The 144,179-nt window shown below is 39.0% G+C and overlaps 1 protein-coding gene across 1 annotated transcript; it reads left to right on the top strand.

Annotated features, from left to right (window-relative positions):
• Positions 1-71,043: 71,043 nt before the first annotated feature.
• On the top strand, positions 71,044-143,722 carry ST6GALNAC3 (ST6 N-acetylgalactosaminide alpha-2,6-sialyltransferase 3; the record flags this gene model as incomplete). The annotated part of the gene is made up of 3 exons (XM_082484673.1): positions 71,044-71,402; positions 141,822-141,929; positions 143,536-143,722. The coding sequence occupies 3 exons, from the start codon at positions 71,044-71,046 to the stop codon at positions 143,720-143,722; spliced, it is 654 nt and encodes a 217-aa protein (XP_082340799.1).
• Positions 143,723-144,179: the final 457 nt, after the last annotated feature.

The raw sequence follows: 144,179 nt of genomic DNA, 5'->3' as shown, positions 1-144,179 counted from the left end.
GGCAGACAGGCACTCATAGGAATGTAGAAACCAGACATCCTTTCCTTAGTGTCCGAGTCTAGTCAGTGCCCTTCTCAGGGAATAAAAGGCATTTTTCTTTCACCATGTGGACAAGCCTCTGTGCTTCTGTGTAGGACTTAAACAGGCATGCTACGAGCGTACCCAAACCATTTTGTTTGGGATGAGGAACGCTTGAACAGGTGGTGAGTTAACTACCTCCTCAGCACAGTTGCATGCATGGTTGCTAACTCTTATGAGAAATATTTTGTCTTGGAAACAAAAACACTCAACTGTAATGAGAGAAAACTTCATTAACCAGATTGAAGTTGCTGAACGGTGTCTCTTGCCTTCCCAGACTGATGTGACAAAACTTAACATTCTGCAACCAGGAAACATGGTGCGGTACCGTTCTCTCTGAAAGATCCCGGAGATCCTCATAAAGCATACTGGGGCTGTACTTGCACAGTGTGGAGCCAGCGTCTGCCTGCTCCATAGAATGGACAAAGTGCTTGCTAAAATCTGCGATTCACTTGTTCCGTGTGTACATGGCTGTCAAAGTCTGTTCTTTCAGTCTGCCTTTAATTGATGCTCCATAGGAAGGAGGTCGTTCTGCCATGGCAGGGACCTGAGGCAGATGGATCCTGCCAGTCTTCAGGAGTGTGTGTTTCTGTGGTTGGGTAACACACGAAAGGTTGGGCGGAGAGGCAAGGCTGCAGATCACTTGTGTTGCTGCTCCGGTCAGGCTATACGTTTGCTGTTTACATACAGCTACATCTAACACAGTGAATACAATTATGGAGAGATGCCGCTGCTGATCCAGTTAACACTTAATGTTACCTGATCATATATTTTATCCCCTACCTCTTGAGGTCAAGGGGTCAAAGTTTAACTCTTTATTCATGGCTTTCTAAAAATGCTCTGAACTTACTTTTTGCTGAAAGGGTTCAAAGGGCAGCCGGCCAATTTTCTACCCGTGTTAATCAAAATTTTTCTGCCATTGAAATTTACTGTAACTGAAACAACAGAAATGTTGGGAGTGGCCCGCTGTGTGTTGCTCATTTAGATAATGTCAAGTTGGTAAGTGTCATTTCTGTTGAAATACAAAGTCATTTACCTCTGTGCTTTCCTTTGCAAACAGTTATTATTGCTGTTTGGTTATTTTGGATACTAACTTTAATATATTTCTTTCCTGGCATGGGAGTGTAATCCTTGTAACACAATGTACCACAAAGCAAAAACCAGCAGGCAGAAAAGGTTAAATGTGAAGATCTGACCTTTCAAAAATCTACCTATAGGCTGTAGCTGACTGCAACTGCCATGGAAGATTCAGTTTTGCAAGTGCTATGGCTAGGAAAGGGCTAACGGCTTTCATTTGGTGAGGGAAGGATTTCTGTTCTATCTCAAGAGCGATAATGGCAGAAAAGCTGAGGGACAAATTCGAGCACTTCACAGCAAAACACTATTTGACTATGAAAAGAAAATAAAAAGCAGAGTATTCTTTTTCAGTGAGGAAGCTCAGGAGACTGGGTGCTGTTGGATTTTAAAAACGTGTTTTGCACAAGTGCTAAAGTAACAAGAGTAGATTCACTTCACGCAAGTGAAAACAGACAACTCAGAAACAGTGTTATGAAAACAGTGTCTGAAATACAACTGCAGGAAAGCCGGAAGGAAATTTAAAGGCAGGCTTCTGTGGAAGATTGGATCCTGGGAACAGAATCTTTAAGGATTTTAAAATTATAGATTGCCAATTCTTTATCCAAAGAACACATTTTTCAAATTTGGTTCATAAAATTGAAATTGAGATTTGCATAGGAATAGTCAAGAAAGCTGGTCGTCTTAGTTTGAATAGGATTCTGTGCAGGAGTTAGTCATAGCAGAAACTCTTTTGGTCTTGCTAAAGTAGAAGCAAATTCCCAGGCTGTATTACTCGGAAAAATATGTACCTTGCATTTGTACCTTGCATTTTATCAGCTACAATCAGAAGCGGCAAGGGCTAAAAGTTGCCTTGGCGGTTCAGTTGGAGCTCTGTATTTGGGCTGAAGCATTGTTTGTCTTTCAAGACTGAAAATATGATACAGACTTGCAACAAGAATGCTATTCCATTCAGTGCAGGTGGGCCGACTGAATGGCAGCACTCAGAGCAGCGCAGCCTTTTAAACAGATAATTGTGTTGCTGATGAGACCATTTTGAGAGCCTTAAAGCTGTTGCAAAACAACGGAAATTGTGCCACTGAGTTCAAGCAATATAGTCTACTCCTGTGAAATTGCTATATACAGAGCATGGGCCGATCAATGGAGCTGAGGCATTTCTTCCCGAGGGAAGGAAGTCTCCAGAGGCAAGCCATTGAGAACGGAACTAAATGCCAGTAAATGAAAAGTGTGAGAGTCAGAATTAAAGCAGGCTGTTCAGACAGATCGCTGACACTATGGCAGAGGAAGGAGGCTGGCAGACAAGCAGCCAGTTTTGTGCATATTCCAAGAATGCTGCTGATGGAAATGCTTTTAGGGTCCTTTGTGAAGAAGGGAGCATGTGGAAAACCTGACGAGCCAGCAGAGGCATACACCTGCGAGACAAACACTGGCAAGCAAACGCCAGCGCTCCCAAGTTTTGTGCTATCTAGGGAAACTATAAGATTCATGGGAGCAAGGTTACTACAGCATTTGAGTTATAAGGACCAAGTTATGTTTCTTATTTACTTCCCCGATAACAAACCCAGACTGGTTATGCATGTTGGTATAGTGTCCCCTCACACAGTAAGTACCCAAGCGCAAGTACCCAAGTGAGATGTTAGAATCCAGGTGTGCGGTTTCCTGAGTCACAGTGACTAGGCAGTGATTTCACCTGGTGACAGTTTAGAAAACGTGAAGAGTCACTGGAAATAAAAGTTTGGCTTGATATAACCTTGCCTTATGTTGGACATTATTGATGGAATGGGAAGAGCTGCTTATTAGAGAACTAGGAATAAAATCTTAAAGTAGGAGGCTCATTTTTTCAGTTTGCAGAAGGCTGTCGGAGATTCAGATTGGTATGTATTTTGAAGGCCCATAATTGTCAGTGTTTCTAGTCAGATGTTACAGAACAATCCTGTACATTCTTACAATCCACAGTGCACCTGCATATTGACAGTCCTCTCTGTGCTTGTCCATTCTGTGGTCAATATATTTGGTAAAAACCCTTTAAAACATTAGGGGACAGCTGCAGTTGAGTACCTTGGATCATAGAAATGCTGTATTTGGGTTTTTTTTTTTCAATTTATCTAGTCTTTCGGTATAGTGAAATACAGTTGGCTTATTTGTAGATTTAGATGCCTCGCCCCACGAATCCACTCTAAATGTACTTGAGTCCAGTTATTCTAGTTAGGCTCTGAGTAGCAGGACACAAAGACACTGCATTACCCAGCTAGTACAGTATAATATAAAGATATTACAAAGTGATTACTAGACTGGACCCTTGGTTCTATAGTCTTCTAAGCATCTCAGTTAAGCCACTTGTACTTCATTATTATTTATGCCTGTTTTTTCCCCTTTCGCTTTCCCATATTTTCACTTCTTTATCGCTGCCAAAAGGTGATGTTAGCCTACATGTGCACTCGGAATCACCAGGGCAGAAATATTCAACACGCTAAGTGTAGAACATATTCCAGCATTGCAGCAGGGACATGGATGCTGGGATAATCAAAATCTGAGCAGTGCAAGTACAAAATTCCCTTTAGTGAATTTTATTGGAAATTATTGACTGCTATGTAGGCTGAAAGCCTGATTCAGTGTTCTTTGGTGAGAAAATTACAGCAAGTTATCTCACCATCTGTGGTACTCATGTGGACTCTTCAAAGGAATGGCATAGTTGTTATCAATCAAACTGCTTTATCAAACAGACCTCTGCGCTCTCAGAAGAGTGTGTTCACAGGAAAAAATGGAGAAAAATTATATTATGTATTACTCTCCTCTTTTCCTTCCGAAGATGCTTGGGTCCTTGATTTATGGCTGTCCAGGCTGTCCAGGTTTGCTGAATTCATGTGTGTAAAACACTTTAGATGCACATTCTGTACGATACCCTCACAAAATGTTTTCACTCAATGATGCCCTCCAGCAGTTGTACAAATCAGAAATGTAAGTCGGTAGGTTGTAATCCTTTAAGACAGCCTTCTCAATCTTCTGGGCCGAGGTATAATCAGACAGCATTTCCGGAACATGCCAAACCAATTGGGAGCAGACATTTTCCTTCACATTAAATGGGCTTTTTCAAGATGCTATTGTTAAAATCTTAAACCAAAATGTTAATTGAACAATATCAGGCTCTTGCACGCCTCTATGTCTTTTCCTTTCTTTAAATTGTGTTTAACAATGGAAATGTTTCTCAAGCCAGCTAGCCAGAGCCTGGGAATGCAGAACAGTTGTCTCTAGCGAATCTTCTCTGTTTTTCTTTCATTAATTAAATATTCAACATTGTAGCATCCTCATTTCTCACTTGTTTGAACTGGATCAGCTTCCATTCTCAGAACACTTCAATGCACCAATTCATTGTAATCACATTGCTGCCTTGAAGATGTATTTAAGTGCATTCCTAGGAATAGAAACTGTGTAGTTCTACCCAGATGCATTGTATATCCCCAAATTTCAGGACTTTTTTTTTTTTTCTTTTGTTCACCTCCACCCCATCCCTGGCTTTTTGTATAAGCCTCCAATGCACCCAAACCTCATGCAATGTATTTTGCCCTTCATCTCTAATGAGATGCCAGAATAGCATGATTGTCTAACAATGTATTTTTGGCTGTTTGTCGGTTTTTAACTTTTACCATTGATATAAAAGGTAACACAGTCCAATAAAGATCAATGACTTACTAAAGCTCTAGTATATGCAACTTTCAGCCTCTCATTTAGTTCATGGGATTTTAAAAACTTAATTGTTGCTTAATCTTGAACTGAATTCTTTCCACACATGAAAATCAGGAATAGTTCAATTGACATGAATTGTAATACATCACATTAGCTGGTGTGTATGAAGAGAAAATCAGGCTCTGTGAGTGCAGTGTGATTGTGGCACTATATGTCTTACATGATTAACAAATATTTGCATTTTCCAGCTTTGTTGCATCTTCTGAAGTAAATTAGAGGTGTGCATGTATAATGGCATGTGGGGTTCTTCTAACTTCAGCTTGTGTCTGACGAGATACTGTGAGAGTTTTAGAATTTCTTTACTAGATCGGTGATATTTGAGTAAGCAGGTTTTTCTCCATGAGTGGTGATCTAATGTGCCCTTGTACACTCCTGCTCACCTCCTCCCTCTTGCTGTACTCTCGGCATGCAAGATGGCAAACGATCTGTCAAGTCTGGAGCTATATACATACGCTGGTCAGCCAGCAAAATGTCAAGCAAAATGTTGAATAGCTGAGATGTGCCTATCTGACCTCAAGTCTTGGTGCTGATTTGATCAGCTGCTGGTTTTTCTCTTGGGAATTTAGTTACCTCTGAGGTAAGAAACCTGACTAGCACTTTTTTTTGATTTTGTCAAAATTTGCAAACGCATACCTAAGTTATTAGGGGCAGATAGGAGGGATAGTGGACAGATAAGTCACATTCAAGTTATTAACAAAGAAAAAACTCAACCCCCCCCCCCCCAAACAAAACAAATAAAAAACCCCACCCCAAACCCCAATGTTAGCCTGTTTTCAGCAGTGAGTTCTTAAAGATGTTTATTTCCTGTAGATCTTATTTTTCATGTAACAGTGAACTATTTAATGCTTATATGCTTCCACAAGTGGAATTAAAATTGTGTAACACGCACTCTTTTTTGGCAACAATTCAAGAAAAATCCTTTTTGGCTTGGAAGGATTAAATTCCATCTTAGTTGCTTGAAAGTGTTTTTCTCGCCATGCTGCTCATTATAGTTACAACCGTGAATTCCTGCATGGCCCCGGATTTGTTATAGAATTTACTAAAGCCAGCATGGATCCAGAGTTAGAGTATTCCAGCCTACTTTACTAAATAAGTCTCTAAGGGCCTTTGCTGTTACAGTGTACTTAAGTACTACAAAAAAGTTATTCAACACTCAATAAGTTGGATCCTGTCTTACTCTTCTGAAGAAATGAAGATTGCCAAGAAATGCTCATAAATGCTTGTGAAGAACAGGCAGAGCATTGAGGTTCTTTCTTGTCCTCAAGTCTGTAGATAAATGAGAAAAATTCATACTTTAAAAGTGGTTCAGTCTGTTTACTTATTATTGATTTTAAAATTTTGATGTGCAAGAACCAGTAAGGAAATATCTAGAACAGTCGCTATTTAAGTTAGTAAATAACGCTTATACAGCTTATACAGAGCTACTTACATTCCTAAAAATTTCGTGAACATTAGTGACCATTTAGAAGAGGAGGATCCAGCAAGGTCCCAGGTGAAGGAAAGGCAGGCAAAGCTGAGCTGTAATACACACTCTGCTTGGCAGCAGCTGCCAGCTAATCAACACATATATAATTTGTTAATAACTACAGTGTATGCTGTCTCTGGCCTGGGCGAGTGTCTTAGAGGACGTAGTTTCATTATTTCCATTATTCATGGAACATCTTGTAATGCTAAATGATATACAAGCAGTGGGAAGATGGAAAACTCATCTCTGTTTGATCATAAACTGCAGAAGCCTCCAGAGACTAATGAGTATAATACTGCTTCGTGCTATCGCCTAGGCCCAGTGACAAACAGAAAGTCCACAGCTAGCGGCAGATGAGAAATCATCCATCTGTACTCTGACTATCTTTGATCTGACATTACAATTAAGTACTTGCAAAGGGTGAGCGGTGTACGTGTGTGCGCACGTGCACATGCATACAGGGATATCTCAGCTCTGGTACCTGTTTCTCTAATTTACAGTCCACATGAAAATCGAGAGGACATCTTACTTCCATTAAGACTGCTATCATTGCTGTTGTGTTCTGAACAAGTGCACTGTTTGTAGTGGTAGGAAATCTTTCCCATGAGATTCTCCTGTTTAAATATCCCCTTTTTGTTTGAAATAAAGGACACTTTAAGTTTCTTTTTTCTTTAAGTTCTGCCTCCTTCAGATGTTAAAGAATAAGGTATCCTATTCATTCTGCTTGTAGGAATTCATTCTGCTCTCATAGGACCGTAAGTGCATCTTAAACTGTGCATGTCTTGGGGGGGTATCCTCCTTTGTTCTCTTTGTCACTGCGTGCCAAACTGTTCGACTACCAGAAAACGAAACATTATGCCTACCATATTTTTATCACACTGTCTAAAAGGCCAGCCAGGAAACCAGTGCACCTGGAAGAAACAAGACCAGAATAAGTGCCCGTTGTTTTCCAGCAGCAATGTGCTGCTATCCAACACCCTTGAGGTCTGGTTTCCAGCTCTCCTAACCGCTTCTGTTGAAAGATGACTTAGGAACAAATCCGTATGGTTAGCTCTGGATGTTCAAAGCAGGAGAAAAACAAAGAAAAAGAAATGAGGACATGAGTTTAAAAGAAAAGGATGGAAAGGGGGAGGTGTGGATAATGAGTTTCTTTACTTCATCTGTAAGCCCCAGTTTCAAATTTCTTTATCCTGAACAGTCAAAGAGGGCTATCGGCAATAAGGGCTTTTGCTTGAACAGTCTCTAGTTGAGCTACGATATCTCTCAGAAGTTAGGAGAAATGTCTTTTTTCTTTTGACAAATTTAGGATCAGATTTCTCTAGTGGCCACCTACTGCACCTGCAGACACCTAGAGTCGCTGTGTGTGTTGCCAGTGGAGTCTGGACAGAGATTGATCTTCCACCCATGCAGGTATTTCTTCTCAAAAAGCAACTGTGCAACAAATAAAAGACATTTTCAGATGCTTCTATCTCTTTATGTGCCTTGCTCTCCATTCATCACTTGGTGCCTCATGCTTAATAGCCTCGCTAATAAAAAAAGAAAATCAATTTCACTTCACTAGATTTCCCAGAGAGATAGCAGCAGTATGGGTGGTGTTTTCAGTGGAGTTTATTCCTGAAGCTTTGTTATAAAAGAACTCCAGGCCTTACTGAATGCCACACCAAATACTTCTGACTGGCGATCAAGGGCCATACGGCGAGGTCCTTCTTCCACTGACCCTCTGGTGCACACATTTCATTTGAATTCCACACACTTAGCATCTGCTAAATAATCTGTCAGAAACATGCTGTATTTCCCCAATAAAAAGTGTTCTTGCTTGGTTCTATAAGCTGTCATAAAATTATAGCTAAAGCAATGGTGTTTATCATGTTCTGTTACTCAGTACGTTGCACTATATAGGGGTTAAAACTAACTGGGGATTCAAGGAATGGGAAAAAGGTTCTTTCTCTGTCTTCCATCTACCCTTTCCTTGTTTAGTCACAATATTATCAATGTACGTCCATTCAGTTTGATATGTGCTGAAGTCTTGGGTTGCAGGATTGTAGTTCCGTTCAGTGATCTGCTTTTGTTCTGCATAGTGTCTGCGTTAAAAGCCTAGATGTTATAAAACACCGTAGAGGAATCATCAGGTGGGGGAATGCCATCGTAGAGCAGAACAGCGCTTTCCATCCGTCTGTGCTTACAGGATGTTCCTGGGGGTCTGCGCGGGCATATAAACAATTGTGTCTTCAGCTCTTGAAATGGAGCATTTTTGTAGCCTTTCAGTATATTATAAAGGTGTTTCACAGATGAGAGCTCCATCCATCACAACTGAAAATGTTTTAAAATTTATTAGACAGATAGGGCAATGTGAGATATAGCTCATCAGAAAACAGAGTAACTAATTTCCCTTGAAAATTTACATGTGAATACAAGAGTCAGTCTTGATTACTTCCCATTCATTGTTTAGTGGATGCTATTGCTGCCATAAAGACCTTACAATTAAATCTTTAAACCTAGGAATCGGATATATTTTGGGGACAGATCTAATCCACAATCTGTGGACATTGATTTCATGTGATGGAAAGGCGAGGAAAAATTGCAAACCTATGCTTAAGTGTTTTATTTGTCTTCCTTACTGTATGTGTTTACTGCCAGCTACTGCTTAGGGTTAAATACTTGCCCAAGGCCATACAGTTTGCCAGCAGAATAGGTTACAAATGAAATGACTTGTAAGACGTGTTCTTTATATGGGGCTCTGTTATTTGAGCGGCACAGTCCTTCTCACCTTGAAGTTCTAAAATTCAGAGACTTTTACTCATATTCACTTTTAATTCATGGTCATGTTAAGCAATAATATAGACTATATATAACAACAGCAATCCACTTAGTCTTCTTTCTTCTCCTCCTTCTTGCAGCATTCCAGGATGCTGGAGTTTCCGTGAGATGATGTATTCTTAGTTAGAATTTAAGTCTAGTGACTGGAAGTTCAAGGTTCGCATCTGCTCAGAATAATATTCCTGGACTATTGCCTATTAATTATTCTCTCACAATAGCTTTGCAAGCAAGTATCATGGGTCAGGATGATTTACACTTCCTTGAAATTAATCTAATTAATATATAATTCTACTATTGTACTTTCTAAAACGATGATAAAGTTCAACAATAATGGACTCTACTATGGATTTTTCTATCTATTAATATCATTATAGATCAAATTTGGCGATCAAATTAAATCATAGACGGGTATTTATTAAAAACCTTTGATGAAATGGTAATTTTTTTTTTAATCTCATTCCAGTTCTGTTGTAATTGTGCTGCATAGGAGGAGAGAATGAAATGAATCAAACCTAATTTATTCATTACTAGACAATACCATAATTTTAAAAAATCAAATTTTGCTTTCTTAGTGATGTGATATCCTTAGCTGGTTTGAATCTTAGATAGTTTGAGTAACTGACAAATTTTGCATTCTGATCAGTTTGTTTCTGAGTTTGTGCCTTAGTGGAATATTATTGTATCATTTCTTTCCCCCGATACAATTTTTAATGGGCTTTTAGTCCAGCTTATTGACCTTGTTGATTCTTAAGAGCAGCTTTGTTTGCGCTTGTATTGGGTGTATAATGTGGTTAAAACAAGAGCAAACCATTTACCCTTATATAATAGAATAACGACATTTCACCCTAGTCAGCAGCGTAGCCTGCTGTGGCATGCTTTTGCTGCAGGTGGTGAAGGGTATCTTTTAAGGTCTTTATTTCTTTCGTGCTGCAGAGGAGATTCACTAACTGAGCTTGTGTACCAGGACTGGTTGTTTAATTGCTGTATAGTTCTGCTGCTGCGTAGCTGATTTGTTAAGACCTCTCTGATTCTCCATTCTCCTAGGTCTCTGTGCACTAAAGTAGTCTGGTAGTTTATCCATGATTTCTCTATTATAAATATCGTGTAGGCAATCTATTCTGCGGTCAGGGAAGACAGAGAAAACTCTGAGATACTGAACCAATACAGAGCTTTCCTACAGTTTTCAGTAGTCTTTGGATCACCAAAGGGAAATACTTTGGGTGTAAGAGAGGAAGCTGCATTACTTCTCTATTTCTGTGAGCATCCAATAACAAGAAGAAGAGACAAAAGTGAAAGATAAGCAGCAAGTGTCTTTCTGTACCTATTGTTATTTAAACCGATTTTATCATCACCAGTTTTATGATGTCACAAAGTCTCCTTTTCCTTTCACTTTAAAGGGACTTGTCAGCTGCTGTCTCTGAGGTGACAGTATGAGGCTTTTAGGAGATGACAGCTCTCGTGCTCAATAAAAAAGAAGTGGAAGAGTGAAGTAAAATGTGTGCAACCCTAGTGGTTTACTTCATCCTCTAATGCTTTGTATACTTTTACCCTTCAGTGAACAACGTATGACATTCCTTGGTATAATCTTGGTCAAAATTTGAAAGGCTAAATCATTTAGTGTGAAAATTCCTCTTAACTCTGTTTAAAAGCATAGTGAATATTCTTATGTAAAGTGACAGGACTGTGGTAGGTTTTCTGTCATGGTGCAGCCTGCACACAATGCGTATCCTTGAGATTGTTCCTAAGTAATGGGAGTTAAGGCTGGCCATTGCAAACTGGTTTTGAAGTAGTGTCTAAAGACTTAAAAATAAATTAGGATGCTGTTTTCAAGACCTATTTCTTTAACTTCTCTGTAAGAAAGGGGAGAGCGCTTTCCAAAATCTGACCCTAAACCCAAAAGCTCGTATTATTCTAGCTGCGGCAGCCTCTTCTGTCCTGCCTGGCATTACTGAGACCTGAGCTTTTCTGAAAGACTTTTTGTAAAAACTTTCTGGAGGTCGTTTGGCTCCTACAGTTAATACCAAAGGTATAGTTACAGAAGACTCCAGGGATTTTCTGCAATTTTTTTAAAAAAATAAATAAAATCATCGATTAGACAAACCCTAGAAAAACAAAGGAATCAAGCAGTCACTGTGCTTGATATATGGGCAGCTCATCAGATGGAAACAAATTACATTGGACTCATTATGGGTATGTTGATCACTCACCAGATGATCAGGAATCTAAATAAAATTGGACCGTGAAATACCTTAGTTCATGGAAGGTTTATAGATGATATAAACACACACTAGTGAGATCCCCTTTGAAAGACATACTGCACTATGACTGCAATACCTGTAGTCAAGGAAGCTGACCTGGAAGCAGAACAGGGATTGAGAAGCTGGTGTATCAGGAAAATGGAGGACATTCTTATTGGAATATACAAGAAGAATTTGGTTCTGTTAGCTTGCTGAAACTGCTTGAGAGGAGATACATCAAAGGTTGATTTCTGAGAATGGATAGGACTAATTAGATACATTAAATACAGTCTGTTGTTTAGAAAAGTGCTTCTAGTCCACTGGCCTTTCATTTAGATTAATACTTGCTAGCAAACACATGATGAAAAGGTGGTGCCCCCGGTAACCTCCTAAAGCACATTCTTTCTCTATACTGTTATATACTTACAACTGTGTACTTCTTGCTGTAGAGGGCACTTCATGGTGTCTAAGTGGAACCATAATTTCTTTTTCTTAATACAGCAGCAATCAAAACATCTGGATCTCTGTAACAAAGGCTTAAAACTATTAACAGGGCTGAGATACATGACCATTACAGTGACCACAGGAGTGGTATCATAACAGAAAACCAAAAGCCAAACTACTACAGGAAAAAGGGGCATATGAAAAAAGGGTGTGCAGAGAGAAAGGGACTCTGTTTCCAGAAAGAGAAAGGATATTTAATATGATAAGAAGAAGAATTACTATGAGATGAACAATGATGTTCTTAGAGGGAATTTAGGATGAAATTAGTCAGCTAGACAGAGTAGTATATATAAATGAAGAATATTTAAATATAAGATTCTTAAAAACAATTATGAAAGTTATGAAATAACTGCAGAAAAACTATGGGATTAAAGAATGAAAGATGGTGATTCCTCAAGGTCAATAAAAGAAGAGAATTTAAAAACAGTGTTGTTGGGTAACAAGAAGTTGCTGAAGCAGAGGCACTATCCAGCACAGCAAAACAGGGAGTACTGCATGACTTTTTGAGTATCTATTAGAGTATCTAAGATTGGGCAGGGGGTATAAAATTAGATGTTGTGGCAGCCAATGAGGTAATAAACTTTCAGGCAAGAGGAAATGGAGTAAGACCGGTTGAAACTTGACTGGTGACATTTGTGGTGAATGCTGAATAACTAAGAATGAGAAATTGAAAATATCAGGATTTAATGTCTTGGAACATTAACATCTGAAGTTGGACCTTCTAGCCAAAAAAGTTGCTGGAGTCCCAACAGACCTAGGGTTTAAACTGATTAACTATTTTCTAGCACTTTGGGGTTAGTTACAAGTGCAGAAGCAAGGAAATTGCAGAGAAATATTCTGGCTGCTCACATACTCTGTTTCTGATTTAATGAAACAAAGTATATAAAAAGAGATCTAATGAAAAAGGAAGGGCATCATTAATTTTGGCATCTAAAATCAAATGAAAAATGATCAGCTGATTAGTGATGTGCATTTTGTTCTTTAAACTTATTCAGTAATGTGTGAATGTCACATTACATAACACTTAAAATGAATAAACCTAGAAATGAAATAAGTTAGGGTGGATCTTTGTGTTCTTCCCCTGAGTAGTGGACAACTTGTCTCATTAATCTGTATAGCAGCGTTAAATTAAACAAACGGCATTATTTGTTGAGATTTATGGCTAAAAGACTTAGAAATTCACTGAGAAAATCTTCTGCTGCCTTTTCAAGAGCACTGGAATAATTTCTATGACCTGTAGTGATTGGAACAGATCATAAACTCTCATAACTTGTAATGACTGTACAAACTACTACAAACCCGAATTTTCTAAGAGAATGTAGGCACCATGAAAGGTGGTTGGTTACATGTGGCCACAGGACAGTGGGATACTCTGTCCTCTCCAGATTCATTCTTTTGTTGGTAACTGCTGTTTAAGCAGCACTGGGGTAAAGCTAGAGATAAAACCTGGTAACTGTTACCTAAAAATGAAGACCTTTGAGAAAATATTGAAAACAGACGAAACAGTAAATGTAAGAGTAACATTACTGCATTCATTATACATACTTTTTCTTTATCATAGATCCTAGACACTCCAACATTAAAAACAATACTTCTTTTTTAGAAATAAGTGAGTGTGATTCTGGTTCTAAATGAACTTTAGGAAAACTCAGTTTTGCCTATTACTTCCAAAGGGTCTTGGGGCATATTATTTAGGCTCACTGGTGTCTCTGGCAGCTTCCCTGTTGGAAAGGAGAACACTCTTTTGTAACCTCTGGGACACGGTGATGAGTTCATTAGGGTCTGAGTGGCCTTATTCTACTGCTTTAGACCAGAGCAGTGTTAAAGAGAATTGAAAATAAATGGCCCCTGGGCTGTTAGTGCCTGGGAGATAGTTATATCCTACAGAAAGCCTGTGGGCAGAACCTCTACTTCCTACCTCAGCAGCAAAACTGAAGAAGCGAACTTGTCTTTCGTATCCAGGTCAAGGCTTGCATAGTTGGCAATTAAGGAAGTTTCCTCATGGCTGTAAGCTACGAAGACACAGTATGTAGTCCCACAGGCCTCAAAAAGAGCGTTCAGGAGATGGGTTTGGTGACGCCAGACGATTCAAGTGAGAGTTGAGGAATCCTGAGTTTGCAAATTGAGTAACTGATACGCAAAGGCACTGGGAAAGAATAAAAAAAAAAGAAGTATAATGGTCTTTTTCTTACTGTTCCTTTTCAAATTTGATTGTTCTGGCTTTCTCTTGCTCTCCTTTAAATCAGTTGGAGATATCTTTAAATGAAGGAGGCACAGGATTCAACAGTTGTTTTTGTTCAGTGCAGGTATCTAGGTATGCTGGCACAGAACCAGGTACCCAGACAGCAGATTATGTCTTTGACTAAAATACTTGGTGAAACTACTTGGTTCTAATTGGGTCGAGCTTTGCTGTTGTTTGAAAACAACATGCTCCGGTGGATGTTAGGGTACTTTTGGAGACAATGAAAATGAGGAACAGAGTAGCAGTGACTTACCCAAGGTCAGGCAGCAGAACAAGAGCCATCTGCGTCTGTCCCATAGCAGAGGTGCATCCTTTGTATTGTGACCCCATCTTGTCTTCTAGAGAACAGTTCACAGACAGTATAAGGCAGCGCTGCCACTGTAATTTTCATTTATAACCATACAAAAACTAGCTCCATTTGAATGTTCTGGGTTTTCTTTTATTACTTTTGTTTGTTTCTTGCATGCAGGTAAGTAAAACATGCATGAAGGGAACAGGGGTTTGGAATAATTTCTGACACCTGACAGTACCTCTGCATTTCATGGAATAAAGGATGAAAAACTGTGCTACGTGTACATTTATGTCACATTTCTTCCGTCAAAATGTTCTGAATCAGCTCTGGTAGTGTAGCTAGTAGTTTATTTTAAGTTTAAGAAAGCCACAAATAGGATATATTTGCCTTTTCACATCTAGAACTTTTAGTTTTTAATATATATTCATGTCCAAATATATTTTTATCTAAGCTTTATTAGACAGAGATTGATAATCTTCTGCATGAATTTTCCATAGGGTTTTCGTGCATGTGCTAGTTCAATGATGCATTTTCATATGAAAGACATAAGGCCTTTTACGCAAAAATAAAAGCACAGAAAATCCAAATCAGTTCAATTACACTTGCAGATTAAATAAAACTGTAATATATATCTATTGTATTGAAATGCTAACTCTATGAATTTTTGATCTGCTTTAAAAATGTAAATCTTGGATTTGATTAGATTAGCTCTGGAGTAATCTACACTGAATAAATCTGTCTTCCTTTCATGTGATTTGTCAGTGTTTATAGTAGGTTTGTACACACAGCTTTCACCATTATTTTCTAGGCAATAAAAGCAGCCATGCAGAAAAGCCACCCATAAATGTCAGAAAACAGAGATATTTTGTTGCATTTCAAGGGCTTTGAAGGTCAAGTTCAATTCAGTTAGCTCACCCAGCGTGAGAGGGGTGTGATACGATGATAGAATGTGTGTTTGTGTAAGATATATACGTTACTGTCCCTGTACTATTCTATCAGGATAACAGATCAGTGAGAGATTAAACTTTACTGCTTGAAAGAATTTCTTTTGGAAAACTATCAATTTTTATGATTTCCTCTAGCTCCAATTGAGATGCTCTGCAGAAATAATGAATCCAAAGTATTTATGGCTTGTAGCACAATGGAGATTGGCTCCTGATTGTAGCTTTTGGGTGCTATTCCACTGCAGGTATACCATTCAACTCTGTGTATTCACAAAATAGGTCTCAGATCATGGATTTTATTGTAAATGTGAAATAGTATTTTGCTTTCTTCTGATGAAAACTAGTTCACATAAATTTATTTTCCTAATTCCTAGAAGTGAGAGGTCAGCACAAAAGGCAAAGATTGTCCACTGTGGATTTCTAAAAACAGCCAAGGAGTCTGTTCTGCAGTGTCCCCCTAGGCCTTGCCACAAGCTCAGTGCTTTGTGGACACTTCTTTCCCCCCTCTTTTTTTTTCTTTTTCTTTTTTTTTTTAATAGAGAGAAGATGTGATCAATAAAGCTCATAATTAAATTGAGGCCACTGCCTTGATCAGTGTTTCTATTGAGTTTCAGTGCCCTGATTTAAGGAGCTCCCTGGTCAAACGAAGAATATGTCATCAACTTCTTGAGCTGTCTGTGAGGAGTCATTGTTCTGTAACTATAATGCTGCATATTTGCTATCTGGAGAGTCTCCCTTGTGGCAACTTCTGATAACCTCTTGCTTGTGTTATCCAAGGATGAATAATGAACTGAATCCTACGTGTAGAAGGAATACAGTTGTACTCAATAGGCAAGAAATTTTGTTTAAGTTCCTGATGGTTTGCAACAGTTTCCTGTGATCGTATCAGCATAAGCGAGTAAAGCGGAGTCAGACTACACCAGTGCTTGAAAGGAAAGTCTCTGCCAAAAAAGTCCAGGCTGTTTGCCCCTCTGTGTCAGTACAGACGCTGCATTGCTCAGTGCAGCCCCTCCTACAAATGAGATTTAAAATGGGGGCCTGCCTTCTGGTTTTCATTTGGATCATAAAATTTTGGGGTCTGCTGCTTTGAGCGTACAGTGTTCAAGACAGTTGATCTGCATCCTAGATGGAAAGCTCTGTGCTGTAGTCCTGTGATAATAACATGACTGTTAATGTATACTAGAAAAAGCACCTTGCTGAGTTCTGCATACCTGGTTGGTCCAAAACCAACCCCATAAAACCCCCACCCTAGAAATGAATTCAGTGTGTATCCTACGTATGGCATGTTGCCCTTGCACTGGAAAATGAACTCACAGGATAGAATGAACCCTAATGTGAGCATCCCAGCAAATACCACAAAGTAAAAAAGGGGAAAAAGGAAAAAAAAGAAAAGAAAAAAAGTAGAAGAAAGAAAGGAAAGAAACTACACAACTCAAGGAACAAAAGGCCTCCTGCAAACTGGCTGAAGACCATCATCTCTGTTTAAGTATAGCTTCTTTCTAATCCACAGCGGTCCTCCTTTTTTCGGGGGGGTGGGGGAAGACCAGTTTAAAAAACCCTTGTCTTTCTGCTCTCTGAATTTGGACTTTTGCCAGGTGGCTGTGAAGGGGGTCTCTAACTCTTATATTGAGTACTTGTATCTTCTTACGTTTCAAAGTAGAGCCAGACCTGAAAAGAGCCCATGTGCCTCCTCACACTAAACAGTGTTTGCATCCCTGCCACTGGAACAGGACATTACTCTGCCTTGTGTTAAGGTGCACTGCCTGTCTGAGGGTGCCTAACACAAGACTAACATGAATAATGACCACCTGCTGCTGTTTTCCTTTTCATGCTTCTGAAGAGCAGGTGCACTACATACACTGTGGCAGAGAGAGCATCTGGAGCAACTTTCCAAAAGTGCTGGCCTCCCAAAGAGCGGTATGGGCTGAAGCTCATGTGAAGGGCCAGAGCGAGAGTCCTGCCAACTGGTGACAGACTGGGCAAGATTTCTTTTGTCTTCCAGTGTTATCTGGCTTTTAGAAGGAAACTGAGGCATGGGGCCAATTTTTGGTAGCTTCAAGTCCAGCATGGCAATCAGGGATCTTTACAGAGGAAAATTCAGTGGAGGAAGTTTGGGCTTGTCCAGATGGTGGTAGGCAATTACATTTCACTTGTGTGAATTTCTGGTTATGCGGTTTTTGCTCTGTAGCATAAACTTTCCCCTGCAGGTGGAAGTGAGCTGCAGGCAAGTGAAGGTTTCCAGCGAAAGGCATTTTCTTCACAGATGTGCAGCCTGAGAATATGGGGATTGTTATAACATTATATTTACTTTCATTTCATCTGCCCCTGGGCTGCTGTCTTATGTTTAATTTTATTTGTTTGACTTTTTTCTTACCTATAAGTTAGTACTTCCGGAGGTTACATCCCAGTGTAGTATTTGCTAAACATATAGGTATGTGATTAACACCCAATACTCCTGCTGCATACCGAAGCACACCGAAGATTTTACTGGTAGAAGCAGAAATTGAATTTATCTCACTTTCAGTTTTTAGAAGCCACCACATTCCCTTTCCTGTGAATTTTTGAAACAAGAAATTGAGTATTGCTGGTGTTACATATAAAATAACAAACAAATGTAATGGGCTTTTAATAACTACATTTTTTTTTCATACATAGAGATCTACAGACCAGAATTCTGCTCGTATTTTATTGTTTTCTAAGAATCTTTCTTGGTGCATCTGTGGGGCTTTTTGTTGTTGCTTTTTTCTGGTTTATTCATTTTTGAGTCTGTTTCTCATTGAAAGAATCAACTTTTTGAAAGGGATTTTTCATTAAAATCTTGGCAGCTATAGGGTGTCTGGCAGAATGATTATGAAAACAGCTCAATTAGGGATTCATTCTTATGCTGTTGCCTATCACGAATCTTTGTGTATTTCTATAGAGGAGAGAGGTCATCTGTGTAAGGTCTATCTGGCAGAGTACGAGTTAAAACTCACATATGGGAAGTTTTTTCTTTGAACTTTTTCTCAGCAGGTGAAAAATAGCTACAATCAGGTGGTACTTCAATAAGTAGTAACAACCAACTGCCAGGTTGAAAGATCACAAATTCTTGTACCAGCAGTTCTATTATAGGGAAGCGTACGTCAGCCTGTGTGTGTGTCTGAAAGCTTGCCAAGCTATTGATAAGAAGAGCTGGGCAATAATCCAGAGCTTAAAAAAAAGCGCCATTTGAAAGCTGTACTGCAGAGGCGTTTTTGTTTTTTTTTTTTTTCCTTTTTAATACTACTTTATCATGCAGAAGCTACATTAGTATTTATATAATATGCACCTACAGCTACTGATGAAGTTCACCCTAGTTGTGAAGGACATCGATGAATCAGTAACAGCAGTTTTAGATTAAATATTCTTAACAGATCTTACAGAATGAAAATCAACAACCTTATTTAAAATGTGCTTCTCTGCCATGGGCATTTTAATGGGCTAGATCTTTTAAGCTACTGGACAGCTTTCAGTTGCAGTATAAAATGAAGTAGCAGACTGGCAGAAAGCGTGCCTTGCTCAGAAGTTTAGCTCGCCTTGTGGTACCGTGACTTTGTGGTTTGTGAAAATTGGAGCTGTGCTAATGATGTCTTTGTGCCTCGGTGGCAGTAGAGGCTGTTTGCAAAAAGAACCCTAGGCCAGAAGTAGGCTGCTGAAGGAAACGCAAATTCAGCTTTGGGTAAGCAGGAAAGGAGTGGGAGAAACAATCATTATAGGACATGAAGAACTCGAAGTGCTGGAAAGCCTGAAATCACCTTAAAGGGTAAGAATATCTCCAGACAAAAAAATGCTCCTCCTTATCAGGCTTTGAGTTTGGGCAAGAGGGAATAATCACGCAGATTAAGTCCTGAAATCTGGCAACGCTTTGCAATTTGAAGGGCTCAGAATCACTGGGACTTTTCTAATGTGGTGACTTCTTATGCATGATAGCATATGGGAGAGCTTCAAAATACTTCAACAGTTACTCCTTGAAACTTTAAAAGTCTTCACCTCACATAATTTCATATTACTACCCAAATATGTGTGCTATTTCTGATGGGAATGCTGCATGTTATAAAGTTATGCAGTTACCTGAGACTAAATGTCAATAGCGATAATCCTCCTACACGTAAGCAGTGAAGGCTTTTAATGTAGACCGCCGCCACTGCTGCTACATGAGTTGTTTGGACAATACTGTGCTAATCCCTGTTTTTGTTCATTGCCCAGGTCTTACCCCAGTGAGCCTGAGCAATCTCTGCAGATTTTTGGCTTTAACGAAGGAGATGCTTGAATGTGTTTTATTTTGCTGTGAAAAACACTATGTCGAGCTGTTGTGAAACTTCAGTACACCACCATTCATATGGGACTGCATTGTGAATCATGGTGAAAACTGAATTGTGTAACAAGTTTTCAACAAGTGACAACAATAAAAGAGGTACAATGAGCTGTGTTCTTGAGAGTTCTTCAGCTGTCTTAGCTATAAAAAAGGCCAGAGCTCCTACATGGGAAGCATGGAGTAAGTAATGTGTCTTCTATTCATGCCTTCTCAAACATCATAAGCTACGAACACAGTCCTGATTCAGGGTATGTGTGTAGAAGAAATCCTTTCTAGGTCACGGAGAATGCTAAAAGTCATGTTTCTTTCATTGTATCTCTTCTATCTATTGTTATGTATGCTGCATTTCTTGCCTTGCTTCTTCATGACTGAACTTTATTTCTGCTCTTACTCCTCAGCTTCCTGCCTGCTTACATTCCAATTTAGCGAAGGTGCTCTTTTCCAGAAAAAAAATTAGTTTGCTTTAGTCTTAATTTTACTGGTTTTTGGACCCAAACCAGCTCTTACTTCTGATATAAGCCCTTACCTGCTTTGTTCTCTTCTCCTGAGAGAGAAACATTGACCACTATTGCCTGTGGAGCCTTTGAACTTGTTCAGGTTAACTTTCACTTCTGGAGGAGAAGAAAGTAAATCTTCAGCTACCGATTTTATGCAAATGTTGTTTGACACGTGTCTATTTCTAAAAGGATCTTTGCTGTATAGTCTTGTTCCCTCTTTGAAAACTTCCAGGACCCCTGCCTGAGTATCCCTCCAGCAGCCCTGTTAAAGGGAGGTTCAGGACAAAAGAAATAGCTGGAAGGCATATTTGTTTCCAATACCAGTGAAATCAGTAAGGTATACTGAACTAGTGTGCTGAAAGATTTTCATTTTATGCTCTGTTGTAAGAGAAAGCAGCATTCGAAGAGGACGCTCGAGACTATAAAAGAGAAAATTAAATAAAACTATTTTTTACATATAGTGGTCTACAAAATGAAACGAATTCAGTGAGTGTAGCCATTATTGTTTTCAATTGGTATTATACTTGAGTAAAAAACCTTAAACCCTGCATCAGTCCTATAATAAAAGTAGTATAATGTGCAGAGATATTAAAAAAGTGATTGAGTTATTCAGTATGCTCATAAAGGTAGATATTGTGAAACTAATACAATATTACTGCATATTATATCATCTAAGAGACAGAAAGCCCTCATGTAAGTCTTTACCGTTGATTTGTCCTTCCAAGTGCAGTGTTATCACATATCCATGAAAATAACAGAAAAAATTAATACTGTAAAAATTCAATTTCTGAAAAGAGGTTTATTTGCATTTACTGTTCAGGGCATGGAACAATACTGGTTCCAAGGGTTCTTTACTAGAGTCTTCCATAATATCCTATTCAACTTTGGCATTTAACAAATTCAGGCAGTTTGATATAATAGAAACAATAAAGCTGAGTAACAGCATAGTTCTAGAATAAAAGTTTAGGAGTAGCTTCTTTTGATTTCTTTGTGATCATAGGGAAGTTGCTTTCAGCCTCAGTTTATGCATCTGTGAAATGGGTTTTTACTGTTACTATCACTAGGATGGTGATTTATTACTGCTTGTAAAGTTGTTTGATAGTCTCTGCCATATAATACATTCTAAGTGGCAGGGTGTTTTTCTTGGGCTCGACAGTAGAATAAAGATACTTACTACATACCTCAGTAAAATTTACAACTTAGGAAATTCTCTTCTTGTGCTGAGAATATTTCCTTTCTTCGTCCCTGCTAGGCAACTGTATACAACACAAAAAATGTTTACGTCTTACTATTCTATCAGGCATTATTGAACTATAAAAAATGGTCTTGTCATCTACACACTTAACAGATTATGAAAGAAAAATGACTAAAACTTGTTCAGACTGTCAAGTTCTTGCCAAACTGAGGCTAATGAATCACCCTGGCACTGGTAAATAGCCAAAACCAGATGATATGGGGGTTATAGTGTTAGGGACCATGTTGCCAAATATATAACCCCCCCCCCCCAAATACTCTTGTTTTATTTCCATGAAGTTTTTAATGAAATCCTAACCATCCTAGTAGTATCACACTCCTGATTTTATTTCAATTTTTATTTTAACAAAATAAATATATATCGAAGCCTTAGAAGTGTGAATCGTGCCTACTGCTTATTGATTTTGATATACACATTAGACCGAATGAGCCTGGTGTCTGAGAAATAACTGAAACTGGGATTATATTATTGTGGGGATTGAGTGAAAAGAGCTGAGAAGAAACTGTTTAGTTCTAGTGTGTGCTTTCTGCCCAGTGGGGTCCCAGTTTTTGTACTGCATGTACTCTGATCTGAAGTGTGTCCACTTTTATCTCTTTTATCTCTTTTTTTTTTTTTTAACCCCTGAATGAGCATCTGCGTAGACTTAGTGTCATTAACAAATAGTAAACTCCATCAATTTTCTGTGATGGGATCCTATATTCATAAGTATGGTAATTTTCTTCTTGCAACTGTCATCTAGACTAGTCATGTACTATTAGTGAATGAATTAAATGTTACAAAAGCTAATATACCATGCAAGTGGTCCAGCTAAGAAACTGTTTAAAATATGTCTTATTGTTTACTCTTTACCAAATATGTATAAAAATGTTTATCACTGAAGATGCATTTTTTATTTAAATGCCATCAACATCCAAATATGAACATTAGATTAGCTAGAAAAATATAAAGATTTGTTGAGATTTATACCGAGGATGTTTCCATGTTAGAGGAACATTTCTTTTGTTAAGAGACTATTTGCATTCATGAGAACTGAAAATTAAGAATGAATAAGATTTGTTTCTGTGCAGACTTGCTAATTAATGTTGGTTTAGCTCTCCCAAATGGTAGGATGTGAAAGTACTTAAAATGTTGATGCAGACAAATTTTGAGACAAATTAGAGTCTGGTATTCATCCCTGTATATAGCTTCATTCTTCTGTCATAGCCTAATGTCATTTAGAATTCCTGGAGTCTCCAATGCTAAATTTTAAGTTTTATCAGTGGAAAGATAACAAAATACATTTATCTGCAGAAAGGGAGATTTTGCAAGAAGGACTTACTGACAAATAGCACCTGGTGTTGGTTTGGGTTTTTTCTCTTGAGTAGGTAAAGGAGGGAGGGAACAAATTATTTTTAGAGGTCGCCTTTAGAATATTCTTGGCCACTCAGCAGATTGTCTTACTTGATGCTTAAGAAGGCTAAAATTATGATAGGTAGATGCTTTGTTGTTTTTTCATATTTTTACAGTGAAATTTATAGAGCCACTGAAATTCCATTTTGCATGTCTTTCCCTCAGAGAATGCATATTGTGGAGTCTTGTGCCTTTAACAAAAATTACAGGGGAACTGAATCCTTAATACAAGCTTCCTTTGCACAAGTTGATAAGTAGGCATAGTGTTTGCATAACACTAGATTTTTTTTTTCCCAAAACAATTATAATATATGCCTTGATTGCTTTTTATTGTAAAGATTCCTTTCTGTCATTGCACATTCTCTCCTGTCGTACAATGTATTCAAAGAGAAGGAATATAAAAATTGGATGGCATCCTGACGACGACCAAGAAATCTAGCTGCCCTGTCTGGATTCTTCTTGGGGCAGAGGCTCTTTAGAACAGCTCCGTGTGAGAAGCACACAAAGTTGATTGCAACATTTTCAAGTTCAGAATGTATCTGTACCAAATAAAGGATGTAAAAAACAGTATTCAACAAACCAGGAGGACAGAATATGTGGAAATCAGTTAGTGGCATCATACAGGGCAGTACTGCTGCTTCCTTCCGTGGATGTTTTGACTGAAGCATGACCGTATAGTGGAATGAAACTGTAGATTTCCCTTTAAATATTTGCAATATTTTTATTCAGATTTGCAATAAATGATATGACTAATCCATGCTCTTTCTTTATTGCTTTATGATTATCACTTGCACTGCACATCTTGGCTGCTCTTAACACTTTCAAGGCCCTGATATATAGCTAAACATTTCTGACTCCATCTGGTACAAAGAGAAGTGACACAGAAGTGTTCCCCAGCCAGTTTATTGCAATTTAATGTAAATCTGTTATAATGCAGTTGATGAAGAGTGCAGTGGCTTCCATGAATTCTGAAAGCTGTGATTAGGTTGCAGCTTCTGCAGTGCCCTCTGAAGATTTGCTGGGTTTAATTTTACATTGCACAGCCATTAGCTGACGAAGATTCCTCACTGAATCACATTGCCACGATACTTCTCCTCTTCCCTTTCCCTCACAGTGACTTCATTCACCCAAGTTTTCCATCTCAGTCTTCTGTTGCTTTTATCTTATAAATCGCAGCCTCCTAATACATCAAAATGGATAGAGCCATGCAATGGATCCCCATAATGTACAGTTCTGTTAACTCTTGTGTATGGGGATGCAGTAACATCCCTTCAGATCTTCTGTGCGCTCTTTGAGATTCTCGCTGGTTTATGTGTCCGGAAACTTAACCGAAGCATGGCAGCAGTGTCTACAGGCCTTATACAGGGGCACATAAGCCTTGCATGCTCGTGTTCAGTAAAACTTCGTGTACATCTTTCCCAGTATGTTTGCTGTGTAAATATCATCATTTCTTCTGCTCAACATTTTGAATTCTAGTTTCTGCAGACTGTCAAATGAACCTCCAGGTAGAGAACAGATTCATCTTACATGGTTGCAATCAAAGCTCACCTTTCGTCCCTCTGTTGCCCTTGCAGCACGTGTAATCTTATTGCCATCATGTTCAAAAGCTGCCTTAAAATGCATACTTTGCTGGTTCCCGTTGATGGTATTTGTAGACAGGAATTGGGTGATCAGATTCTGCCATAGAATCATAGAATGGTTTAGGTTGGAAGGGACCTTAAAGATCGTCGAGTTCCAACCCCCCTGTCATAGGCAAGGACACCTTCCACTAGACTGGGTTGCTCAAAGCCCCATCCAACCTGGCCTTGAACACTTCCAGGGATGGGGCCTCCGCAACTTCTCTGGGCAACTTGTTCCAGTGCCTTACCATCCTCAGAGTGAAAAATTTCTTCCTAACATCTACTACGGTCTTCCAGTTTGAAGCCATTCCCTCTCATCCTATCGCTACATGCCCTTTAGGTACTGGAAGGCCGCATTAAGATCTCCCCGGAGCCTTCTCTTCTCCAGGCTGAACAACCCCAACTCTCTCAGCCTGTCCTCATAGGAGAGGTGCTTCAGCCCTCGGATCATCTTTGTGGCGCTCTTCTGGACCCACTCCAACAGGTCCATGTCTTTCCTATGTTGAGGGCTCCAGAGCTGGACACAGTACTCCAGGTGGGGTCTCGCCAGAGTAGAGTAGACAGGGAGAATCACCTTCCTTGACCTGTTGGGCACACTTCTGATGCAGCCCAGTATGTGGTTGGCTTTCTGGGCTGAGATCGCACATTGCTGGCTCATGTTGAGCTTCTCATCCATCAGCATCCCCAAGTCTGTCTCCCCAGGGCTGCTCTCGATTCATTCTCCACTGAGCCTGTATTTGTCCTTGGGATTGCCCCAACCCAGGTGTAGGACCTTTCACTTGGCCTTGTTGAACTTCATGAGGTTGGCATGGGCCCACCTCTCCAGCCTGTCCAGTTCCCTTTGGATGGCATCTCCCCATCCAGCATTAAGTGTTACTATATACTTATGTAGGCCCTTAGGCAAATAATTTCCCTCCCCTCTATTTTCTGTATATATTACTGTTTAGAGGGATACAATTACATTCAGTAGGGTGATTAAACTGTGGCAAATTAGGTAAAGCTAGAATGTAATTAAAGTGCGGTAAAAACACCTGTAAATGATCATTGTTCCATTCCCTCAGGGAAAAATTAAAAATAACCTTTACAATAAGTATCATACCTAGAATCTTTACATATGCCAACTAACATGTTTTGTCCTTAAGTAATTTGTCTAGAAGTAATTGACTGCAGTATCTAAAAAATAGCTAAAACTGAGGGGAACATCATATTTCTTATAAGTTTTTCTCCTGCAGACTGGGGGGTTACCCAGGGAAAAGTTGCTGTCTTTCTGTGGTTACATTAACCAGTCCAACCAACTGGATAGGTTAGAGGTGGAAAGCAAAGGCTAATTAGATACAGGCTTCAGATCTGTTACATTATTAACAATGGAGGTCATCTTGTCTCAGATAATAATACCTCATTTTGTAAATTTGTGAACCTGGAATAAGGCAGAATGTTGTGCTGACTTCGCCAACGATTTAGTCTAAAATATTTAAGGTTAGTGTGAGTTCTGTTGCACGGGAATGATTTAAAATTAATGCACAATAAACACAACCTGTAGTGATCATCTTCACAATAAACTTTGTGTGGTGTGGCCGCCAATGGCATTTTCACTTTGTGTGTTTGTCATGTGTCTAGAGCTCTGATGATTTTGAATGGAGACTTTGGTATGGATGTTTACATAAAAACCTTCATTCCAAATACAAATAAAATTTAAAACTGATAGATGTTTTTTGAAAGTTAAAAAAAAAAGCTGGTTGGTTGGGTGGTTTTTTGAGCAAAACTGATTCATTTCCAACCTCTTCTAAAAGAAACTCTCAAAACCTCTGAAATGCAAATTTATTGAAACAAAATGATCCCGCCACCCGTCTCCTTGTGTTTCTGCAGCAAGGTGACTACCGTAAAAATAATTTCACATAAGGCTTTCTAAAGCTTTTTTACTTCATCCTACGATAGAAGATACATATTTTCATTAAAGCCAATTCTTAATTTTAGTAATTTATTTTCTTTCTTCTTTTCATTATAGAGAAAGTCCATTGTTGCTGTGAGTTTCATTGCAGCATTCCTGTGTCTGATCATCGTTCGTCTCTCCAATGAAGTAACTTTCCCTTTGATCCTAAACTGCTTTGGACAAAGCAGTGTCAAGTGGATACCATTTTCTAATGGCCAAAGGCAGCCTCTGAGAACTCATTATGGATATATAAATGTGAAAACACAAGAGGTAAGACCTGGTATCAAGAGCGCGGCAAAATGGACCGGTAGAATTCTCTTTCTCTGATCCCACATAAATGCTTTTCTACCAACCTGCCCAGAATAAAAACTCAAGCAAACAATGTTTCTGAGCAAAATCTCTTTTAAAAGGGTGCTACCATTTAAATGACCGTTGCATCTTTTTAATTTCTGTCATGTCTGCAGTGGAGAGAACACTGACCTGGCCTCAAAATCATGCTTGGTTACAGTGAAAACTGATATTTGTACAAGCAAGAGAATTTTTCAGATTAATTTCAACCCTTCCCTCCCTTTAACTCAAAAGGAAATTTTCATGTGTGTGTTTGTGATAAAGTCCTAAAAATGTTTCATTCTGCCTGAGATACCTGTGGAAGAAGTAGTTTATTTGTGTTCGTATGTGCATAGAAAAGGAAAAGGGAATGATTTGTGAAATGGACATATGTGAGTACAGAAAAGTTATAGAGCTAGAGGTTTACTGGATTTTTCTGAAACTATTACATTAACACTTGGTAGCTATTTGAAAGCCAGGTATGTATTTTTAAATGCTTTGGCCTGTATCTGCTTTGCAAAATACTTGACGTGTGATAAAAATGCTTACATGATAAAATTATATTTTACAGGGACTCCTGCTTTAAACTGTCTTAGTCGGCAGAGTATCTAATGACATTGTTGGGTCTTAGTGGTAGTGGTGCTTTTTCCCCAGACTCTTCCTCTCTCTCTCTCTCTCTCTCTGTACTATTTATAACAGATGCAAACTTGCAAAATAAGCTAACATAAAAAATTTAATTCTTTCCAAAAGATGTTTCTGATCAGTTATAGCACTGTCATGAGAAATACTATCAGACTTCCACTTGTTGCTACTTATTCTTCTTTTAAAAATTGCAATCATTATATTAATGAATGAAATTCCTTCACATAACAGCTTTTATAGACAATGAAAATACTTTACCACTTGATGATACTCAATCCTATAAGTGTATTGGACAAGCTAATTATTATTTTACCTTTTGAGTGTTAAATGTGAAAATCAGAATGAGAGAGGGTTGCAGTTTTTAGGAGGCATCTTCTCTTAAACTTCTGTATCTTTTAATTGTTGACCATGTAAAATGCAGCACTGAGTATACTGGAAGCCATAGTAGAGCAGAAAAAGGAAAAGCACCCGAAAGGAAATCCGTTTGAGTCAGGGTGTGAATTCTAGTCCCAGTGAAATAAATGGGAGCTGCTGTTGAGTTCGAAAGGGCTAAGGCTCCATTCGGCATATCTTTAATACAAAAGGACCAGGAACCCACCAAAAATGAGAGGGCAGCGTGTTCTGCCTGTCCCTGGGTTATTGCCATAGCGGCAGGCATGGAATCGGAATAAAGTAGAGCTGCCACGGTCACTTGATCACTATCAGTCTGAACTGATAACTGAAGAGGAGAGGAGCATGCTAATCCATTTTTATTCATCATTGCCTTCATCAGAGATTAGATGTAGCTTGTGGGAGCCTTAATTCATTCTTAAATTTGATAACACGCTTGGAAGTTCTGACAGTAAATTGAACTGAATGTCCTGCAAGTTGGTGACCAGTATCGATTAGTAAGACATTTGTCTCAATTTAGCTTAGGTCATGAAGGACTCCTTAAACTTAGTAATTTTAATTGTTTTCCGCCTTGTATTTGCAGATTATATTAATATTTGATAATTAAAATGATAATGAAGAAACTCAACATGCCTTGCTAATTGTGAATGCACAATCTTCTGACTTAATTATTCCCTGTGTGAAGGAAATTTTATTGTGCTGCCCATGTGAAAAGCTTTGACACAGCTCATGTTCCTAACTCGCACTCATAGCTTTCTCAGACTACAATTTTTATAACACAGATAGCTTTATAAAATATGCATTTGTATACTATTGGTATTAAAATGGCCAGAAATCCTCAATTGTTCATAGAGATTAAAACCACAGATCTTTCATTTCTGTAAGCACCAAATACATTGAATTTCTGCTCATTTCATAGAATTAAGATATTCTTTTCTAGGTTTTTATGCTGGTGTGGCATGTAAGATAAGCAGAGGTTCAGTCTGTGAGCGCAGCTAATGCCCTAAAAAAATGTGGCCAAGGTTTTTGCAAAATGGGACACATGCCATCTCATCAATGGGTGAGGACCAAAAGATGAGGAAACTGTACCGTAATGAATTATCCGAAAACTATGTCATGAAAGGGAAGATGGCTGAGAAGGTTTTTAAAGACTATTTTTGGCTTTCTCTTTTCTCTTTTGTTGAGAGAATCTATGCATACCTGTTGAATGTGTTCATAGTCTTATAGGGTGTCCTTTGAAGCTTATCACCCCACTGGGTCTTACATGTCTCCTGCTGTCCAATATCACTCCTTCCTGTTCCTCAGCCACTTCCAACATCCTTCCTTTTTTCTTCACCTTTTTAGTCTGTTCTCCTTTACGTGTTCCTCTCGGGCTCCACTCTGAGGCCTGGCTGCACGCAGCATGCCAGTGCTCTCTAATCCAGATTTCTCAGTGTACTTTAATAGCGCATATACAAGGTCAACCAAAGAGAGTAATTAATTTACCACCAACATGGTCAGTCATCTGACGTAACAGGGAAGCTAGAAAATCTAGATGAATTCTACATTTCCTGTCCCTCTCTCGTGTGCTTACTTTCTGAGGAAAAATGAAAAAAAAACCAACCCAAAACTTTAATCTAGCTGATTTCTTTTGGGTTAAGGCTGAATGGGGTGAGACTTGAAAACCTTATGAGATGATGGAAAACCTCCTTCCAAATTTCCTTTGGTGGTTAAGGCTGAAGTGATCAATGATTTGTATTAAAGAAGATCGGCAAATACGGTGATATGAACATCTGTGTTCATCCCAAGTAAAAAACAGTGGCGTGTGTATTATTAGGTATGATCAAAATAATGTAGCAAAGATATATTTCAAGAGTGTATTTGACTCGACGGTATAACACTGTAGAATTTTTATTATTAAAAAGTCTAAAAAAAAAAAAGATTACTATAACTAGGTTGCATGGGAATATTTAATATAAAATGCAAACAGAGACATAACCTAATCCCTAATTAAGGCTATACATAATACAGAGTTGTTGCTATGGTTTCCTTGATTTGTAGCTATAGCAACAGCTTTGGAAAAACTGCCTTTATATACAGTAAACATACTATATTTAATGTATAAATAGATCTGAAGTGTTGTATTATACTGGCCCATTATGTCTAGACACATTTTAGGTTGAATTTTGAGATATTTCTGAAATAGACAATTCCTTGCCTAGAAAATTGGTATCTAGTTAGTGCCCACCCTCCCTCACCTCAAGAGAAGAGGATCCCTTAGTATTCCTCCACAATGTGATCTCTTTTCCCTTTTCAACGTCCACATCCGAGGGAAATCCCTACGATTAGCAAGAGACTATGGCTGCCTGTTTTACAATATTGTTCTCTCGCTCAAGTACATGAATTTTCCCCTTTCAGTGAGAAAGAACGGTATGGGCAAAGTGACATTTCTGTCCCTTATTTCCTCCTCTTTGTACCTATGGATTTTTGGTGATAGGTCCCATGAAATCCATCTTCAAGAAACATCACGCCTATCGCGTATTAGTTACTTCTATCCTATTCCTGGTATTTTTTCGTAGAAAATATTACTTTGATATAACCCCCCAGTGGTTACCTAATTGAAACCTGCTGTCATTTGAGTAAATTTCACCCACCCCCCTCCACCCCCCCCAAGCTGATGTAATGATTCTTCTTGTGTATCAAAAATGGGCAAGCAGATAAAAAGAAGTAGATATAGAAAATATAACCTTCCTCCTTCTTTTGTACCCCTCCTACTCTACAAAGAGTTCTGGCAAAATTAATGAACATCATGTATTTAAATTGCAGCATTATGACATCAATTTAAAACCCATTAGCAGTTTGAAACTTTATGCTAGGCGAGTCTAATAGTGTTCTTGGATATTTGATTATGCTTTCTGAAAGGTGAATATCGAATAGATTTTTACTCTACCGTCAGTATTAAAATAATATAGCATTTTCCTACATACGTAAAATCTGAAATATAGCTGCAATAACACTTGAAACATAATTATAAAAAGTATATTCAAGTACTGTACAAAGATTAAAACTGTTCTTGGAAAAGGGTAAGTTCTGAGATGACCTAAAATACCTACATTAAACTGCAACTGTGAGATCTAATGGCTTCATCTAAAATGAATTCTGAGGGAGAGAGGAGCCTTTGTGTCATGAACATTGAAGAATCTCACAGTATAGTAAGGAGCACTAGATAAAAGGAACATGCATTGTAGCAGTTAAATTTTTTTTTAATCCTATTGTAACTGAAAAACTCATCAATATTGCATTCATGTTGAAGATATGAATTTGGATTGTATTATCACCTACCATTCTGCCCCATAACCCGAACAAACTAGTATACAAGCATTAATTGCTTGCCTGTTGCGGCACACACAGCCACATATACGTGCGAACATACAGCCTAAGTCTAGTTTCTTTTTTTTTCTTTTTGCCAGAAGTTCTGTGGTAGAACTCAGCTGAAACGAGTGGAGGTTTCCACAAATGAAATATCACAGATATGAATAAAAATAGGAGGAAGTAACAGACCTTATACGTACTTGTGTAGTCCTCTTTCTTTGGGGTTTTATTTTTAAACAGAATAAAGTAATTGCGTTAAAAAACTACAGCACCTCAAACATAGAGGGAACCTAACATAACATGCAGAAATATAGGCTATATGATTTGCTGTCTGACTGTAAGATAAGGCATATACCATTTCAACAAGAGCAAAAGCATAGTTGTCGAACATGTTAGGAGTCGTTGTAGGAAGGACCCATACCAATCATGAGTGACCACGTTCTTATAAAACTTGAATAACTAAATTAAAAAATGCGCAAAGAATGTGATGGATGCTTTAATATTAGTTTCTTTCTGGATATGGGAAGGAAGAAAAAATTTTAAAAGGACTGAATTTTAATATGAAATACTAAAAATAAGTAAAGCTAGTGATCAACCTAGGAAGTTTTAAGTTTTTCCTCTGTTAGTGATGGATGCAGAATGATACTGTCGTGGTTTAGGCCAAAAAGCACTACTGGGGACCTGAGGACTAGTGCTGGGTTTCATGTCAAAACAGAAGGTATCAGACTGTGGACTTGCATGCTGCATTCAGCTAACGTCAGAGATGTCTGTTTCATGCTCTTGCTGGGAAGAACAGACTAAAAAGCTACATCAACCAGAATTCACTGTGACAGAAAGTTGCTTTAGTATTTAATTTCTGACACATTCATGACTTCCATCCTGTCTTTTCCTCTGGGATCTTATTCGTTGTTACATCTTAAGAATTCATAGGATATTTTGTTAAGAAAAGGTCATCTCTTTCATAGTCATTTATCATTTATATCCCTTCTAAGACACAATTTTATATCAGTTTCTCAGTTACATCATTTCAGCCTTAATAATCACGTAATAATGATAATAGTAATAATAATGGAACTAAACCTAAACATGCCATATATTCTTCTGGATTGTTTTTCTGCTTCTGCTATATAAATTTTCAGGAACAACTTTTCTTGGAAGTATTACAGAAAGATTGGCTACATAACATTTTTAATGACAATCACATCGCTTGTTACACTTCTGAGAGAGATTTGTACAGTGGGTTGTTGCTTCCCATCCCCCCACCCCTCTGTGTTTGCTAACTATACCAGACCTCCCATTCCTGGCTCCGGGAGCCGTAGGACTCCTTCTGAAGACTATAACCGCCAAATGAGCAACTCCAGGAGCACATCTTATATTACAGAAATAAACAAATTATCACCAGAATCCCCACTGCTCTCTTCCTCTTTCCAGCCTCCTTTTTGCCTGGAAGAAGAGAGAACCATCAGAATAAGCTGCAAGGTCCACTTGAAACCACTCAGACAGTTACGAATGTACAGGAGAGAAGGGCGCACAGATGATGTGTGTCCTCAGTAGAGTAAATCCTGCCAGCTCAGCCTTTTTCCTTCTGTATATATGGAATTAGCTTAGGTTTTTAAAGCTGCCACAACTCTGATGGTGTCTCATGAGGAAAAAGTCAAGTGCCAGGATAAATATATCGAGTATTCTATACAAAGGAATTAAATCTGCTCCACACAGAGCCTAAATGTGATGAGTCAAGCAGTACTGCTTATGTGGCAGCTTTGCTTTTAAAAGAAAAAAAAAAAAAAAGGCTAAGGGACTTGAGAAGAGATTACTATCAGCCAGTGAGCTGTGCCATCAAAAGTCAATCCCTAAAGTATCTGGGCTGGTAGAAATAAATATCTACGATGCACAATCATGGACTGGATTGATCTGTTGAACGGAGCTTACAGGTTATACCGGAAAAGGTGCCTGGTGTCATGGATTTGCCATCCACCTTGGTTATATGTAATTTCCAGAGATTTCTCCCACCTTCTTGAGCATTTTTTTACTGCTAGCAAAGGGGAGGTTTATATTAGGTGTTAGACTCCTCACGAGAAGGTGCCAGTTGTGTTTTCCATGTGAGAAGTGCGAAAATTCCTCTCCAAATGAGAGACACGACATCATGAAAATTGACTTGAGACCACTTGGAAAACAGAGACAAACCGAAGTCTTGCAGTTAGCCAGCTTGATAGACAAACTTCTATTGGTAAAGCTTTGTTTTAGTTAAATGGCAGATGGACCAGACAAAGTGAATGGAGTGTTCTTTGGAGAGGTAGAGAAAAGAGCAGGGAGGTTTGCTGTAATAGCTTCTTGAATGAGTCCAGACCGCTGGGGAACGTAGCAAAGGTGGGCTCACTAGTGTAATAAGCAGATGAGGGTGAGGCTTGTGGTCAGGGGGAGGAAGGAGGAACTTGTTGCACTTACTCTGGGTAAGAATTGAATTCTGTTACCATGATGTGATTTCAGCTTTTGTCGATAATAGTCGCGAAATGAAGGATGGTCTGGTTTGCATTAATAGCAAGCAAGGTGGCTTCTCGGTGTTCCATTTCACCAGTTGGGTGAGCAGTGCCCTGTCGTTTACTCACGGAATATCCTCTCACTACTGCTGTTTAAAAATTAAGATGCCTCCATCGTAAGACGCTCAGTTTCACCCTCCTGAGTTTATACCTGGAGTCTACTTCTCACAGAGATTCAGGGTATCCTTTGAAGAAAAGTGTTGCTGTTCGTATTGGATGCAGTGATGACGGCTAAGGTGCACTTTGTACCGGTGTTTAAAATACACCACAGAGTAAAAAGAGCCAGTGAAAATGGTGTTTTGCTCATATAATTGTTTCTACACGAGGGGTTTCAGCTGGCTATGGCAATCAGCGATTTTAGCTCTTTGAGCTCTTGCCCAGCCTAGCTATCCTGGCAGAGATGCGCAGCACTGAGCTGACCCGAGGCTATTAATACTTCCCCGCAGGGGAGCAGCGTGCCAACCACAGACACACAGTCACACATACGTGCACGGATGCGCACGTAAACACAGCCGCTAGAATTTGCTCAAGAGACAGACTCCTAAGTCTGACAATCATGCCAATTACTGGCTAGTTTTAAATCCACAGCCCTCTTCCTTGAAAGCCTTTGCTTTCCAAGTTTGCTCCCATGGCCATCTGTCATAGCCTGCTTTTGGCAGCTTCAGGTTCTGCTGCGAGGCTCTGTGGATTGAATACGTAGTTTTGTCTTTTTTATTGTTCTCTGAGTTGGTGGAAAGTTTCTACCAACTAAGCCTTTTCTCTTAGGCTTTTTGTTAGATTAAAATGTGAACCTTAAATGCATTTTGGAGCTGTTAATCTGTGCTGTCTGCTCTCAGACCGGGCTGGAACAGGTGGACCGGTGTAACTGCTGCATAGAGAGAAATGAGCTCAGAGACCCTCTTAGAGCAGATGCAGATTGCACCAGCAATAATTGCTTTTCTTGGGATAGTCTCTCTTGTCTGGCTGAATACATTAATCCATGCTACCAAATATGTGTTATTTGGTCCATAAGAGGGCCTCTATGGCTGTCGTATCAAAAACCTCATGCCCCTTACTGGCATGACTATGGTGGCAGCGTGTGCATCTTGGAGCTCTACTTGATAGAGTTTCACTACGTGTAAAAGGAGCTACATTTTCTGTGGGTGTAGCTGTAAATTTTGTCTACTCATCATAAATCATTTTTTAACTACCTCTAAACCAATAAGTCATATTACCACCAACATTGAAAAGTTCATGGTAAATTGTGTCCATGGGGCTGCACCCTAAAATGAAAATTCAGTCTGGGGAGGGGTGGGGAGAAATGAAAGTCTGTGTTATTTGCAGTATTTCTTGCCTTTATCTTTATTTTTCCTTCTCTCCATTTTATGTATTTTTCATATTCAGCTAGTCAGAGATTACAGTAATCTGTTGTTTCCTGTCACTCAGAAAAGCAGTTGTCAAGCCCATTAGATGGATAAATACAGTGTTAAATGAAATTCCCAAAATGAGTGCAGGGAAATTACTAGAGTGATTTTGGGATTGTCCACTTAATAACAACAATTCATCCTCCATTTTTATCCCCAACCCCAGGGGTGCACATTACTGCCTTTACCTTGTTCATACCATCCAAGTCCTCTTTTCTGCAAGTAATAGCATTTTTCAAAGTACAGCTTCTTGAATTTGTCTTTAAGAGTCTGTTGTAGTTAGGACCCAGAGTTTTGGAGTTGAAATTGATGGAAATGCCACAGGTCTTAGATCAATATTTCTCCAGGGGTCAGAACCTGCTTGCTCCAGTTAGAGACTGCAAAGAATGCTCAAGGGCCTTCTATTAATATTACACCAGCCAAAGTCCAAGTTGGTTGGGGTTGATCTCCCTGGTTCTAGTTCAGTGATGCTACCACCCTCCTTCCCTTCTGCCTTTTTGAGTACTGGCGCCTAGAATTCATGCTTGTAAAGAAAAAATATAATTTCTGTAGTGCATCAAAGTGAAAAAGTATTTTTCTAAGCTTTTCTTCAGGTGCCTTTAGACTCCTATGAAATGCCTGACTGCATGCACAGGAGTCACCCAAAAATATTTCCGGGGCAGTACACTGGAAGCTTAGATCAGCTCTGGCAAATATCCTACAATAGAAATGAAACACCAAGGCGAAGGGTTAAGTTTGGCCTTCAGGTAAAAACAATAACCCCATATTTGATGACATACAGCATATTGGGGAATTCATCAATGACTGACAATTTTGTTCTCAGGGTGGGGGTTTTTTGGTAATTAATTTTATTGATTTATTAACATTGTCTAGCTTACAATACAGTTTCTCATGCCATCTTCTTTCTAGCATGTAAGAGATTTGTAATGCCTATCCTATTTCCTGTTAGCTCTTCCTTTTTTGATCCAGTCCACGTTGTCCAAAACTGCTGATTTCTTTCTTCAGCCTCCTCTCTTATGTGACGTGCCCTTCACTGCACAACATTTCTTTCACTAGATCATCAGATTACTTCTCCAAAAACATACTACCATTTAGGCCATCTTTGAAGGCATAGCTTGGAGACTTAGGAGATGAGAGGCTGTTCTTAAGCCAGCTACTGCTGTATTCTGCACAAGGTTTGGTTCCTGAATGGATTCAAGATGTAGCCCCCAAGGTGAATGCATTATATTGATCCAGTCTTCTGGTGACAGGCTTTCGAAAAGCAACTGGGAACAGATTTCAAACCAGAAGAACCTATGTCAAGATTGTTTCTCAGATCAGAGCTCATGTACATTTTTAAGTTTCTTTCCGATGTCTTTACAAGCACAACTTCTGTCTCAAATGAAGTTGTCCTGGTTCCGGCAGGAATGGGGTTAATGGAGTCCCTAAAAAGTCTATTAGCAGCCATGCCAGTGTCTCCCACTGAGGGGGTGGGTTGAGTACAGGCACTTTTCAGTGTTTTCAAGGTTAAACTGGCTCTCTAGTTAAAAGCCAGAGAAACGTAATTTTCTCAAACACCTAGTAGATGGTGTTTCTTCATTAATCCTCTCAATGGTAGACCTTCAGGGAGTCCCACAGGAGAGTGTGCCTTGGAGGCAGGTAGAGGAACGATCCTGTGGGATCCCCCATTCAGGTGAGTCCATTCTGGAGCTGTCCTATTCATTTCTGCTCCAGTTGGTCCTTGGTGTGGGATGCACCTTGTCATCACCAGTACCAGTGACAACTGATGGAGCTGATAACATTACGGTAAGGCAAATAATGATGATTATTGTTGGTCTTTTACTCAGAAGAGTACGGGCAGAGGAGCAGGCTGGAACTGTCACGAACTACCCTCAGTTTCCATCCTGCTGCTGGTGTGGACCAAAGTGCTGTTTCAGGTTCATCATGTTTGTACAGGATTCATATTTGTAAAGACCAAGTACATTTTTGAATCAAGTCACTTCCGCTAACGTTGAAAAAGTAAAATAGGGGCAGTCAGACTGACTGCCGTGAAATGATTGGGGATCTACCATCCCTGATAGATTATCACTTATTACCATTGTATTACAACCAGAACTCTATTGTCAGAACAACAACAAAAAAAATCTTTGCCCTACACTAAAGCTTTATTCTGATTGACAAAGGGTGAGGCGATCCGGGTACAGTGACAGCAGCGTTGGCACATATTATATAATGATATATAGCAACTTCCATACGCTGCCATTAATTTCTGCATGAATTCTGTCTGTCTTTGATAAGCATGTGTAACTCCTAATAAATTATTTTGGAGCTGAGCACAAGAATCAAGGAGAAATGGACTTTTGTAGGTGTGGAGGCTGGCGATAGCTGAAAATGAGAAGGCAAAACTGACAGATAATTGTAGATGAGAAGTCATTTTCAAGCAGTGGATGGGGGTGATATTGTTTCCTGTTTAAAATGAGTTGCCACCTCTGCTGGCCACAACGCAAGGTGAATTCTGTCGCGAAATCTAAAACGTCTGTTATGTTCAGGCTGTTGATAATCACATAGGAACCAGCGTTGTGGAGCTCCCTCCACTTCCTCTTAAATGGCTTGCTCCCATTCTGGTGGGTATTATCCACTCTTCATTTCCCAGGGAAGATATGGCCTTCTGTGAGGTCATTTATCTGAATAGTGCAGAAATCATTTTCTGCAAACCTAACTATTATCATAACAGAATCCTTAAAAAAATTTACAGTGACACTCTGAGGTTTCCGAAATTAGTGTCTTCCTTTAAGACCTCTATTTCCTCTAGTATTACTTCCAGTCCTGTTCACTAAAACTACAGCGCTTGTCTACCACGAATAGCATGAATAATGCATATATTTTTCTGCTAGTTTCAGCGTGTGCTAAATAGTTGCATATACAAAAAAATAAATTTAGAGCTGAAAAAAACCAATTGGCTGCTCATCTCCTGGCTAGTACATGGTTGACCCATATTCCACTTTAACTCAGGTTTTAACCTGTCTGCTTTTACGTTTACAATTCTTGGGCCTTTGCCCACATCCCTTGGAAGATCCTGCTGTGGACTAATGATTCACCACTTCAGTTTTTCCTCAGACTGAGATGTGGGAAATATTACAGCTGTTACTGATCTTAAATATTTCCACTTCTCATTCTCATTCTCTTCTTTCTTCCAGTCTATACAGACACTTGCAGTTCCACCTTTATCACCATGTTATCAAGCAAAACTCTTCCTTATTTTTCCTAATTCATCGGTAGCAAAAGCCCACCCCCTCCTCACTTCTCGCTCTCTCAGTTTCGTGGAATTTGGCAGCTGTAATGGAAGAGAGGAGACAACGTAACACGTTGCCTCTGCTTCTAGATACCAAATTACGTGGGATTTATTTTTCCTAAAATGTCTTGGATGTTTTTTCATGAGATTAATCACTTCATGGTTTCCTGAGATGATGCCCAGCTTGTTACTTTCCTCATGCTTTTCCGCTCTTTCTGCAAATACCATTTATTTTCTCCTGAAGATCGTTTGTAAAGATAAGGCGGGTTTAACGAGGAAAAGATCACAAAGATGTGTGTTGCATTAGGCCAATTAAAAAGGTTTAAAACTAAAAGGCAAAGTGATTTTGTTGTTGTTGTTGCTTGGGTTTGGTTTGTGGGTTTTTTTGTTGTCGTTTCAGTCCATGTGAGAAATCTTACAGTGGTTTCAGTTATTCTTGGAAACGGGATTTTTGGCCATCATCTTTTTCCATTCAGTCTGCAGTAGCGTTCTTGCAGTTTAAATGTGTTTGTTCATTAGAGGAACAGCTTTCATAATAGAAAGTGCCAGATCTGTTAAGAAATTAGCGATTCCTTTTACGTTCGAAACACCTCTGCTTTGTATTTACATTTGTAGTTCTTGTACATTCAGATTAATTGTCCAATTATCTAGGAAGTTGTATGCTGAATTCCTGGAAATCAGTCTTTTTATCAGTCTTTACTAAATGCAAAAATGCTTCTTGTAATTTCCCTTCACTCACTAAGCATGTCATTTTTCTCTGAAAAATCTAGTTTGTCTGGGAAGATCTTTATAAACATAAATATAATTTTAACAACTACATATCACTAGCAGGCATTTCTACATTAAATATGAGTGAGTGGATATTATCACATAATACGTCTTAAAATCTGTTTGAATTTTTAAATTGCTAGAGGATTCATGAATGTAGCATTTTTGTCTCTTCCCAGTATGGGTATCTCTCTATATAACTATTAGTCATTTCTGGATGCAGTGAAGTTTTTGTCTGCCCAAGGATGTCCTAGATTTCTACTACTTTTTTGTATTTGAGATAGGATAATCTTTAAAAAATGTTCCACACAGAGATAGTGTCTATTATTTAACGACCTAGAGGATTTGGGATGGCAAATGTGTTTCTAGATTGCTCGTTTAGGTTTGCCCCCAGTATCACTGTAACTGAAACCTCAGGTTCTTGTGCTTTGTGGAACCTGTGTGTGTGTCTGCAAGGCTCCCTTCCTGTTACATAGATTTGGTGCTTTGTCAGGTTTGCAGCCCAGATTCTGTTGCCCTTTGCAAAGCGCTGGTCACAGCTTCCTGCAATAGTTTAACAGCAAAGGACAATGAAACACGGTGAGGAAACATCTGCATATTGACAGCTGTTATACCCAGTGCTATGCTCAGTGGCATTTTAGAAACCCAAGTTTTGCCCCATCGTAACTAAACGGTTTATGATCGCTAGTAGTATTTGTGACTGTAATATAAATTCTACTGTGAAAGTTTCATTTTGCAGCAGAAAGCGGACTCGACATGAGCTTTGGTCCATAGGTAATAGGTACTTGAAGGCTCCGAGCGTTGCTTTCAGCAAAATGCTGATCTGGCAAATTGGTACCTTTAACAGTCATCCACAAATGTACCCTTTTGTGTAATATGCGGTTGATTGTAACAATTATGGATGCTATTTAGTGGTGTCATCCTTAAACCTTCCAGTGTGATACTACCTAGAGAATTTGTTACTGATGAAATCATTATAGTGTTATAGAAATGAAATAGGCTGCTCCTGAAACTACTCTCAAAATCTAATTGTAACTTCACTGGAATTTTTCCCAGGATGTATGCTAAGTATATGCATATTTTTTATTTTTATAGAAACAGCATTTTTATTTGTATGCTTAATTTCATTTCCTTACCTACTATGTATATATTAGGTTTTGCATCTCATTTTCACTTGTGGTCAAAGATAACTTTAGTCCAGTTTGCCTTTTATCTGATGTTCTTCCATTCTTATTTCCCCCTGTCATATGAATGAAGTAACATATTTCCTTCCTTGAGACCTGCGTAGGATCACTCAAATTAACACAATGAAGAGCTCTATTTTATCAATACCTGAAATGATGCAAGTCCTCTCAATTTCCTTTTGTGGGCTTCCTTGGAAAGAAAAACATGCCTTATAATTTCTTGCCTGCGAATCAATTCAGATTCCTTTTTTTTTTTTCTTTCCATCAAATTTCACGCTGTACCTGAAGGTTTCTTTATAGGCTTGTGATTCCCCCTCATCTTTGGTTCAGTGTCTGATTTAAAAAAAAAGAAAGAAAAAAAAAAAGAAAGAAATCTTCTTTCTTGATTGTAGTCCATGAAGAACAAGTGAAATCGTTGATCAGAATGGGAGATTTCGGTGACTGCCCCGGTTCCCCGAGTGCAGTACACCATGCTTCCGTGCTATCCTGTTTCATTATCTCTGTTTTGTTCTAGCTTTTATTAAAAGATGTGACATTTCACCACTTTCAGAGCGACAGCCTGACATCCATCTGTAGTTGTACCATTCTTTCTTTCTGCTCTTGATCTTACAATACAGATTGATCCTATGAAAGCTAAAAAATGCCCAGGTCTGATCATCAGATTCCCTCCCTGTAGTCACAAAGCCGGGGCACAGAGCGGGTAGATGGCCACCAACCACCACTTTTGTCACCAGCCATAGAATAAACTTGACTGCTGGGCTCAGAGGAAAACGGTGCGGAAATAGCTTTTATTTCCCATACTCTTATGTTTCTTGCATTTTCCCCTCTTCCTAAAGCGGCAGACTGGCTGAATGATCCTAATCTAATTTGATAATTATTGTTGCAAATTTGCCTTCAGGAAAGAGGAAGTTCACGAATCCGTGTTTCTAAAAACTTACAAGTATATGCTACATCTATAGAAAATGTATTAATGTGTGCTTGGACTCAGTACCTCATTGTGCTTAGAAGTAGGCTACCCTTCCTCCTAAACAGAGAAAGCTTTGCAAAGTAAGGAGGGCAATATCGTTGACATGGTTTAAATAGTCCGATGGATTTCTTTTATTTTGCTTAACAATTGCTTCCAAAGAATCTCAGACACCAGAAGCTATTTCTTAGGAGCAAATATGGTTAAGACCATTGTGCTTATGTCCTACTGTTGTGAAAATTGCCATGGGATTGTTACCTTTCACCCAGGTGGTCCCCACTGATGGGCAGAAATGACCTTGATTTAATGTCTCATCTGAAGGCAGGCAGTTCTAGCTGTGCAACGACATCCCCCAAACGCTCTGTTGCAGTGTCAGCATTGGATACGAGCCCATGTCTCAGTCAGAGATGTGCATCTCTGACCTTCTAGCGTAGAGGCAATAGTGCTGCCAGCTGTGTTATGCTGACAGGCAAAGGACTTGTTTTTGAAATACAGAAGTAAAGAAATTGAGCTTAAACACAACACAGGCTTCTACGGTTGAAAAAAACGTAGCAATAAAGTCCAGACAATCTTACCTTCGGTTTCCAAATTATTTTGTTTTCCAAGTTGCTGGGAGTAATTTGCTTCATTAATGCAGTTCTGTAGCATGATCTATTTAAATTTTATCCCGGAATGAGTTCTTTTAGCTGAATAAAAGCCTTTTGAAAAAACTGATTTATGTCACCGTCGCAGCATTAAATATAGCAATTCTGATTCAGTGGCAAAGTGGTGGGGTCAGGGTCCGTGGTCCGCATTTTCTAAGTGCTGTGCATGGATTTGCATGCACACAGCTTGCATTAGCACTAACACAATTTGTACATGTGGCCCCTGTGCAGTACTTCGGGAATGTAGCCCTCACTAGAGAAGATATTTACAGCACTGAAGCTCATGTTGGGAAATATGAACAGCTGTGCTCCAAACAGAAAACACACATCTGAAGTAAGACAAGCATACTGAAAATTATGTCCTGGCAGTTAACATTTTTATTTGTACACACTGCTGTGGAAAACTGAAAGAAAATACCATTCTTTCAGGATTAATATGTTTTGCAGAGCTAATAGGAGAAAAAACCTGTCATCAGAAAAGATTTTTGCTGATTATAATTTTTTTTTTGCTGCAGTTCATGTAGTGTTTGTACAAAAGAAATATAATTAATAAGTAAAAGCTGTGTCACTCTGCTAATTATGTTTTACTAGCAGTGAGATGACCTCTTTATACTTTTGCATAGTCAGTTGAAATCGTTCCTCTAGAACATATATTTGCATCAATTCTTAGATTTTACTATATTAATTTTGCAGTTCTACTATCTGAGGACTTGCTGGGCACAGGAAGTGAGCAGCTGAGAAAGACTTTATCCATCATTCCATCGTAGGATCCTTGCATTTGCTTGCATCATCTCCATCATTCCATCGTAGGATCCTTGCATTTGCTTGCATCATCTCTAGAGTTGACCAGTAGCTAAATCCACATCAAGTTCAGAGGACTTTGCAAAAAGAAATTGTAGCTCATTTTAAATTCGACCGATGAATTGCATGCCGGTGCCTCAGGTTTCCTCCGCTGTGCTTCCCTGGAACTGATCTGCCCATCTGTTCTCCAGTCCCTGCAGGGTGATGCCTGGAAGGTTGGAGGCGTAACTCCACTGATCTCCATGCACAGGGAGCAAAGGGGGCTTTTGCAGGGTACATGATAATTCTCTAAGTTAACGGACCATGGTGAATACTTCGCCTTCACACACAGTTTTACATGTGGAGAGGTTTGAGGTAGGGAAGCTTTTTTTCAGTAACAGTAGCATAACAAGTCCCTGCAGTTCTTTTTGAGATCAAGTATCGACCCCCTTTTGCAGATTGGAAAGTGAGAGCCCGACGTTGTCCTTTTCCTGATACTAGAAAGCAGGTCAGTGTCAGGCCAGAACACAGCTCAGCCTTCCTGACTCCAACGCCGCTGTCCTGACCTCTAGACTTTTATTTTGCAATGCTTGCGGGACAGTAGGCTTGTATGTCCAGGGAATAATTCGTATTCCCAAAAGGAGAACTGGAGGGTAAAAGACAGAAAAAGCAGTTTAGGACATAGTCTTGTTAAATACCTCTTAATTAGTCTACATAATGAATTTTGCGTTATGGCTGCCTGTTAGACTCAAAATTTTGGGTGCTGCTTTACTATGAGTATTTTCTTTCTTAATGACATATTTCTTGGTCAGGGGAAAATATATTCTTGGCACTAGAGCTGGTTGGAAAAATATTTTCCCAGTAACAATCATGGCATTATAATTAAGAAAGAAAAATAGCGCGGCAACTGAAGTAGAGGGTGGTATTCTGCTACTGCCACTATTACTGTGTTAGTTCAACTGACTGAAATCTGTGGTGGTTAGGAAGGTTCTGGCCCTGCTGTGGACAACATAGGTGTACTTTTGCAGCTGAAGTAATACTAGTAGGGTTGCAAAGTCAAGGTTCATGGACTGGGAAATGCCATAATCGAAATCACCTGTCTACTTTTGGTTCAGACTTCTTTGATGTATTCATGGCTGTACATAGTGGGGCAACTTCAGCCTCATTCCTTGTCCAGATTTCACCATTTCTGGAAATGTATAAAGAAGGTTGCTGGGACTGCTGCCTCATTTGCTGAAGAAATGGCAAGGTGTGGAGGAGTCGTGACGTTACAGGAATAGAAGGCAAAGGTGGCATGGTTAAGCATTAATGCTAGCTGCTGGATTCCATTCTTGACTCCGTTACAGAATTTCTGTGTGATTCCAATCTAATCAAGCCTTGTTTTTACTAATTGTGTTTTGTTTACTTTCTGAATGCTTAGTTTGACACCCTTGGGTCTGATTTATGAGGCACTGTTCTTTCACAGAGATAGCTCGAGTCCATGAAAATTATTTGAATATACAAGGTACCCAAGAACTCTAATTGCTCCAGGTTCTGTGTGTCAGTGAGTGTATTATTCTTAATTTAATTTATAACCTTCACCTTAGTTTCTCAGAACCCTTCTGCTGAAAAGGGCTAATACAATCTTTTCCTTTCTCTCTTTAGAATGGTATTTGAGAAGTGAGGAGCTACTAGAATATAAGTACTGTATGACAGCCCAGGCAGAAATTAATAAGTCTCAGAGCAGGGTGTGAATAGTGCTCAATAAATGAGGCAAGGGGACACACTGACTAATAACAAGAAAACAAAGGCATTGAGTAGCTGCTCATTATGTCAGTCAGTGCAGGCAGGGGTCCAGTGGAAAAAATAGTAGGTGGTCGGGTAATTAAAGACAGTATCATAATGCGTGCACACAAGGTTGCCCAATTAGGGCTGCACAGCAACCTTAATTCTGACACTTCCCTAAATTTTCAATGCTTGATTTTCCACATTTAATGTTCCCTAGCATATTTCTGGTGTATTTACATATATATGTTCCCCATTGCCTCCTTCATTGCCAAACTGTTAATTAGGCAGAACTACTGAGAAATGCAGTTAGTTGGATAAACAGGGGTTTGCGATGAACCTTGGATATCATGCTGCAGAGCAGGAAACTTCAGGCTGTCAGAGCTTTGAAGGGTTTACATCAGTGGTGATGAATTTGTTTTCTTTGCTTAATTATTTTTAAGAAGTTAGTTATGTTTTCAGTGCAGTCTCTTTTCTTACACGCTATGTTACATTATTTCTAGTTCTGCTTCTACATTTATTTTTCACGGCTTATTGATGATGGTGTGGATGAAACATCTTTTTAATGAGAATTGTGTTAATAAGAATCTTCTCCCTTGAGCATGAGCAGTCTTTAGCTATGGCCCTCGGTTTAGAAGATAGTTTTATTTCATCCATTTCTCCTTTTGGAAAATTATTGTCTGGAGCCAGATATTTTGGTTCTAAAGTGCGGCTTTCTAATTGGCATTAACTGCTTGTGTGATCTGGAACTTTTCGGAATGTCAGTGAAGAACAATAAACATAAAATTGGAAAAATGGTGAGAGAGGGACAGGAGAATGATGGACAGGAAAGCAAAGAAGCTTTATCCAGACTTTCTGTCTTGTGCGTGCAAACACATTGTTTCAATGCGTCAGTGAGGCTGCTGCCCTCAGGTGCCTCTACAATTGCACCGTAAGTGATCTACCTGAAGTGGGATGCCGTTATTCTGAAATATGCCCTCACTTGAATATGAATATGGCCATGGGTTGAGCAAGGACTTTGTTCCCTGTGCTTCCTGGTTGAGGTGAGATGCCTGGGTGCCTAAATTGCTGTTGTCAGAGGCCAGATCCCCTTTCCCTACCTGTCAGAGCAAAAGGGCGAAAGGGGGGATATTGGAATGTAAGGATGTCTGAGTTAGAGACACCTTTGCCAGCATGCGTTCCTACGGGCACTTCCTTTGCTCCAGTACACGTCCACCTTCACGGTCTGTCCCTAAGAGTTTGCAGAGTTAAAGCAGTCTCGTTTCCGTGTAAAACCATGTTCTTATGTTCTTACTAATGCTAACTCTGTCTTCATACCAAAGGGGCAGCTGGTGGTGTTAGGTAACCTTCAGCCTTAGTATCAAAATACAAACCCAGGTGGTGGGTTCAGGATTAGAAAGCCTGAAAAACTCAGCCTTTTTTCATCTTGCTCTGTCCACAAACTCATAACTCAGTTATTTTCTTTCCCTTTTCTAAGATTTTACCTGAAATTAGAAGTTGTCATCATGGGGACAAGAAATCATGAATGGAGGTGTCTACGTTATGTATCAAGCCATGCAGAAATCATCTTTAAAGCACTCTTTGTATTTTTCTTTTTTGAGAGCCAATAGTTCTTGGACTTAGAGTCAAACGTGTTATAATTAAACAGTGATGAACAGGAATGTGAAGAGATTTTCCTTTTTCTCCTTTAAGGAAATGAATTTTACTGGAGTAATGTAACAAAAGAAGCATAGTATAACTTTTTAGTGGCAGAAAATAAGTGGCAAGTGACCTTTTACTTGCACTTAGTACTTCATATTTATATTAGTTTTCCACTGGAATTGTCTTTAGTTGTATATTTTTCTTTTGATTGTTTAGCATTCAGGAATGGTGCATTAAAAAATCTCTAACACCACGGAAGCCTTTCACAAAATACCTAAGTAGCAGGGAAAATAGGTGGCTAGCTCTGAAATTATATTGACTCCTTTATTGCAATTTTTATATCAATTTTACCAGACTTTTACAAAGCTTTCTATTCTTATAAAGCTCTCTCTTTTAGAAACTGTATGAAAATCATTTGGCAATGAATTACGTTATAGCATAGCCTAAAATTATTGTTTTATCTCGTATTGTGAAGTCCTTTGGAAGCTTTTTTAAGACTTCTATTGGTATAGGCTCTGACAGTCTTGGAATATATGTAAATTACAGAAGCTTTTCAGATCCTTTGTTATTTTGGGCTCCATATGTTAATTTTGTGACACATTTTTCACTTTTCTAGTTAAGGATTTGTAGAGTCACATTTTCCTGTAACATCCTGTTCATGTGAATTAAAATCAGAAACACAGAGAATGTAGATGATCAGATGATAATAAATAAGGATAACAGGTCAAGCCAAAGAATGTGTGAAGCTCAGAATTTGTCCAGAACTTATAATTCTTCTCCTGCTACATGTAGACTTCTTCAAAAAGCTGTTCTTGAAGTGTCCAGATGCTTTCACCTTACATTGTTTAAAACTTGATAGCTCAGATAGACTAGTAGCATTTAAGTGCTTATATACAGGCATAAATGACCTCTGTGAGATCTTTCTTTCTCTCTGGTACTGTTTAGCAAAACATTTCAGCTCATACTTAGCACCAGATATATTTAACAGGGGCCTCATCCAAAACCAGATAAAGACATTGATTTTTCATGTGTTTTGGAATGGATCCCAAAGCATTTAAGCACATGCTAAATTCTGTATTGGCTGAATTACCTCCAATTTGTAATAGATAAAATTTTAAAGGGCGATAGTCAATGGGTGTACAGTGAAGGCAGTGAAGCTAAGAGACATTTATACTACACGAAGATATTCCCTCCATTCTTTTTCTTTTCCCTTTTCTTTTTTTTTCTTTTTTTTTTTAACTTGTTTCTACCACAGAAGCCCATGATTTTGGTTGATTTCCTGCTGTATTTTTCATCCACAGTAAATTCCTTCTTGCAAATAATAGAGCTCAGGCTGCTTACTAAAGTATTTCTAATGTGGTCCTACTCTCTGACGGTTTCTATAGTACTTTGCCAGTGTTGCCTAACGATTGCATAGAGCTTACTGATATTTTGTCCCAAAACTATGATTTCAGCTCTCCATAGTCTTTCATTTAAAAACAGCCAACTCAGACCAGCTCCTTTGGACCTGAATCTTCCTCTCCAACTTTCTGATTGCTAGTTCCATGCAAACAATAAAAAACAATAAAATACATTTAGCAGAAACTGTAATGTGTAGTGAAGTCTTTTTTTATATATATATAATCTATGTGCTGTTTGCATATCTAAGACACATATTGCCAATCACTGATGGAAACTATGCGTTAGACTGGAAATTACCCCACTATGTCTAAGGAAGGCCCACTGGCTAGCAGAGCAGCTCGCAGTTCATTTGTTTCTCCTTAGCAGAAATTTTTTACTATCCTTTTCTATTTTTATGTTTGACTTAGGTTAGATGCCCTAATTCATTTTCTTTGTAATGGTGACAAATGGTATAAAAAAAGCTTAAGTGGTTCTAGTAGGTACCCGTATGGCATTACATACTAAAACCTTGAAATGTTCCTTTTATAGACATCCTTTTTTTCTTCCGTATAGAAAGATTTATAACCCGCTCTGTTTTCTGTCTTTCTCAATGCCATGCTTTCCCACTTTAGAAATCAATCTGTTGGATGAAGCAGTATCAAATCATTTTTTGAGATCCAAAAAAAATATGTCCAGCCTTACACCTTTTTCTTTGCTGAACAGTGAGAGGGTTTCAAGCAGTTTGTTTTTTTTTGCACAAGGCCTTCCCTTTTTAAAAAAAAATAAAAAATAAAAGCTCCTGTGACTGATCTTTCCTGTAAACGTAGCTCAGCTGGGGTTGATCAAGATATTTGTCTCTGGATTTCAAAACTGGAGATCATCTAGTCCAACATCCCTCCTCAAAGCAGGGTCAGCTAGAGCAGGTTGCTCGAGGTTTTGTCCAGTTGCATTTGAATATCTCCGTGGCTGGCGACTCCACAGCATCTCTGAGCAACCTTTTCCACTGTTCAAGCACCCTCACACTATAAAAGTTTTTTATATGTTTGAACAGAGTTACCTGTATTTCTCTTCATGCCATCATATCTTGTCCTGTCACTGGGCACCACTGAGAAGAGTCTGGTTCCGTCTTCTTAGGTCTCACCCACGCCAGTCAGGTATTTATACCAGAACCTTGAACAGGCCAACATCTTTGTCTTGCCATTAAAAGTTGTAAATTCAGATTTGCTGCCCTGGTCCAGGATCCACAAGGTATATATTGTTAACTGTCTTTTAGACTTTGGCTCCATATGAGCTCTGCTGTCCCTGCCTACCTTCTGCCTTGTTAGACTTGTGTTCCCATTTCTTCCTCTCTGCATCTGTCTGTGGAGTCTCCCCATAGAAAAGAGCAAATGTTACTCAGCACAAACAAAACTGCATAAAAATTAATGTTGCCTCAAACGGCATCATTCTGGGGTCTGGTGAACACAAGCAATAGCTCACTCCTGGAATAATGCTATTGATTGTAGAAGGCCTATTCAGAAGTATGTGCTACTTAAGGTGACACTATGAGGCTTAGGGCCCAAGAGATTGTGAGTTATACACCATTTGTTATGCATTTGCTCCAAGACTAAAGAAATTTATATTTCTTTGAGAAATAACTTGATATCAGGAGTAGCTCTGATGGCCACTCCACCAATTTAGAAGCTCAGAAATGGATACGGCTGCCAAAGTTCAGACTCCTAAATTTGAAAATGCATCCACAGACAGACTCAACCTTTTCCACTCTGGGCTGTTTATTGCTTCTTCACAGGGGTTGTTTCTACCCTCCTAATTACCCTTCATCTGTACTCTTACATACCCCTTTGACAATAGCACCTATTTATAACAAAGGTCTTTTAAAGAAGTCGATCTTGGTTTAAAGGGTATCTGTATTCATTATTATTTCTCATCTGTCATGCTTTTGGGGAACAGAATTGGTATTTTTTGTGCACAGCAACAAGGACAAAAGTAAAAAGTACAATTATAAACCAGAAGCAATATGTTTCCTCAGCACAGCAGTTTTTCAGTAAGAACTTGTGCAGTCTCTTTACCTTCCTTTGTTTAGATCTCTCTATAGGGGTTTACAATTCCCAGGGCAGGTTTCTTATTTCCACCACTGGCATAAATGGCTTACCCAGGATTTCAGGTTTATGTTAGTGTGAAAGGAGAATGAGGTCCTCTGGTCCTTTTCCCTGAAATGGAATTGTGTGCATTAGCAGACTCCTACAAAGTCAGGATTTATTTATTTATTTTTAATTACCAGTGGTATAAATCTAGCTCTTTCCGACCATATGAGTGATTCTGCTGAAGCAATAAGTAAATAAATAGAATAGCAGTCCAAAGGTTGCATCTTAGAGAAAATCTCAGCATCATTGTGCTGAATAGAGTGACCTTGTTGTGCTGTTACATTTAATATTTACAAGTGTGAAGTCAAAGACAGCACAAAAAAAACTTAGAAATCTGGCTCTCACATCCCAGTGCCAATAAGTAAAGCACATCAGCTTTTATAGTCTGTCTGTCCCAAGCTTGTAGTATTTATTTTGCCTTATAACCTTTTCTTCCTATTGTAGCAGAGCCCCTCTGCTGTGTAGCCATGTGTAAGTGGTTCTGGGTGACTGCAGTATTTGCTTCCCATATGGGAAATGGAGTAGACAGGCTGATCTCTGTCAGAGAGAGTTGTTCAATACTTAAAACTGATTTGCATTTATTGAAGCCAGTCTGTAGTTCACTGGACAAGTTCGGCTGTAGTGATGGATGTGGAAATCTACTGCAGCAGGATCTCTACATGTGCGTTTCCACAAGTGATGGGTTTTCTTTGACGGTAAACTGGATGTCATTTATTCATAATACTTCTCCGATGCAGGGAGCATCAGAGACTACACTCACGTTTTATTGAGGGCTATTGCCATTGGAACCCCATTACCTGTTTTTTTCAAGTGAAACAGTTACTTGCTTAGCATTTAAGCTTGCAAGAGCTTGGAACCAAATGCAGATTTAATCTGTGACTGTAGGTCAGTAGGCTCAGTCACTCAGCAGTGTTTTTAAAGCATTCAAAACTAATTTTTCTTGAATAAATTATGAAATATAGTAGCCACAAAGCAGCATTTCTGTACCATAGGACACGTATGCTGCCTCTGCAGTAGACAAACAGCATACAACAGTAGACAACAGCCTTCACAGGAGAATCCCACCAAGGAAATTTTGAGCACAGCAGGCTTAGGCTCTGTGTTGAGAAACTTTCTGCAGAAGGTTCCTTCAAGTCTTCGTTGCCCTTGAGCAATTTGTAGCATCTGATCCATTTTCCACTGGCAGCTATATATGAAGATGGTGCTGATAATACAGCAAAGATTTTGGAAAAGCAGCAGTGAAGAGCTGATCAGAAACATGTGAAGATGCACACTCTCAGATTGACCTTACAAACATTTTTTTTTCCACAGATAGAAATTCTTATACTTGAAATACACACTTAACACCACAGTCAGAGTAGACATATCACTATTCCAGTCTGTGGTATGTACATTAGGCAGTTTTTGAAAAGTAACTCATACAAAAATATTATTTATTTAAGCAACCTTGAAAGCAGGGTCTAATTGCTTATCATTTGACAGAGCTTACAATAGAACAGAATTTGACATCTTTACTCGCAATGAGTGGTACTTTATGCCACAATTACTCCTATTCTTTCTACTGGAAAAAAAAAAGGATAGCAAGTATAAAGCTATCATAAACTAAGAAATATAGCCTTTAGTCAAAGACAGCTTTATATCTACTGTTGTCAAGATGCAGGGGTTTGCTCGGAATACTTCAGGTACTGTTTGAATAGATTTAGAGGAAAGAAAGGTTGACTACAACTCTTCTGTTTTCTGTTCGGCAGAAATCTTAAAAGGTGAAGGGCTAGTGAATACCTCCATTTCAGTTTCATTTTGCTGTAGCTTGAACTTGGAAGTCAGAAGCACATAACAGCGTTTTAAAACAACCATTAATATTTAGAAAAATATTCTTGACTTTCTAAAAAGTTGGAAGTTATTATTATTGCTGCTACTACATTATGGAGAACTAGATTTGTTCTCATTTTACTGATTTCTCTATCTGGGGATCGGGTTTGTCAACTTGCAAGTTGCTTTACCAGTAGATGCGTTACACTCACACAAATGCACGCACACACACGCGTCTGCCCAGCTAGCTTTTTGCTAGAGGATACTTGGATAGCTGCTTTTCCATGTAGAGCAGAGCACAGTGCTGAGCTAGAGACTGTTAACATGCAGCAGAGAGCATCATTCTTTAGTGTCACCCAAGATGGCCAACTTCTGAGGTGCTGTATGTTTATCAGCCTACTAAAACTCACTGAATCACAGACAATAAGCTGACAAAGGACCTCAGGAGTTACCTACTTCGTACTTGTGCTCCTGGCAAGATTGTTTCTAACTGTTTTACTTAGTGTATCGCTTGCTAGAAGGCTGCTTAAAGTCTAACCTAAAGCTCTCTTGCTACCACCCAGCTCGTGTAGAACAGTTGTGGAGAACCCTTTGCAGCATGTTTTACATATTTGGAAATATTTAGAACATCTCCTCCATATTCTCTTCTCTTCTTCTCTGCACTAACCCAGTTCTTCCATTGCTGGTTAATTTTTCTAGGGCATGGATTATTCTTTTTGTTTTTCTGGCCTTTCAGCAGCTGATCCAAATCTGTGCTGAAGTCAAATGCTCAGACTGAATTTACTATCATTGCTGCTGAATAGAGTGAAAAGATAATTTCATAACCCTTTATGTATGTCTCAGGATTATGTTTGCTTTTTTTAGTTATTAAAAACTGTATTGATGATTTTGCTGCCACTGAGCACACATTTGTGACTTGTAGCTCTGGAGATGACTGCCATTGTCAGTGAAGGTTCCCCCAGTTTAAAAAGTTAATGCATCAATTAAATTTAGCTAAATGTTTGTATTGCTGTCATCTGGCCAGCAGAATGGATGTATCTTTTTTCGAATAGAAATCCATAGAAATCAAAGGTTATGCTCAGAATAAGATTATAGCATCATAATCTCATTACTTGAATTGGGAGGGGGATGTTGAGATTGAAAAGAGAGAGAAACAGAATGAAGTATACACCAAAACTGTTATTTGTTACAGAGCAAATGCAAAAAGAAGAAATTAGAGGAGACATGCCCGATTTAAACATCAAAACAGTGAAAATAGCATTTCATTTCTATTTTTATTTCAAAACACATCTGAGAAAAGGAATAATGTAGATGGAGGAAAAAAAGAGACTTCTAAGTGCTGTTCTTTTCAAAATTTGTCCTAGTGAGAGATGAATGGCATGGGATTTTATGCCCCAAACAGCACTTATAAGTGCTTTTGCTTTTTCAATACCATCCTTAGACTGAGAAAGGGAGAGGAAGAAACAGCCAAGGTGCCCTGACACATCACTTCTAAGTGATTTCTGTCCCAAAAGTATTCAAAAGACTGATAGAAGATTTTTTTTCGCTGGATATTTATTTTGTTCTGTGACTTGGCAGAAATGAAATGGGAAGATGAAGGGAAGCTCTAGTGAATTGTTATTTCCCAAGGTCAGGAGAACAAAAGTCAGATTTTCTCCTCTTTTTTTTTTTTTTGTTTTGTTTTGGTTTTTTCTTCTGATTTGATAGAGATGCAGTAAGGCTTCTTTTGAGGAGCTAAGATAAAATAAAATAGAGTTATTTTCCTCATAGTTTGTAATGGTAGTGGCAGTGAAACAGATACAAGGGTGGGGTCTTATTCTCAGCATAGAACAAAAACTCTGTGAGCTTGTGATTAAAGCAAAAATAATCCAATATTATAAGAAAAAGAACAACTGACCTTAAGTCTGATTTTGCAACATCAGAACCTTAAACTGCCATGACTTGCTGTGGGATCGCCCAAAAGTATTGTGCAGAGACAGAGTATCCTCAGGGCTGAACACACACCTGAAGGTAACTGCATATAGAAAATCTCCCCAACCCTGAAGAATGTGTTTCTTCATCTGCTTCTTTAAAAAGGGTTGTTTGCGCTGTTGTAGAAGGTGACCTAACCTTCCACCTCCTCCAAAGTGCAGGGGGTGTCATTGTGCGGTGCAATTACACTGTAGCTGTGCCTTTTCAAAACCACAAATCATTCCTTCATGAATCTGGAAAAAAATTACTTACTATTACCAGGCTTTTCACTTCATGTTCAGGCAATAAAATTCTGGCATCCCTATGGAATAAATGCATTGCATATATATTCCTAGGCCGAGCACTCCAGGCAGCCATCACTTATTGGTTTCCCTACCAGAAATTGTCAGAAATGAAGCTTCTGTTGAGCTGTTCCAATTTCCAGGTGAAGCCGGACTGTTTAGCTGCAGCCAGGCTTAGGAGTAGTTGGTTTCCCCTCTTTGCTTCTTCCTTCAAGACAGCCGTCGATTTAGCTCTGTGATCCTGACAACTTTGTAAGAATACAAAGTCCCAACATTTGGGCTCTGAATTCCCCTGTATCGTAGCCAATGTGCTGTCACTGGAGAAACTGCAGAATACTTCATGCTAAGAAAAACACACAGTCTGTTGTAAGGTGGGAATAGTAAAAATAATGAAATAAAGAAACATGTACTAAAGGTGCAAGTGTACATAAGCTTGTGTGTTAAGCAGTGGAGTTCTGCTGTCCACATGAAAAATGCAGCAAGACTGACATTCAGGTTGACATATTTACACATATAATCATGTTTTCATTTGACACCAAGGTCAAACTAGATGTCTCATTCATCAGGTGATGTGGCAAGGAATCCACTTTGCATCTTGAATGCTTCTGTAAGACTTGGAAATGCCTCTGGAACTATGTCCTGAGCTCCAGTATCAGCAGGTCTCCTGTATTTGCATATGTCAGATTTTAGTTTCTGGACAGTGCTCTAAATATGAATCAGTATCCATATCAGAGGCTCAGGACAGTCATAATCTATTATACAAAAAAAAAACAAACCCAACCCTCCAAAGAAAGCAATATCAGAAGGCATTTAAAAGAAACTGGTGGATTAAAAATAAATATTCACCACAATCAGAAGATTTTTCATTTAAGAATTCTAAAGACTCTGAAGAAAATGTAATGTCGCAGCATCACAGGGAAGTTTATCTTGCAAGTTAGCTGGTAATGTGATAGGAAATAAAAACTAGGGACAAATGGCTAATTTTTACTTGGTGGCAGGAAAGCAGAAATAAGATCCAAAGGGATCTCTGACAGCCCTTCTCTGATCTCATCTGCTGGATTCAGGGTTTTTTGCAACACAGTCTCGTTCCTGAATGTCAGTGGGATGGAGATTTCAGATTGGTGCCACAGGAAGATCCTTCCATGTGGAACTTCAGCTACCGAAGATGTATTTCTGTCTAAAAAGGAAGACACTTCACAAGTCTAAGTCTGAATGTGTGCTAAGTTTTGGGGATCGTAAAGTTTTGCAATTTTGGATTTGTCACCTAAAGATCACCCATATTTCTTCTCAGATTTGGTGTTAGATATATCAACATTTGTGAGATGATGAGGCAATGCTTGTGAGATCATGGAGGCATCTACCAAACTCATCTTGGCACTCAAGTGCCAAGCTCTTGCTTGAGATCTGTTATTCCCCATTCTTTGGGGGGGGAAAAAAACAACACCAAAAACCACAGAAGGAATTGGCTGCTAACAAAGACCCTGAAATTTTTAGCCAGTAGTCTCATGTTTGCCTGCTGAATACAAGCCAAAGAGCTCTGGTTTGTGGAACAGTATGAAATACCTGACTGTAGCTTTAGTTGTGAGGGTGATAGGAAGGATAAGCATCTCTATTTGGAATGGAGAGCTACAGAAAATTATTGTTATTGTATTGTATATGTATTTCTCACTGTGGGGCTCCTGTTCCAAACTCTGTAGCTAATCCTAGTCAGGTAGCAAATCCCAAGTCAAATTGTCTCATGCATAAAGAAAGACAGTTTAGAAGGCAGGACGCATTAGAGAGAAAGGATTTTTCGTTTTAGTTATGAAACTTAATTTCTTTTCACTGTCTTCCCTCCTTTGCCTTTGTAAAATATTGATATAGATGATAATTTCTGACAGTGATGTTGATTGTAGCATGTAAGTAGTATCCAACAGCTGAAACAGATGGTGTAATATTGTGATGGGGCCTATCACATTGTGACAAGGTTGGAAGGTGCAGCTGGAAGAGCGTATAATTTGGTATAAATGAGAATCTTGAGTCTGAACACTCCTGAAATTAGAGAAAGTTCAGATCTGAACACAAACTTCACAGCATCACCCCAGTTCTGAATTTCAGCTGAGATTGTTGAAGTGGGGGAGACTGAGCAGGAGTGTGTGATCGTAGAGAGATGGATGAGAAGGAGACCCGTCCTCGGCAATATAGCAGACTACCAAGCAAGCACATCGATTTTAATCCTGCCAGAAGATGGTTTTGTCTCATGTTGCTTCATGGCAGATCCTGCCTTTCCTATTTTGGAGTACTTTCCCTCTCTGTCATTAGTGTTGACTACCATCAGACACCTGTGGTCTCACTGTGATGGCTGATTGATCACACGTGCAAGAGAGAGAAACAGCCTTGCAAACCTTTGATCATTGTCCTTAAGTAAAGGATGTTTTAGACATTAAATTCAACTCTTGTCAAGGTTTTTAGAATAATGGACTGGGGGTTGCTTTCTCTTTAACAAAAGTTTCAGAGTATTTGAAAACTGGGGAAACTTTTTGTGCATGTGTATGCTTTGTTAGTTTGGGGTTTTTTGTAAACATTTTTCCCAAAATGGTTTTGGTTTTTTTCTTGAAGTTTTTCCAGCTGCTGATAGTGTTCAAAATAGGTCTGTGCTACTTGGGATCAAAACATTTTTGGCAGTAAAATAAAGCCCAGCATTAACGGTTTTGTTTCAGCAATAAAATGGGAAATAAATGAATAATTTTGGAAAATAATTAAATTATTGGATAGGAAGGATTCTGGAATTAATTCGTGAGGTGTATTGGTTATCTCCACAGTTAATTACGTTTTGATTTGAAACGCGTATGTGGAAGTAAACAGCAACATGTTTAGTAGTTACTGTATCTGGATCATCCAAATAGCATTTAATCCACCCCACGTCAAATGGTTTGTGGGTAAAAGGGTGTCCTGGGAATATTAAGGCCCAGCAAGATAACACCCATGCTCTTTACATTTAACTTATTAATCTACAGGTAAGAAGAAGAAATGGTTTGTGTCTGGTCAGCTACCCATGAGCAGCAGCCAGATGCTTTGCCCTTTCCAAATGTACTCTGAATAAGAATGAAACCGTGCTACTTGTTTTGCCCATTAGATAGCATTATCTCTGTGGAATGCCAATTCATATCTCCTTGTGCTGTGTGTGGTTCTCACATATGGGATTTTAATAACCTTCATGCTGTGCTATGAATTCATAAACAGGGCTGATAGAGGAGAAGCACCACAGGACTTTATTTTTTCATTATTGCTCTTTTGAAAAACAGGGTCTGCAGGATTTTTGCAAGGATCTTGTGACAGAACTAGCAATGGTTTTGCTGCTACTGTGGGGTTATTCCGAGGGGAGGGGATAAGTACAGTATTCACTTGTGATATACTTTTTCAGAATTTATTTTCATCATCCTACATTTTGTAGCCACTATAATTCTGCTGTGTTATAGTTGGAGCTTTGAAGGTCTAATTGTATGGGAGTTTTTCCCATTTTCCTAGAAGGCAACATGCATTTGATTTCTTGCAGGGTACCTCTTCTCTTCCTCCCCTCTGTCCCAGCCTGTGAAGCTACAACTTACTGCTTAGTGGTCACTAGCACACGACAGAGGTCTTGACTTCTGTTTTGGAAAAGATTTATTCCTTCTGGATCGGTGGTTTTCTTTCTTTCTTTTTACCTCTCTCCTAACCGCAGAGTCCATTAGAGCTACCACTTCTGCATCTCAGCCATGTTCTATTACTGGTGGAGGCACCACTGTTAGTAGAGCTAAAAGTAGTAACAAGAACTCACAGCATCGGTCTCCAGGCATGACATTGTATATATCACCTTGTATTCATTGCTAACGGGCCTTAGAAAGAAGACCTATGAGGAGGACTCAACTAAAATTTACACTGTCTACAAATACCATATGAAGTATTTAGCCTAAACTGTTTGAAACAGCCGGTTTAGCAGTCCTGGAGCTAGTTCACATCTGCCAGGAAGGAAATTGCTGTGTCGCCTGCCCATACGCTGTGCTACGCTGCCTGGAGTGCACCTGTGGTTATGACGTTCGGTCAATCTGGATTCCAGTCTTGTAACTGTGCCTCATAATGTTTTATCGGGAATAAGATTTATTAAGTGTAGGTTCTGTGCAGGATTGTGACATGACATGCAGATCAAATCTTATCATCCCTGTTTCATTTTAGGAATGTTTGTCTCTCCTGCTGTATTTTATATGTGATTTTGTGCGTGACAGGCAGTAGAAAGAACCAAGAAAAGACAAGAAAAAAGAGAATAATTATTCACTAATTATTCAACTTTCAATCCTTTTGTGTGTTTTTGGTTTTTTGGGGGGGTGGGGTGGTCCGTCCTCCCTCCTCCCCAGCAATGAATAGTCCTCACTATTAAAAATGTGTGTTGTCTTTTTCATTAAAATTCATCCAACTTCCCCTTGGCTCTTAAAGTGACAGAATTATAGAACTATTGAAAAAAATAGGTTGGAAAGAATCTCTGGAGTCCATTTTGTCCAACATTGTCTATAAATAGAACTGACATGAAGGTTAGGTCAGGGCTGTGCCTTGTCGAGCTTTGGAAATCTCTCGGGACTCCAGAATCTTCTGGGCACGTGTTTCAATGCTTAATTGCCCTCTGTTACAAAGGTGCATTCCCTGAAAAATGGGATCTCTTTTTATGGGACATATGTTAGCCCATCAGTATTCCTTCCGTAGCTCATCTCCCTTGGTCCTTTTCAGCCATACAGAACACTGTATGTCTGAGACCATGTATGACAGGGTAGCTGAACACACACACGCATTTTTCTTCATAATGCATCTATAATTCTGCAGTAGTATGACTCAGAGAGTGGAGATGCCAAAGCTTTCACATTTGCTTTGTAAATATTTTCTTATAATGAAATTAATACATCATCTAAACTCTCCATATATACCTCTCTTGCTGCTTTCGATTTTGCTAATACATCTATATATGCTTTTTTTTCTAAAGTCGCTGGGCAGACAAGAGAACATAGAACTAACATGACTGTAGAAAAGTTTTCCAATATATACTGTTCATGGAAATTAAGAAATGCTATTTCTATGCAAGCCAAGGTTCATTGCTGTCCTTTGGGCTTTTACCTCAACATCAGCTTTAACCTGTGTGGGCTCTTCTTTTGGATGATTATTTTATAATTAGTTGATGACTTCAGTGGAATATTTTTATGTCTTTTTACTGAGCTGCCAACTATAGTCCCTCAGACCTTCTTTGTGGCAGTGAGGTGGAACTTGGCCTCTTCAGTCCCCAATGTGCAGTTGTGAGCTGTTGGGAGCTAGAGGTGCAACAGAGCCTGTAGCATGGAGCAGCATTATTCTGGAAGGAGGAGGAAAGGAGAGGCACGACCTGTTTGCTGTAGAAGACAGTTGTTGGGCTTCCATTATCTTTTCCCTTGCTAGGCCATCAGTTGACATGTATTTCACTATATTCATAGCACCAGCAAGAAAAAGTGGATGCTATCAGAGGGCACCAAGTTTCCCTCCTTATTGCTGTCTTCAAGAACCTGTTTCATCAGAACCACGGTAGTCACTGCTGTATCAGCTGGAGTTACAGAGCAGCTGATGAGCTTTGGTGTTGACCTTTAAGATTGCTTTTCAAGTTGTCAAACGATAAAGATCCTGCTGTCATTACAGTCCTTGGAAACAAGGAATCACAAGCTTCATTAAAGTCAACAGGTCTGAAAAAAAAAAACAACAAAAAAAACCCTACGCAAACCCTGTGCATTCACAGGCAGGGTTGAAATGTAGAATCTGGTTTAACCCCTTTGATACCAGCAAGGGCAGGAAGCTAACATGGCCGCCTAGGTCTCCGTCCCAGGAATAGACTTGGGGGTGGAGAGGGGGAAATAGTTTCAATTGTCACTGGGTAAGCCCATATAGCACAGAACATAGAATCATAGAATCATAGAATGGTTTAGGTTGGAAGGGACCTTGAAGATCATCAAGTTCCAACCCTCCTGCCATAGACAGGGACACCTCCCACTACACCAGGTTGCCCAAGGCCACATCCAGCCTGGCCTTGAACACCTCCAGGGATGGGGCCTCAACAACCTCTCTGGGCAACCTGTTCCAGTGCCTTACCACCCTCAGAGTGAAAAACTTCTTCCTAATGTTCAATCTGAACCTGCCCTCTTCTAGTTTGAAGCCATTCCCCCTCATCCTATCATGTCATGCCCTAGTAAAAAGTCCTTCCCCAGCTCTCCTGTAGGCCCCCTTTAGGTACTGGAAGGCCGCAATAAGATCTCCATGGAGTCTTCTCTTCTCCAGGCTGAACAGCCCCAACTCTCTCAGCCTGTCCTCATAGGAGAGGTGCTTCAGCCCTCGGATCATCCTCGTGGCCTTCCTCTGGACATGCTCCAACAGGTCCATGTCCTTCTTATGTTGGGGAACATCAGTATGAATGGTCACATACAAAGAAGGAAGGCTGTCATCTGGCTTTGTGAGTAGATGGCTTACATCAAGAAAATACCCTGCTTCCTTTCCACAGGTTGAAGCAGAATCATAGCTGACAGGCCCCTGCTGCTGCCCCGGCAAAGGGGCAGCACCATCACCTTGTAATCGCACAGAACGTTTTTTTTCAGAGCTATTTCATTTTATGATCACACATCTAAATTTATTCTTCAGACTAGACTTGCTGAGCCCAGCCCTGCACAGATTCTCACCCCAAGCTGGACATGTCACATGAGGAGTTTCCACCGTTTCTCTTGCCGCTGAGCTTAGTCTGTTTACAGATAGAAAGTTTTTCCATCTGTGAACTCCATATCCAAACTTGCAAATTTCTCTTTTCAAATTTTCAAGCCAAATTTCTCTTTCCAAAATTCAGACATTAGGTGAAGTCATGGCTCCAATGATGTCAGCGGGAGTTTTGCTTTTGACTGTAATGGAGGCTATGAACATGCCATAGATTTTACTAGAAAGTTAGCATATAGGTACATTGCAGTGGTATTTTTCTCCTAAGATGAGTGAAGGACTAAAAATTAGTTTCTCTCTTAAAAGTTTAAATTATAGGTAGAAGAGCTGTATGATTATAAATACCCATTTTGGAGGTAGCATTGTTTATATCTTGCAACTACATCATTGTCAGGCCAGACTATATAGTGGAAAAAAGATTGATAGGGTTTATTATTTTCATTTTTTAATAAGATTTTGGTTTTCAGTTGCTTCTAGCATGCTTCACCTCGTAACTTACCACCTCATTCGTGTGTGTGTGTTATTCAGCACCTCCTCAGGCCTTGTTCTGAGCTCCGTAGGGGTGATGCACTGACCTGCATAACGACGTGTTGACTTCAGTAAGATTTTGCAGAGGCCGCTGTGCTCAGGGGCTTTTCTTTAGCAAAGGCTTTTAAGTGAGGGAGAAATTAGACTGATGTGGGTTGTGGTAGTAGCAGAAACTATACCGCAAAGCTCCATGAGGAAGGAGAACCAATAGAGAATGATCTTTGAATTATTTACAAATCATTTAACCCTGTAGTTCCCACTTGAGGGTGCTTACAAAGTTACTGCAGGTAATGGTAGTCCATGATACAAACTAGTGCCTGTAATGAAATCTGAACTGATGAAAATTTAGTTAGTGGACATACACGCTGAGGGAATGATTTAAAAGCAATCAGAAAAGAGTATGCGTACAACGTTTTGTTTTTTTTTTCATTTGAAACAGACCTTTGGCTTCAGAGTTTTTAAATATGCAGCTATGCTTGAACAGCTTCCATTAATGACTTAAAAGACCTTAAAATGAATCTTCCTAATTATTTAAGCAGAATTCTCCGATCTAGTTTAAATTTCTGTCCTGGTGCCCAGTGCTATAGTGTTTAAAAGTTCAGATATCTGAAAAATGGTGTATCTTTCTGCAGCTGAAAGGATCTAAATATCATAAAATAAAAGATATTTAAAACAGTTAAATCTTTGGAGTAGGACCTTGTAAGCGAAGTTTTAACCCGAAATGACATTTTTACAGAAGATTTTAAACATTTGTAAAGCTGACAGTCATAAAGTGGTGCAGCAATTATTCCCGATATACCAATAAGCAGAAAAGAAATTAATGTGGCCAGAAGCAAGTATGTATTCTCTTTTAGATAAGGCATCCTGCAATTAAAAACACTGGACTTGGAAAGCTTCTTAAGGCTTATTTTGTCAAATGAAAAATGCTACTGGTTTTAATGCTGTTGTAATAAAACTTATTGTTATTCCTGGCATGGATATTTTTTTTTTAATTTTATTTCAGAAACACGGATAATTAGCATTTTAGCTTATCACTTTCCTTCCATGCATACAAATAATTTGATAGATAGACCACCAAGAGAGACAAAATTAAATAATAGGCCTAGACAGCATGGAACTGAAATAAATTAGAGGTTAGGCTTCCAGACTGTTAGGGGGATTTTCATGGAAAAAAATATGGGAATGCAAGGTAGCTTTTCTGTCAGATTTTGCTGCGTGCCTTGATATAATTTCCCCATATCAGATCCCAAATAAATTGACCTGAAATGAGATGTGAACTTCATATTAGAAGTCCCATAATTTATTTGTGAGTGTAATTTTTTAAAATATATTTAGATTAGAGGTCTAACAGGCATTCCTGAATCTGTGATTCAGCCAAATAAGTTCCTAGATAATGGCCCATGATTAATGGTGAGTGCTGGTAATAGGAGGTTATTAGAGAAAGCAAACTTGGAACAAATCTGCCGTATAGGTTATATACTTTACCGCCATCTGTGGGTATTTATAATAAATACAAATTGAAGTCAGCAGTTACAGGGTAATCAATGTTTTGCATACGTGATAATTCCTTAGAAATAGTCTTATAGTAGGCAACTTCATAGTGAGAATTCTCATTACTTTTTTTGCACAGATACTTATTATTATTATTTGCAAAGAAAAAACAGCTTTTGAAGAGAGAGTCCTTTTGGCCTTGGTTGCTTTGAAGGACGTCATTCTAAAGTCCACTCTGTAAGGAAGGATTATGTGTTACATGTTGCCTGGGCTCTACTGCCATACACGGTACTGGATGTGAGAAATTGGTTTTGTCCTTTCACACTGTGATTCATTCTCTATTCAGTCCATGTGCTAACAGTGTGTTCCCCCCTTTTATGTCTCCTTGAGTTGTAAGTGACATTTTACCTCCTTGTGTCTTGTATTGTTTGCTGAGTAAATATACCTGTATAGAGAAGAAACAAATTTTATCGTCCTTATTGCTACATACAAAACCCAGAAAAGAAATGCAATATAAACAGAGAATTGCAGAAGATAAAGTAAAGCTAAATATTATGATCCCAATAACTTGCTGCATCAAGTGATGACGTTTTTTGCTGATAGCAAATATACTGTTGCAAATAGTTTTGCAGTAGAGTGACAAAAGGGGTGCCATAGTTAAGATCAGCTGATTTTCTTGTGTTTGGAGTTGTTATTGAAGCTTGATGGATAGTAGCTGGTTTAAATTGTGTTTCTCCAGTAACTTTTGTGCACAAAATTCAAGAGTCATCACGTGCTAATGAGGGCAAGTGAGCAATGTGGCGAATGTTAAGATAAATGACTTACTGTATTCAGCATTCAGAAAGCAGCATTTGGAAGAATTCCTGGCTTTTGAACTATTTTGAACTATTAGAAAGCCATGATATTTCAAAGGCTGTATATTTGCAAATGAGTGATAGATGGAGTGTCGCAAACATTCTGGTTATTTATGGTCATCAGCTAAACCACTGGGATGAAGGTACTGTAGAACTAATGTAGTTTGTTTGGTTTTCCTTTTTGAACAACTGGGAAATTACTTTTTTTGTAGGCTTTTTTTCAGAGTGAGTGTTATTTTAGTACCTACCTTGTGAACTTGCTGTGTAGGGTGTGCATGATGGAGTTTGCCTCCCTCCCATAACAATTAGGCATTCGATCCTCAACGGCGTTTGACATGAATGGCTCCACATGTTTGTATTGTTATCCAGATATTTTATATGCCAAAGAAGATTCTCCCTACCCCAATTTGGAGGTATTAATTATGTGGATCTGGAACTGTAGACATCTGTATGGCTACAGATGTCAGGGTTTCTGGTTAACTACAAGCTGTAGTACTATACACTGAAGCGAATGTATCTGTTTCCATCTGTTTTCTGCTTGGGCAGTTGCAGTTTAAAGGAAAAAAGCTATTCTGTCTGCCTAATGCTGAGTTATTTGATTGACATGTCTGATAAAGCCTTCTTCTCAACAGTTAGTTTATACCTTAACAAATATCTTCAGGTGTTTTGGTTCTTCTTTTTGGCTAGATTTCATTCCCAAACATCATAGTTTGTCTTACTGGCTATATATCAGTATTTTGCTTTTTCTCAAATCCTCTTTCCCCTTCCATGTTTCTCTTTTAAACACGGAACTATATTCTACCTTTTCATAGCCTGTTTCAGTTCTTATCTGATTTTTATTTTTTTGTCCTCTCTTCTCTTTTGGTATCCTGCTTCCATTTATTTCCTTCTCCTTTTAGTGACATTCACGTTAATAAGAGCACGTCCTTTCTGCCATCCTAAATGGGGAGAAGAGAATTTACCAACCACCTGAGAGGCAAAATAAAATGCGGCTTCTACTGACAGAGAGTACACGCGCAGGACAGGTCCTCACACATCCTTCAGGCAATGCCTTAGGGCAAAACTTTCTTCACCTGCCACTGTCTCAGTGCTCAAAGTCCCGCAGGGCTGTTGACCATCAGTCCTCCAGCGCTCTGCCTCTGCGGGGTCTTTCTTTTGTACTTGAAACACTGAAGCTGGCAGCTTCCTTCCTTCATTAACCTTCCATGTAGAAACAGAACAATTTCTCCTGTCCTTTATTTACTCTCCGCCACCTTTCTATTTTTAAGTCTTTTTTACAAATAGAGCTATCGGGAATCTTTCAATAGTTCATTATTCCAGAAGAAAATACTATTGTAGGCTTATTTAAAAGGTGTCAGTTTCAATGAAGTTTCAGCTGGAAATCAGGAAGAAAGGAAAAAATGAAAGGGACTGTCCTGTCAATGTGAACTACCATGCTTTAAGCTTTTCATAATACAGAAAAGTGTTCAATTTGAAGAAACATTTTCATTCCATTTTAGAAAAATATCTAAATATGATTTTTAAAAAACTTTAAAAATGATTTGATCAAGCTGGACCTGTTTTTACTCAAATTTTATTTTATGGGATTGCCAAGAGGGGTATTATCTTTGACTTTTCAGTTTTTGCTTTATATTAGAATAGAGGAAAATAGAATATATTAGAATAGAGGCCTCTTTTTCTGTTTTCTTCATTATAGATCATATAGTTGACTCTGTTGCTACTCAGAGTTTTCTCACATATACTCGAGGCATTTGTTTTTCAGCTCTCAGTATCATGAGATGTACTTGATTCTTGCCTTGTTTCAAAGCTGCCTATATTTTTCCCAATAGCAGCAGCAGCAAAATCGACAACATTCTGGTGAGCATTTGCTCTGCTATATCTTGAAAGAGGTATGAGCTGGTATGGAGCAACTGGAGCTGTCTTGAAAGTGAGAAAGATGACACTGCATCACTTTGCACTGTGGTTCATGTTCAGAAGGTTTTGGTTTGTGGTGTGTTTTCTTTTTTTTCTTCCTTTCCATGAGAAATAATGCAAAAATGTTTCAAAAATACACTTGCCAAATGGAAGTTTAGGTGGTGCTGGAGACTCTGGTGTGCAAGTTTTAACCTCTGTCCAAAGTTCAAGCTTTCTTCCCTTTTCTGCCTCTTTACCACTGACATCAGGAATCCACAAGATACCTGTTCAAGCAAAGGGCTGATACAGCCCTTTTAAGGAGCTGTAACATGAGCCACAAATCAGAGAATAGCGGCTCTGTAACAACTGGGTCAGCGTATATAGAAAGAATTTCAGTGATGGTTATTTATTCAGTCTCTCACTGCAAGATTAGTCTCATTATGTGGCTCCTATGCATTCCCTTCCAATTCATTCAATTTAAATAAAAACCTCCTGCTAGCATTTATGTACACATCAGTGACAGTCATCTTAAATAAAATATCCCAGGCACTTCAGTCTCAGGAATAGTCTTATGAAGAGGCAGATCATATTCTATTTATTTGGAAATGGGATGCATGTTGACATAGGGCTTATTTCAAAATAATGTCAAAATGTTAAAATCTTTATGACATCTTAACATTAAATTTTATGAAGACAGAGATGTTTGCTGGGATGTGATGCTGGGGGCTAGGACCAAAATCAACCGCTGACGACTGAAAAAACACAACACTACCACAGGAGGGAACGGGGTACAACCACAAACTCAGGGTAATCAGACCTGTGGTTTTTTATCATTTTTCTTTTTATTGCTTGATGTTAGTTATATAATGTGATTTATATACAGTGCTTCTGAGTGCTGTATAAAATTGATAGCTCTTGCTGGGTGAACACACAAGTACTATCTTTCTTTTCTTTAAACGTGCTGAATTTTGGCTTAGAGAAGCCTGGCAAGTCTTTCCTCCCAGTCAGAGGTCTGAAGAAAGTGAGTAAGTGTTGATAAAACCAGCTTGGTTAATCATCACTGAAACACAGGAAAAATTAAAATACATTTTTTGCTTGTAAAGTAGAGAAAAGCAATAAAAACAATGCCAGACGGTTAATGCCTCTCTTGTACCTTTCATTTCAAAGACCTCAAAAGAACGTCAAGAAGAATAAAGGCAAAATCTATTCCCTATTGGCATCATTATAAATGTTGTATCCTCTAAAACTCTAAAGACATCCAAGAAGAGTAGAAGAATAAATGGCCTTGAAATAAAGAAAGTCTCTCTGGAGCTTTGTTCAATCGGCTTTGTTAGAATTCACTCAAATAGGATGATTATAAGAAAAGATCTCATTTGTTTCAACATTAAAGGAGCAAATTAATATGTGGTGAGCTGCTAATAATTGCCTCATTATGTAGTGAATGGGCATTGCGTCCAATTTACAAAATTACAATCATATTGTTAAAGTAACAATTGGGAAAGTTTAATCTGAATTTCCTAACTATCTGTATGATTAGTCGTGGGATTCACAGAGGGAAGCAGAGTTGGTGGTTGGAGTGAACTCTCCAGTGCACCACCAGTCTATAGCACTAAGAAGTCGCAAGAGAAATTCGGCTTTTCATTAGTGTAAATTACATCTGTGTAGGTCCTGAGCTATATTTGGTCCAACTGAAGAGCGAATCTGGCAGTCACTGTGAAGACAGGAGCTTAGCACGTGACTGCTCTGTCAAGACATTGTTTTGTTGGACTTCGTTGACTCGTGCTGAAGTTTTGGCCAAGAGGTTGAGACCTGGCCTGAGATCGTACCTGCTGGGGACTTCAGCAAACCCACACGTCCATGTCTGGGAAACTCGGTGATCCAGGATCTGTGGCATTGGGAAACCCACCCGTACAAATGGTCCTGTAGCTGGAATTTCAGTCTCTCGGTGGAGACATTTGAAATGTTTCAAATTGGAAAGTAACTGATTTTCCAAATACCAAAATATTCTGTGGAAGAGAATTGTGTTTTGTGACCTACTTCTAGTTAGATTTGCTTGTGACCTTTTCTAATTCTGGCTGTTTTTGTTATTTAATGATTTGACCTTTGATTCTGTGAAGCCACTTCAGTGCTAAATGCAAAGATTTAATAACTAGAACTGTTTGATAAGTGACCTTTATTACACAGCTATTTCTCTTTGCTAGAGAAACAGCACTGTTTTGCGAGTTCTAATTCACAGTTTTAATTATCTTTTCTATTGTCTGTAGGCTTGCACAGGAAATGGAAAGGTCAGACATTTCATTTTCTTTACTGATTAAAATATAAGTGCTCCTCAACAGTTACAATGTATCATTCAGAAAAAAGATGGGACAATTTGTAAGAATCATGCCCAGCTGCTCTGCTGAGGACTTCTACATCCTTCTGGTCAGCAACGAAATGAATAATTTTCTAGAAGTAATAACAGCTTGGCCCCCGTGCTGCATAGAGGTGAAATATGTGTCTAAACACACAAAAAGAGAAGAAAAGGTGAAAGGTTCTCTATGGATTTTTCTTTAGCTCCTATATCTACAATGCAAGTGAATGAAGATCTTGTGAAAGGTACAGGTAAACCCTTAACTGATGTTCTCAGTCCAGAGAGCATAAACAGTAACAGAATAGGTTTCTGTATGGTTTTGCCAATCTGTATCAGTCCCATCGCTTCTGGACCATCTCTGCAGGTGAGAGGGCAGCGTAGACTGCCTACCAGACCCATTTTTGGTTTCTCTGATAAGACTGCTGATGAGCTAGTGTTTAATTGCCGTCCTTGTGTTTGTGATGTGAACACCTGTAAACAGTTACTGTTAATTGCAAAACAGATGACTAAGAAGGCGTATTTTCTCCAATTCTCCAGTTTTGAACTCTCTGTATTCTGGTTTCTGTGTGTAAGAATTTTCTCTCTGCTTCTGTTCACCCTTAATACAACCAATACAGCAAGTTAAATGGAAAAGTGATAGTTTCTCATTCTGATTGGGGCTATCGTGGGCAACCTTGCAGCCAGAAATCTGCAAATGGGAAAAGGGTGTGAGAGATGTAGGACCCCAGAGCATGGGCTGAGGGGGGACAACAGCACATCACCCCAACTCCTCGAGGGCCATAGGGAGCTGTCAACTGTGCCCTAGTTCAGTAGCGGAAGTAGCAGCCACAACTACCCAGGTGCTTCCCAATTCTGGCCCCTTGGGCACCCAAATGCCTGTGCCTGAACAATTCCTGTGGGAGCCAGCTGGCAGAGGGGCTGCATTTGAGCAGCTTTTGAGTCTTAAAGTGGTGGGACAGCCATACCTGAGCTAGGGTGTAATAACAAACAGGAACGTCATGTTAAATGAGGAAAATGAGAAAGCTGTTTTATGTGGGTTACTGAAACTGTCCCTTTTGTCTGTGACACTTATAAACCAACACCGCAAGCTGCTGGCCTGGCTCCATATGGGAGTTCAACAAATGAATATTGATGTGTGTTTTCTCATATGTTGAGCAAGATATGATGCAAAAAGATACCAAAGACAGTGGATGATTCTGGAGTCAGTGGAATTCCTGTCATGAGTGTCAGTCAGTCTCCTAATTCTCTCTGGGATCTCTGTTGGGAAGTATGCATATTAGGACATGTGAAGTTTCTCTACATTGTAAAAAATATTCATTCTGAGATAGGGCTGGGAGGGGTTAAGCCTCTGCCTCTATTGAAGAAGAGCAGATTATATGTTGACCTAGTGCAGGCATTCAGTATTATGAAAGCGCTTTATAAATTGGAACAAGATAAACGAATCACAACAAAAGAGCTAGAAAACCGGGGGACACAATTGCAGGAGTGAGTGTACTCAGTTTATTCGAGCAGAACAGTTACACTCAGTGAATAGAAAATGTGCAATGCATTTCTAGCTAAGGTCAGAAAATCAAACCATTCCAAATTTTAGAAAGCAACTCCATTTTAACGGATAAGGAAGAATATTGGGGGGGGAGGAGGAGGGAAAATAAAACAAAACAAAACAAAAAACAACACTGAGGTAGAGACAAATTTAAATGGGACCAGATTCTTGACCAAATTGGCTTTTCCTATCTAGCATATTCAGCATTTGTTAGTTTGAAAGTTCACCCTGAAAGCTATAAATTAATCTACTGGGACTTTAAGAATTTGCTTCATGTTAGGATGTGAGTTATGCTTATGGATTTGTTTAGGTCACCCAGCCATGTCCTCATAATGTATCTCAGAGAGGATTTCTGTAACTAAGTGGTAAACAGAAAGACTGTTGTGTTGAGCTGCATCTCTTGGGATTTCATCCCTGCTGTCAGAGAGCTGTGCAGGACAGCTCTCTAAAACTACAACAGCTATAAAAAAATACATGGTGTTCTGTAAAGGAAACATTGCCAATGCTTTTGCATGCAGCCAGGAATCTTTAACTCCCGATGAAAGGAGGAAAGAATGTTTTCGCGAACCACTCACATAGAGAAATCAAACCTTTGCAATTGTGAGATTTATTGCAGAAGTCTTGCAGGATGCACCGTAGTTCAGTACAATATTTGTCACCCAAAGATGAGATATTTTAGCTGTTACAATTTTTCTCCCTTCAGATGTTTATCTCTTGTCCTTTTATTATGCACCATTATGAAAGAAATTTGATGTTTGGTCAGCCACCATGTCCTAAGGCTGTAGTGGTTAAACGTATCCAGGATATTCATCCACATCAGCTAAATGAGATGGGATTTTGAAGGGAAATAACCACAGGTCTGATCTGAAAAGTGCCTAGCATCCTGTCAGGCTAGATGTCCAAAGAACACGAGGGGATTTATTCCTAACAAACATTAAACTGTAGTCACTGGCTCCCAATTGGGAGCACGACAGAAGATCAAGTCTGTGACCATACAAAAAATTGTAAATTATCTGTGGTCTGAACCTTCTTCTGTAGGGTTTTTTTGATGGATCTAGTTTTCTTTTGATTTAGATTTCTAACCGAGCTTTTCATACAATCCAACTTAAATACAGGGTATTTCCTTTTAGTCTGTTGGTACAAAAGAATCAAAAGACATTTACTATTTATACTCTGACAAACAGAACATCAGGTAGGTCCCTATATCTCTGTTAGATAACTGTTCCTATTTTCAATTCATACTGGAGAAATAGTACCCTAGAACGTGCTCAGGAAATACTGTCTTTGACTTTGGTTTGCCCAGGATTAAGTTCCCAGTTCACATGTCACCAGTCCATCCACCTCTCATTTTTCACGGGTCATAACTGTCCTCTGGAGAGAACAACATATTCCTCTGACTACATCTCCTTTCCAACTGCAGGATTTTCATGCTACTAGATTGCTTTTAAGAGTTACATCTTATGTTTGACTTCTGTCACAAATTTGGGAACTATTCATTCAGACACATAAACGCACTCAGTGTATAGTTAAATTTCCAGCATTACAGTTTAGGACTTTTTTGCTATTGTTGACAACACCTGGTTAAAAGAGGAGAAGGCATTGATCTAAATATTGTTTTCTGCTGCTTCTTTCTTTCATTGTTTTCTAGTGGAAAGAGTAACATTCAGAGGAAAAAAGGGAATGATTATTTTCCTAGTTGACTTTGCAAGGCGGAGAACAAAGGAAAAGATTGGAACTGCCTATTTCATTAAAAAGAATTGCACTCAGAGCTTTGTAGGGTTTTCTACCAGATCTACCACATGAGGATTGTTAGGTTTTTTTTAAAGAGAACATTACGATCAATTTCTTGGACTGTGCCCATCATTCTTTTAATTGAATTTTTAGTCCTTGTGTTTTATAGAGAATGACTTGCCATATATTTTTGTTTCCTTTCTTCCAGCCTCTACAACTTGACTGTGACCTCTGTGCCATTGTTTCAAACTCGGGACAAATGGCTGGCCAGAAGGTGGGAGCCGAGATAGACAAGTCCTCCTGCATATGGAGGATGAACAATGCTCCCACAAAGGGCTATGAGGAGGATGTTGGGAAGAGGACAACCGTAAGAGTGGTCTCTCACACAAGCGTACCTCTCCTACTCAAGAATCCCGAGTACTTTTTCAAAGAAACCAACAACACTGTTTACGTGATCTGGGGACCTTTTCGAAACATGAGGAAGGATGGAAATGGCATTGTGTATAACATGCTGAAGAAAACTGTTGACAGCTACCCAACTGCCAAAATCTATGTGACAACAGAAAAGCGCATGAGTTACTGTGATGTAGTATTTAAGAGGGAGACAGGAAAAGACCGGTAAGTCCTAAACGTGAAGAACAATTATAATGTTTGACAAAAGATACATGAGAGAAGTCCATGCCATATGCCAGCTACTAAATGAATCCCCAGATATGTTTTTAATGGATTGTTATATGGATTTGACTGTTATAAGCACTTGATGAGGCAGCAGCTAGGCCCCATTTACCCCACCTACGCTACCTTCTGTTCTTTCCATTTCTGTTGGCTTGAGTCCCAAAAATATTGGATGTCTTCCTGAAACGTTTTCAAAGCTGTGTGTTGTTTTCAGCTCAATTTACTATTGATTAAATTGACATTTTATTTGAACAGGATAATCCTACACAAACAAATGCACATCCTCAGGATAACTCTGGATATTATATTTTCTTCCCTGTTGAGATTCACTGTAGCTGTTCTTCAAACACAAACCTCAGGGTTATGCATTATTTCTGTTTCCTGGTGAAAATGGATTATCAGTGATACTGTAATAGATTTAGGTTTTTAATCAGAATTATGCTGAAATTCTATTTTCCATGCATGAGAATGTGTGTTTATGCTGCTTAAGTGGGGGACGTAAGGAGATGACAGTGTGAGGGCCACTGTTCTGGCTAGCATGTTCGGAGCAGAAATTCGATTTGTGGAATTAAGACAACAAATTGTAGGATTTTTTAACTGAGCTGCAAAAATTCTCATCATCTGTGTTTGGCATGGAAGAGCACCAGTCACACATGCTCACTGGAGCTAACTAGGAAGGAGGTTCCAGATCACTGCTGTGCCTTAGTATTAATTTTTGATTTTGCACATCATGAATTGCAGTTGTGAAGGACTGTAGCTACTCTGACCACAAATAGTTTCAATTACTCCGAACTTTTGACTTATCTTTTGAAGTCGAAGAGCTTGTTCTCTCAAACCTCCTTGATTCACTTAATTATTAAGCTGACAAAACTTGGTTAGAATTGATTTTTCCTTTTTTAAAAACTATTGAAACATAGGGAAGAACTTGGCCCTCAGCTTGTTCACCATGTGCGTGTTGCTGCTGCAATTCTGGAGCTGGAGGGAGCTCCAGTGTGTCATAAAGGTGTCACGGTTCTCATGGCTTCTTTGGTTTGACTGAATAAGCTGATGAACAGAGGCTAATAGAGAAAATACACAAGATACGTTCTTCAAAAATGCCCTCTAATAATCCAAGTCATGCGGTTTACATATTAATCGAGCTAATATGATCATGGGTACATTATTGCAGTGCTAAACATAAAATTGTTTAAATTTATAACTCTTCAGTGTTAACAGTCAGTCGGGTCACAGTGACTTTACAATACTTTATCAAAATCCTTATTGTGAGACCTGACCTTAGTATATCCTATCAAAGAATCTCATCATCCAATGTCAAAGTATCATCATCTCCAGCCTAATCCATTCCTCTTCAACAGATTACAACATCTCAAGGTTTTATTATTACTCAGTTAACACAATACAAATGCTTCTTTCCATGTCAAAGGCAGATTGAACTTCTGTTCTCTCAGTGCTTATAAACAAAGTTCTTAAGCAGCCTAATGTCAAAGTGGCCCAATTTCTTTCACCATAATCCGTTACAACAACTAAAAGTTTCGCATTGCAAACAGTGATAAATTGTAAATAGCCTGCCTCCTGACCCACATCACGGTGCCTTTGCACGTGCTTCCCTGGGGAAAACAACCCACCAATTCTCACAGTGGCCATTGCATAACATCCTTGTATCTCCTGCAGCTTTCATTTTAGTCCTACTTTTCCACATCAAATACTAAGTGATGTTTTTAACATCATTTAGTGCACTTGTCAGCCAGAAACAAGGGAAACAATCGACGCGTCACCAGCCAACACCTTCTGTATCACTGGAAAACATCCTGCGGTTCCCTACTAATCAGGGGACCTCAGTTCAGAAACTGTTTCATTTTCTGTAACATCTTCAATTCACAGGAACCCTCTGCTGTTTCTAGGGAGGGTCATGGGGCTGTTAGAGGTATGTGGCATTTGTGGAAGCAGTAAAGGGAGAGCACAAGAGATTTGTGGGTGATGAAAATAGTTTCGTGCATTGTGCCAGACTATTATGATGCTGAGACAGACTAAAATTCCTCAGCCAAATATTCCTTCAGTTCCTCAGAGAAACATCAACTCTTGCTTGCAATATTAGATTGAACAGAGGTCTGTTTCAGCATGTTCCCAGCAAAAATTCTGGAAGGAAACCAAGTTCAACTCATATTTTAAAATGTACTGAGTGGATTGTAACCACATCTATTTTAGCTTAATCCTAAAATACTGTCCGTATGTACAGTGTATGCTACTAATGCATCGTAAGATTGCAACAGATTTCTAGTCTGTCAAGCCTTTAATGAGCTTTCTATTTCTACTCTTTGATGTACCATCTTTTTAGGTAATTAGTGGGACTTTTCAGCAGTTTCATCCCACTGGTGTTCAAGTTTTAAAGGATGTTATGAGAAGCAGCTAACACGTATGTGCTGCAGTCACTTCTTTACTTCAGAAAAGCTCTGGTCCTACACCACTGACATAGGAGCTTCATCTCTGACTTCACTGAGTGCAGGTTCAAAACCCACAGCTTTGGTATTGGCAAATGGTTTATTATTTGTTCGTGGAAGAAATAAGAATTGCCTCTAAATAGCTTCCAACTAACAATTTTGTTTATTTTGCAACGAAGCATTCTTCAATTCTACAGCAGTACAAAATACCCTCTGATATGGGCTATCCCTGTTGGAGAATTAACCTTGCATGCAGTGTTATGAATCTGGGGGACATATGTTCTTTCTGAGAGTCTTCATTAGTGAAGCATTTGAGTTCAAGGCGGTGAATGCTCATCCACTTTGAATAATTGTCGTACATAAATAATATTCATTACCAGACATTCACAATTTTTCATTAATGCATTTTACTAGGTACTTCCCTAGAGGGAGCATAAAGCTGGCAGCTTCTTCCAGTACTTCACTAATGTTTTGGTATATTATATGTACTGGGTGAAGTAAAAGGATTTAAAGAAACACTAGGTAATTACTAAATGTGGCATCTTTGTATGTGCCTCAATCCAGGTAAGTGGTTCTAAAGCCTTCTATATCATTGCCATGCATTAGAAATATAATGCGATGTGATATAACAACATTTAATTGGTAATAACAGAGAAAACTGGAGTCTTCATTAAAGCAGCAGAGCTAATTCTGGTCTGATAAAGTGCACTGAACGGCCCTAAATGGGTTTTAATTAGCTGGCACCAAAGCTGCACCACCCTTAGGGAGGGTAAAATTAATGAAAACTAGCAGCAAATAGATCACTGCTACTGGATGTTATTGCCTTAGGTGAAGGTGATGAGGAAGAAAAGGAGTGTCTTTTAAGGATCATTTAGAAAACAGTCTGCGTTAAAAGTCACTTTCAAAAAGCAATGATAAAAAAAATCTGTGCTAATATCAGTGAAAAAGTCTAATGTCATCCAGACTGCAGACCCCGTTTGAGTTTATACTACGTATATCTCAGGCTAACCACTTAGCACAGTATGGCCAAGTAGTGCCTCTGATGGCACCACTCCACACTCCCTCTCGGGGCTGATGGTGTGATCAGACCGCAGCTCTCCCGCTGTGTGTGGAGGACGTTGAGCCCCAGCAAACAGCCAGTAACGCGTGTGCTGATACCGCTCAAAGCACCGCTTAACTGGGTGTTTGTAGTCACTCTTCTTATAAATAACTGCTGAAAAGAGCCCGCTGAGCTTTGCTGAGGAGATGTATTCTGAACTCCTAAAATTCCCGTTAAGAGACATGAGATGATGTTCAGAAATCCAGCCAGTTTGATAGAAAATTGACTTTCCACACACACTGTCTTAACTCTGACAACACCCATCCTATACCCAAACAATTCCGTTCAATTCAACAACATTTTATTGAGATTATTAGCTATACAAGCATGTCTACAGGAGGCAGGTTCACTGAGCCACGTTTGCAGTCACATAGCTCTTTCTGAAGGGTTTTTCTTAATATCTTGGATAATTCTGAAGAAACTAGATTGGTTTTGTGCTTCTCTTCCAGAAGTTCTTAGTTTCCTCTGTTCGTGCCAGATGGTGCTATGTGTTCGGTTGTGAGAAAGCTGTTTTATCATTCGAGGCAGAAAGATGGATCATTCTGATCACTGACTTCTGCATCAAGATTCAAAATTCGGGAGTGTGCTCAACCTGCTATTTTACTCAGTTCTGTTCACTAATTATTTATTACTTTGGCGATATACGAGATCTATATTATATCTCTGTCATTTAGAACTAGTAAATTATATTCATCTAAAGTTCGGATTGACACTGTTAGACAACTGCAGTCATCACAGCTTCACCTCAGCTAATATGTGGCTTTTGATGTGTCTGACTAATCTACATGGAGCTGTAGTCTAGTAAAAACGTCATTGAAATGAATAAATGAAATTACATTCTCTGAAGCTCAAGTATCTGCAGCTTCTATTGTTTGGTGATGTTCTCTGTGAATTGAGGTAGTAAAGCTGTCAGTGGCCAGAATGTCAGAGTTTCATGCCATATTTCTGGTTGTTGGCTTGAATGAAATAGTATAGTAATGCCACTTCCACTTTTCCACTTGCTTACATATACCTATTAGTTTCCCTATCAAGGCCATTCAGAGAAAATATGAAATCTTAGCTAGTGTTAGGTAATGTTTGCAGAAAGCAGTTTTTCATTGGGAAGTTGTGAACATTGACACTGAGAGTTAGATTTTGGGACTTGGGAAGTACTTCCCATCAGGGCTTTGTATTAACATGCTTTTTCTAAGAAAAAAAAATAAGCTGAGCGAAAGTTCATTTCATTTTGAAACAAAAATGAGAAGAGTTAGGGAACATCAGTCTTTAAATTACAGAACTCTTGGAAGGAAACGGTGGAAAAACTGATTCAGACTGACAGAGGAAATGTATAATGCCTGTTGAAACATTTTCAAGGGCAAAAATGAATTGTAGTTCACATTTTGATATAATCTTTGTCATGATGATGCTGTGTCTGCTGCTGCACCAATAAAGTCAGCAAAAAATTCTAAACTGCCTGTGAGCATCACAGCATGCCCCAAAACGTGAGTTTGTTATAGTGACTATTTTTCAAGTGCTTGATGGTGGATCTTTCTTGAACCATTGCTTGGCACTTCCGTTCTTTCTTTTTATGACGTAATTCCTTCAAAAAGTGCTAATAGCTTTGTCCATCTTAATTCATAGAGTGTTTAAATAGTTTCTTTGTCAGCTAGGACTGCTTTATTACCTGAAAAAACAAGGGTCTAAAGCATGAAACCTTAATGAAATAAATAGATTTTTCATTATAAAACACTTAAACCCTCAACATCTGTTGCTATTTGTGGTCAATCACCGGACAGCTAACAACTGTTTTGGGTTTTATATTCACTCTTCCATTTCCTGGTAAAACACCAGTTGTTCCTGAGTGTCCTAGATTTATTCCCTGCAACCCATTAGTAACTACATTTATATTTCTTTATGAAGATTTTCCTAATTAAAATGAACATTTTTCTCTATTAGGCAGATGGAACTCAATAGAAGAAGTCCATTTTTTATTAACGTGCCAGTAACTGCTGTGCAAAGCACGGGCACTTTTGTTAAGAAACACAGCTCCTACTGCATTAAGCTAATTACATAGTAAAGTGAAACTTTATTAAAAATATCAATATTAGCTAATATTTTGTGATAAAACTGTGGCTGCATATAGATTGGTGTGGGCTCAGAGACCTATCGATTCTGTGTTGGTTGCTGACTTTAGCCATGGAGTTATTTCTTTCTACCTAATGATTTAAGTCAAGAAATATATAATCAGGATCTACTTTATCTTTGTGAATTTTCAGATGTTCTTTGAATTAATCCAACATCTATTGCTTTTAATTTATCACATCTTCTTTAAGTGCCACTAAATCGGTTTTCTGCTCCTGACAAGCTGGATGTTAAATCTTTATCCAGTGTTTAGTATTATCCTAATTACATGCACACCTGTCCTTTAAATGTTCTGCAGTTTTATGGTCAAGGGAGGATTGCTGACATCGCTGTGAGCAACACTGGGATTGTGCGTGTAGATGAGATTCTGCCTTGATTTTTCTCACATTCCCTGAACATACGCCTTTTGAAAGGATTAGGCAAGTCAGTGATTCATATGGTAGCAATCCTGGTAGCACTGTGGATCGCAGTGGTTCCAATTTTGCTGCTGGTAGGGAAAGTGTTTTATGGTTGCAAAGGAAGAAGACTTGGAGGAAAAATTAGCAGAGGCATAGATTTTGGTGTTCGTAGAAACTTCACTGGATCATCTTCCATAGCACAATGTTTTTCATTTTTCAGATCACAGTGTTTAAAATACAGCCCGATTTTCCTAAAGGAGCTTACAATTTTAAAGGAACAGAATTAATTTTTAAAAAATAAAGAGTTTTTTTTTAACTCAACCTTGCTACAACTGAAATAGTTGTCTTTAAAAACAGAGCGATTACCATTGAAGTCTATACTTATCACCAGTTGTCATACAGTAATACTTTTCTAAGATTTAATAAATAGATTAGAAAATAAATGCAATGTTACTATTACTTTAGTATGATACCTGTTGGTTACTGATAACTGTGGTTTTTTTAATGGAAGGTGCCTGAAGTGCACTGAGCCGTATTTACAGTGTTTAGCAAAAGACAACATACTGTAATCAAACTGCATGAGATGCACTGGGAGATTTTGTGTTATAGAGTTGCTGCCCGAGTGAGGATAGCAACTTTAGGAGATAGGGAATAAAACCCTACAGTGATTTGTTGCTTCAGATAGAGGAGAGTTTCTATACATCTGTCCACCCACTAGCTAGTAAAACTTACTAGAAAAGACTTTTATGAGAAAAGGTATATAAGAACTAATTTCAAATATCTGACTGAATGATGTCTAGAGAAGATTGTCTTCTCAAAGCTTTGAACAAGTAGGCAACACATCAGAAGAAAAACTGTTTAAAAGTAGAAACAGTTTAGGCTGAACTGATCTTGGAGTATCTTACCTTAAAATGTAGAAAGATTAATGAAAAAATACCGCGCTGAAAATTCAATTGGTAAGAAATCAGTCCTATGTGAGACCTCATGCACATACGTGGGAGGAAAACTGGGGGGAAATGGTGAAATTTTGTGTCTCATTAAATTAATTTAGAACTTAGTGTTAACTAGGCACTTGCTTCTGCACATCTTCAAGGTGTATTTTTATCCATATAAAACCAAAACAGATGTTCTACTCTGTTTTATTTATATGCCTGTTATCATGTATCCCATATAAAGAATTCAAGCTGCAATTTCAGAACAGTGAAACTGTACAGATATATATGTGCGCACATGGATTTATAGCACACGTCTTTAAGGTAACTCAGGATTCAGAGCCACACTTCTCAGAGAACTTGATGTGCTATTGGGATATGCTACAACTGGCGTTTAGAAAACAATCGCTGACTACATCCTATACAGTTCCTGTGATACTCAAATTCTCTGAGCTTTTAACAGTGAGGCAGCTATGCATTTAAAGAGTAGCATTCACAAGAGCAGCATGTAAAATTTTTCTCAGGCATTCACAACTCAGCAGGTTTTGGAAACTATAACAGTTTGGAAAAACAACTGCAACTGTGGGGATTTATCATGAATAATAATAATAACTTGAGGAGTGTCCTCAAATAGTCTGTCTGAGGTCTGGGTATTGATCAGCATGTAGCTTAGTTTAGGTATGAAGGGGAATACTTTTTGATGCAGATGTTCAAAGATTCAGCCATTCTGTTTTCAAGATTTTGTAACCAATTCTTGTTTGTTGTGGCATTCGGTACAGTTGGGACTGCATACCAGAGACACCACTCATCTCAGAACCTGAGCAACCCTGTCCGCTACATTAGTATTCAGTAAACGTGCAGCTGCAATAGTATAAAAGATTTCTAAATGCCCATATTTGTTCTTTGCAAGTTTGCTCTTACTAGCCCATCCTGGTCTTTGGAGATTTCTTTTTCTTTGTTTTTATTTTTTAAAGTCAGTCATCCCAGCAAGCATATCCTCTCTTCTGTAGTCATACTGGTTACAGAAAGGAGGCATGAACTCCCTGTCTAATAGCATTCTCTACATGACTCATTAAAACTTCCAAAGCGCAGGATTTGCTGCAAAACTTTAAAAACTGCCGCAGATGATGTCACTAGTGTAGAAAAAGAGAGAGAAAGCAATAGCAGATGAAATCCTAAGAAACAAACAGCATGCTTTTATCTTAACAATAAAAACAAAGATAAATGTCAGAAATATGTGCTCTGTGTTCAGTTTGCACTCCATATGTTGTTTTAGACTTTTCCTTGAAGTGCGTTCATTAGAGATGCTAGTGCTCCTGTCTGAAGCGCGTCCCAAACATTTTCCATGAGAGCATTTCCGAAAATATTGCGGATATCACTTAAGCCTCAAAATGTCTTTGTGAGGCAAGGAATATTTATCCCCTTTTTACAACTTGACTTCCCTGAGAAAAGGACACTGGGGCAAAGCAAGAGCTATTGCTGTGCAGAAATTCATATCCACAGGGCTTTTTGGATGTTGTACTCTTACCATGAAGGCATTTCAGTCTCTTACAGTGCTAATTTTGGGTTGGAATGGTCTGGAACTGCAAAACAGAATCAATTTCTGCTGCTCTATACCCTGTTTTCAGCCAAACACGGTAATGTTCTGGCACTTCCTTCCATGCAAAATTAGCAGTAGTCTCTTGACATTTCACAGTCAATCAAAATATTAGGGAAAGAAAATAATCTGAAGAGTATTTGCAAAGCATTATTCCTCTAAAAGAAGAATTTTAGTTTCAATTTGTTCAAGCATTATTTGTTTTCCCATCCTGTGTCCATCCATCTTAGCATTGTCTCCACACCTTCCTCCCATCCGTTAAGATATCTGACTAGCGTTTGTCATGTGTAGCTTTTCCTTTTATCAAGGGAGAACTGTGTCTTTGCTGGAGCTTAGTGGGGTATTTTTTTGCTCTCTCTCTCTCTGTGCTGCTCTGATTTCATATTAGTGACGAGGCTGTTGAAATATGTTTCATATTTGGAGCAGAAGAAAGCAGTGGTCCTTAACACCTCCGGGCTTATTTCATGCCATTAAATTGCCTTTACCTCCTCTTCCAAGAAAGCACAGTATTCAACAGAGTTGGATTTCAGTTCCACCGTGCAGATCCTGCCAGGGACTCTCAGCTGCAGTGGCATCCTAGAGCCTTCTCAGTCCTAGAGGTATGTTGGGTCTTGCTCATGGAGTGCCTTGCGGATATGAAACTTCATTTAACTTTATACAGGATATCCTCAGGATATCCTCAAGCTTTATGTACTGCTTAAACCTATCTAAGCACCAGTGGCTTCCTGCCAAGCTACACTGCTTTGCTTGATTTGGAGAAAGGCAATGAAGGGATGAGTAACTAAGGACAGTTCATTGTGTATCAGTGGGAAATAGAGTATTTCAGGCAATATTTCTGGATATGGTTTAGGATGGTACTTGAAGACGATATATTCAGGGAAGGCTTATTCCAGTTTCACTTCCAAGCTTTTAATTCTGGATCAATTAAAAGTTTTCCTCTGTTTCTGAAATAATAACCACTGGTTTCATATGTATTTGACCAGTTTCAGGATAGTGGTAGCAAGAGCAGCTCCACATGTTTCCCTTCAACTTCTTCTGTCTGTGTACCAGGACTGAGACTGGCATATAATATAAATATTTTCTCTGCTATTACTTTACATTTTTCCCTGAGGCTATCATATTGATTTCAAAACCATGGTCATCATTATACTAAAATGGTGGCATTAATACATTGGTCTCTGTGGGTAGATTATAACCGAAAGTTTCAAAATAATTGCCCACTAATATGAGAGGTGGAAGTATGTATAGTAGTATATTGCTTGTAATGTAACCATTAAAATAACAATTATGTGATAATAAAAAGACTTGATATGCTTTAGTTTGTCTTTATATAATGTTAATAGCTAATGAAAACAGGGGCGATTATATCTAATTACATTTTACAATACTATTGCACTTCCTGTAAAGTGCACAGCATTATAGATTTGCATGCTTCAGTAAAGTTTGTGTCCACTCTCTATGTACTTCAAAATATGACTATTTTAAAACCAGTGGTTACAAGTTCCTTTTTATCAAATGGTACATATAGTCTTCACAAAGAACAGTTTTGAAATTATGTTATTGGAGGTAGTCAAATCTTACAACGTGGCTGCATTGAACAAAACTTTAAAAATAGTTTTAGGTCCTTCAGGTTTGATGTGTTAGAAGAATGAAGGTAGCTTGACCCCACGTCAGTCAGTAGAATGCCATCTCTTCTTAGGGGAATGGGAAATGGTAAATGTATGCATTATCATCTTTGGCAATTTTTAGTATTGTCTACAACTGAGTAGTATTGTCAGCCACATGAACAAGTTCCTTTTCTATTGTATCCAGAGGTGCAACATGCAAGAACAAATAGAGACAGGGTGCTTTGACATGGATAGAGAAGCTTCTCATTTTGTATGTTGGGGTAATGAGCTCAAATGTAAAAATGTTTAGTTCAGGAATCCATAGATAGAGCTCCCAAATTATCTCAATGGCAAGAACGTTAATTAGAATTAAGACATTTTGGTCTTTGTATATCCAGATCAGACTGCACTGATTTTTAAAGATGCAGTAAGATTGTCCTTCAGTTTTCAATACTTTGTATATTATCTAAACGTAATGGCATGTTTGAATGTTACCTTTAAATGCCAAACTCATGGACGTGGGAATTGTATAATCTAATTCATTTCATTCCAAAACAGAATTATGAGATACGAATTAAGCAGCTATGAACTAGGCATTAAAAATATAATTGTATCAATTTTGCTAAGTGTTATACAAAATGACATCAATAGAAAATGTCTTTGGTCTAACAGTGTGGTATTTAATTAGTTTATGTTAATTACCTACATTTCAGAAACAAATGGCTTGATTTCTTTATTCAGTGAACGAACGAATGACTTGGCCTTCTGCCATTCCTCCACTGCCCAATGTCCTGTCCCCCGTGTACCCAGGGAGCGCTCTAGACCTGTTGGGGAGGTAAAGATGGTGATAGAAGGAGGCGAGGAGAGCCACAGACACAGCTGGCAGCCTCACCGTTGCCAGAAGTCCATGGCAGCCTGGCCTCCCCGCCAAGGAGGTAGAGGAGCCTTTCCCATGGATGGGAGGGGATCGTGGGCTCCCAATCTTTCTACCACGTTCACTGCTGCTCTTGCCCATAGCTGATGGGAAGGCTAAGGCATCTCCAGGCTGCCAGGGTGGGAGTGCTACAGAAGAGAGTGAGGCGGAGGCCAGCTGAGCTGTTTGGTGCATCCACCTACAGGATTGTCTCCTTGGAGGTGACAGTTCTTGTGTCTTTGCCAAGATAGGGTTTAATTTTCTGTTGCAGTAGGCTAAATGGTGTGTTCAGTTTGTGAGCCACAGTTGTCTGGTGGTGTTCAGAGCCTGGTTACTGTCTGAGTCTTTGTTTGGGTGCCAGGAGAGCTCAGTACATCCTCCGTTGTCTGTGAGGCCTGAGGCCTGGCCCCAAGCAATTCCTGAAGCACTTCAGCTTCCGTGCCTTCTCCTGACGCCCGTCTCAGACTCTTCCATTTGGATTCGCTAACTCAAATCACAGGCTGCAATGTTGTCACTGTACTTTGGTCGCTAACTCTTCCATGTTCATGTTTCTCTTTAATAGGATACTTGTTTCCATTTGGCATGTTTGCTTTCCTTCAAATATTTTTTTCCTTCGCTGTCATTACTTTACCGATGTTTTCCACATTTTTTCTTTGATTTCCTGCCTCGTTGTTTGTAACTATGTCATCTATATAGCCGCCTTCTTTCAGCCTTTTGTCCTTTTATTGTGAAACGTATTGCCTCGAACACACCGCCTGTTTTTGGCATGATTTCTTTTAAAACAGCTCACAGACCTGCAAGGTGTCTGATGAAGAACAGCTCTCCCCTCTGTGCCCTTGCCCTTGCGCTTGCTCTTTCACTTGAATCCTGGAGCAGAACACCTGTAAGTCTCATCTGGAATTGCAGATCCTAACTCAGTATATACAGTACTTAAAACAAACCCAAAATATCACAGTGGGATGTAGAAGCTGTGCATGATTATTTATTGATGATTGTTGGTTGCAGGAATTAAAACAGCAGGGAGCTCAGATTTTGATGATTTTTCTGTCCACTTTTTATTGTAAAATGTGAACATAATATAAACCCATTGTGCTCATGTTGTTAAATGCCAAGCTCTGGCATGACCTGCTGTATGAACAATGCATGGTCCCTGTTACATGAGTATGTAGCTCTGTATGTGCAAGCATTGATAAAGGTTCGGAGCTGTTACACAGCAATTCATACATATATGAGCTATCAATCACAAATGCTTCATGTCCGTGCTCAAGCGAACCAAATACCCAGCACAATGATTTCAGTGTGAAAAGCAAAGGGACGTGGTATGCGGCTGCCCAACTGGAGCGAGGACAGCCTTTCTGTGAGCTTCCAGCACAAGAGGTGCTCACAGAGACTCACGTCACTGTTCTGTAGTGTTAGCAATGAGCAAGGTCCATGTGGTTTGGTTTGGCTTTTGTAAGTACTTTTCAATTACGACAGTACACAATAGCCAGACTGGCAGTGACTTCTAGGTCTTTATGTGCTACGGATATAATTTATTTGCTTTTAGTTTTTGTAACATCACTGACTGCTAAGGGAATTGATGTTTAATATGTTTCTAAATAAGTAAAACTGAAGTATAAATAAATAATGCCTGGTTTATTAGTCCAGGTGTTTTCAGCATTGCTGAAAATGGTTTGATGACAGCCACCAGCACTAGCAGTGGAAAAAACCCCTGATTTCTCAGTGATTATTATCATTACAATAAACCATAATTGAAAGATTACCAAATTGATTCTTTTAAAAATTAATGTTGCATGAGTGAGCAGGCTCTGTGGCATTCAGATTTTTTCAGTGTTACTTGGAATGAAAGTGGCTTGTTTTATTTCCTGGCAGAAAACTGCTGATTTTCAAACAATCACATTAGAGAAAACAGTCCCAGAGAGTTACAGGAGACAACAGACCTATGTCATTGTGCTTTACCCTTTCCTGATGAGTTCGAAGAAGAGCCAAAACCAAAAGAAAGTTACATTCGTTATTGAGAGCGCCTTAGGAAAATCTGTTTGGCCAAGCAATTTTGCATGCAACGAGTGAGGAAATATTTGACTGCAAAGAACATAAACTCCTTCCATCAATATGCAATTTTCTGGATCCATTTGTCCAAGTGATTATTAAGAACAGCTTCTACATTTGCAGTGCTTTACAACTTCAAAGGGCTTTGAAAGCATTAACTAGTTAAATGGTTGGAAGTGTTTTTTAATAAATAAATAAATAAATAAATAAATAAAAAGACTGAAGTCAGTTGTAAGACAGTTTAAAGTGCAAAGTATTGAAAACAGCAGGAAACCTGAGGACCTGGAATAGCAATCATACAGTACCATCCGCCCCAATCAGGAAAATGGAAACCACAAATTTGTCTTTGATGATTTCCTGTAAATATGCCCTTTGAGGACAGATTGCCCTGCCCAGTCTTGTGGAAAAAGCTCAGAGTTACATCTCTTCTCACCACAACATATGGATCTCAGCAAGCCCTGCTTCTTCATTTCCGAAGTCATTCCTCAGGTGGAAAAGTCTAAGCAAAAATGTAGTGAAATATTATTGCAAAAATGCTGGTTAGCATCCTTCAAACCTAGTCAGTTTGACTTGAAAACAAATTTCTGAGGGTTTTTTCCCTGGACGTTTTCTTCAGTAATGTCTGCCCACTTTTCCAGACCTTCTGCTATCCCAGTGAAAGTGGTTTTATTGATGTTTTCATTCACTTCAGAATACCATGTCTCACTTTTCCCTAGAATGAAGCAGTGTAAATAGCTTTTCTGCCCCTAAGTGTGTACCAGGGCTGGGGAAGGTAAATTTGGGTCTCTCTCTGAGTGCCCCCAGCCACTCTCTCTACGAAGGACTACGTCTGCTTTGTGATACTGTGATTTTGAAGGTTGGGGGTAGTCTTGGCTGCAGTGACCATGACATCGTGGAGTTCAGGATCCTGCATGGAAGAAGAAGGAAAAGTAGAATTGCTGCTTTGAACTTCAAGAGACCTGACTTTGGCTTCTTCAAAGACCTACTCAGAGGAATCCCATGGGTTAAGGCTCTAGAAGGAAGGTTGAGGAGGACCGGGTTAGAGATTATTTAGGCAGACTCAACACCCACAGGCCATCCATTGGCCCTGATGGGATGCACCCACGAGTGCTGAGGGAGCTGGCAGATGTTATTGTGAAGCCGCTCTCCATTGTCTTTGAAAGGTCATGGAGAACAGGAGAGGTGTCTGAGGACTGAAGGAAAGCCAGTGTCATGCCAGTCTTAAAAAAGGGCAAGAAGGAGGACCCAGAAGACTACAGGCCAGTCAGCCACACCTCCATCCCTGGAAAGGTGATGGAACAGCTCATTCTGGATGTCATCTCTAAGCATGTAGAGGAAAAGAAGGTTATTGGGAGTGGTCAACTTGGATTCACCAAGGCAAAATCATGCTTGACCAATCTGATAGCCTTCTATGATAGCATGACTGGCTGGGTAGATGAGGGGAGAACAGTGGATGTTGTCTACCTCAACTTCAGCAAGGCTTTTGACAATGTCTCTCATAACATCCTTATAGGTAAGCTTATTAAGTGTGGGTTAGATGAGTGGACAGTGAAGTGGATTGAGAACTGGCTGAATGGCAGAGCTCAGGGGGGTGTGATGATACAAAACTGGGAGGGGTGGCTAACACACTGGAAGGCTGTGCTGCTGTTCAGCGATACCTGGACAGGCTAGAGAGTTGGGCAGAGGGGAACCTAATGAAGTTCAACAAGGGCAAGTGTAGGGTCCTGCACCTAGGGAGGAACAACTACCATGCAACAGTACAGGTTAGGGGTTGACCTGCTGGAAAGCAGCTCTGCAGAGAGAGACCCGGGAGTCCTGGTGGACAAGAAGCTGACCATGAGCCAGCAATGTGCCCTTGTGGCCAAGAAGGCCAATGGTATCCTGGGGTGCATTAAAAAGAGTGTGGCCAGCAGGTCGAGGGAGGTTATCATCCCCCTCTGCTCTACCCTGATGAGGCCACATCCGGTGTACTGTGTCCAGTTCTGGGCTTCCCAGTTCAAGAAAGACAAGGAACTACTGGAGAGAGTCCAGTGGAGGGCTACAAAGATGATCAAGGGACTGGACTGTCTCTCTTATAAGGAAAGGCTGAGAGACCTGGGTCTGTGTAGCCTGGAGGAAAGAAGACTGAGAGAGGAGCTCATCAGTGCTTATAAATATCTAAAGGTTGGATGTCAAGAGGATGGGGCCAGACTCTTTTCAGTGGTGCCCAGCAACAGGACAAGGGGAAACAGACACAAACTGGAACACAGGAAATTCTGTCTCAACACGAGGAGGAATGTCTTTACTTTGAGGGTGGCAGAGCACTGGAACAGGCTGCCCAGAGAGGTTGTGGAGTCTCCTTCTCTGGAGATGTTCAAAACCCTCCTGGACACGATCCTGTGCAACCTGCTGTAGGTGAACCTGCTTTGGCAGGGGCTTGGACTATATGATCTCTGAAGGTCCCTTCCAACCTCTACCATTCTGTGATTCTGTGTGATATTGTTAGCAGGATGGCTGTTCTATGTTTTGGGGGTGGCTAGTGCAGACATGGGGGTCTGGTCTTTCTTCCTTGCTACCTCTTTGAAACACTTTGCCTCTTCTGATGTTGTGTTATTGGGTGTGAAGGTCTGGAATCTGGGCTGCAGCCAGCAATGTTGCATCTCGGTAGCTTGAGGCTTACAGTCAGTGCCACATCCCACATTCATGAGACAAGCATCAAAGAAGCCCAAGAAATCGAGGTTAGCTGTGGCTTATTCTTTTCCCATATATATCCTGAAGAGAGCCCATGCTATTCCATTGTAAAGCTGACGTTTGTGCACCATTTCACATTTTCCATATAGTTTGCAGTCTCTGAAGAAGTTTTCTGTGCTTGAATTTACAGTAGACGTCTAATCTACCATATTTCATTTGTATGCTCTTACTTGATGACAACCTCCTACTGGCCCTATGCAATGTTTTACTAAATAGGGACAGTTCCCAAGACCGCCTTCCTTCCCAAGATTGAAGTCAGTGTTCTTCCTCCAATTAGATCTCATTAACAATATCTAGCATTTCATAATGCATATCATCCACAGACCTTGGAGCACTGCAGGATGCTAAATCAGCTTTAATTTCCCTATTTTCCTGATTGTGAAACTCATGCATGGAGTCGTTTGTCAAGTTGTGCACAGGTATCGTCCTGCAAGTCTATGGCAGAGCTATGAAGATACCCTTCAGTCAGGGTTCCCAAATAGCCCCTGATGCACGACCCTGACATTTAGTAAGCACAAGAGTGTGTTCTTGCCTGTGTAACTTCATGCTTACCTGGGAGGGAGTCCTGGGTGACCAAGTGATGTTCAAATCCATATCAAGTGCATTTTTATAAACCGGTGAAACTGGAACTTCCTAAGTGAATTCACTAGAAATTGCACATTTCCTAAAATTCTGTATGGTGAGACCCAGCTCATGTGTCTCGGTCTCTGTGCAAATGTAGGCTTGTATTGCTCAGCTGAGCCTTGTTTAAAGATCACACTTTGCAGGAGGGAGGGGCAATCGTTAGATTTGGGAAGAAATCTTACAAGACATGTTGGAGTACTACACATCTGAACAGTTGCGTTCCTGCCACTTTCCAGCAGTCAGCACTGCCCATCAAAGAAAATTGCTAAATAGCTCTGCTACATCATTCTTCATTTGCATTAGAAATGGCTCTAAGCAATAACAGGATTACAGCCAAAAAGTGCCAGCACTTTATCATTCATTTATTTGATTTAATATATAGAGGTACCTATTTGAAACAGCATTTACTTTTCTTCAGCTCATCATAATACCCACTCTGAATGGAAGTGTTTAAGGTAATGATGACTCCGATTAATTCGCTTAGAACAGCATGACTGGAGTCAGATACACTATTTCTCTTTTCATTAAGCGTTTCTGAGCTGCTGTGAATGATCTTATAGCATGAGAGGAATGAAATTAACTGAAGAAAACCTAAGGAAAATAGTCCACAATATGTTTTTATTCTTCTTACTTAACATGGTGAACTGTGAGCTCAGGTGCTTTTGCAGTGGCATCCAGCTAGCGTTAATAGAACCCGATGCAAACTTTCATTTCAGGAAAGGTGGAAAAGCCATGCTTGCTGTGTGCTGCAGGTTTCCCTTCACCTGCACTGTGAATCGAACAGTATTACAACTTTCTCAGCCAGCCGTTACCACCTTCTTCCCCTCTCCTCACTGCCACCAAATCCCTGTAAATCCAAGACTGGTCTGAACAGCAGATCTTTAATCTGTTTTAGACATGCACATCCCCCACCAAAGCCAGGAGGTCAGATGTTGTGTTGCACTTTTGTTCACAGACAGGATTGCTACATGGGATGCTGCATCAGGAGCCAGTTTCTCTCTTCAGAATGAGGAAGACGTTTCATTTAGTTCTAGGAAATTTGAGAGCTGCCAGCTAAGTTTTGCCAGTGTTTTATTCCTGTTTACATTTCTTGATCATCACTAACTACTGTTTGTAATCAGTGGACGTGGCACAAATATAGGGAAAAACATGTTCCAGAGCACCTCCTTGATCAAATAGCCTGTATTACATCTGAAAATGAAACAGTTCCATGAGTAGATTAGGCATCTCGAATTTTTTTTTCTACTGAAGTATCTGGAATTCCCATGAAATGTCTAGAAAGCAGAATTCCTTTGGAACACTACTGTAGGGTGTTTTCATTAGTTGAAGAAGCAGAGATTTTCTGGTAACATTTGTCTAAGTCTCTTGTGCTGTTTTTCCTAAATGTGATTATGAAGTTCTGCATGATTGCTGGTGTTGCAGGTATCATGGTATTATAAAATGCTAGTAGTAGTAGATAAAAGATGTGTATGCTGGGAATATAGTGAGGAGTGAAGTTTTGCAGTGTACCCTGTCCGTGTCTAAAGGTAACGTACTCACAGCAGAATGATGCATTTAAATATTTAGAAACTATATTTTAAGCAGAAAACATTGTTTCTAATGTCTTGGTCTCTTTGCCCATTCATTTGTTTTTAAGGCTCTCACAAAGGGTACTTTGAGAGGCAGGACGATTTTGTGATATGAACATTCCCTGCTTTCTGCAACTACACACAGCAGTTCATCTTGCCTGCAGTTGGCCATCTAGCAGTAATGACTCTCTGTCCCTGTAAACTGGGATTAGATTCCTGACCTGCTTTGGCAAGTTGTATCCTTCGTACTCTCTGAAAATCTTAGCTTATGTGTAAATAGCTTGAATAATTTGAGTGCCCACAAATGTGACAGGCTGGTGTCATACACCAGAACCTAGTAAAACCTTTCCAGTTCTCTGTGTTTGCATCAGACACAGTTCACTGCAACGCTGCCGTCCCAGGCTTTGGCTTCTCTCCTGAGCAGATTGCTGGTCCAACTCATGTAAACTGGTCTTTTACTATGTACATGAAGCACTGCCACGGACTGATGAAACTATGAGTTTACAACAGTTTGTCTAATCTAGATTTGACCTTAAGTCTCTGGGGTAAAAGACAGGTATAATAAATCAATGTAGAGGTTTATTGTTTAGCAATATTTTTAAACATTCTGAAGAAATCTGCAGTAGCAATGTATACAGTTCAGTCACTGCTTTAAAAGTGAAAGACTCCAAAGTGTAACTCAGTCTCTGATGTGCAAAAGCAATGAATTGAAAGGAGTGGGTAGGAAGGGAACATGATACAGAGAATCTCAGTTGAAGAACTTCTGAGAAAATACTGTTTAAAGTCAAAAAGTTACAAAGTGCATGCTTTTCTACTGAGGACCAAACCTATTGGTTTCAAATTAAAGGCTCACACAAAAGTTATATCTGCTGTGTCTAATATGCAGTAATTGATTCTTCTAATTCCTAGGGGAGCCCTCTCCATTTAAAGTACAACTGAACCCCCAATTACCTTAAAATGTTGCAGTTTAAGAAGTTGTATCAGCCCAGCACTGAGTGGTACCGAGTGGGCTGCAGATGAACGCAGAAAGTTTAGACCCTTTTCACTTCTTTGTTTCGTGCCCTTTGGATGCCGAGTAGTCTGATCAGCAGCCCTCCCCACCTTGTACTTAATAGATGCATTCATTTCTTACAGTCCTGTGCATGACAGCAGAACAGGAGAATTCAAAATGGTATGCTTGGCTTTCATTCAGACTGGCTTATGGGTTGATTTTTCTTTTCTACTTTATTGTCTGATTCCTAAAAAATCACCTTTAATCACCCATGTGACATCAAGGGCTAATACAATAGCCCTTCATCATTGTTTGAATAAATTTTCAGGAAAAAGTTAGAATTCTGCTGGGCCATTACCTTATCTATCAGATGAAAATGTATTTATAAGCCTCTGTGCATAAGATTATATGAAGATAAGTTGTATCTCATCATGGGATCCACGCTGTTATGGATTATAGAAGTGCTGGCCTTACAGAATCAGTTTTTAGCGTTATTAGTGGCCTTAACTTTAGTTGTCAGTTCTACAAAGGAGTCTGGCTGGAACTAACAAACTGTGTGTATCTGTATTTGTAACGACTGTCTTGATAGTTTCACATATCAGTTCAATAAACCATCTTCCACTCAGGGGAGACATTTGGACAGGAATATCTCCGTGACATCCTTGCCATTCCCATCACTACACTCTCAGAGCAATATGTGTTTTAAAAATTGATTGAGTGTGTATTTACAACATAGATCATGAAACATGTTTTTTTAATGGTGAGAAACTCCCAATGATGCATTCTGTGATACGTAGCATTGATTTGGATTCTTTGATTTTAGTGCTACAGAATACAGTCATAAAACTTTTAGACCCTTAATGTCATAGGGTGCAGCTTCTTAACACAGAATGCTAATGTAAGAAGAGATAGCTACTGCAGGCAAGAGCTCCCAACCCAGCGAAAACCAAAAGCTTGCATTGAACACAGTTAACTGACTGAATTTGTATTCTTAACATATTAAATACAAAATATAGAGAGCTTCATTGAAATGACATAAGGTTGAGATGTAAAATCCCAAATGCAGATAGACTTTCAGTGGGTCGCTTTGGCAGTGTGGAAGATAGGCATTTGCTTTAGGTGGTTCTTTCACCTCCCTTCAGGCAGTTTCCAGTAAGCATCTCTGAAAAGTATTTTTCTGAAAGAGTTGTCTAAAGATAGGTGAAGCAAATTTTCTGCCCTTTCTCTGTTGACTGGAGAAAGTCTAGATGCCTGACCTGGAAACTTAATTCTTCATTAGCAAAGGAACATGAGGTAAGTAGTGGTTAAGGGTCTTCTTGGTTATGTGTTACATCTTCTGATAGGTATGTGCAGTTATTTAGCGCGCTGTTGTACTTAGTTCAAGGTTTTGGTAAAGGCATGACAGAGATGTCTTTCGTGTTCTTAGTAGAGCAGGAAGTTTGTCTGCTGTATCATACTCTTTTTGGTCTGGTTGCCATCCTGGATTACTTATTTCTAGAAACGTAACACTGGGTCTGAAAACTAGTTTCACCCTGGGACAGAGGAAAAAAATTACATGGAAAAGTGAGTGAGCGTGGTACAGAAAAAAAAAGGTAGAAGTCTCCCCAGATATCTGGAGTGCCTTTTCCAAGTGCAGGAATAATAACTGTTCAGTATTTTTCCACACAAGTAGTTACAGTGAACAATACTGGGAAGCTTTTAATTGTTATACACAAGTCCTACAAACATGCTAGATGTATTAGAGTTCACTTGGATATAGAAAATTCTTGACATATCTCACTGCAGTGAGATTACTGTCCAAAGTTATCTGGAATCCTTCCAGTGCAAAAATGAGTTTAGAAATGGCTGAAATTGCTTTGTTCTAGTTGTGTGGTGACTAAACTCAGCTGGGATGGTCAGGCCAACAGTACTGTGCACTTAAGTATGTGAGTATGGTTGGCAGTTTTAGCTGACTGCCTTTTCTTCTGAAATTCATTCCTCCCATTGGCACAATAACATTTGTTCTTCTCAGTTCTTAGAACATTCGTTGGACACAGATTATTTTTCACTATATTTGCATTTTCTTTTTTAAGAGAGGGGGGAAAGCTAATTGTGTGTGTTTGGGGAATGCCTTTTCTCTGTAACAGGTAGACTGAAGACTGCAGTATCTGCACTGAGAGGTCCGCGTTTGTTTAGGAACTCCCATTGTGAGCCTTTGGTACACCAGTAGGTTGATACTTTGTCAACAAGAGTGTGGACAGAGCTTGCTTTCTCTGTAGCACGTTCTCTCCTGATCTTGGATCTTGCCCTGTGGGGCCTACAGAGCTGTAGATGGGTCAGACTTGTCTGTAGACTGTCATGTGACGTTATGTGTTCCCCCATGCGATGTGGGACCGAGGGCAGAGCAGTGAACCCACTGGAGGGAATGATAGAAAAGAAACGCTCTTCACAAAGAGTAAGATACCTTAAGCTGATGCTCGACTGTATTTACAGCGCCTGTTCAGAGCTGTGTCTCTGTGACTAACCTTTTGTGGCGTCTGCTGTCCAGAAGTGAATTAACTTTCCCATCTGTCGTGAGCAAATTTCAGCTCTGAATGTTACTATTCCAAAAGTTTCCTGCTGCTCACCAGCGCTAAAGCTGCTAACAAGAGTGCGCCCACTGGCCAGGCTGGGGGCTCAGGAGAGGCTTGCAGTAAATCCTGGTGACATTGCTGCCTTCTCTGCACGTGGGCCCAAGACCCCCTACGGCCCATCCCCTCACAACAAAGAGCCGTTGCTGGGTTATAGCAGCCTAGTGGATGGCAGCTGCCCCACAGTAGTTGGGGAAACTTGAATGTCCGTCACCTTACCATGCTTTTGGGAGCTTCAGGTGTTGCCACAGCGGTAGGATAGCTGAATGGAGGGGATCCGGCTCTAGCAGGCTGTCTTTCATTGTTCCAGCTGTTCACAGCTGCTCTACAGCTGATTGAAAAGGCATTTATTCCCCTCATGTGAATAATCTTGAGGGATCAGAAAGTCAATTGTGCAAAGCACATACAGTCGGTGCGAGATGTGTGTCCAGGAGCCACTGTGAGAAAGCTGCTATTGAGAAGAGCTTCTTGTTGGTGTTTTAGGGACTGGCAGGTTGCTGCAGCAACTCAGCAGAATTTGGAGCTGGTGAGAGAGGTGGAGAGGTTACCTAGCACACAACTATTAGGATTTTAAAAGCTCTGTTTGCACCTCCTTTCCAGAGCAATATTGAGCATACATCCCCCATAGTTTTTAGTCTGTCAGTTTGTCTGTGAATGGAGCAAACATTACTTTAATTGTAGGTCATTAATTCCATCTGGTGCCAGAGTGGGGAATGGAGACCCTTTCTTACCTTACAAAACATTATATACCTTCCCTGCCAAGCTGCTCTACTGCATAATATTTAGAGCCTAAGGCTAACTCTAAATGTAAAGATTCGGAATTGTTTCTCCATCGGTCTTCCCACAGATGCACACTTGGCTCCCTAGATCTGGCCCCTGTCTAAAGAAATTAAGACCAACAGTATTTTATTTAAAGCAGTAGTACACCATATGCAAGGCCAGAGACGCTCGGTGTGATACCCACAAAATTGGGTATCTGTCTGCTTTTTTTCGTTCCCTTTAATCGATGAAAATATGATTTCCCCCTAGTTCAAAGGAAATTGAATTTTCACATAGCAGGGGAAAACAAATGCCCTTCAGCATTGCTATCAGTGAATTGGGACACCAGATGTCTTTTAAACAGGTCCAGCATATTGTCTCTCCATTTCCAAGTCACTCTTTTATGCTTCTATTTATTGTAGGCAATTATGCTTTGACCCAAAGATATAATCCTAGTGGAATTAAAAATCATGTGCCCTCTTTGTATAAAAAAGCTGAGTCTGATTTTATGGAAAAGAAGTGTAGAGAATGAATCTAATGGGAAATTAGGCAGTAGTATTTGATGACTGTAAATGTATTTATTTATAACAGCTAATCTTGGTGGAAATGAAGAAATAAGATGAAATAATTAACTTTACTATTTATAAAAGAGTCTCTTTTATCCACTGTGAAATGCAGCCACCTCTGGGATGAAATGCAATGGATGCTAAACAGCATGTAGACATTTAAGAATGAAAGGAAAGAACAAATGTGCATTTGACACAGTGGCGAAAATGCAGCATGGAAGGAAAACGTTTTCATGAAAATGTTGCCCCTTTTTGTTGAAAATGTATTTTTAACTGGCTCTTGTAATTATTCAAACTGGAATTTGGTCATAAAGGTCCTTGCAAGATGCACTCTGACATTTTTAATAGCTTCAATACAGAAAAAGCACTTACTTTACAGTGGGAAAGAACACTTACTCTCTGAAAGATAAAGGGCTTCATTTTCCTCTCACAAAGACCAGTTTTACTGATGATTTCACTGGAGTTATTGCAGACTTAGAACAGTGCAAATGCGGGAGGAATCGGGGCCATCACTCCAGCAGCAGTGGGACAGAGGTAAGATTGCTGCCTACTGAATTAACAGCCCTTTTCATAAACCCGGGGAATGAAGGAGTAATAAAGAGGTTGGCTGGCTGTTGATGAATTCTCTGACCATGTGCAGTGTATCCTGGAGCTCCAGTTAAACCTTTATATATCTCAAGAGAGAAAGAGAGCGAATGATATTGTAAAGAGCACTTTGCCAAATAAAATAGAAAGATCCGTGGGATTGTTGCACTATTACAAATGTCAGCACACAATTAGGAGTCAGTTTATATATATAAAATGTTTTACTGAGCTTGTTGAGTGAAGTTAACAGTTTATAACAGGAGACCTATCGAAAGATAAACGACTGCGCCATCTGTGTTACACATACTCAGAAATTCTTCTGCTTAAATTAGATACTAAATTTAAATACAATATATGATATTTTGCATATAACTATTACCCTCAAATCAATCCACATTCAACCAGTATTATTCAACTTACATGCTGACTGAAAGTCGGAGGGAGACTGAGTCTTGATAAATTGAAAAAAGGCAGCAAAGTGATTTTAGTATCTTAGCATCGTTGATTAAATGTGTGAAGCTAACTAAGAAAATAATCTGCAAGGAGAGATGTTGTGATAGCGGTCACGTTGTGTCATCGATTTGTATTAAATGCTAGGGGAGAGAGAGAGAGACAACTTTGAAGATTTGCTTTTCATTATGGTATGAATTGATGTTCAGCTACTAAAATGAAATAGGTTTGCATAAGAGTTACGACTGTCAAAAACCATTTGGAATTTCATTCTGTGCAGAGAAATTAAAATTTTGAGTGATTATGGGAAAGACTTCCTCTTCTGAAGCAAGATTATAAAACCAGAGCTTTCCCTTGGTACTGGATCTTTAGATTAGGTGAAATTCTTACTATTTATTTCATCTCATCTCAAATGCTTTTTAAGTGACTTGCTGAATTAATATCATATTAAATTCAAGAAACTATGGTGATGGAACAGTATGCTTGAGATTTTAACTGCATATAAAGATATTCAAAGTTGTAGGTCATGCCGCTAATGTAAGTCACCATCTGGGTGTATACACACAAGAAATATTTATTTCAGTTTATAAAAGCAGTGTAATTGAGTACACTGGGCAGATACACCATTAATTACATATTACAATACAGTCTGATCTGCTATCAGGAGCAGAACACTTGAAATTCAGAATCTCTTGACATTTTTCATTCATTTCCATAACAATGAACCACTCAAACCACTCAGTTTTGGAGGAAATAATGACACTGGAAAAGGACTGAGTTTTACAGCATGCTTTCAACATCCTGGGTTCAATTAAAATGGAAGAATATATTCTGAAATCATAAGACTTTTCCTTTGAACTAGCATCTGCAGATGAACATGTATGATTCCCATTGGCATAAATTTCCCAGATAAGCTTAGCTAAATCTTGGAAAGCAGAGCAATTTTCAGGGGTCTCAAAGTTATGACTGTTAGATTTCACAGCTACGGTATTTTACAGCCTTTGAATATTGCTAAGTAGTTGCTGTAGGAGTCATGGGCTTATTATTATAACTGCATTCTAGAAACAGACAATTTGGCCATACTGCTTTATCCTATTAGAACTGTTAGGACAATCAAGAAAGCAGAATTCACCGCAAGATCCTAATGGACATTGTAACTGTGGATCTGAATGACTCAGTCAGTGAAGAGCTGGCAGATAGTGATGCGCCGTAGAAAATGCATAGGTAAGCTTTTGTGCATTTAAAGCTTTTAGCCTGATTTTGCACTGTTGGCAGCTATCATCTGTTTTAAAAGAAACAATAAAACAACAAAATTACCTACTTGATGACAGAATCAAATATTGTTTTGCATGTGTATAATCAGATGTTGACATAAAAGCACAAAATGTGTGCACTCTTTTGAATGAATGCCCACTGAAATAAATGCACTTGTGTTTTCTTTTCAGAAAGGGTTTCTAGGCATGTAGGAATAAGCCTTACGCTCTTTCACTGGCACGCAAGGTCACGGCTTCAGTCAGCTGTCTTACCTTCAAGTCCCAAAGTGTGTTGGCTTTCTTGCTTTTTGAACGTCAGCTCTTTGGTGCAGTATAGCAGTACTGTTGGAAAAAAACACCAGATGCTGCAAGGTGTCTCTGGAAACGGCTCATGTGCTCGTCATCACATACTGTGGAGCTTCTCTGAATCCCTGTGTAGACTCTGGGCCAGGAACAGGAGCTTGTCTGAGGTTTCAGTAAGTGTCTTAATGCCATCATTCCCAGGTGTTCAGGGCTGGAGCTGAGCCTTCCAAGATGATGAGAATTCAGAAGGATAAACATGGAATTCTATTAATTTGTGTTCTTGTTCTTGGGCTTCCAGAGTTTATGTTTTCCAGCTGTTCACTGAAATCATGATGGCTAGAAAATGTCTTCCATTTTAGCAAAAGTGGTACTTCCCATCTAGTCAATTGATTCCAGAAAGCAGGGCTCAAAGAAAGGTGGATATTGTGAAATTTACAATAAAATTGTGAAATCTACAGCCCTAAGGTCTTGCCATTGAAGCAAAAGATGTTTGGATCAAGTTTTCCTGTATTTATATGTATGGTTTACTGCGCTGAAAGAGGACAAGACATCCTGGAAAATGGTCTTGCTACATTTTTAACGTAAGAGCCCATATTTGATTAACTTTCAGTTTTTCGCTGTAGAGTCATTTGAGTTAAAGTTACTGCTGGCTTTTTCCCTGGACTCTCAGCAGAGGCAATGAGTGAGGCAGGCACAGCCCTTTTGAGAGATCTTTGAATGGTGCCAAAGGTTCAACTCCCTGCGCTCTTTAGGCATGACTATGCTAATAAATTTGCATTTCCTCCCCCAAGCTCACGTCGCTTTCATCTTAACTGTAGCCTCTTGTACGATTTGCTTCATTGGCTTGCAGCCAATGTCATGTCCTGTGAGGCTGGGGAAGGTGTTACAAAGACAATCCAGCAAAGAAGAACACTTCAGTCCAGACAGTGCAAGCTTCCTCAGAAAAAAATGGGCTTTTAATAGCTCCAACAACACGGTGCCCTCTCCACTCTGCCACACCAGTTAGTAGTGATAAAATATTATAGAAGAGACTGATAAATTTGTTGCAGAGCTCAGCCTCTCAATACATTTCACCAGTAGTAGCTTCTTTCCTTTTATCAGCTCAGCTGTGTTTAATAGCTTTGTACTTAGATGACAATTTAAGTGATATTAGACCATTACTTTTGGATTATGATCCAGGGACCTGAAGAAAGAGAAGCTGAAGTGTTAAACCTTAGGAAGGGCAAACGCATACGTGTATGCAGTTAAAAATACATTATTGCATCACACCCTGATGACAAAAGTAACCATAAACAAACACGAAACAGACCATATTATTTTTCACAGACACTGCCAAGCAAAATGTAGAGGTCTGTAAAAGAGGCTTTTAAAAAATCCTATTATTTTCTGGAAATCTTCAGATGCTCAGTCTGGGACTGTACATCTGAGATACTGAATTGGCAGTGTCACTTTGGCATAACTGGAGAAGCTTAAGGTAATTTTCCTTTCGTACCTACCTCCCAGGATGAATTGGTCCTTTCTGATGACACTGGAGACCAGCTGAAACTGAACACCAACCTCACATACTTTGAAAGTAGAGCCTTAGATGGACTACATCTCACTGGCTTAGAGTGCTTGTATTGTCGTTATGACACTTACTTGAATTTCAGCTAAGGCAACCTACTGTAATTTTTATGCATCCGTTTACAGCAAGATACCTAAAAAAGGCTGTCTGAAGTTAGCATCGTAAGTCTCCATAGAGAAACCTAAAATATACCCCAGTTTTTCAAAGTACACGTGAAGCAGTTCCTGTATTTTAAAAACATGAGGTTTTTTCCCTTTTAGTGTCATTCAAAAATAAGATGAAAATTAGGATGATAATTATACAGTAGAATGCATTGATTACCAGTGCCTGGTGCTGGGTACTGAGCAGAAATATGCTTTTAAATATCCAAGCAATTAATTTGGAGATAACGTTTATTGATTATGTAAAAAGTTCCTACAAGTCAATCTAAAATGTGTCATCCAAAGATGCATTGTTATAAACACAATAGTGAGCTTTGCACTGGATGTGCAGCGAATTTAATGTTTTTTGAGTGATCCCAATTGCATTATTTATGTATCAAGTCCCCTTATATTTCACAAAGATATTTTCCCTGGAGGATTGAAACCATGGCAAATAAAAGCCTGGCAAACCTAGCCTTTGATAAGGTGACATGATGGGGAGATCGCTAGAGGTTTCTTTCCTCTACTGCGTAGCTCCTTCATCTCCAGCTACAGCTTTTCTGGGCCCCTCTCCCTGCACGGGTTGGCACCGTTCTACCCCAGCTGCCCCCCACCCTCCTCCCCCGGAGTAATTTTGACTTTCAAGCCGGTCAGACATGGTTTAGAGAAGAGTGACTGCAACTGCGGCACAAAGAGATGGCGCGCAAATATCAATTAAAGTCTTGAGGTGTTGATTGACGGTGTTGGAGAGTTGCCACTCTAAGCGTGCATTCAGTGCACCTAAAACTCGAGATTTGCTGTTACGCCCCCTAAGGTGAGGACTGTTCTGCAGCAGACACTGCCACAGCTGAATTGGGGTTCAGGAGTACTTCAGGAAAGTCCGGTGTGGATTTCAGCCCTTTCCTCCTTTCCTCCCGAAAGTATTCCTGAAGGTTTGAGTGTGGATGTTTATTTCCCTTACCGCCATTATAGCTAGCTGCATTCCTATACTGAAGAATTTCTAGTTTTGGAAATATCTATGTTTATGCAGCCCTTCTTGTTAGACTCTAGATGCACAGCCGAGAGCAAAGTAACAGCATTAATCTCCACAATGAAAATGTAGTTTGGGACATTAGCACACATATGGTGAGGATTTTTTAACCTACATTACTGTATGTAACTTTGCAGCTTAATTAATCAATTAGGATTAGTGCAGTTTGTAATCAAGTCCAAGAGTGATTGATGCATGCCGTATTAATTGCAACATTCACATGAAGCATGTCATATACACAGTCATTTTACAGCTGGATTTCACATTGGGTTGCTCGTAAGCACTTAATGGCAGGAATATTTTAGACTTGCAATCAGGGAAATTGTATTGCACAATATGCTTCATATGTTGTACACCCTGCTTAGATAATAACTCCTCCATCACTGATGTATCCTCTCGCTCCTCCCTCCTGGTTCAATAGTTGGCAAAGTAGTCCATTTTCAAAGGCTTTCCTTTGCTGTGGAACAAGAGGTATAATTAAATTGTATCCCAGTAGTGAAGGTTTCTAATGATGATGAGCCAAAACTAATTGTATTGATTTGTTTATTACTGGCTTAGGAAGCTCATCAAACAAATGGACTGAAACTATTTCCATATTCTTATCTGTTTGGTAAATGAGAAACAAATAACACTTCCATATGTCTGTTGCTTGGTGTCACGGCATTAATACTAATTCTGAAGATAGACTCAAGCACAGGAAGGGAGGTTATCCCCAGTACGATGTTTCTACAGCTAAGAAATGCCACATTTTTTTCCACATTTGTGTCTTAAGATGAGCAAAATGAAAGGTTGTTGGAATTTTTTTTATATAAATGTTATTACTAATGAAGGCCTGCTGAATGCCAGCACCGGAGAGTAGTAGGCTATGCCCTGAAAGTGGAAAAGACTGGGGCAAAAGAAAGGAGACTGCTATTATGTTCTTGCCTCCATGCGCGTTTGTTCCTTGGCCTCTGTATTAAACAAAGCTGGATGAATAATGTGAACTAAAAACTTCTATGAATATTCATTTTAATTTTTAAATTAATTTACTTCACACTCTCACATTAACTCTGCAAACAGTCGAGCAATCACATCTGGTATAAACGTTTGCAGAAAGTAAATTTCAATATTTCATGTATATGAGTTTCTGCAGGAACAGAGTTTTAATTCCGAATACGCAAAAAATCCTGTTAATGCTCGCCTAGTTGTGGGCCAGACACAAGTTTCTCTGACCTATGTGAAAAAATCACTTTTGTTACATAACGATTTAAAAATGCTGGGCTTTTTATTACTAAATATTTGTGATCCATTCTTAGAGCAAAAGATTGCCCAAGTTCATTTAAATGGGTGCTGATCTAAAACTATTGAAACCAGCGGTAGTCATTCATTGGCTTGGGTGTGTTTTAGATCAGTCTGCTCATAGATGCAGTTGCGAAAATCCAGAGCTCAGAAAAAAAGACCAAGTTAATGGAATAAATTGTTATTTTGATTGAATTTGGGGGACCAATTGTGTTGATGCTGCGAGAATGTGGATTCCTCTTCAGTGACACGTTGACTTGGGCCATGTTTTGCTCTTACAGTAATCCAAGAAAAGTGGCTACCCTAGTCAATTTAGAGCCTGAATCTGCTTCCAGTGGAAGCAGAGGCAAGCCTTTTATTCTGAGGAGCTGGATAACATTAGCGAAAACTGCTATTTATACATGTGGAACCACCCCACTCATTTTCTGAAACACAGCTAGCTGCCTCTTGCACTCAACTGTGTGTTTTCAATTACAAATGTTCACCACATCTCACATCTCTTATATGCTGTAGCATATGACACATTGTGGCAACTTTTGTTCAACTAGCAGGTTTTGGTCCAAAGAGGATTCAGCAAAGTTGGAGGGTGAATTGCCCTTACATCCCTTGAGAAGCTGATCCTGTCAGCTTGGCAGAGCATTGCTCGAACTGCTGCACTGCATGTTATGTCTAGACCGTGGATAAGTTAATAACACTAGAAGTAGAGCTAAAGGTAGAGGGAATTATACCCCACAGTTATTAAACTTTGACCTTTATGATGCTTTAAAATCTTAAAACATTTTAAAATAGCTATGCTACATCCAGGATAGCGCTACTGTAGGGAAAACTGCCTCTCAGTACAATGCACAGCATTTATATCAGCACCTCTCTTTGTATTCCGATTTCTGTACATAGCAGTTAAGGACTGGTAGCGCCAGCTTCCTTCTAGTTAGGTTGCCTGTGGAGAGCTGCTTTTAGAGACGGAATCCAGTGTGCTGCGATGTGAAGCATCACGTACTGTCTGTTCTACCTCTTGTACTCCCATTGCACAGCCGCAGTGCTTTACAGGCTTCAACATTAGCCTCATGACCTGGAGCCGGTGGATGGAAGGGGTACCAGCTCTCCCATTTTGCAGATGAGAAAACTGAGGCACCTGCTTTTTGTCAGGCATACAGTCTTGTGGAATAAGCAAAAACAGGACTGAAGAGATTTAAACTCCTACTCAGAAACCTGCATTAGGAGATTTGGCTTTCTTGCTCCTTCTGTATTCATTGGAGAGAAAGCCTCTTTTCACAGCTACTGGAGTCCTTTCGAGAGTCATCAGAGAGAGAGGCGATTAAAAAGAGAAGCCTACTTAGGAGCCCTGAGTTGCCTTGTGAAGTTCTCTCTCTTCAATGGCTGTAGAAAGCCTGGGGAAAAGCGTCTCAATTAAGCTGTGTGAATGTCCTCTCTCCCCATGCTGTGCCTCGTGCTCTAATTATAAGGCAGCCTTTCTTCCCTGTTTGTTGCATTGTTACGCATAGGGAAGAAACACAGGTATCGGGGAACAGAAAAATTCAAAGTCTGGACCTCTCATCTGAGCCTACCTGTTAACAAATATCTCAAAGGTAAATGTTTTTCAGAGTTGGGATTTAGATTTGGCTCATTTTAAAGATCCAAGACTCTTTGAAAAATGTGAACTCTTCCTGGCTTAGATGTCACACGTTGCTGTCTTTCCTCATCCACACAGGGCTGAATAAGTACATACTGGTCTCTGGTTGTCAGAATTCACCACCACAAGTTGACATTCACAGAGGAAAAGAGGTGCTTTTTTTGTGGCAACAGAGTCTGCTTTTTTCCCAAGCTGTCTGAAAACCTGCCTCTACAATTATTTTGTTTAATATTTACAAAACTTGTGGAAGCTTTTGCACTTAAAATGGTAGGTGAATCAGAGGTCTTAAGAGCACTAATGAGCCAATCCTGAAGGAGCCATTTCCATATGTCATATCATTTGACTGAAGTATGAGTTCAAGGAAAAACAAGCTCTCGGCCACTTAGTATGCAGACATTTGCTTGTGCCCTCCAGTTGCTAAGCTTTGCTCCAAAAGTCAGCTCTGTGGCCACTCCACGCATTAACAATACAAACTCTGAGAGTTCCATTTTATCTTTCACCTTGCAACAGTAAAAATATAAATGATGAGATTGGTCCCGCAGGTACGAAGCATGTGCACTGGGCGCCGGAGTTCTAAAGCACTCAGCAAAAAGATGTAGCATCATTTAATTTCAGAGCTATTATAAGAGCGTAAAGTAAAAATGTCAAGCTTTTGAGTAACGCATTTGGATTTTTTGTTTTCACTTGTTTTAGGCCTTTGCATTGCTTTCGTCTTGCACAGCTGTGACTGTTAGAGTGCAAAGCAGTTCTCAGAATTATATGTGAATATTCGCTTTGCCCACTGTGCCTCAGAACAGACGAAAGCTACTGGCAGTGTCTCCTTGTAATACTGAGGAGCAAGAGAGAGAGGTTTGTCACCTGCCAAGGCTGTGTAACAGAACCGACCGTCTCTGTGGGTCACTGGAGAGCAGCAGATATTCCAGGGAGAATCTATCCTGGAAAGCAGGCATCGCCGTGGCTAAGATATGAACTTCTGATGGTGCTTATTCCGCAAACATTCTTGGGAAGAAAAACCTTGGAGATGAGATTTACTATCAGCAAAGGCTTATCGGGGCTTCCATTAGGTAAGGGGCACTTCCACCTCCTATTGCACTGGCAGCAAAGTAAACAATCACCTGAATGCCTTTGAAAATACTATCTTTTGATGCTGGAACGTTTGTAAATATGCAAACATGGAGAGCTGAGAGTAGGAGCAGAAGTGTCAAGGGATTTTATTTATGCAGCTATTGACAAATACCTTTTGCTCTGTTTACTCACCTCTTCCCTTAAGGAGAAAGTAGATAATGCCAAGGATCTTTATGAAACCAACTGAAATTCTAATATAGCACCAAACCCTGGAATTTTGTATCTTAAATTTCACTAAGATTGATGTGCTGAGCGTGGGATAGTGGAGGAGACATGAGAAAATAACAGAAAAAAAAACCCTAAACAAAAGGGCAATTAGAGATGGCAGACAGTGTTTTAAAGATTAGATTGGTCTGAAAAGTGAAACACTTCGAGTTCATGGAAACCTGTGAAATGAAAGAATCAAAAGCCAATATTTTTCCATTCTTACTATCATAAAAATGAATCTTCAGCTGCCCGTATTATAGCTGCTGTCAGTGGGAACAATTCAAATTCCTGTGCCCTGCAGATGAAGAACCCAAAATTGCCTCTTCCTAAATATATCCTCATGGACAGCTCAAAAGCTTGATAGCCTCTGCGAGACTCTCGGGTGCAGTTGGCACAGTCACAGTCACTGTGCTAGGACCAGTAATGTGTCGGCATGTTTGAGCGCCCATTCCCGGGAGGATCACAGAGTGAGTGAGTCTTGATGCGGACTGGGTAGCAAGGTGCATGAGGATAAGCCTGGTTTGGAGGTGACCTGTCCTCTTGCAAATCCGAGAGGATTCGTTTGCTCTCAGGGCAGCCTGTGCAAAGCTGGAAAATCACTTTCCTAGTGAATCAGCCAGTGATAATTCCTTCCCCATCTAGCTTTCACTGACTTTTTCTGCAAAAGAGCGAACGCTAATGCTTTCTTTGCCTTCCTGTCACAGAGGGGAAATCTTGGCCTCAAGTCACAGCCGCCTGGCTCTCTCCCTCTTTATTTTTGTTCTTACCCAGCCTTCTCCTGGTGATTATCCAGCTTTGCTGTTGTAGGTTGAATAATTCAGGTGGAATGAACTGTGAGTTGAAACAAGTAGACGGTGTTCCACCACTTGTCCACTTAAGTTATTCACAAATTGTCTTGAAATAGGACCTTTGCTCTGAATCTTAAAAGATTACAGTGTTTCAGGTAGAGTTACTACTGTATAGTAAGCAGCTGTCTTCAGTTTCAAATACTCAGGCATGAAATACATTAACAGTTTTTCCTTACTGTATAACTGAACACATATCCTTTAATTTTAAGTGCTATTTTGGCCTGACACTAATGAGTCATGTCATTGCACTAGATTCTTTTAAGATTTTTTTAATGTTTCTTCAGTGCACTTCATATTATCAGCTACTCCCATTAGTTCCACCTGCGGTTCCAGTTACCAAGTTCATGGTAAGCCAAGTTACGTATTTGAGTGTCATAGAGTCAATGTCTTGTTTTCTAAAAATCTTAATTTCCCCCAAACTTCCATCAATAACATCTTTAAAATCCATTTGCAATGTAAATGTCTCAAAGTATAATCCATCCTGCTGTGTTCCAGAACACTTCCTTCTTATTTAATTGCCATAGACACTTTAGTTACTAATTAAACTTTATTGTTTATGATGTTGCATTTCATTAATAGTTGTGATAAAAATTGCATGTTCCAGCAGATTTTTTGCATTTTAGTGCCACTAGTGGGGTAGAATTCAGAATTGATGGGAGTCCATCTCAGAGGTTTCAAGACTGCACTCTTATAACTACGTAGTGAAACTGTCCCACTAGCATGAGCTTGAAAAAAGAGGGTGCATGTTTGGAGTGTAGAGTCTTCCCCTTCTTGTGTGATGGAATAAATTAAAGCTTCTTTAATTGTAATGAAGATACTGGAAATGTCATCACAGTCATTGGCAGAGGAAATGTTTCAGATTACGTACACTTATGTGTGTGTGTATTTGAATGACAAAGTGAATGATTAGGAAAGTTTGGGACATAGTCTGAACTACGAGTTTGTTAGGCTCAGGATCTACTAAGCCCATTCACCCAAAAACTGTAATTAAAGATATTAAGGAAAACGTAAGGCTGAAGCTTTAGCACTAGATGCAGGAAGAGAATGGGAAGTATCCTTGACGGAAGGCAGCCGACAAGTCACTGAATAGATAACATATAACTCAGTTCTGTGATGAGGAAGGTACCTTAATTTCTGAATAGATGAGTCTTGCACCTCCCAGTCCCATGGATTCAGGGAAAAGATCAAGGTCCAGAAGCTCTGAAGGCACTCATTATGGGACCTCCCTGTCCCCACTGTTTTCACTCCCTCCACAATAGCAGTATGGCCCATTAGATTTAGTTCTGTCTCTAGTAGAAATAGCTTCTGGCCTGTGCTGGATCACCCAGAGAAAATGGTGCAATGCAGTACTGCTGGTGTTTGACAGTACAGAAAGCCACATTGGTCCAAGTTACTTTTTACAGCAGAGCATGTTTATACCAGAATTTTGTCCTAGTGAAGCTATGTCTGCTTCTCTGTGCAGAACGGAGACTCTACCCCTTCTCAGACTCCTGCACAAAAATCCTCAGGGATGAGAGCAATGAGTCACTGGCTGTAATCTCTGCTGCTTCCCACTCTGGAAGGAGGAGCACAGGCAGAGGTTTCCCCAGACGACCCTCCCTCAGTGTCGGATGCAATTACAACACATTCTCTCCTTTCCAAATTTCAGCTGTACCAGCACTTGTGTAAACAGTCTTGGTAATCTCAGACATTATTTCTTAATGGAAGCTGATCCTTTCTTGCGAACAGGTAGACTCCTCCTCTAACCTGTCTGAGCCAAGTAAAGGTAAAGAATACAGTCAAGTGAGACCAACTAATTTTGTATCCTTGTTCATACACTGTTGCTCCAGACCTCAAGTGCTCACCAGTGGCACGTTCAGCACCATTGGCAAGATGCTAAACAATTGGCACAGTCTTAACAAGAAGTTTCTTTTTCCGGATCTGGAGTAATTCTTTCAGGTTGGACCTATACTGAACTTGTCGTGTGAGCAGAGCAGCCCAGTGCTGGGCACTCGCCCAGTCTGCAGTGTGTAGAGTACAGGATTTGTCCTGAAGCTAAACAATGGCTCCGCTTCACCTCTGCGTCTCTCCTGATGCAGCTGTTTTAGCTCAGAAGGAAACTTTGGTCTCCTAATGACTTGCAAGTCTAAGTTGGCTGTGTGATTAAGAATTATTTCTTTTGTGCCGTAGCAGAAAAAGAATTCAAATAGATGTGATAATGGTATTGCATTCAGCATGTAAAGATCATCGAATGTAAATGTGGAACAGAATGTACTTCTGTCTCGCAGAAAATTGCGTTTAGAACTTGTTGCTACTTTGCTGCTTTTGTAATAATGCTTCAACCTCAGACCCTGGATCTCAACATAAATATGCTGGCGTTTCACACAAAGCAGTCAGAGAACATCTATTATCTCCCAAAAGCTGAGAAATTCTAGAAGGTGCATTAAGACATGATGGGATTCTTCGCCCTGTGACTCCACAGATAGTCACAAAAAAGATTGGTTTGGAAGAACTAATTTTTAATTAACACTTTATGTAACTGGATTATGTCGTGATGTTTTTTGCATATACTGGCAGAGCCACAGATCTCCTGGAAAAGAGGGAGAACTGGGGAGAGAATAAATGTTGGATTAGGAGTTCTGATTTCAGCATTGCCCAAAAGAGTTACTAAGTGTCACCACAAATGAATAATTACTTTTCATTTGTCAGCCATTGTGTATAAAACACAGTGAAAATATAACTAAGATTTGCACACTTGGGTACCAAAAGTTAGTTCCCTCCAGATTTTGACAGTGATGAGATTTCCCAAGGTACACCTGGCATTACTGTTCCCATAACTGCATGTTTTCATTGGGAAAATCTTCCCCTTAATAAATAGCTTTAGTTTAAATGAATTCTGAGGTACAGCAACTTGACTGGTAGCTGCTGGGTATTCATTACTTTAGAAGGTCAGGCCACTTGGATAGACATTTCTTGGACTGTTTTATTACTATGCAGACAGGAGACATAGCACTTGTTTGCACTTCACTCCTCTAGCTAAAATTGAATATCTATATTTTGCATTGCGCTGCTTTGTGCTACACAGGTGTATTCTTCATTCAGAAAAGCAGAGGAATACTGAGTATTAATCAGCCATATCCATTTTCTAAATATAGCATGATTCTTATAGGTCATACTTGAATGCACTCAGAATAGTGTATAACAGAGATTACTGCTGTTTTACTATAAAAGTAATAAATGAAAATTCAAACCTCATTTTGAAATGGAAATTTAAGGATAAAAAATAGCTGATAACATAGCTTGTAGAGTTCTGCTTTGGAAATTATCTCTATTAGTTTGCAGTGAAATTGAATTTTGGACTGTCAAAAATTCCCATAAGGCGGAAATCAAGTTCTGGCCCTGTCTTTTTGTTCCAGCACATCCTCATCACTCCCAGAAAGACACCTCGTGGGATATGAGCTGGCCTGACCATAGCTCTTCTTTTTCTTCTGGGAACTAAGTGTTCTACATCAATGTTGATATTCCACAAAATCAGGGTGGTGGGCAGTTTGCCTTGTCCAGACTGAAATTTCACTCTGAAGTAGAATTACGATCTTTGCATGGCTTTGTAGATTTCAGCAGATTTTTAATGAAGATTTAGGGAGAAAAAAAAAAAAAACACTTATTTTTGTCTTAATCCAGCTACTCTGGTAGCTACAGAGTAAGATGTGTTTTAAAGACACCATGTCCTTCTCTTATACACACATTTTATAAAGTAATGCTTTTAGGTATAAAAAGATTCAACAAAATAGTGAGTTGAAACAGAGTGTTGAAGCTGAGATACCAGCATGTGGATGTCCTTATCCATGCCTGTTCTAAATACAGTCTTTCGTCCTTGAAGATGTGTTCTGCATCATCTTGAGCTAAGGCAACTTCCTAATCTGAAATCCTTTTCTCATCAGTTCAAACCCCTTTCCTCTGCACAAGCTAGTTCCAGCTTCCCACACCAGCCGTCCTCTGTCTCCTCTCCTTGCTTGTTGTCACACTTCCAGCCTATTCCAATCACTTCCAGAAGAAGATCCTGTGGGGTATGGGCTGTTCTGACCGTACCTTTTCTCTTTCTTTAGGGAACAAAGTGCCTCATCTTCTTCATGCCTCAAACTACCAGTATCTAGAGTCCCCTGATGCCTCCCAAAGGCAGTTCAGATTGGGTTAGCAGCTGAGCCGTTAGACTGACAGCAGAAAACAGGCTTTTGTTTAGACAGCATGGGAAGTGTGCAGTGATACACAGTAACCTCCTGGATGCAAATATATATGACATTTTCATTTTGCGGTTTTCTGAGGAAGTAGCAAGCCAGGTCATTGTAATGAATTGGTAAACATCACACTGTATTATATATGAAATTCATCTCCTAGAGCTCAGAAGTGAGGTGTTAATGTAATACTCCCCACTATGATGTTTGCTTTGTGATATTGGTATGATGCTGTGTTCTAAATATTCGGTTCCCGGTCATACCATACCATTGTGTTATTAGCCTAAATCTATGAAGACACAAAAGACCAGGAAGAAAGTTAATTTCACTTTTGGTTTTCAATTCTTATGCACTGTAACAGAATGTGAATAACCTCATTACTATACAATTTTTGTGTGTCACACAATGACCTCTATACTAAAGACCAAAGTTTGCATAATTGAGGAGAGACTCACCTACAACGGTGTTGGAATTCATTAGCATAAGGCTGAAATAATGTTAAGAAAATAGCATTTGGTGTCACCTATTTAAACTGAAGCACTAGGTGTTTTCTTTCCTTTGGACTTCTTAAAGGTATATGCTCGTGATGGGGAACATATCTTACTGAATCTGGCAAATAGTGAGAGATGGTCCTGTAACTCATCAGCCGTTTACATAACAAATGGAAAAGCACTATTCTTATGTAGCTTTGCAGTTTCTTGCAAATATCAGTGAAGTACGTGTTACTTAATGGATTTATTTTTATAGGCGATGTATCCATATATTTATCTTGACTTTTAAGTGTTCATCCTTCATGCTAGGCTCTCTGTGGTAATTAAAATGTACCATAAATCATATCCACTGTAATTACCAAAATACAGTGTAATTATCTGTTGATCTTTTGCGCCTATTAAATAACTACTGGGATGTTTCAAAGCTGAGTTATTTTTGTATTCCTTGAGACAAACCTACTGCAAAATGCTGGTAATTCATTTAATATTGCAATATAGATCAGCTCTAGAGTATTTCTTCTCCCTCTCCCTGCTGTAATGTTATGGCAATTCTATTGACTATCATTTTGTTAAAAATCACATTTATGAATGACACCTGAATCCTGAATGCTCTTCCAGCTGGTGACAATATCCTGTGGTATGCAGTTATCAAGGATCACTCTGCAGGCAGCTATTCCTTTCATCTTGCACTTTGTCTTTACCATGACTGCAGACAGAAATTTTACATGAATTGAGGGAATTCAAACCTCAGTTGGAAAAAGGAACAACTCTTATCTGAAACCTGCAGGTAGTTAAACCTACTTCAGTGCATCTGCTCAGAACGAGAGAGAGTTGTGAGCCCAATGGTAATAAGCACAAATATACAAAAACAATCTGAAATAAGGCAAAATAGTTCTGCTTACCTTCATTGAAGTTGTAAGTATCCACGTATGAATGTGTGTAATGTAGTTTTCGTAAGCCTTGGGACAAATTCACCTGCCACTGCTTACTGCAACATTTCCCAAGCTTTTCCCTTTTCGCAAGTATTAAGTCTAGCTAAAACACAAACACCTTACCAGATTTTTTAATCTTACCAATTCCATGGTTGTGTGTAATGTGGCAGTGGTAAATTCTTGTCTTCAGAGATTTATGCAAGTCATTATTTAAAAGGAGAGATCTAGGAGTCACAGCTGGCTAATTAATCTGTACCAAGGAAAACTAAGTTCCTGGCCTTTCAGGCATCCCAGTGATGGCCGAGTAAGCTTGCAATGCCATCAAATTGTCATGTGTGTTGTTTCTTTTTTTTCTTCTTTTATCCCTATTTTTGCTGTATAAGAAATAGATGCTGAAACAATCAGTTTATTGAAGACACAGCTTTCAAGTAATTGCATGGATCTAGTTCAAAATTAGAAATTAACTAGAAATAACCAGTGTGCCTTTCTCGACCATGGGCTGAAGATTTGTTCTGCATAAGCCTGTCAGGAATGTAACCAGCCAGGTATCACTTTCAGATTGTATATGATACCAATTTACCACTACAGCCTTACTACCCAATATTACCATGTTTTACTGTCATGCTATTCCATGACATCTATTGTCACGTTGCAGTTAATTTTAACACCCCTATGGCCAAACCTGAAAGCTGCCCAATTGTTAAAATAAGACCAAAACAAGAGATCTATTCTATCTATGTCAATATTATAGTAATTCATACTATCAGGAAATAGAAAAGGTAAAACCATATAACCATAATAGCTTGATTGGAAAAAGTAATTTTCCCATAATGACTGATAGAGTGAGTAGCGCTAGTCCCCAATTCCCTGTAAACAGAAGTGGTAAGTAATCAAATGGCTCGAGTCCAACTAGCAGAATCTTATTGGTTCAAGATAATCCTTTATAGGTTAATAAGCAATTAGTTATTTTTACAGTCATAACAGCATGCACGGGGATACTCCAGTCTTCATTTGGTTGTAGCCTGAATGGCCCAGGCTTCCTGCCATGCCAAATGTGGGATATGCAGTTCACAGGAGTGGATGGATTTCATGATATCTCTCACAGCCCAGAATACAGCCTCTTTACTCCAAACGCACTATTACCCATTATTTGTTTAGTTACCAGTAACTCTAGTGAAGAATTAAATGAATTATGTTCTTTAAAATGTACGTATCTATAAATTGAGGTTATCAATCTATATGTAGGCAGGAATATTTAGCAAAAGATTATGTATAAGCTTTGAACATCCATTTCTAAAACAGCTGCAGGGAGCTTTAGATCTAGTTGTAATCACATAAAGAAATCAGATATGAAAAGGAGGTTCATGTCAGATCACCATTCCCTTCAGTGAAAACAAGTGCCCAAACCGTAATCTTGCTGAATCCCACACAAGGCAGTGGAGCTTGCTAGCCAGATGATAAGGAGCTGAAATGAAACACAGGTAGCAAAACACATTTTTTGTGTACTGCAGTAAATCTGTGTCTAAACTTAGCAAATATTTTGTTACCTTTTGAGCGTCTTTCTTCTCTATGTTTACACAAAGAAAGTCCCCTCTTTATTATAACCTCTCCCTCCCCCCAGCAGAACTGGCATAACCTCTGTAACAGCCTTATGGGTTTAACATATTCCGGTACATTTACCTTCCAGATGAATGCAAATGTATTTGCTGGTCTCTATTCCCACAACTGTTTGGAAATACAATATTCCTGGATCAGTAGGCAAGAAACAACAGAGATCTTATGCCAGTCAGCTTCTATGATGCAGAAAAGGTGGTGATGCTCTTAATCAGCTCTATATCTAGCAAACTCAAATGACAACCCCTCAATAATTGCTGGGTTTTGTTCTTTATCTGAGCAGCACGTCTTGTTTATCTCACATATTGCCAGTCTTTCCAGTATAAAACTGAGATGCTGTTATCTTAGTGAATTCAAATGATTCAGATTATACAAATGGTTTGTTCTGACACAGAACTGGTGAAGACTGCTGTCTTATACCCATGCTATATCACTGAGTAGTGCAAGAGCAAGCCATGACCAACTACCCCATTTAAAGATAATTTTGGTCATGTAATTATATGCAGTTGGTGATATGTTTTTTCTTATGCGCAGTCTTAAAATTTTTTAAAGTGAAATATAGTACATAAGGCTTTCCTGTATTTCAAATCGAAATTATGGTGGTCTTTGGTTTTGTCAGCAAGAGTTGTCATTTGATCCAGAGCAGGTTTTTTAACTTACTACTCCTTAGTGTCAGATGAAAGCAAGAAAATACTTCCGTAAAGGTATTTATGGATCTATAAGGTAGAAGTGAGAATAATGCTTGCTCTTGCGGTGTCCTTTCAGGAGTATTGATAGACATTGTGCTAATTACAGTGTAACCATAACTATCTGTCGGGACAAAAAAAACTGATGGGTAACGCTAACAGGTGTGAATAGTTTCTTTCTCTACCTGCTTAGGGCCTAGTCCTGTGTGTCAAAGTCGATGGAAGGAGACTCCATAACTCATATGGGAATTGGATTAGACTGTCCTTGTGATCCAAGGCAAATTTACCTCAAACTGTGCTTCTAGTGTCCTACATTAGTATTTGTGAAGATTTCATTTTGTCACCTATCTGTGTACCTTAAATACATTTTTACAATATTCTTTTCATCTAGTCTCCTGTGGGAAATTCTGTGTAGATATTGGCTAACATTGATATCTAGGTTTATTTAATGAATTCAAGTGTAGTAACACATTTTCTAAAAAAAAACACCTGTGGAGCAAACTGGGATGCTTGTCTTTTCTAAGTGCTAGAGGAATACTGATATGCTGCTGGATGCCCAACATAGGCAGATATATTGCCTTTTTTAATAGTAAATCATATTTCTACCTTTTAATGAAATTTAGCTTTTATCTGACATAGCTGATCCTTCTGGTGGAAACCCAGTCCAGAGTGGCTTCATAGAGGTTAGGTCTGTAATTATGACCAGGAAGACTGACCTACAATGTATGCATTCCTTCCATTCTTCTCTTTTACTTCACTCTTTGCTTTTGACCATTTATGACAAGTCTTATGCAGCCCAATGTAAATGATTCTGAGCCCAAAAGAGCAAGAAATGCCTACAAATAGTAACCAGAAGATCATTTACCATAAGTAAATGGGTGCATAAATATTATTCAAATTCATAAAATAAATCATGACTTGTCTTGATCTGTTAGTTTTAAATCATCTTGTGAAATTAAAACACTTAAATTCATCTTCATGGAGAGATATGCTGCAACTCCCAGAACTTTTTCCTACCAGTGGATAGGGAGAGCTTAGAATGACATCCAGTTACATTTGTTTACTTTTTATTTGTGAAAAATGCAGGGAGGAATGATACAAAACTCTCAGGAGTTCACTCCATGATTAACCATGACGTAACTGACAGAGGAAAACAGCAACAATTCATAAAGCTGGTAATTAATCTCTACCTTTATGGCCTACATTTGCCAACTGTCTCCATATTTGACAGAGAGAGTGACTTGCTGAATGTTTAATTTCCTCAGTGACAGCTAAGGTATGAAATCAGATTTGAAGATAAACATCTTTTGTGGCTTCTGCTTACAAAAAGAGTAGCCAATTAAGTATGCTTGCTTAGTCCTTGCAAATATTTGCCATGGGATTGACATAGGAAATAGAAGGTTTTTTCCCTTTCTAGGTAGGAGCTCCACTTCACTAGCTGCTCACCCTCTGCGGGGTGTGTTCAGGAGGATTCCTTGTTTCATACACATGAACCATGCAAGCATTTTATTTGGGGTTTTTTATTCTTCTTCTTTTGCCTCGGTGTGTTAAGGGCTAAATCATGTGAGATGCTGAATATCTCCCGTGAGGAGCTGCATACCCTAGCCGGATGTGAGCAGTTTGACATATCCCAGGAGATGATTTGCACCTCGTGGGACAGGTAAAACAAGTAACTCTGAGATCAGGCAGTGAATGGTTGCAGTGGATTCTTTCCAGAAAGATTTTCTCCATATAGCGAGGGGAAAGATTTTTATTTGCGTGGTTTTCATGAACAGGCGAACTGGCCTATCTGACCCACACTACATACTGCTGATCTGCAGGAGAAAACTTCCCTCTGCTGTCCTCTGAAAATTTGATATTCTGTCCACATTCTGCATCCTCTGGACAAGTCAAACAATCTGCAAACAAACCGACAGCTGCAGCCCAGAAATGAGAGAGGAATTTTACCATAAAAAAGGTATTAAACTACTGTCTTGCTCACCTGCTTTTGATTTTTAAAGTAAATACACTTGAGATGTTTCCCATTTAGTACTATTGAAAGGGTAGTTTCTTGACACCATTTCTGAGGAAACAATCAGGAATGTGGACTCAGTCAGCGGTATATATAACAGGACTGCGCTTGTCAGAATCTTCTTTATAAAGTTGGAGTTGGTAAAGGAAATAGATCTATTTTTTTTCTTTAAGCTTTAATGTGCTTTTGTTTTGAACTTGTCATTTTCATTTGCCTGTGAGCTTTGTTTTGATTTTCCTTGAAGATTTCTGGTAACAATAATTGTTTGCAACAGGAAGATTCATGTGAACTGGCTTCCATTTTAGACTTCAATTCCTATAAAATGAAAGGGGATTGCAATGTGGATGTGAGCAGAGAGGACTGATGCTTCTGTACAGTGCACTTCTGCTCCAACTGTAAATATATTTTCATGATTAATAAAAGCAGAGTAGAAGTCATTGTACTCTGTTAGCGTTTTATTGATGGCTGCTCCCCAGAATACTGAAAAGATGCTATCAATACTCTTGACACTGTGCTTAATCAAGATGTGACCCTCCAATGTAACCAGACAGTGTGCTTGCTTCAGAGGTAGAACGGTGCTACTGTTTAGGGGAGAGGTGGTTGTTGTTATTTTTGGTTGAGTTTTTTTTTGGTAATTTCATTAAAATGCAATCAGTGCCATTAAATAATATTTAATGCCACTAAAGTGCTGTTGGACACAAATAGGAAATCAATCAGCTTGTTCTCTAGTTCAGTGGCCTTCAGCCATGTGAACTCGGGGGAAAGGCTGCACCTTGCACAGCAGACAAAATCAGATCAATAATAGTATGTTTGCCTTAGTTTTTAAAATTGCTCTTGCTTGGAATGTGCCAACGGGCACGTTCAATATCAGATATCTGGGCTTGGAACAAGAAGTTTTCAAGTGCACCCTTAATGGTTGCAACTTGCTAAGTATTTTTGTTCCGTAGGTGCTGCGCATCAAAAGCCAAAATGATAAGAGTGGAGGTTCCCCTAGGCAAGCTGGAAAGACTGTGCTTACTGTCAAATATACTGCATGATCTTAGCCCAGTGGTGGAATTAGTTAGGCATGCTCCTTGATGTGCTTTAAAGTTTGAACAGTAGGTAATCTTCATTGGTTCAGTGCATTCAGCCTCATTTGTGTGCAAAGACGCATTGGTAAATGGCGCCCTAAGAGATCTTGTGGCAATTGAGATAGGTTAGGAATTGAACCACACTCTAGCCTCTGTTACAACCAGTCCCTGGTGGGTTAATGGAGTAGGATAGTTGCCTCTGAAGGATTTAAGATGATCCCATTAACTGCAGTGGATATTTGTTCATGTTCCCTACCTGTGGGGGCAGGGGAAAGGGATTACAATCGGTAGCCACTAGCAAAGGAGAGCTCTGCTGACTGTTAGTAATGTCTTCATAGGACTGGGGAAAACTGAGCAGTTCTGTAAAATTTAAAAAAATCCTGACCAGACACTTGTATCTTCCTTCAAAAAGGCCATGTGAAGTGAGTTTTCGCATGAACTCAAAACTATTTCAAACTATCCTGCTGGGTCTGGACAGAACGCGCTTGATGATTCCTTGCAGCTGTTTAATTCCTACATAATTGCCTTTGAGATTTCCTTCCTGATTTTTCTGTGTAAGATGCACTAAGCTATGTAGGTAAGAAGCAATCTATACATTCTGTGTGTAGGAATAAATTAAAGAATATAATGCAGATGGACAACAGCAAGCAAAAGACTCAGTTCTCGTAATTTAAAATACATTGCAATGTGAATCCCACTGAGTTGAAATATCTAATTTCCAAGAATTTCCTGGGGCAGGAAGCATGAGGTCACTTTATTCTGCACCAGTCACATCAGTCTACAAATTAAAACCTAATGAAACGTGTTTGAAACAATTACACACACCTTTTCTGAGTTTTTCACACAATCAATTTATATAATAATATATGATGGCTTATCTATATTCTTGCTGACAAATATGATAATAGGTAAACATGATGCTACATAATTGTGGTGAAAATGTGTTTTTTCCCCTCTGATCACACAAAGATGGCTTAATCAACTTTCTGTCATCTATAGGTGACAGATGGAAGGAATTACTAAGTCTGTCCATTTTGGATGTCATTCCCCTGGATATTGAATCCTCCCCTACTACATGTGCACTTTTAAACCTTGCCTTACCAACAGTACCGATTCCAATTGCTTCTTTCAAATAGATCCTAAATCCTAAGTGACACATTAAAATTTTCTTGCCGGGGCCTTTGAGCACTCACCCTGTTGGAACACAGCCATGGGTTATACAAACCATTGTTTTAGACATTTGGTCCCTGACAGGTAGATGTGGCAACTGTTGAATACGGTTGAAAAAAAAAAGAAGAGGGAAGGAAGAAACGGTGGAAGCTTGGATCAGAAGGAGAAGGATCCTGCTAGTGAAGGGGAAGAACTGAATACCTCTCATCCTCAGGTCAGTCATATCTAATCTGCACTGTCCTCTAAAGAAAAGCAAGATGCGCACTGCGTGCAGCTGGAAGAGCTATTCAAACCATGCAGTATGAGCACATTGCTCTGTTTTGTGAATTTAGTTCCTCACACTATCTCCATCCCAGCATGAGAGAAGTCTGTAAGCTCAGTGCAATCGTATCATAATTTGGATCCCTACAGGAGACTGAACTCGCATCACCAGAATGCATCAAGCCAATGCATGTGTCAATGCACAGTTACATATACACACAACAGTTCCAGGCCCATGGTGACATTTTTCAAACTAATATATTGACAGGAGTGCCAGGATATTTTTTAAGCATATCCAGGAGGAAAAAGAGCATTACAATGAGGAAGAAAACCCAGCAGAACGCTGACACCCAAGTACATTACTTAGTGTGCAGTTGCATTAATGAACCATTACTTCAAATCCCAGGTTTGCCAATAGTGTCACTGTTCGTTTATCAAGGCAGAATCACCCTGGATGTGAACAGAATGCCTGTATAATAGATAGCTTCTCAATCCTCCCATACCATACATTTCCTTGAGCCCATTACAAAAGATTTATTTTTAAATTGGAATTTTTTTTTTTTACAGCTGGACAGAATGAGACTGTTTGTTGAACAAATGGTGTTAAAATCCCCAAGGGTCTGACTTACTTCAATAACAACGAAGACTACTGCTTGAGCCAGCTGATGCTCTTTTAATGAGCGCTGCTTGTCAGAGGATCATATCTGCAAGTTGCTGTATAAAATAACCGTTTTCCATGAGTTCATAAAGCAGTATCTCTTTTGAAATGGATGAGGTGTTGTACCAATCTCTGCAGCACAAAACAGACACTTGTTTGAACTGAAAGGGGGAGAAAAAAACAACCCAAAGCATATGACAGGGGTTTTTTTGTTCTTTTTTTTTAGTTCTTTTCCCTTTCTGTGACAGACAGCTCTGTGTTTGTACACAAGCTCGATAGGTTCAAGAAGAAAAATGCTGAAATACGAGCTTCGAAATGAATTTCAGCTTTGGCCTGAGTGAATTAATACCAGCATGACAGGTCACTTATTTAGCAAACTGGGTGGACAGTAAGATAAAGGCTTTTCATGTGTCAAGGCATCCCAAAAAGGTCTCTCTTTGTCCCTCATAAGGTTTTTCAAGGCAAATCAGGAAGAGACTCCCAGACAAATCAAAATGACAAGTTCAACACAAAACACGAGTCCTTTTTTTAAAGGAAGATCATCCCCATACCAAGCCCAAGCTTATTAATGTTGCTTTTTGACAAGCACACCGCTTTATGATTTTGCTGAGTCTGTGGACTTGATTGCTTTTAAATAAAACTGTACCATGTAACTACTGTACTATTACTACTACCAGTGGATTCAAAGCTAAGATCACGCAGTAAAAGAACAGCATTTAGTAGCCCTGCCATCAACCTGTACTTTTTAATATATGTGTTATTTATGGCTGGAGGTTAGGTTATACCCTTGAATATCACATTTCTCACCAGAAACAGCAATGAGTAATTGGGTACTGCAGGGTTTAATGTGCAATACTGAGTCATTTTGATTAGACCCATATTTTATCACTTGTGCTATTAACATCAAAGATTTTTTAAACTACAATACTATATACATTTGGTTTTAATGTGAATGAAGGAAATCAGGTTCTAACATACTCAATTACCTTAGGGGTTTTTTGTCCTGTGCATATCAAACCAGCCTAAGTCACTGATAAAATTCAGTTTGCACTTGTGTACAAACTAACTCTGTCCTATGAAAATGAACCGCTGAAGTTAATTCAGATTTGTTCAGAGCTTTGAACTATGTAAGTAATGAATCTTTCAGACAGTTAATTCAAGCAGAACAGAAATAGAATCCACTTAAATGTTACTATTGCTTGGATTGAATCTTACTAGCCTGGATAGGTCTGAAGATCCAAGTCTCAGTGGATGAGATCTGCAAATCCCGACTTTGACCACAGCAAAGAGAGAGGTGATCACTTGGTCTTTGTTTATTCAATGAAATAACTGCCCTAGCTTACTTTCTGACCAGAAACATAAATATATAATTCTGTTTTGCTCCAAAAGTCATTTTTACATTTTGTAAACCTTTCTCCATTTTGCAGATCTTACATCCAGGCTGATAAAATCATGAAGCAGGAATAATAACAATTTCTTGCACAGAAAAATGTGTATGTTGGAGATGTTGGTTGAATGTTTCACCTCTATTAACCTCTCTTCCAAACCAGCAGAGAAGTGGGAATATTTACTTATCATACAAATTCAAACTAAGATGCTCTTCCTCTGAGCAAAAATGTTCCCAAATTTTGTTTGTGAGGGTAAAGTCTTGTGTGGTTTGCTGCATATATTACCCTCACTGTAGTTTTTCAAATTATTTAGTGTTCTTAATATTGCGCAGATAATAAGGAACGTTCTCTCTGGTATTTAACTTTTTACTTCAACATGGGTTGAACTTTTATTCCTGTCCGTCTGTCTCAAAGCGTCACAGATTTTTGTATAGTAACTAAGCTGCTGTGTTATGATGCAGGCTCTATATATGATATTTAGCGTGCTGCTTCTCTTTAGTGTTCCAGGCTACACAGAAAAGAGCCTCTAGCATATTAACTGCCTGTTTCACCTGAAGTAAAACAGGAAAGCGTTTTAAAAGATAAGTTTTCACTTGTCACCTTTCCTGCTTGTGCTGTAGATTATCAGAGCCTTTTCCCCCTCATGTGTAAGCAGAGGCAGATATAAAGAAAAATGTGTTCTTTAAACCACGGGAACGTTTTTCTTTGCTGTTCTATTAATATCTGACTGAAATAAAAAGGAAAAATTCTGAATAAATGACTACAGGCTTCTTAGAACCTGTAAAATGATTTTTTAAGCAGGGCTTTGGCTAACAAAAATGGGATCTGAATATGTGTGTAATGGAGCCAGACTCACAGAGGAAAATGATAATTTCTTATGTCTGGCACCCGTCAGGTTTCTTTAAGAGTCTAAATGCATGTGTTATCACTGATAACCACCCTTACTCCCAAATAGACCAATCGAAGCCTAATTTTCAGAGGTAAATCTTAGAGTCCTTTCGAAGTCCAATTTCAAAACATGATCCTGTGTTACCCAACAGAGGCCATTATCAACTAGATTTGTTTGCAACAAAAGTAGCTTTGAAGGATAGTAGTGGTAAGAAATCAGTGAGTACCTCTCATCCAACACTGAACAAAGAGTGATAACAGCATAAGAAGCAGGACTAGTCCTAAAACTTGCCTCTCTGCTCCAGTAGTTTTACACCAGGGCTTTAGAGACAATACACATAGCCTCACACTTGTGATTCTGATAAAACCTATGGTAAGATAACAGAGCAGCATTCAGAGCAGGTAGCAATCATATTGCCCTATATATCATGATTAGTCCAGGACAAAGAACAGATGGCATGAGAAGGAGATGGATTCCATGAATATGGAGTGGGTGGCAATTGTAGCCGGTCCAAGCTCTGAGACCTGAGAGAGTGGTATTGCTAAATAGTGACAAATGTGAAGGGGTTGTTTCCTGGGTATTACAAGCCTACAGAAAGACAGACTGGAGTTGTCAGCTATCTGACAACTAATTTTTATACATGAGGGGTTTTTTTTTATGGCTGCTTTTATTCTGTGATGTGTTGTTTCATTTGTTTGCTGCCAGGCACTCACTGTGAGATTTTAGGACTCCCAATTTATGAAGAGATGGCTTTCAATGGGAAAAGCCTGTGAGACCAACCAAGGAAGCTGTGGTTTCACAGTTAGAAAAGCTGAATTCACAACTAGTAGTGAATGTTTAAGCCCTGGGGTTTGGGTAAATGAACATAAGCAAATAGATTTGATTTTCCTTTGAGTATTGTCCCACGAAGTTAATTGTTTGATGTTGAATTTTTAGTGATGGTTCCTTTTCCACTCTGTAGTTACTCTATCGGGAAAAGGAGTGCTCTGAAAGCCAGACAGAAGAGGAAAATACTCCAAAGGAAGCTGGACTATTAGTCTCCTGAGACACCCAGTGTATAGATTTCTTTGGCTTATGAAAGACACATCAGTCACACCTCCATTCAAGATCAAGTCTAGCCTGTTTCTGAGACTTAGTGTCATAGGCAGCAAGTAATAACTCTACAGTGGAGAGATGACATGTTTCAATGGAGATGCCAAGGTGTAAGCACGGATTAGTTCAACTGACCTTTTCTTGGCAGACGCTTCAGAAGGTGTAAAATGGCTCAGCAAAACACATGGAAATACATCTAGGATTTTAAGGATTTTATTCCTCTGCCTTTACAATTTAATTAATTAATTGCTGATTTTCATCCTTTTGAAACACTGTGATACTCATTTTTATTCCAGAAGAAACCAGAAGAGTCATGTTGTACAGTTTCATGATGAGAAATTTTTGACTAGATTTTTTCTTACTGTTTTCTTAGGAGGGTTTATCTCTGTGCCTAATACATATTTTACAGTGTAGTAGTTGTAGACTTTCAGAAGATCTTTACTTCTCTTTGCAGGAAAAGAAAATGGGTTTCACAGTTCCTCACAGGAAAGCTATAAAATAATTTCTGCTTCATACCAAAGAAATATTTACAATATTTACAATACTTGCACTCTTTTTCTTCTAAATAATTCCTGTCTTTAGTTAGAACTTGGGAAAAGGCTATTGGTACATTTTTTACTTCAGAAAGATTTTGTTTATTTCAGGTGAGGCTCAAGCTCATTTGTAGAGGCCATATAGGTTAAAAATGACATTGTTTCTGAATGATATATAAATTCTGTAATGAAAAATGGTTATTTTCCTTTGGCTTTGAAGCTGATTTCTTGCCCTTTCCAGAGAAGTTCATTTAAATGTTCGAAGATTTATTCAAACTTCATTGAAAAGGACATTTTGGAAAAGATAAGAGAATGAGAAATACAAAAGCAGCGGGAACATCAGGTCAATTTATTGATGGGAATTCTGCACCATTTTGGGAGATGGGGTTTAACAATATCTGGCTCTTTTCTGCTTCTTGTTTGTAGGAGCCTGGATTCTGTGGCATAGCAGTCGTTTTTATGTCTGTTTTGTAGTACAGTTGCACTCGTTAGTGGGAGGAACACGCAGGGTTGGCTGAGAAAATAAACCTCTGTGAGAATTTGAGCCAATGAAGGATGGCACTCTGGGAAATCAGCTCCTCCATATTTCAAACCCGCGCTCAGTGAAAGGACAGTCTGCACAGTGAGGCACAATGAAAGAGGATTTACTGGGGCTTAATCTTGTTTGAAATTCTGTACTTTGAAAAGTTCTCCATGCATTCAAGCCAGGATGAAGGTTTTTCTTTGCATGCAGAAACGAAGCATGCATCCCACTTAGTTATGTTATTTATGATAATTTGGGGAATGTGTTTTTCCTAATAGGGATTCAACAGGTTTATCAGGTCTGCTTGAGATTCAGGGGCAGAAGCAAACAGGGATTTTCACTTTTTAAAGAGGCCTCCAATTGCTTTTCCGTCACAATTGCATGATTACTGGCATATTGCCCACTTGTAAAGGAGACATTCAAGAACTGCTGGGACAGATTGTATACAGGTAGTCACATTGCAAATGCCTGCATATTCCTTGTGGGATACACCATATTAGCTGTTGCTTTGTGCAACTCGTGTTTGCCAAGCTCATCATCTTCCTGTTGTCCTATAGTTTACTATGCATTGTTAATGCAATTGATTGAGAATTAGATTTATCTTTTGTCAATTTGCTGCTTACTCTGGGCTTGATCCTATGACTCTGAAGACAATGATGAGAGTACTGCTGGTGGTTTCGACGGGAGCAAGAGCAAGCCGTTTGGATATCTCAGATAGCTTCTGTGTGCTTCAGTTAATAAGTCAGAATGCCTGCTTAATTTACAGGTGTGCTAATAGTTTAATTCATTGTGCTTTCAGGAAGTACTTCGAACAGAAACTGGAAGATTACAATACTATTAGCGCTATTTATTTTGTAGCATTCCAAAATGCAAAGGCAACTTCATAATTCAGTACAACTTTGTGCAAATGCTAATTCTCAGCACTCGGGCAGCTGAGGCCCTCTATACACAAAGTCATTTAGATATGAGTACAGTACAGTGTAATGTCAGACCAAAACCCAAAAGAGATCACAAAGAACATAAATAATTTTATACCTTTATTTTATGGCATTTTGGGAAAAAATAATTTAAATTTAAACTTTTTTAACAAATAGGAGAGAAGAAAAGGATAGATCATTTTCTAGAAGATGCATTGAACTCATCTTTTACCTGCTGCTACTGAGTGAAAATCCATAGTACTGTAAGCTTCCACCTAACCACTCTGTCAAATATCTTTTCTGCCTCTCCTCATGATTATTTTTGAACAAAGTTAAGCACCTAAGTCAAAGTACTGAAAAGCTCTCACCATTATTTGCTTAGGGAGGAGTGCTTTACTAGTGGTCTTGTCTCAAGCTGGCAATATTCTCTTGCATTGTATAATATTTAAATTGGGGGTGGTGGTGGTGTTATAACCACTGTTCCGGTAAATAACAATGTGGTGCCAGGTAAAAGATCCAAAGATGTGAATTGAATGATATTTAATCATAGCTGTGTCTGCTACTCAGGCTCCCGGAGTGGACCCCTGGAGTGGCAAAGCATTTACCATTAGAATGATGATCTTTGTATGCAGATACTGGGCATACTTCAATCCAGGCTTGAAAAAAATGTGGTTCCAAGAATTGTCTTTATAGGCACAAAGTCTTTTTGAAGCTATTTACTTGTCCATAATCAAAATATCAGATACTTTGCTCTCCTCAGATGCATTTATTTTCCCAATTTCCTATTAATGGAAAACTCTAGGAAGCTGCTCTATCAAGGCTCATGAATGCACATTCCCAGATGGTCAAGATACATATTCCTGGCTGGATTGCTTTAAGACAAAGCCACTTCCTAACTGCCCAGTGCAAAGTCAGATATCTGCTGTTGTGCTTTCAATGTACATGGATTGGTCTAGTGTGGTTATTTTGCTTGAAGCAGGTTAGAGACCTGCATTGTGTGCTGCCAAAACTGTGGGATCAGTAACCTCCAGTTGTTTGGTGGTGATAAACAGCTGGAGCAGTAACATCATCTAGCATACAGCTCGATTCAGGCAGTGCCTGACAGGCTGTAACATCATCTACCACACAGCTAGACTCAGGTGGTGTCTGACAGGCTGCTGAGCATGAGTGAGGATGGTACATAAGTTCAGCATAGATTTAACTGAGCTGTATAGACCTAGCTTTGTCCACCCGAGCCTTAGCTTTTCTGTTTGCTGGTAATATTTGTCCTATATTTGTCCTTGCATATCTTGCATAACACTGTGAGGTCTCGTTTACTTGCAGTATTAAAGCGCTTAGAAAGGAGCCTGTCAGCAATGTATATTTCAGTTCATGATTGTGGTGTAAAATGTATTTTTCCCATGGTTAATTTTCATGCATTCATGCAATACAGAATTGCATTTCATACAATTTATGCACTTGTGAAATAAGTTATCAAGAGCAGATAATTTTGTATTTGTTATGCCTTGATCTCCGACTTTCTTCTTAAAGGGGAACTCCAGAAATCTCTAGGAAAGTAAGTTAAAAAAAAAAACTCTCTGGGAGAAATGAGGTTTGTCTTATGTATTCATTTACTGTGGTATTTGAGGACTGAGACAATATCTAGCATCTTTTCAAACACTGCTCTGTACAAAACACTTCCACTCCAGCTGCTTCTTACAGCCTTTATAAACTCTATTTAAATGTTATGGATGCTGTCTAGTCTACATTGTAGTTTGCAAGTTAGAAATGGGCAACTCATTCCACAGTGTGTGAAAACAGACATCATTTCAAACTAATCTTTTGCATGCACTTAAAGAAACCAAATAAAAATACAAAGGTAAAAGAAGAGCAAAGCATCACTCAAGGCCCAGAGGAGAAGTGGCAGTTCCGTATTTGAAAAGCAGCTCTCTGCTTATGTTTGTACAAGGAAATGGCAAACTTGTATGATCTCTGTTGAAGATGTTCTCTCTTCTCCCTCCACCTGTATTCTTGTTCTCAGGTACTTACAAAAGCTTTTGCTCTTGAACAATTGTGGAAATTTATTGTCTGAGTCATTTTAAGGAATGGCTTTCATAAAATAGTTTAATTTATGTTCCTTCCCCCTACCAGTAAATTTTTGTTTCTTACATCCTCTTAGGAACAAATTGAAGGAAAACAAAGTCATAATGTCACCACTGAAATCATTTAACATTTACAAAGAGTGATCCTCCAGTATATAAAAGATAACTCATTTGCTTTGTCTTGTAAGCATAAGGAATGCCTGTGATGGATCTAAGTGCAATGTATGTCTATGGTATCAGTAAACTGATTAGCTTAATCTGTGAATATTATATACATCTGCAGAGGTAGTGCGTAACAAAGTGTGTAATAATGAATATTGCACAATGGACGACAATACTACACAGCATAAAGATAAAGCAATGACATTACTCTAAAATAGCAAAGCTCTGAGCAATGCTAGTAAACCTATGAGGAGATGTAAGATGCCTGCATTGTTTCATATGGTAACAATCTGTGTATCCATCTAGTTTTCATAGTTATAGATAGATATAGACTATTATATGAGCAGTTCAAGAAGAAATTACCTGTTTATATTGAGTAATTCCCATATGCATGATTTAGGGTCGTGGGTTTTCTTGCTTTGCTTTTTTGACGTCTGCAGTTTGTTCCTAACGCTGGCTTCTTATCACAAATTGCAGCCATATAACCTGATCTCATCAGATCAAACAAGTTAAACGTAGTCGGATCCGGTCAATACTTAGATGAGCGATTTCCAAGGCAATTCAAGAATGATTAGGAAACTGCTCCATGTCAGTATTCCTCTCTTGCCAGCATTGAACAAGCATCTCCCATGCTGTCGGGGAGCTTACGTGATGGTTCTTCATCCTCATCCTAAATTGTCCTTATCATTGCCATGCTGTTAAACACCTTCCACATTCCTCCACAAGTGGCTGCATTTGTCAGTGTGTATGTAGTCTACCAAGAAACTTTTGGGATGTAAGGTACTACAGCAATGGTGCCAGCTCAGTTGCTATATTTTATATTAGCTTTCTGCAGCCCTGATTTTAGTATATCCCAAGAGAATGTTAATTTTGAAGTACCATTTAGGTCAGCCTTTGACTGGAGAGTACAGAGCACTGTTTCCTTGTCAAAAGTTCTTATGCAGAAATAGGAGAAGTGCTGAATACCTGTCAGAAGGGCAAGATAAGCCAGCATTTCTGTTATCATCTTCTGTGAGATAAACCAGAATGATAATGGCTACTTTTTGTTCCTTTCTAAGCTGTGATTTAATTGGCTTATTGGATTTAATTGCCACCTGGACATTGAATCTTGAGGTTTCCGTTTGCTTTCACTCGAAGCCAGTTGACATAATATTTCTTGATCCAAGTGAATACAAAAGGTGAAATCTCACACTGTGTAAACTTCCATTTCTTCTCAGTTTTGTGTAACAGCTGCAATTCTACCTCTCCAGGAGAAAATGTATAGGAAATCCATACATGAGGACTCAATATTGTAATAGCTAAGAGCTATGATAAAGAATACCAACTCACTTGTAATCATCAAGCTATAAGATAGCATCAGCACAAGATGAAACAAGAGGCTATCAAACCTATTGCCAGAGGAAAATACAGATTAAATACAAATAAACACAAAATACAAATGAAAGATATGAGTGAGCTTGTATAATGAGAAAGAGGGAGCCCAACAACCTGAGTAGCGTCTTTACTGTTTAATGCCATACTCCAGAGACAAATATTACAGCTAATTTTTCAAAGAAGAAAAAGTCGTGCTTTTCTTCTGAATTTTTTTCCTGAATAAATAGCAAACTCATGGAACAATTTCCTTAACTGAATGCACAGAACAAGACATGCAGTAAAAAGCACCATTAGTGGGATCATAATTGTGATTAGGTAATCGCAATTGATTTTCTTGCTCTAAGACAATCACCATCCACTGTTTTGAAGGAAAACAGTGTGTGGCATAATTATACAGGAACTGTGTATATATTAAAGAAAACTCAGAGCCACAAAGCAAGAAACTAGGTGTGTCCTTTCCACAGGTTTAGGGTGGGCCACATGTCAGGGGACCTTATCTCCAAAAGGTACTCTGCCTGTATACCACACAACATATGTCTCTCAGAGAAATTCAACTTTGGCAGAAGTGGTTCCAGTGACTTCACTGAAGTTCTGCTTGACCACACCAGAAATTAGTTACCCTCACTGCTATTAATTGAGGATTCGGTCTGCATACTGTGTCAAATGCTGATGCATGTGCTCTGAGAACTTCTAGTGAACCTATCTCTTCAGAGCAAATGATAAAATGAAGCCTGGTGTCAATCATTCATAAAACTCTTGCATTTATATATAAAGCTGGGTAGGAAATCTGATTACATATCAAAAGTATGTACACTTATAGAAGGAACAAAAGAATGAAATCTCTATTTGTTGGTGTTTTTCAGTTTGGAAAAAAGGAATATTTTTGTAAACATTCTGGATACTTTGTAATATGTACTTTCGCACTATTTCCTTCCTCTAGGTGCTAAATGAGGATGCTCATTTCCAAAACCCCTAAAGCATACACAAGTTTGCCGATGACTTTTAAATACAGATTTAGGCAAGGATGTCCAATTTTTACAAGCTTGGAGAGGTTTTGTTAAGACCAAGCATATCTGAATATGCCACTCTTTGTACCTTTGCAGGATTTCACATTGCCTAAAATAATGTTCGTCATGGGTTTAATTTTTCCTCAAAGTGGATCTCTTTTATGTCTGCTATTTACCATCCTTGCCAGTGTCATTGAGCACAAGAAATACAGTATCTACAAGATGCAGAAACTGCTTTCTTCCTCGCGCTCATGTAATAGGTAATAGATGGGTTTAAGAAAGGATCTTTACTCTGTGCTTTACCTATTCATGTGTAGGATTTTGATTTCATTTGAAATGAAAGGCGTAAACCTCAGGTCTGAAAACTAATAGAATTTCTGCATTTACCTGCTGATCCATAGCCTTTAGGTTAGATTGTGTGTCAGCCAGCAGTCGGTTTGTTGAATGAAGCAATACTTTAAAACTAAAATGAAAAGATTTCTGTTATATGTAGCCTGACAGCAGATATGAAGGCAGATTTCTGGGGGCTTATTATTGGAAATATTTTCCAGTGTGTCTGATAAGTGAGACTGAACAAGCCGTAGGAAGTAGACCTAATCAGATAATGCTGACTTGCAGACCAGAAAAAAGAGAAGAAATGTATTTTGCCTAAGTGCTATGCCTTCTCTTATCAAGACTTAGGACAAAATGGACACTGGAGTGGCAAAAGGCATATTGAGATCAGGGAGTAAACCTGCTGGTTTGTGAGTGTAGCTGTTGCATCTAAGCCTATTTACTTGTATATATTCATTGTCTGTGTTACGGAAGGTTTATGTCTACCTGCTCAGGTGAGGTGGAGCTCTGGAGATGGGGCGTATAATACAAAGGACTGGAAGAACATCAAACTGGATCAGCTATTCATTTTTTCAGTAAGTCTAGGTATTTTTTTTTTTTTTGAACTTCAAAGGAATTTAAGATACAGACTTGTGAGGAGGGTCCCCATGAAGGACCAAGCACTATATTCTGCTTAGACTCTCAATCCATGCACATCCTTCATGGAAATACATTTGAACACTGGGGATATTCACAGTATGAGCAAATTCTCAGTAGGATTTGAGGAGCATTCATGATGTTGCAGGATGGAGGACAAAGGAAGGTCTTGTAGAAGTGCTAAGAATGAGTTCCCCAAAAAATGAAGCAAAAAGTTTCCTTCATGATTTCCATGCCTAGATATGAAGTGGTAGTTTCCACAGATTGATATTTAACACAAAAAGATATTTAACACAGCTTCATATTCTTTCACCTCTTCAGATTGCATGTAGATAATAGAGTATATCAAATGCAAACATTGTCAGTGCCACATTAATATTGCATGACAAACATGCATACTTTGTTGGCCTGGGCACTTTTATTCTTAACTATTGCTGGAAGATCCTCTTAGTTCTAAGTTTTTTTGAAAACAGGTCAGCTCTTGGCTTTATACCTTAAATGTCTCTGCTCAGGGGAAAAGGAATTTAATTGCATAAAATCTGATTTTTCCAAACTACCATAAGATTAAAGTTTTAAATGGATCGAGTGTCTCTATAAGTATATTCGCATTCATACGTCTGGAGTAAACATGCCATCTGGGGCTTCTGCTTTATTTTTTCTTACTGTATATTTGGAATTCAAAATAAGGTTTATTTTGTGAGGAAAAATCAATAAATCATTTCAGTTGTCCCACACTTTGTATAACTAATTGTAATTAGTATAATGTGTTTGTTGGCAAGAGCTTATCAGGCAAATAGCATGAAGAGGCAAAGAAAAAGCCTCATAAAGAATGATGTTGTTTTGTAAAACTAATTGTGACGCTATCTCTGGTATTGTGTTTGTGATTGAACTCTTAATTTTTAATCTGGTGTTCCTTCCAGCTATGTAGCTACTAGTGTTACCTGAAGTTCTCTGTAATGTAATTATGTAACAGATTTCTGGCAGGTTTAAATTTTACTATTTGGTGCCAAAAAGATGTAGTGTTGAGTCATCTACATTGTAACAAGTCGGCTGCAGTTGTAATGAATTAGTTTGTTTTAATGTTTGCTATGCAAATCTTATAGGTAAGAATTCAGTTAACTGTGACGTCCTGAACTTTGATGCCTCCTCCTTTGATGCAGCCACAGCCTCCTCTGTGTATGCTGTCAGGTATGTGGCCTTCTAAAGAGCTGCTTGCCTGCAGAGCTGCATTGGCAACGTATCCAAGTCTTGACGAGCTGATACTGGGAATCACTGAAAAGATGATGTCACTAATAGCAATATAATATGTGGACGAGAAATCAGAGTATTTATTTATAAAGCAAAGGACCACTGTCCTGCTTCATGAATGTGTTCTAATAACTTTGGTTTACTGGAAATATCAAATCCCTGAAGCTAACTGAATTCTTCACCATACTTGGTTACTAGGCATTAGCTTACACTGACAGTGAGCTGGCTCGATGATTAGTCTGATAATTCTTGAGTGCACTATTCTCAAAAAGCTGGATTGTGAAAGACTTAGAAAATTAACTAATTTGCTACTTCAGTTGATAGCAGGGAAGCCATAACAATTCTCTTTTAGAGCATTTCACTGCCATTCTAATAAGTATGGAGATTTTTCTCCCAGCTTCCATTTGTACAATTACCCTCCTGCAGTCTACTCAGTGAATATGGGAAGAAAATAGTCTGAAATTGTCCAATGTTGAAGGAACTGTGCAGTGGGCTAAAAGGGAATCTACTCTGAACCATAGTTGTTCTTCCTATGAGCTTATCTGTGGCAGTCTTCTGCTTTTGTAACTTGTTTGCTGTATCACGCTTTTTTCCAAAGGCTGCCATCTGAGAGAAGAAAAAAAAAACAACAAAAAACAATGTTATGCTGAATATGTCTGTCTGCAATCAAGGTGCTGCCTTCAGTGTAAATATTTGTGTCAGTGGCTGCAGGCATCTGGCCTTCAGAAGACCCTGGTGCATAAATGTAATAGCTCTTGGTGAAAAGAAGGGGAAAGACAAAAGCTAATCTTGCATGTCCTGAGGACTTGGGACCCTATATTTCAAGTGGGACTTTAATTAGACCTCAACCTCTTCTGTCCACAGTGTACATCAGCGAGAGGTGCCCATCAAAAGGCCAGCTACTGTGTAAACAGTGCAATGGAGAAGGTAGGGGAAGTTTCAGTAACTCAGAGGCTAGGATTATTTGCTTCTTTCTAAATAGTTGGACAGAGGTGAGTTAATTAAGAAAGCAGCAGAAGACTAGAGACATTTGGATGGAATACAGAGAGTAAGCAACAAGACCCTAATATTGATACTAAACAGTAGTATGATACCTATATATGTCTGTGTGTTCCATTAAATTGCACCTCAAAAAAAGAAAAGGAAAGAGAAATATCTTGGTTCCTTTTTTACTTTAAGGAAAGGTTAATCTGGAGAAAGTTACGGTAGTAAAAAGGAAGGCAACATCTGTGTTAATTAGCAGTTCATCTTCAAAGCTTGACTGATGGGTTGCATTATGGCCTCTTGCATTTGAATTAAAATTCAGACCCACGCAAGTTCTATTTTTACCTCCTTTTTTCCACATCAGAATAATTCGTCTGGATTTAAGATTTCATTTTTGCTAAAAATATTGAAGTTCCATAATCTAAAATGAACTTTTGGTTTGTGCAAATAGGCAGTGTAAAGAAGAGTACTGTGGCTCTGGATTCAATTTCAGAGAATGTGGCTTTATAGAACGATGCAATATCATAGGAAGTTTCTATGGAACAGTACTAGAAGGTCTTGAATTTATTTTATTCCATTCTACCTGCTATACTCAGTGCAGAGACTTTCGCATGCATGTTAAATTACTGCTTATATACATGCCTTAAATGTAAGGGAGGAAATCTCAGTATCCATCAGTTCCCTCTGAGAACTAGGAATAAGATGTATGCTCTCCAAAGAATCTTTTTCCCTTGATTATTCAACAGCTAAGCTCTTTGGGTTAAGGACTGTCATGTGTGGTTGTATAGAGCCTTGCACTGCGAGGATTCACAATGCTACTGTAATGTAAATAATCAGTAAGTAATTTAGCAACAAATTAGTAATGAATTCTAGAATACCAGAAAAAACTCATGAATACCACAGTTGGGGAGACACAAGCTGTTGATAGAGGGATGTGCACTGATGAAGGCCTTATCTGGGGTTTGAGTTCTCATTTTCAGTGAATATCTTCCCTTCAGAAATGAAACTTCCCAAAAATATTATGGCTGTCCCTCCATAAGCTTTTTTTTGATGAGCATCCGTCCTGGTGAAAAGCAAAGTTCTGAGATAAATGTGAAATGTTGGGAGAAAAATGTAACACTGCCTTCACTTCCATGTTAACATCAAAGAGGTAGTGATTGACTTAACACAACGACTGCAGATTGTACAAAATTTAAAAGGATATCAGCTGATGTACCTCAATGTGGCTTCTATCAGCTGAATATCCAGTGTCCTCCCCTCTCAAATGAATAGTTAGGGTACAGTCTCGTGCTAGCTGTTCTTTCATTTTCACCATAGCAGTAAAACAAAACACCTTTATAAAAGCCTCTGCTCACATCCCAATGTCACAAACATTCAATGTGCACCTTTAGAAAGTTGTCTCATATTTTTTGCTTTAATCATAAAATAAAAAACCTAATAGAAAATGTTTATGAAAAATTCAAGCTGCTTTCAGCTAAGGTTAAATGAACTCCCTTCAGTATCTTGTCTTGACAAGGTAAGAGCTGATCAAGAAATTTCTTCTGTATGCAGCTACAATAGATTTCACTAAAATATGCAGCTAGGAGTAGTAAGTGCCCTTTAGTACCAAAAGAAAAGGGTGGGAAAGCCTGCTTAATTAATCCTCTTTGGGGATCCTGGATTAACTGCAGCTCTGTTTAGTTTACATCCTCCCTGGAGAAAAACGTGCAGACCCAAGACAGCAAGTATTGGTTTAAATGTAGATGCAGGAAAAAGTCACTGTTGTCTTTTTTTCTTCCACTTGGCATATTTTTGCGTTTTGATTCATTTTTGGTAACAAAAGATGAAAATCTAAATCCTTCTCCACTCCCTTTCATGCTGTGGGAAAATGTTGAACTGGCGCTCAGCAAACTGCATGCAGCTACTGATGAAGAGAAGCTGCCCCATGGAGGCTCATGGCACAAGCTGTGAAACCTGTGTCAAGGTTTCAGCCATCACTCCCTTTGTCACAGCCATCAGGCATTGCAGTAAGTCTTTGATTTAGCATAGGCCAATGGGAAGTGGAGAGTGGTGGGACAGGAGTACACCACGGTGCCACAACTAACTTGCAGGCTTGAGTACTGTCCAGGGAAAGCAGATTTGGCATTACCTCCTATTTGCTTCAACCACTGCAAACATAAGTGATTGTACTGTGGAGCAAGTGCTATGCTGGCATAGACCAGAAAAGTTGCATTTCCTGATAAGCTCAGTCTTCCTAAGGGTGGAGTGGATTTTACTCAGGTGATTTTTGAAGAGAAAAATGGCTGTGTAAAGATGCCAACAGCTTAGCCCTCAAATCTGCTTATGTGAATTTAGTTTCCCTTTGTTCCAAACATAACTGCATGGTTGTAATGGTCCACACTTCTGTGATTTAAATGTCCATTTGCTCATCAAGCAAATCCAAGTGCAAATGGAGATCTGTGGCGCCACACACTTCTATTTCTGCACAATACACCTCCAGTGGGTCAAGGTTATTGGTAATCATGCATAAACTGCTTGACTTCAGGTCTCAGGTGGCAACTGCAACCAGGGCACTTAGAAAAGGCATCTTTTACTAATAACTTGAGAACATGCTGTAGCGTGGTCTGTGCCTCAGACCACAGTTTGTACTTAAGAAAGGGAAATAAAGAATTCAAGAGAATTCAAGAGGATTCAAGAGAAAGCAAAAGAATATGTATTTCTGGAAACAAGAAGACTAGGGAAGAGAGTGCAGATAAAAAATACTGGGATTGGGATTTACTGATCTGTAAACAGTTTGCACCAAGAGCACAGTTTGTATCTGAAGAGTCAATGCGAGCTGCAGAAGCCCAACAGCTGTAAGAAATTTAGCTAGCAACTCTTGTTCTCTGCAGAGGATGCCATTCAACTTGAAAAGATTAGCACAGGTTTTCTCGCACAGGAATCACCTCAAAATAATATACATGATATGTATATATCAGCTTAGAAGGTGGTATTTACAATTATAATTCTTTAGTCTTGTTTCTTTTCTGTATGCTTTGCAGCAAGCTGGACCTCTCTGATTACTCTTGATAAATGGGAATTCTCCTTTTCTTCTCTGAGCTCAGCAGCACAGGCACCTGAAGGAGCCCTCTCTGCCTGGATGAAATAACTTCTTTCTCTTGTTGCCTGAGTTCACAACTGAGCGGAGATGCATCAAAGCCAGGTCAAGGAATCAGATATGAGGAAGCTACAGAAGCCTGGGCAGCAGAAGTCAATTTCTTTAAGCTGCCCTTTTTTTTTCTCCATTGTCTCAGGTTTCCATGTGTATATTGAATAGAGCAGAGAAAGAGAGAAAAGAAATAAAAAAAATGTGTACACACCACAAAGATTGGAACTATATGCATAAATTACATAGCCGAGCAGATGTCGTGTGGATTTCAGTAATTGCAGTAACAGATTCTTCCTTACTTCTAATATTGTTTTTGCCTGTCTTGCCAAAAATTGTAAATAGTAAGTCAAATAGTTGTATTTTTTTTTAATTAGATGCAGTTAAATACAAAGCCATCGTTTCTCTGTTCCTGTTGTGATCATTCAGAAATGTCCTTCTTGTCTTTTTTATTCATGGCCATTTTGACATAGGATTTATTAATTGTTTAATCTCTTTTTAAATCAGTTTGTGAGGACAGATTCTCATGGGCTAGTTTGTGACCTAGGAGTAGCCTTTACTGCAGGTTTGTAGTAAATTAAACTGACTATTGTCCTCTGTGTTCCATTGGTGCAGTATTAATATAGATAGAAACCCTATATTTGTGGAGATTAATTGGACAGTATGCCACCTGACTGCAGTTTGTTTTCAGTATTCACAGTAAGGATGATCTACCAAGACTTTGGGCTGGCAGGAGTGCATCACTTTTCCATTTTCAGGTAAATCTTTCTGGGCAGAGCCACTGTCAGAATCTGGAATGTGGTCTGTGCTGTTCATAATGCATTCCACTTGTTTAAGCTTCGCATAAAACCATACATGATGGATAATAAAACATCTGTCCATACATAAATGTTTCACTTTTCAGAATGACCTGAAGCACCGTGTGGGCTTTTGAATATGTGAGACAGTCTGCTCACTGCTAGAGGGGCATGGGTGTTTATTATTAGATGTCCTGCATTGTTATGGAATGCAAAGCAAGCACATGCGTGCACGCACACACGTACAAAAGAATGAATAATTATGATAAACAACTGCCTAACAGGTATCTTTATAATGCAGAAATAGCAACCATTTTTACCAGGTGAAATCAATTCTCTGTGCTTGTGTCTTCATTGCTCTTGTGCTATTTTTTTTCTGCAGAAAGTATATAATGAAATTATTAGCAACAAAGCACCGAGTCTTACAGAAAACAGAATTAAATCTAGGGTAGTGCTAATACCCTTCAGCATTTAGAGTCTTACCCTCCTCCTGTACCAAAAGTACTTCCTTTTTTTCTCTCAAGAAAACATATACGGAGATGTATATGTGATCCTCAAAGGAGAGGTGCTAGGAAAATGAGCCTTGCTATTCTCTCAGGGGTGGGGGCATTTTTCTGTCATTGTATTCTAATCTGTCATTTACAAGTCTACTTTTGATATGAAGAGGAAGGCATAGACCAAACCTATAACTTGGGGAATGTGGGCGTTTAATTTTGCGAAGATGAAGAGTTGTTCAGCAGTTATATTCAGAGATGCTTCCTCAGAAAAAAAGAGAACTCTCAGTCAACATAAGTACAATGGTAACATTCATTTGGTTAGTATAGAATTAAGTAATGGATCACCAGTTTGTGCTGGTGTAGATCAATTTTCCATATTTCTAGTTGTAAGGAAACATACTCTTATTCAGCAATACAAAAACCTACAATAATCCAGGGAGAAAAAGAGCTGGTTGTCTTTAACAAGAGAGTGCAGAGGGGACATGTACATTCTGCCCTCGTTCCTGAGATGAGGCTGACGTGGGGTGAGTGGCAGAGAGACAGACTATACTGAGCCCCTCCCAGAAGATTAACGGTATCTTCAAGCTCTGCAGATACAAGTAAGTACCAGAGACATGTCTACCTGAACACAGTCTAAGCTAATCTTGACACAGGTCTTAAAAATATTTCTATTTACTTTGAATCATTTTTACAAATCTTTTAGCATGTTGGAAGGACATCTCACATTATGAAGCCTCCGCTCTGTGGGTTACACGTCTCTTAGTTTCTTTAGAACGATACCCTTATTTATACTTCTTTATTAATCAAGGGGCCTGACAAGCTGCTGCAGATAAAGCTACTGCTAATTCAGTAGTTTGGTAGGAGGGTCATCTGAGGATTAGAGTCTATAAACAATCTTTATGAAAAGATATTTTTTTTGTCAATGAATTGGCCTGGAGAATCTTGTCATTTCAATCTGTCATTGTTGAATTTTATTTTACTGCAATATTCTTAAATAAAGCAAAAAAGGAGAAGTGTCCAGTTAATGCTTTTGGCAAGCTCTCTGTTACTTAATAGCTTCTTGAAGTCCTAAAATTTCTTCGTTTTTCATCTTAATTAGTACTCTTAATTGACCTTCTGTGCTCTTTAATTTCTCCCAGCAAAGAATTAAAAAATAGGCTTCTAAATTCTTTTCTGCAATGAGATTGACATGAAAATGCTTGTCTACAGATCACCTCTGCCTTAACAAACTTTTTTTTTTTTCAGTTCTATTTTTTTACCACTGAAGTCCCCACTGGAAATTACAGTCCGTTAAACCATAAAGCTAGAATTGATTGTGCACATAAAAAATCCTGGAACAATTGAACAAAGAAAAGAACTTCCTGGAATTCTATGGTAAAATCAGAACTCAAGTGACAACAAAACTTTTACCCAATTTGAACTCACCTGCCCTTGATCATTAAGAAAATATTTGATGTTCTTCCATTTTCCCCTGATAAGAGAAGGAACCAGTTTTTCCTTCATTTAGCCTACATCAAAGCATGGTTATAGATGTCAAAGAAGATGAATTTCAGTCACCAACATTTTTATGGGGCGCTCTCTATTCCATCTTCTTTATATCAATTTCTTATGCTTTTTGTAGAATATTGGAAAGCTAAGGCTAAAGAACCCTGTCTAATTGCTCTTATTTTTAATTAATTTTTAATTAAACCTTTATGTATCATACATTATAATTCTAGCAATCCTAAATGTGATTTTTACCATTGCCTTCTAAAATATAGAAGGCAATCTCCTTTTTAAGGTATTGTGAGAAACTATAGTCAGTTCTTTCTACTGGAGTTTATGGAAAGCATTACTAAAAATGCAAATTCTATGTTTTGAGACTTGAAACTATTAATCTTGGAGCTTACTTTTATATTCTGAGATGTAATAATGACATTTTAAGCACTTAAACCTTCACTATGAGCAAGATAGGCAACTGTATATTTTGTTTCAAGTATCTTAATTAAGTTGGTTCCATTGGTATTTTCATGTGTTTAATGTTAAGCATATGCCTATGTACTTTATTGAAATGCTGGATGGTATTTAACAGAATGAATTACATTCCAATAACTAACATTTCTTTAAGAATCCTAATAATGTAGGAAGTATGCAAAATAAGCTTTCATTTTCAAGATAAACAGACAAAGTAACTTCTTGTGAGCATTGCATTTTTATTGCTGCATCCTGTTGTAAATCATGTCTTGAAAGCAAAACCATCTTCTTTTTAAATGCATTTTTTGAAAAATAGTGCATTATTTTCTCCTGAGCTGTTGAGACAATTTCCTGCCTAGATATGGTCCCCCATTAATTTTAGAGTATAAGAAAAAGTCACTGTGAGCCATAGGGAACAATTTTGGATTTGCTGCACACACATATTTCACAATAGATTTGCCTATAGTAGTTCTATGGATGATGTTTAACAAACTCCTTTTTTCCCTATTTTGGGATTAATGTCCTCTTTCCCTCAGGTTTGTGCAGTAACATAGCCTTATGCCACACGTAAATGGAGAATTCTTTTCTTGTGTAAAATTTTAAATTTGAATGCAATTACAGTAAGAAGAGGAACTCTTTCTAATGAGCCTCAAAAAGCCCTGGCCAAAACACATGTAAAACTCTCCTGTAGAGAAAGAAATTGAGTGCATGGTGTTAGCATAATAGCAAGGGCTGAGACATTGCTTTGCACTACAGTTTTATGGGATTATATTTTTAAAGGTATTCAGAGATTTATGACTTTTTAGGGACAGCTAAAATTGTTTTCACATTTCTAATATTGCTTTCATTAGAATGTTGAAAGTGTTTACGGTATCAGATTGAATTCTAAGGTGTTACCAAATCATCCAGAATCCCCACTGTTTAAGTATATTCCCTTGTATCCCTATGTATCTTCAGAGTCAAAAATGAGAGGAATGTAAGTGCTTTGTTTTAAAGTAAAGTATATAATCTGTATTCTGTCATGTACTTCATCTCCCAGGGAAGGTATCTGGGAACTCACTCTGCTGTTTTTATTTATCCTGCCAGTGTAGTATATAGATGAGAGGACTAAGGTCCAATGGTGTTAAAACAAGACATGAAATATTGATTAATTCTTTTTTAAAATTCCTTTTTCCTCCTGAGTATAGCAAATTTCAGATGCTACTGTCAATATAGTACTCTCCAATAAACCTCCATTATCGGAAGGGTCCTGATCTTCATAGTATTCTTATAAATGGTTATTATGATTCTAAATGGCTTTAAAAGTTCAAGGCTAGTGTTCTTCTGGTGCAAGAGCAGAAAGCAAGTTAGAAGCAATGCAGCTTTTTATCATGGCAGAATGTTATTCTGAAATAATGTGAATCAGATTGGGAATTCCCTTTGCTAGACAGAAGCAGAACATTCTGTTTGAAGAAATGAAGATCCTAACAGGGCAGATAAACAGATGTACAGTTTTGTGGCTATAAACGTATGAACTAAAGAAGCACAATTATAGTTGGTGTCCACCTAATGAAACATGGGTATTTGACACCCTGCCTTTTGTTCCCACTTGTCATTCTTCAGTGCTAAGTTAGCCCTTTATTTATTGTTTCCAGAATGGTCCTTTACAAAAACAGCTAAAGAGATGCTTAGGAGTTATCCTAAGGATAAGGACGTTTCAGGAAAGCTAGGGATAGAAATTCACACCAGCTAACCCATGAAGGATGATAGACATGGGCAAGGAAGAGAAGATGTAGTCCAAACTACTTTGAATGTTCCTGAGTACAATAAAAATCTCTGGAAGTTGAGATAATTGCTTTTCACTAAAGAAATAAGATGTGCTTAAACTGGAGTGTACTGGAGTTTCTTTAGGAATGTAAAGCTCTTGGAGCTTTTCTACTATCCATAATACGAGGTATTCATCAGGGAATGAATTTGAATCTCAGTCCTGTATGTGTTGGGTAAATGTCATTATAAAGGTTGTACAACTACTTTTTCACCCATCATCTTAATTAGTATTTAGTCAAACTTCAACAAGAAAGAGCACGGAATTAACACAGAATTTGAGCGAAAGCCAATGATTGGCAGATTTACCTGGGAGGCAGAAGACCATAGTAAGTTCTTGCTCTGAACCAGGAAGAAACACTTGAGGTTGATTCTGCTGTCTCGCAGGAAAGTTGGGTTTTACAGGCCAGATAAGTTGCTATATGGTAATTTTTTCCACATGGAAACTTTGTTCCTACCCCAGGATGAAAATGTTTTCAGATGATTTTGTTGATGGGGATAACTAATTTGCACATAGGCCTACCTCTTAGTTCTTTTGCAGCAAAACTTAATTGTGTGCAAACCTTAGGCTACTTTAACTTATGAGGGAGAACAGACTGCTCCCTGCTGTACCCAAAAGCTAAGAGCTAGATGATGTGCATAAAGCTAAATTATCCCCTCCTGTCACTCACTTTCAGCTCTCTCAAACTGAGCCAAAGTTGGGGCTCTATTAAGGTGGTTCTATGACTTCTGTGATATCTTTCTTTGGAAATTGGACAAGTTATTTATAATTTTAAGGTAATTATTTTCATTGATTTCAGTCAAACTGAAAGCAATGCATGCACAAAGCTGGACTTCAACCAGTGTGTAAGCAGGGAAGACTAAGTGTGTTCTTATTACTTATGAGGATTACTTATGAGACCTACTTAAAGCAGTAGGTGTTGCTTGGCCAGGTTATATGGGTAGCTCTGTTGACTCCCAGTACCCAATTGGTAACACTTGTGTGAGCAGACTGAACAGGATGTGGTCTGCAATTAACAATGAATACATTTGCTCACATAGCCAATGTGTGAGACAAGTCCTTACACGTGTCATTTGTTCTCAATCATGCAGGTAACACTTTTAGACTGACTTAATGCAACTAGTTATTTGAGCAAAGGTTATCGATCTGGGCACTGTCCTTCTGTGGTTTTTTCTCTGCTATGTTATCTTAAAGAATGATCACAGAATCACAGAATGGTCAGGGTTGGAAGGGACCTCTGGAGATCATCTAGTCCAGCCCCCCTGCCAGAGCAGGGTCACCTACAGCAAGTAGGTGTCCCGGACAGGTTTTGAATGTCTCCAGTGTGGGAGACTCCACCACCTCTCTGGGCAGCCCATTCCACTGCTCTGCCACCCTCAAAGTAAAGAAGTTCCTCCTCATGTTAAAATGGAACTTCCTATGTTCAAGTTTGTGCCCGTTACCTCTTGTCCTATCACTGGGCACCACTGAAAAAAGACTGTTCCCATGCCCCTGGCACCCTCCCTTTAAGTATTTATAAGCATTGATAAGATCCCCCCTCAATCTTCTTTTCTCTAGACTAAAAAGACCCAAGTCCCTCAGTCTTTCCTCATAAGAAAGATGTTCTAATCCCCTAATCATCTTTGTAGCCCTTTGCTGGACCCTCTCCAGCAGATCCCTGTCCCTCTTGAACAAGGGAGCCCAGAACTGGACACAGTACTCCAGGTGCGGCCTCACCAAGGCAGAGTAGAGGGGGAGGATGACCTCCATCGACCTGCTGGCCACACTTCTTGATGCACCCAAGATGCCATTGGCCTTCTTGGCCACCAGGGCACATTGCTGGCTCATGGTCATCCTGTTGTCCACCAGGACTCCCAGGTCCCTTTCCACAGAGCTGCTCTCCAGGAGGTCAGCCCCCAACCTGTACTGCTGCATGGGGTTATTCCTCCCCAGGTGCAGTACCCTACACTTGCCCTTGCTGAATTTCATTAGGTTAACACAAACTTATGTAAGGGGATATGCACAAAATTTTGTTTTTGAAAGCCTTGTATTAGATGGTTTTCTACCAAAATGTCATTAAAAGTTTCATTAGTGTGTGAATTTTCAAGCGGAGGATAGGCCACTGCAGATTAAGATTTTGCTTGTGGAAGGGGATGGTGCATACGTACATGCACACAGAACAAAATCTGCCAGTAGTCTGCTTTTTGGTGAACTTTATCTCATTTTACACACTCTACTAATTGCTGTCTTTCAGATGTAAAAATAAATTATTTTCTGTCTTATGAGAGATGCAGTGTTTGACTTCAGATATTTAACATGGTGTTTTTTCTGTGGACAATAGCTTGAGGCCCCAAGCTGGCAAGAATGAGAGTGTATCTATAAATAATTCAAAATAATTGTATGGTTTTGACAGATTGTCAAGTTGCTTAATGCCTTTTGTCCCAGGTAATAGATTATATTTCTTTGATAAAGTGTTGATAATTTCTCATTGCAATTTGTTTTGTGTATGTTCTATTTTTACAGAGTCCAGTCAGGTTCATATCTCAGTACGGGTTGGTTTACCTTAATTTTGGCTATGGATGCCTGCTATGGAATTCATGTCTATGGGATGATAAATGACACCTACTGCAAGTAAGATCACAGGAAATTATTTTCATGCATCTACAATTCTGATGTCTTGTCAAAATTTCACAATTGATTTTAATATCATAAATCCAAAAAATGGATCAGGCAGTCATTTCCCAGTGTTTTGCATTGATGTGACACTATTGTCAGCATATTTAGTCCTGATATGGCATTTGATGTTGATAAAATAAAAACATTTACAAAATCTAACATCAGATGTCATAAGGAACTATTTTTAATCAAAGATCTTTTGCAGTTTCTGAATTAGCTGGAAACAAAGTATGTTCATACTCTCCTGACAAAAGTACTTACTTCTACTCCTAAAACAAATCTATAGAGGAAATACTAATATATTAGTTCTCTGAATACCAAATACACCTGGAAGTGAAAGAAACTGATTAGCCCGGGATAGTTACCTGAAATTACATTTCACCACTATCGAGCAACCTACTTGAACTTTCTAGGTTATATATGGCTTGTTTTGAGTAGTAGGGGGGTTCTAATTAGATAATAAAACAAGTCCTGCAAGCTTTATCACAGTAAACTGACATAAATTCCAACCAACTACTGTTAGTGACCTTACAGTGACAATGGATTAATCCTATTGTCAGAAGTATAACTCTAAACACAATTTTTAAAAGGCCAAGTTAAATGCTTTAATCTCCAGCATATGGTAGTAAAATATAAAATGAAACTATTCCTTATTCAGAAAAGCAGGAAATGTCATAAACAATGTATGATACTAGTACAAATCTATTCTTCTGTACCTAGGGTGGTTCAAGTCTTGCATGTAACCACCACTCCAGTGGGTCCTCAGCTCCTTTGTGCAGACTCTCACTCCATATTCTGTGTTACTCCAGTGTGGGACTTATTCCTGGCAGACCCTAAAAAAAAAAAAAAAAAAAAGAAAAAGAATTTGAGTCACAGCTGTTTAATAAGGGTATCTTAACATTAGAGACTGACTTTTTAGAACTTGCAGATCTCACTGATTGAGTGAGTCATCCAGATGGAATGAACATATGTTGTTCTTTGTTTATGAAAACACAGTAGACGTCCTGAGATGAGGGGTGACAGGACTAAAGTTGTCCTCACAGAGTTCAGCCAAGCTGGCATTGCATAGCCCTGGTGTAAAACCAGTTAACAGCATGATAGCACTTCAGTCTGTTGGCAGCAGAGAAGGATGGGTTTCCTTAAAGCTGCAATTCTGACTGCATTACCTACTTATAATGTATATTGTTCTTATAATTGCCTTATTCAGACAATTCAAGAACCGGTTTAAAGAGTTGGGACTATCTAAAGAGAAGACTTTGCTTAGGGATGGAGCATTGTGGACTGAGTTCTCACAGGTTAAGCAAAACGTGCAGTACCCATAAGAACTGGCCCATCAGCTTCTTACTGACAGATAAGATCAGTGTATTTTGAGAGATACATGTAGCTTCATTTTCTATAGGAAAATTCATACAAATCTTGCTGTAATGAAAGAGCTGTTATACAATTTAGCAAAGGAGTTCAGGTGCTGACACGTGGAAAGGATTTCAGTGAATTCAGGTGCAGTATGTATTAATGCTTTTCTTGCAAGTAGTACTTAAGTTTATCTTTTTTTTTTCCCTAGGTCTGAAGGCTTTCGTAAAGTTCCCTACCACTATTATGAGCCAGGAAGAGATGAGTGTGAGGAATACTTTCTGCATGAAAATGCTCCATATGGAGGCCACAGGTTTATCACGGAAAAGAAAGTATTTGCTAAATGGGCAAAGAAGCACACAATAATATTTACACACCCCAACTGGACAGTGTCTTGATACTCGTTTTCTTAACTCTCCCTTAACAGCATATTACAAAAATGTCTCAGTTTACAATAATTTTGCTTACATCTGGCTGGCCTTTCTCAGCCTAGGTAACATTAAACTAAAAAGTAGAAGACAAAGAGGGTGATGGTTCAGCTGTTAAGCAAAATTAATCAATCTGTGGAAGGCAGACACATTGTTTGTTATTTCTTAGGGTTTTACTCCACACAATGCACTTTATACTTAAACTGGATTTTACTTCAAGGCAGTAGCAGTTAAAGGCAGATGAGATTTCCTGTATATACAGGTGCACACAGAGAACACGGTGGTCCTTTAAAACGTGTCCATCACCTTAGTTAATTAAAATTAGTATTTGTAGCTCATTTGCAGTACTGCAGCTCTAGTTCCATTTGTGGTATTAAGTAGAAATTTTCCACAAAAGAAATATGAGGAAAAATATAGACCTCCAAGG

The sequence above is a fragment of the Vanellus vanellus genome (genome assembly GCF_965231255.1).
Source record: "Vanellus vanellus genome assembly, chromosome: 5".
NCBI lineage: Eukaryota > Metazoa > Chordata > Aves > Charadriiformes > Charadriidae > Vanellus > Vanellus vanellus.
The sequence above is the reverse complement of the archived record's forward strand: the minus strand, read 5'-3'. Positions and strand labels throughout refer to the sequence as shown.